The 104,451-nt window shown below is 46.2% G+C and overlaps 1 protein-coding gene across 4 annotated transcripts; it reads left to right on the top strand.

The window, feature by feature from the left end:
- The first annotated feature begins 18,094 nt into the window (after positions 1-18,094).
- Positions 18,095-89,499, top strand: FBLN5 (fibulin 5). 4 transcript variants are annotated; one of them, XM_081291335.1, is made up of 11 exons: positions 18,095-18,595; positions 22,551-22,608; positions 25,038-25,086; positions 27,959-28,213; positions 67,064-67,186; positions 70,269-70,385; positions 73,489-73,608; positions 77,495-77,617; positions 78,390-78,516; positions 81,424-81,619; positions 88,512-89,499. In XM_081291335.1, exons 1-11 carry the CDS (start codon positions 18,579-18,581, stop codon positions 88,671-88,673), a joined length of 1,347 nt encoding a protein of 448 aa, XP_081147461.1. In that variant the 5' UTR covers positions 18,095-18,578; the 3' UTR covers positions 88,674-89,499. The 4 variants fall into 4 exon arrangements, with proteins under 4 accessions (XP_081147461.1, XP_081147460.1, XP_081147459.1 ...); XM_081291334.1 differs by having other exon boundaries at positions 25,035-25,086; XM_081291333.1 differs by lacking the exon at positions 18,095-18,595 and adding an exon at positions 18,799-19,124.
- The last annotated feature ends 14,952 nt before the right edge of the window (positions 89,500-104,451 follow it).

Below are 104,451 nucleotides of genomic sequence, written 5' to 3'. Positions count from 1 at the left end.
CATCTTTGAGATAACACCCACCTAGTAGGTAAGCCTCATTGGGTTATAAGGATCAAATGACAGATTTGTTCATAAGCTGTCTTAAATGAATTAGTGTTCCACTTGTGGAAGTGTTTGCCCAAGTCCATAGTTCCTCATACAATTGATCGAAGCTGTGGTCATTACTGCCTTAGAGTGGATAAGAATGTCAGGGAAGGGCTGGGTAGTGGCTCAGCGGTAGAGCGCTCGCCTAGCACGAGTGAGGCCTCCGGGGTTCGATCCTCAGCACCACATAAAAACAAAGATATTGTGTCCAACTACAACTAAAAGAAAAAAAAAAGGGAAAAAGAATGTCAAGGATAGAAGAGTTGCTGAAGCCAAGGGCCATCTTCAAAATAAGGAGAAATCAGAAGCACCAGTCATGCCATTGAGATGACTGGGGAGGTAAATTTTAAGAAGACTTAGATTTAAGGACCAGAATGTGGTGGTTGGCTTTGCTTAGAGCAGAATGGTGGGGGCAAAACTATTGCTGAGTGGGTGATTATCAAGTGGAAGGTGTTAGTTGGCAACGGCTGAGAAAGCAGGGTGCAGAGGGCCTTATTAGTAGGAGTCGGTGTGGTGGACAGAGTTGCTTTAATCTGAGAGGTTTAGGCAAGGGAAATGCTTGTGGAAAGGCCTCATTTGGATGGGGAGGCTGACAGGGTTCCTGAGCCCGGAGACAGACCATCAGAGCACAGGGGAAGAGATTGGGCTCAGAGAGGATGCACTTCTGTAATCAGATAGGGGCGATGAAAGAGCAGGGAGGTGAAAATAGGTGGATTTGGGAAAAGGGAAATTGTAGAAATTTGCCTCTGAGGTTGGAGGGGACCTACCTTCTGAAAAGGAGGGAGTAGGGTCTGAAGCTTGAGAAATCCACAGTCAAGTGACATGTCCAGATTGCTGAAGAACTGTGAGAGATGTACTTGGGGGGGACAGGCCAAGTGCCAGGGGAGACAGATGGGAGAAGGGGGAGTGGTGGCTAAGCACATCTTGAAGGAAGCAAGCTAGCAACTGTCAGATAAAAGTCAAATGGTTCTTGCCCTAAAACCAGTTTTAGTGGAATACAAAATGTTATCAACCTGAACCTTGCCTTCCTGTCCTTGGGACTTAGGTCATGTGAATGATTATGTAGCGGAGGGTTTTACAGCGTGTTATTACCAAAATTTAGTACATTCTATAAATCAATAACCCATTATAATTACAAAATATTTGTCCTGGAGAGAAAGAAAAATTTTAAAAATGTTAATAAATGGATCACATAAGGCAAATGTTTGAATCTTAGCTGTGTTTTCTGCCTTGACTTTTACATTGAACTCTTCCTCTGTATCAGTCCTTTAACTCTTCTGGGGTTAAGAGATTAATAATTTGCACTGTAATGATATTTTAACTGTGATAATCTTCAGCTGTAACATTTTTAGACATGTAATTTTTTTTCAGTCTAACCTTTTTTGACTTCAGTGAACTATGTTTGGATCTTAAGAAATAAATGTCAGTGATTTGAAAATACTTCACTGTAAACTTGGTATTAAGTTTGTTGAAGCTGTTATCTAGATACCCTAGGACTCTAAGTTCTAAGATACATTATTCCTTTTTTTTACAAATCCAAGGCATGTTGATGTTGAAGGTATCGTACTATTTTTTTTTCCTCTCTCAGTGACAGGTCAGGCTCAAACCCTTTGATCCACGCTCTTAAATGGGTGTGTGTACTCCTTAGGGGCAGAACCGCCCAGCTGGTAAAGGAAGGAGACACAATTTCTTTTAAAAATTAGAAACAAAGCAATAGAAATGTGTTTTAGGTTTCTTCTGCAGTTCCTTCTATTTAGGTGTGAAGAAACCATGGTATCATCTGTGAGTTAATACATTAATCCCTTTACCAAAGGTGTTTTTTTTGGGTGGGGGGGGAGGAACTCAGGGGCACTTGAAAACTGAGCCACACCCAACCCTATTTTATATTTCATTTAGAGACAGTATCTCACTGAATTGCTTAGCATCTTGCCATTGCTGAGGTTGGCTTTGAACTCAAGATCCTCCTGCCTCAGCCTCCCGGGCCGCTGGGATTACAAGCATGCGCCATAGCACACAGCCACCAAAGGTGTTTTATGGTGCTGTCCTTAAGCAAAAGGGATGATTGTGATAATATTTCAGATTCTAGGATCAAGAAATAATTTTTTTATTTTTAAAAATCTGCATGGAATATTTAGTTTTGGAATTATTTAATTGTTTTAAAGTTTTCTGCTTAAAGTACTTTTTAGGCCACATGCAAACTTAACTTCTTGGGGTGGCCTTAGATATATGCATTCAACCTTTATTCTTTGGAATTGTGCTTGGCAAATGGATAGCTGCTTCGTTGGAAAGTATCAGTGATGGTAAAAATGAATTCTTCCCAGAACTGCCACTTCCCAGAGAAATTGAATTCCCCTTTTCTGAGTCTTTTTCTCTTTGGACCTCAGTTTTACTTGCTGAAAAGAAATTTAGCCCTATTGTTATTCTTTCATGTGTGTATATGTGCACGCACACGTGAGTGTGTAACACTGGAAACATTAAAGAGTAGACAGATAGTAGGAGGGAACCTGGCGCTAGAATTATGAATAGGTCAACCAGTTTCTCTGCTAAAAGCAGGTACACATCTAACATTGCAGAACAGTCATTTGGGGGCTCTGAAAATTGATCAAAGGCAGACAAGAAATTTATTTATTTTTGAGAAGCTTCTAGAGCTTTGGATAAGAACTGTTGGAGTCCATGGCCTTCTTACCGGGGCTTCCCTCAGCCCCAAGCCTCCAGGCTTCTCTAGCACTAAGCCATTGCATGAAAACCAGCAGTGTCATTGCTTGACGGGGCAGACCCAGGGGCAGGGATCACGGCAATGCAAAGCTTATGACTTTGTCAATTCAAAGTGGCCAACTCAGAAGGAAAAATGCAGAGTACAGAGGTGAGCCAGCAGGAATTTGATGTAGAGACCTTGGAGCAGAGTCATAGAAAACCTCTGGCCAAGAGGAAACTGTGGAGTGCAGGAGAGACCAGGAGATGCAAGGGAGAGCTGAGGCTGACCTGAGCTGGCCACTGAGCCAGCCGTTCCACCTGCACAAACTGATGGTGGACAGAGCCTGGAAGTCCAGGGGCTGAACAAGCACAGACCCACTGATCTAGGGTCAAGGGGACCCTGGGAAGCCAGACTAACAAAAATAAGGATGTAAAGCTGAGCAGAAACAGCAGCAGATACCCTCTCCTCTGGGGAGAGCAAATGCACCATTTAGATATTAAAATCATACTAAAACTAATAAGGAAAATACTTAAGTCAATAGTTGGTACAATACAATCAAAATTGTCCAGTTTTCAACTGGAAATTATGAGTAATGCAAAGAAGATAACATGGCCTATACTCAGAAAAAAAAAAAAAAAAAAAGAAACTGGGCCTAGATGTTGAATTTGGCACACAAAAACTTAAAAGTGGAATTGTCTATACAAACGTTAAAGCGTGTCCAAAGAATACAGAATAAGATCCCAAACACTTGTATACACATTACTCAGCTTTATCAAACTGTAACATTATGCCACATCATCTAAAGACTTTTTTGTGTGTGTGGTGCTGGGGATTGAACCCAGGGCCTTGTGCACGCAAGGCAAGCACTCTCCCAACTGAGATATATCCCCAGCCCTGTCTAGAAACTTTTAAAAAGCATTTTACTAAAGAAAACTTTGAACATAGACATTAAAGTGGAGTGACACACTGAATCCACACACCCATTGCCAGCTTCAACAACTATCAAGTTGATCAACTCTTATTTCATCTTCTACCTCCACCAACTCCTCTCCAGCATCTGCACTAGCACACCTTAAAATTATGCTGAATAATCAGGAGTCAATCTTGTTACTCTTTGTGGAGAATATAGATGATCAAGTAATGTGCCTCCTCCCATTCCTGAGCTCTCCAGGAATGCCATGGCTGAAACTTGACATCGCTTTGGATCCATGGAGAAGCTTACATGGCGTTATGGTCTGGATCTGGAGTGTCTCCCAGAAGCTCATGTGTTGAGCTCAAGGCAGCAATGACCAGAGGTGGGTCTTTTAGGAAGGGGTTGAATCATGAGGGCTTAATCTCATCCGTGGATTAATCCATTTGATGGATTAAAATTTGAAAGGATTACTGGATGGAAACTGCAGGCAGGTGGGGCATGAGTGGAGGAAGTAGGTCACTGGTTGATGTGTGCCTTTGTGGACTGACTGAATCTTGTCCCTTGGCCCCTTTCCCCTATTCCCCCCACCTCAACTGTAAACCTTAAACTGTGAGCTAAACTAAATCTTTCCTCCTTTCCTCCAAACTGTTAGGCATTTTGTGTCACACCCATTAAAAGGCCAGAGACCCTATTCTCTGCTATCTGTGGGTGTGATGTGGGCCTCACGTTTCTGCACTGTGCCTCTTCTTTGTGCTGAGGTAAGTTTCCAAATCAAGAAATGTCAACTGCTGCCCAGGAATGTGCAGGATCTTGTGCACCCCTCATGAGCCAAAAGCACCGGCAACAGGAGTGGGGTCCTGCAGTCCGTGTCTCAGGCTCCTGCCACCGCAAGTTCCACTCTCACTTTTGGAACCATGGTGGGTGCCGCTGGTTTATGAAGTGGGCCTGATGCTTCTCCCTCAGATTAAGTGGAGTCCTGATCATGGTCCTGGACTCTGATCCCTCACCTTCCTGGTTGACTAGGTAGTTTCTTACTCTAATTTCATACTCTGAGCCTCTCTGCTTCCTGACTTCTGCCCCCAATTTATTTTCCTGGGCATAGAAAGCTGGCCAGATATTATAAATATCCTTACCTTCTGACCTTAGATACTCTTCCTCCCAGCACAGCTGCATTTTTAAGACTATTATCTCTTTGTAGACTCAAAAAAGTCTAATTTGAAATTAATATTAAAATCTTGGCCACCCTTGTGGTGTCATAGTTTCTTATCCTAAGCCAACTTATGATGCAGCTTTAGTTTTGACATTTGAGAATAGAATATTCCTTAGAGCAATTCCAGGGGGGGGGTAAGTGGGGGTGATATCTATAGATTCGAGTCAACAAAAAATTCACCCAATGCCCATGAAGATTACCTGATAGAAGAAAAGGAATATGGATCAAAGGAGAGGGGAGAGGGAGAAAAAAAGTGATATGTTATCACACATGAAGAAGTTAAAAAAAATACTTCAAATTCATTTTTAAATTTTGTTAGACAATTTTTCACAAACAGAAGAGTAGAAAGAGCTACATAGAACTCCCATAAGCTCCTAAGTGAGGTCTGAACTATGCAAATTTGGCCAATATCACTTCATTTATTCCCCACATTTTTTTTTTATAGTATGCCTTTCTAACTCGTGACGATACATCAAAAATAATCAGTCCTTAGGAAATCAATCATTCCTTATTATTATCCAACACCCAATACATATTCAAGTTTTCTGATTGTATTAAAGGCGTGTCTTTTTGCACACTTGGGTGACTCAAATCAGGATACAAATGGGGCATTTGCTTGTTTTGGTGCCAGCCATTTGCCCTTGTTCTTAGATCTGTTCGTAGTCATGTCCCTCCTTGCTCGGCTGGTGTCCTGCAAGCCATGCTCCTCAGTCTCCCTGGCCGGCTGGCTTCCTATTGAGTTCAGCCAATGGAAAGCACCTGTGAGAGCTTGAAGGCTGGGAGCGGGAAAGCTGGGGTCCGTCTTCCTGCGGTCTCCCTGGCTCCTCATTTTAGTGGTGTTGACCTCCTCCACCATAATTCCAATTCTTACAGGTGGTCCCAGCTCTGAGGTTCTAGTAACATAATCTCCTTTGGTCCCCAAGTCCTAGGAGAGGTAGTGGCTCCCTGATACAGCATAACTCTGGGTTGCCAACATTCCATTTGGCTTTCTACCTCTTTCTAGCTCTTTCCACACTTTCGAAACTAGTTCCCTGTATTAAATTCCTCTGTTAAACAACCAGTACAGACTATTATTCTTTTCCCAGATAGATTCTGATTGATACAGGCTTTCTCTCTCTCCTCCCCTCTTCTCTCTGTATTTCTCTCTTTTTTTTTCTTTTTGTTCTAATTAGTTATACATAATAGCAGATTGCATTTTGATTCATTGTACATAAACGGAGCACAACTTTTCATTTCTCTGGTTGTACTCGATGTAGAGTCGCACCATATGTGCAGTCATACATGTACCTAGGGTAATGATGTCCATCTCATTCCACCAACATTCCTGCCCCCATGCCCCCTCCTCCCCTCCCTTTGCTCAATCAAAGTTCCTCAACCCCCCACACCCTGCCCCATTATGGATCAGCATCCACTTATCAGAGAGAACATTCAGCCTTTGGTTTTGGGGGATTGGCTTACTTTGCTTGGCATAATAATCTCTAACTCCATTCACTTACCTGCAAGTACCATAATTTTATTCTCTTCTAATGCTGAGTAATATTGCACTGTGTATTTACCACAGTTTTTTTTTTTTATCCATCTATTGAAGGGCATCTAGTTTGCTTCTACAGTTTAGCTATTGTGAATTCAGCTGCTATAAACATTGACGTGGCTTCGTCCTTGTAGTATGCTGATTTTAAATTCTTTGGGTATAAACTGAGGAGTGGGATAGCTTGGTCAAACGGTGGTTCCATTCCAAGTTTTCTAAGGAATCTCCACTCTGCTTTTCAGGATTTTCACCAATTTGCAATCCTATCAGCAACGTATGAGTGCACCTATTTCTTCTCACCAAAATAGACATGTAGACCAATGGTATAGAACAGAAGACACACAGACAAACTCTCTGTATTTCTTTGCATATTTTTCTCTCTCTTCCCCCCTCCCTCACTCTCCCTCCCTCCCCCTCCCTCCTTTCCATCTTCTCCCTTTTTGGCTCTTCCTCTTTTGTCTTCTAGTTTTTTCCTTCTCTTCTCTGTATTTCTTGCAAACTGGTGGTCAAGTCGGAGTCAGAGCCATGCTGGGCAATAGAAAAGCCCACAGGCTCATATGACTATTTAAATGTAAAAATTAAATTAGTGAAATTTCAATAAAATTCAAAATTCAGTTCCTTGGTAACACCACATTTCAAGTGCTCAGTAGCCACACGTAGGTAGTCGCTGTGATATTGATAGTAAAGATATACAGACTATTCCCACTAGGGCAAGCCGTTTGTTGGACACGGCTGGTCTACCCATGACTCAATTCAGGTTCAATACTTTTATGCAAGAATGGTAGGAGAAAAGCTTGCATTAGCAGAACTTAATGGCTGCTTAAAATATCACTCAGAGCTGCTCAGAATATAGCAATTTCTCAGCAGAATCAACTGGAGTGTTTATTAAAATACAGATTCCTTGGTTAGACCACTGTAACCATAATATCAAGTCTCTGGATGTGTGTGTGTGTGTGTGTGTGTGTGTGTGTGTATGTGTTGCTGAGGATTGAACTCATGGTGTTGGGAATGCTAGGCAAACACCCTACCAACTGAGCTATGTCCCCAGTCCTCAGGGCTTGAATTTTAATAAGTATCTCACATGATTCTGTTGCATGCTGACATTTGGAACTATGGTCAGCTCTTCCCAGCAGACTTAGGAAGGAAGGGAATACCATGCACAATTGAAATGACTTGAGGTAGCTGATTGTTGGGAAAAAATAAACCTATCAATAGAGAAGAGCTGATACATATTAGAACAGAATTTATCTTTTGTTTACTTCTGTTCCGAAATTTGCTAATGGCCGGGGGGGGGGGTGCAATTCATGAAGGTCTGTAAGGGTTTTCATCATACCACCAAAAAGACCAAACACACAGTTTCATGAAATTCTATGATGTGATATATGATAGTTGCCATATATTTTTAATTTTTATTTGACAAAATTAAAAGCAGCATATTGCTTTGGTTCAGTTTTGTTTTGGGAGGGTTGGTTTTACTGGGCTGACAAATTCAAGAATCTAGGAGGCACTTGTTACGGTCTACTTTATGTTAATTATAAATAGAAAATGAGGCAATCTGAGCATCACACCATTTTACGTTCTATGTTGCATTTTCTCCAAACTTCAATCCATGCTAAGCATCTGAAAACAACAGACAAGACCAAAATGATGGCAAATCGAAGAATGCCATTGGATAGTCCTTGAATACAGCTCTGGGGCTCCATGGCAGATTCTTATAGTACAGATCCCGTATTTTATACACAATTATGTTTTTAGATACACATAGCAGATGACTGTATTTTGACATACTATACATACATGAAATATGACTTATTCTAATTAGGATCCCATTCCTGCAGTTGTACATGATGTGGAATTACACTGGTCATTTATTTATATATGAGCATAGGAAAGTTATGTCTGATTAATTCCACTGTCTTTCCTATTCCCACCCCTCCCTTCCCTTCATTCCCCTTTGTCTAATCCACTGAACTTCTATTCTCCCACCCCTTGTTGTGTGTTAGCATCCGAATATCAGAGAAAACATTTGATCTTTGGTTTTGGGGGATTGGTTTATTTCACTCAGCATGATAGTCTCTAGGTCCATCCATTTACTGTCAAAAGTCATAAAGTTATTCTTTTTTATGGTTGAGTAACATTCCATCTTGTACATATGCCACGTTTTACAGGTTGGTTCCATAGCTTAGCTGTTGTGAATTGAGCTGCTACGAACATTGATGTGGCTGCATCACTATAGTATGCTAGTTTTAAGTCCTCTGGGCATATGCCCAGGAGTGGGATAGCTGGGTCAAATGGTGGGATAGCTGGGTCAACTTCCATTCCAAGTTTTCTAAGCAATCTCCATACCACTTTGCAGAGTGGTTGCACCAATTTGCAGTTCCACCAGCAATGTTTGAGTGTACCTTTTCCCCCTCATCCTTGCCAAGTTTATCGTTACTTTTATTCTTGATAATTGTCATTCTGACTGGAGTGATATGGAATCTCAGTGTGGTTTTAATTTGCGTTTCTTTAATTGCTAGAGATGTTGAACATTTTTTCATATATTTGTTGACCATTCATATTTCTCCTGTGAAGTGCCTGCCTATTCAGTTCCTTTGCCCATTTATTGATTGTATTTGTGTGTGTGTGTGTGTGTGTGTGTGTGTGAGAGAGAGAGAGAGAGAGAGAGAGAGAGAGAGAGAGAGAGGGGTAAGTTTTTTGAGTTCATTATATATCCTGGAGATTAAGCCTCTATCTGAAGTGCAGGTGGCAAAGATTTTCTCCCATTCTGTTCATGTTCTTGATAATTTGCTTTGCCGAGAAGAAGCTTTTTAGTTTTTTAAAGATTTTAAAAAATATATTTTAGCTGTCAATGGACCTTTATTTTACTTATTTATATGTGGTGTTGAGAATTGAACCCAGGGCCTCACACATGCTAGGCAAGCGCTCTACCACTGAGCCACAACCCTAGCCCAAAGGTTTTTAATTTGATACCATCTCATTTATCAATTCTTGATTTTACTTCTGGCACTTTAGGAGTCTTGTTGAAGAATTCAGTTCCTAAACTGACATGATGGAGAGTTGGGCCTACATTTTCTTCTAGTAGCCACAGGGTCTCTGGTCCAATGCTTAAGTCCTTGATCCACTTTGAGTTGAGTTTTTACGTACAATTATATGTCAAAACCACAGTCAGTAGAACAATTCATAAGAAAAGCTCTGGTCTTTTCATGATTTGCTGAATTCCCTGGAAATTGCAGGGTTGTGCAGAAAATCGTGGTGCCCTGAAACAAACTGGTGATATTAAAGTACAATTAAAGGGCTGGATGTTACTCAGTGGTAGAATCCATGCTTAGCACATGTGAGGCTTCAGGTTCTATCCCAAGCATCAAACAAATAAATAAATAGAAATAAAAACTACTGTTAAAGACCAAAAGTAAGGGTGGGGGTAAAAATCCTGGATCAAAAATTAAGAAATTAAGAAATGATCCTCTGTCTCTCTGGGACATAGTTTTCACGTGGGTTTCAGGACCCAGTCTTTTCCCCCAGGTAATATCTTTTTATTTTTTTTAACATTTTCAAGACTGGTGAGGCACCCCTTTGTGTGCCCTCTTGGCTGTGTGCATACTCATTAGCACCAATTTTTCTTTCTTTCCTTCTTTCTTTTTTTTTTTTTTTGGTACTGCGGATCAAACCCAGGGGCCCATTACCACTGAACTACATCCCTAATCATTTTTTTTTTTTTACTTTGAGACAGAGTCTCACTAAATTGCTGGCCTTAAACTTGTGATCCTCCTGCCTCAGCCTCCATAGTCACTGGGATTACAGGCATGTGCCATCACACCCAGCTCCACCAGAATTACTGACTAATCAATGTCTTGTGGTTAAAAAGAGAGAAAAGGACCTAGCCTTTACTGAAGAACTAGTGTGCATGGGCACCTGCTAGGTACTATATAAGCACTATCTCTTTTTGAATAGCTTGATCTATTTTTGTTTCATTTAACAGCTGAAAATGGAAGCTCAATGAGATTAGAGAATTTTCTTACAGTCTCACAGGTAGTAAATACCAGGGAGAATCAAACCCAAGTTGACCTGACTTCAAAAGCCCATATGCTCATGGGTAGCTGTACTTAGCACTTGAAATACTTGAATGAATGAAAGAGTGAATGGATGCCTATGTATGAGAATTCATGAAGCTTTATGTGGGACATTCAAAAGCTCAGATCAGTGTAGAGATATGTCATGTTCCTGGATGGAGACTTCAACATGAATGAAATGATAATCTTCTCCAAAAGACTAAAAAATTAATAAGATTCCAATTTCTAATAGTGTTAGTTTGGAACTTGGTGAAATAATTTTAAACTTCATTTTGAAGAATAAGTAGCTGTAGACAAGTCAATATATTCTTTAAAAAGAGTAAGTAACAGGGAATATGTATGTACCCTACCAGATGTCAACATATTAATTTAAAATAAAAGTAAATAAAACTGGACCTGGTACAGGCAGGTTGACAGAGTAATGAGGAAGAGCTCTAAGTATATCCACAGCACATATAAAGTTTACCTTTCAATTCAGAGAGAAATGGGCATTGTTTATTAGTGATAGTATTTCAAATGATTAACTATGGAGAAAAATTAAGTAGATGCGCTCCATATGTCCTATACCAACATAGATTCCAGAGGAGCTGACATTTAAAGTTAAAAAAGAAACTATTTTGTTGAAGATCATCCAGCTTATTCATGGGACTTGTCTGTGGGACTCAGACCACCTCCTGAGATATAGCCCATGAGTTTTTTATCCTACAGTTTATCTTGTCACCAACTAACTAGGCTTTTGGGGAGATAAGATGTTCCCTGCATACCATTTACTGGAAATATCCTGGGGGAAAAGGGATTTTGTGGGTCTATTTTTAAAGGTCACTTCTGCTTACCATGAACGTGGAAGGCCATTTGTGGTCTTTAATTAATGATGGGTAGAAACCATGAAGGTGGGATTAAGACATCTAAATAAGTAAAAAATGTAAGGTGTATGTATTTCCCAAAATGCCACGAACAAGATTAAAAGGCAAAATACAAACTGAGGAAGACATTGCAACATAAATGACAATAAAGGTAATATCTCCTCTATAGACATACTTATGGGCAAAGAAGAGAGAGAGAGACAACTGGTGCCCCCTAGAATTTCTGACAGAGGTTGCTGCTTGCCCTCTGATGTCCAAACTCTGTTTGCACAGTAAGGGAACACCAGATTTTGAGGTAAGAAGGCACTTGACCTCTCAGAACACAAAATAGATCTCCCAGCATCCCTTGCTGCTGGGTGTGGCCATCAAACCCTTCTGTCCGACTTCCTGAAGGTGGGAGGCAGTTTGAGGCATTTTGAACCACGTGGAGAAGGTCAATACTGCAAATCCCCTCAAGGGACAGTGCTGACCCCACTAGCCCCAGACCACCTAGACTTTGAACCACAATGTGAGACCACGGATCACTTTGTCCCAATCAAATATAACAATTGAGCTAATTCTAGTTTGAAAAAAAAAAAATTCAAACACCCAAACCAGCATTTGATGCTTGCAGGACATGTGACAACTATTAAGAACCTCACACAAAAACCAGCATTGAAGTGGAAGGATTCTGACCTTTTTATTGGCTCACAGGGAGTGAACTAATTACCTTGGCTTGGTGTCCAAGTGTGGAGAGGAAGTGAATTGGAGATCATTTTCCACAAGGAGTTAAACACTCGGGTCTCCAGAGCAAGGTGGACGTCAAGGAAGGTGAGAGGGATTTATTCAGGAGTTATCTATGTAACGGTGACAGCTGAAACTAAGGGACCAGTGACTATTCTCAGGACAGGAGAGTAGAGAGGCTGCATGGAACTCTTTGCTTAGGAAGAAGGAGAAACAAAAGAGATTGAAGAAAATGCAGCCCGATTTATAGAGGGGGAGGGGCTGCCAGGCCAACTTCAAGTTGACCTCAGCATCAAATGCTCCAGAGGCTCAGGAACACACAGGGATGGAGAAGAGGGCATGGGCTTGGCTGTGAGGAGATCACTGGGACTCTTAGGGGGCATCAGTTTGGGTAAATCATGAGGAGCTAGCTGGACTGTGGAAGTGGGTCTAGGTGAGGAGGTGACAGAGACATGGAGACACTGAGACACTGAGACATTGACACTTCACTGAGAAGTCTGACCAGGGAAAGGAGTGACAGAGCCTCTGGGGGAGGGGGACATGTGTGAAGTGGAGCCACTGCCCCCACAGAACTTGGGTGTTGACTGCCATTTTAATTTTCTGATTAAGGGCCACTTTTGAATAATTATAATAAAAAATTGAAAGTTATTTAAGAAAAAGAGAAGGCAATGGCAGAAGGGCCCATGGAGTTCTGGAATGTTCCTGGGGAGTTAGGGATAAGGGAGGGAAATAGTTAAGTCAAAGAAAGCAAAACCGGATAAACTGGGAGGAGTAAGGGTCCAAAATCAAGTAGGCCTGGTTGGGGCTGGACTCTGGACGATTTATTACCTGTGCAGCCTAAACTCTCGGGCCTGCTTCTTCATGGGCAGAGGGGAGGATTTCCTATTTCACAGAGCTATTGTGGGAATCTGGAGTCTAACCCCATAATAGACATTTAATAACATCCTTTTCCCGGTTTCAAATTTGTTCCTAGAAAAACATTGTGATGTAATTCTTTTTGGATGGTGAAAAAAAATTAACGACTTAATAAAGTATATAACTAAATGCCTAATTTTACGAGGCCCCAACCCAGTTTCCCATGTCAAACCTTTTTGAAAAAAAAATCACTTGATCGTCTCCCTGCCCTGGCATGGTGAGGAAATTGGGCTTCATTGGTACGTGGATGATACCCCTGTTACAATTAAGCAACAATTTACATTTTGTGACATCCATTTATCCATTTGATTCTGATGGAGGGAGGGAGGGCAGATATTGGGATCCCTATTTGCAACCAAAAAAAAAAAAAAAAAAAAAACCTACAGAAAAGGAAGTGGTGATCTCCAGGAGCCAGCAAAGTTCATTCAGCAGGTCCTGCCAAAGGACTCTCCTTTTCTTTTCAAAAAGAGGCCTGCTAGATCACGAGATGTGATAGGTAGCATGTGTTTTGATGCTTGCAGGACATGGGACAAAGTCTCTCACAAAGTTCTTTTGCACAAGGGGAACCATTCAGGGTCAGGAAGTTTGTTAGGTAACAGAGGGTAGGGCCTGTGGCTGCAGAGAGGAGGATTAGGACCCATGGGGGCAGGTCATACGGTTCAACTCATGGCAACCCTTGTAACAATCTAGCAGTGGGACTGCCTGTTTTGTGAGAGAGGTTGGTGGCACCCAGTCCTGGACAATCAGCAGTGGCCCAAACCGTTAAGGAAAGAGAAGAGCTCAGTGCCAACCTGGATGAACTGCTCCACTCCTGCACCTGTCTGGGTAACAGTGTTGTGCATAACTCAGAAAGCCCAAGTCACATTTGGCAGATCTGTGGTGGTCAAAGCTGGAAGTGACACGTGACACATTAGATGATAGAACTCATGATGAAAAGAGGGCTTGAACAATGGATAAAACTCTAGCAAGGATACACATAAAACTTTGTTCTTGGCTAAAAAGAATTAACAGCCCAACAGGATGGAGGAGGTGGTGCTAGCAGCCTGTGTACTCCACATGGCTCCCTGGGAATCATGAGGCCGATGCACCTGCCAAAGGGGTCATAGGACACTGCAGGACCTGGAGAATAGAATACAGTAGCCCTCACTTATCCATAGGGGATACGTCCTAAGACCCCACGGATGCCTGGATCCACAGGCAGTACCGAACCCTGTAGATACAATGCTCTTTCCTATACCTACCTATGATAGGGTTTAATCTATGCGTTAGACACATTAAGAGATTAACAACAATAAATAATAAGTAGAACATTTATAACAATATACCATAATAAAATTGACATTGTCACTATTCTTGTGCTTTGGAGACATTTGAAGTAAAATAATGCTACTTTCCCACAAGGACATGTAATACTATGGCAGTGACTCTGACAACCAAGGTGGCTCTGTGACCAAGGGGCAGGTGGTGTATACATGTGGCTAGGTGTGCTGGTGTTATGGTTTGGATCTGAAACATTCTCTAAAGGGTCATGTGTTGAAGGCTCTTTTTGAAAAGAAAAAGAGAGAGAGTCCTTTGGCAGGACCTGCTGAATGACCCTGGAGATCACCACTTCCTTTTCCAGGTGTTTTTAAAATTTTTTGGTTGCAAAGTAGGGATCCCAATAAAGCAATGTTCAGAGGTGGGGCTTTTGAGAACTGATCAGATCACAAGGGCTATAACTTAATCCATTGATGGATTCGTAGCTGAATGGACTATTGGGGGGGAACTGTAGGAGTTGAAAGGAGGGGATCCTTGGGGACTGTGTCTTGTCCCCTGAATTTCTCTTTCTCTCTCCTTTCCGTCTACCAGGAGGTAAGAGCTCTGCGCCCCCATTCTCTCTGCCCTGGTATTCTGTCACACCAGGCTCAGAAACAATGGAGTTAACTGAATGTGAACTGAAACCCTGTGCCAAAACAACCATTCTTCCTTTAGGTCATTTTCTCAGGTATTTTGTCAAGTGGTGAAAAACTGAGTAACCCAGCAGGACAAAGGGATGTTTCACATCTTGAGCAGATGGAGTGGGACAGGGCAGGATTTCATCATACTATTCAGAACAGCATGCAATTTAAAACTTCTGAATCATTTTTTGAATTTTCCACTTAATATTTTTGTACTATGGTTGACTGCAGCCAACTTTTAATGGATAAGGGGGGATTCTTGTAATAGCATGAACTGCGTTCATGAATGGGAAGCTTGTTAGGCAGAAGAGAGCTTGGCCTATGGCTGCAGAGGGGAGAATTAGGACCAATGGAAGGAAACCAGGGAACCCAACTTGTGTTCAACTCATGACAGCACTAACAATTTGAGCTGTTCAATAGTGAGACTGATTTTTTTTTTTTTGGCTTTAGAAATGGCTAAGTTACTATTTAGCAAAGATATTTTGGAGGAGGTTGTGTAGGGGTGGAAGTTTGGACACAGTAACCATCATGAGGATAACTAACTTTTATTTCTTTCCCACAACCATCCTGTGAGTTAGAGACATTATCTCCATTTTGCAGATGAGGAAACCACAAAGTGGAGGGGTGAACTGACCTGTCCAAAGTGCCCAACTGGTAAGTGATAAATGCAAGACTGAGGTCAACATCTTTTATGACAGCCCTCATTCTCTCTCTACTTAGTATTAATAAAGTATATAATTAAATGCCTAATTTTACAAGGCCCCAACCCAGCTTCCCATATCAAACCTTTTTGAAAAAAAAAAATCACTTGATCGTCTCCCTGCCCTCTTATGGTGAGGAAATTGGGTTTCATTGGTACATGGATATACCCCTGTTACATTTATGCATTTATTCTAGCCCTACAATTTTAACATGGAAATCATCTCTGGTCCAAGAAAGGTCCCTAGACATTTTTGATTTGAGGGTCTTCCATTTGCACATGTAGAAAACAGGTATATGGATTTCCTCCATTTCCTGAACCCACAGGAAAGTTGGTAGTGTCTGTGGGGTACCAAGTGATTTAAAATTCCCTGCTTCCACAAATAGTTCTACATAAACACAATATCTGTGTAAAATAAGTTAATCTCATATTTTGACTAGGAAATGTATGTACATGTACAAAATTCAAATTATACCAAAAGATGATCAATGAAGATAATTTGCCTCTCGCATCTCTTCTCCCGCTCTCTACCCAATTTCCTTCCTAGGACACTGCTGTAGATTGAATGTTTATATTCCTCCAGAATGAACCTGTTGAAATCCTAACTCCCAATATGATGGTATCAGCAGGTGGGGCCTTTGGAAGGTACTTACATTATGAAGGTGCAGCTCTCATGAGTGGGATCAAAGACCACTCCTCCCTCCAGTTTCCCTCTTTTTACTATGTGAAGGCACAGAGAAGGCCATCTGCAACCTGGAAGAAGGCCCTCACCAGAGCCAGACCATGCTGGTACGCTGATCTTGGACTTCAGCTTCCACAACTGTGAGAAATACGTTTGTCGTTTAGACACTTAGTCTGTGGTAATAATTATAGTAACTTGAGATGACTGAGAGGAACCATGCAACAGTTTCTCATGCACCTTTCAGGTGATATCTGGAGATATCTTTTCTGTACACATACGAGCAAGAACTTGCATGTATATAAATTTTTATTTTGAAAATGGTGGCATGCTCTACATACAGTTCTATAACTCCCTTTTTCTGTATATCATGGTTTTATTTACTTTTTGCATATATGGTAAACTTGTACTTTTACATTAATGTATTAGATTGATCTATGTGGAGTTACTAATATTCTGCAGTTTTGACCCACAAAATATATTGGAAATTCTTTAATATTAGCACATAAGAAGGCTCTTCAGTCTTTTTTTTAACATAAATAAGTCAACACACATAGGACTTCACAAATTCCAAGTCTACACACCCTCTATAAGCAGCACCCACACTGATAATTAGAACATTAGGAAGGCTCCTTTTGTCGTCGTCCCCCCTCCCCCACAACCTGACTTCAAATCTTACATTAATGGAATCCGACAGTATGTAGTCTTATGTGTCTAGCTTTTTTAAAAAAATGATTGCACTTTATATTCATTATCTATTTTTTGAAATTCCTTATATTAACTCTATTGGTGTCTTACTAATGAGCCCGAGAGGTTTATTACCTTTTGCTGTTATAAACAGTGGGAGAGATGAACAATAAATCTTAAGTAATATTAGAAATTTCAAACGAGTAAATAGACACACAGCTTCCACAACTATCAATATTCTGCTGTTCTTGTTCAATAGAATTCCATTTAATTCCCACATACAATGTCCTTTGAGAGGGCTAAACTAAATACGCAGACTTGGAAGGCCCAGTGGTATTAAGGAATATCTGTGTGACCGCAGGAAGTTACCAAACCTCCATGATCCCCACTTCTAATGAAGTAGAGGAGACTCCTGCGGCGCAGAGTTGGGGTGGATGGAGAGGAGCTGTGTGCTTGCTGAATTGTAGTTAGGGTTTTGAGGAGTCCAGGAGAAAGTGGAGATGAGTAAAAAGGGCTTGGACCACCACCAGTCCACTTGTGTCTTTCCTAGAGTGTTCTTGGTTCAATTTCATTTAATGAAAAGGTTCCAAATTTCGGAAAAAAAAAAAAAAGAAAGAAAAAAATAGTTTGACACCTCCACTACAGGACTTGGGTGTTGTTCATCATTCCGCTTTCCCCCACTCCTCTTTTGCAAAACACCTTTCCACTTGTCAAAGTCACTTTCAAGCCAAGGGACACTTTAATTAAAGCCAGAAAATGCCAGAAAGAATCCAGGGACGAGGACCCGGAAAAAAACGGTGTCCTGGTTACGGTGGGAGCCTGAAGTGAGCATCAGCGGGATTCCAGCCTCCACTCTTCCCCACCCCCTCCCACCCTTCGCCCCAAACCTTGGCTTCATAGGTTCTGGTTTCCCAATCAATTCTACATTTCTCGTCCCTGCAACTGCCAGTGTCGTGAGCGCAAGTCACTCTTGTCCCAGCGCGATCGCGTCCCTGAGGGTCCTGGTGCCACGCAGCCCAGCCAGGCGCGCCACCCCCTCCCGCGCGCGCCCCGCCCCGGGTGGGAAGCCGAGGCCTCCCCGGCCCACGCCCCTGCACTTGCCCGCCCATCGCCTCCAGCCGAGGTGCTCGCAGCCGAGTGCGGCCAGGACCGGGCTCTCCTCCCAGCGCCGAGCACTTGGCCCTGGCAGACGCCCCAAGATTGTTGTGAGGAGTCTAGCCAGTTGGTGAGCGCGGTAATCTGAACCAGCTGTGTCCAGACTGAGGCCCCATTTGCATTGTTTAACATACTTAGAAAATGAAGTGTTCATTTTTAACATTCCTCCTCCAATTGGTTTAATGCTGAATTACTGAAGAGGGCTAAGCGAAACCAGGTGCCTGCTCCGAGGGCTCTCCAGTGGCTCGGAGCACCCAGGCTGTCCCCCTGCCCTCTCCATCACTCGCTGGGCCCCTCTGGAATAAAATCCCCGCGAGCCCCTCCGGCCCAGCGCAGCCGCCGCTCAGAACTCCTCCGAGGGTCCCGCCTGGGAGCTTTCTCTCCCCCTTTGCCTCTTCTCCTCGCGCATCTTGGACATGCCAGGATTTAAAAGGTAAGGTTCTCAGCGCCGAGCTTTCTTTCTCCAGGGTCTGGAAACCTTACTAAAAACCTGATGGGTGGAAAATGGCTGTGGCGGAGATACAGGCTGTGTCAGGGTATTGGAAAAGGCATTAGCCAGTGATGCAATGATATTGTTAATTATAAAAAGCTGCGCCTCTGTAATTTCCATCTTGAAGCTTTCGTTTGGGAGTGGGGACTTTCTCACAGTTTCAGAAGTCAGCCTCAGAGAGAGAGGTCTGCAAAAAGCTCAGTGCTTAATTTCTTCGTTCTTTTCTGTAAGGGCCGCAAATTGGTGCGCAGTTTTTTTTTTTTTTTTTAATATCCTATATATCTTTTAAACTTGGGAGAGCGATTCCTAGTTCCCTAGCCATTGCTTTGCTGCCTCAGCTGTTGGACAAGCAAAATCGACTGGCTGAACATCGCGGGCTGAATTTACTCTATGTCTGTGTGGGATCCACAAAGGGCATGGGACCCAGAAGTTTTGAACCAATGAAAAGTGGGGACAGCAGACAGAGATACATGTAAGCAAATGTTTTGTTATTCTTTGCGGAAATTGCAATTCCAGTCAAGTAATCCTTAAGTCTTGCAGAACTTTATCTACATGACATCTGCACAGTGTTTCTCTGGCCAACTCTTGAAAACATAGCTGTTTTGCATAAATTAACCTTGTATGTGTGTTAGTGTGTGTGTTTGCATGCTGAAAACGAAGCTGTGATAATGTCATCCTGGCTTGGGACCAGCAGTTCAATGACAGGCAGTCCTGACATTCCCTTGGTCTCACAGCTTTCCTCATATTTTAGGATGGGGCACAAAATGGGTGGACCCACCTGATTTTTTAAAGTTCCTGGGACCAGTTTGGGCATTAATCCTTTTCCCTTTCCAGCATTAACTGTGGTTAGTTCATTTTTTTTGGCGTTTTCTAGGTTTTTTTTCATGACAAGGTGCAGCTATTTGTGACGCTGTGGGAGCAGCAGTGCTTGGGTACTGTTTCATTTTGGAAACCCTCTTCATTAGCCTGGAGCTTATTTGGCCCCCAGGACCCAGCTGTGGCTCTTTGGTGTTGGACCTTCCCGGTGCTGCCTCCAGCCAAAGGGAATGGAGAGCAGGAGTAGGGGAGAGGCGGGGTTAGCACGCCTTTTCCACTAGCTCTTGAAGTTCACTGCATGCAGTCAGCCTGTTCTGTCTCCAACATAAACGAGACAGGATTTTATAACCACCCGAAAGGAAACTTCATGTGAAGAAACAGGAAAACATTGAAATTCATAATATACAGACTGGAAAATAAATTTGTTATTGTTCTTTCATTCCTTCCAGATATAAATCTGGCCATTGCAAATATCAAAAAGCCCTAGGATTTGGCTCTGTACTTTATAAGGTCAGAACTGTCTCCAGTGTTCTAGAACCTGGCTGACACAGGCTCTTAGGTGAAATAAAAATTTGTGGCTGCTCAAGGTCTTTATTCTTTGGATTGGGGACAAGATGAAGGAAGTGGGCTTGCATTTAGTATCATATTGGGACTCTGTTCTTTCTGGATGTCACCTTAACTCTGGCCATCTGAGCACCCAGAGTTGCTACTTCACATGAACCATATGTCGAGGATGTGGGTGAGCTTTGTAATCTATCCAGCACTCATTCTGTTAAGGGAGGGATTACATAGTGGTGATGCACTTGGGAAGTAACAGATCACCAAATCCAGCCGGGTCCCAGGTCCACTGTCCTAGAAGATGGCTTCGAGATCAGTCCCTTAGGGAAGTCTTCCCTGACCTTCCTGCCCCTCCCCCAGCCTGGCTTCATGGCACCCAGTGCATATTTCTATCAGTGCTCTTACCAGTGGATTCCTGTAGATCCCCAATCAGCTCACCTGGGGAGCAACCAGGTCACAGTTTTGTAGCTCCTCTGCCTAGTGTGCTTGCTGCATGCAGTAGTTGCTCAGACAAATCGCTATTGAACAGAATAATGATAGTCCTTAATAAAGCTGTGCATTTGCATGGATTCTGTATTCCATGTAACCATTTGAAGTAGCCCGTTCAGTAGTGTTCTGAGCATTCACTGTACGGTGCAGCCAGACTCCAGAACTCTTTTCATCTTGCAGGCTGAGACTCTACGCATTAGCAATAATTTCCTCTTTCCACTTCTCCTGGCCCCTGGCAACTACCATCCATCCTACTTTTCTCTATGCATTTGGCAACTCTAGGTACCTCATGTAAGTGGAATTGTACAGTATTTGTCTTTTTTTCTTAATGAGTGGCATATTTTGCTTAATGTCCTCAAGGTTTGCCTATGTTGTATTGTGTTTCAGAATTTCCTTCCCTTTTAAGTCTGAATAATATTCCTTTATGTGTGCATGAATGTTCATATGTGTACACATGTATGTACACAGACATGCACCTATCTACATTTTGCTTAGCCATTCATCTGCCATGGACATTTGAATTGTGCCCACTTTTTGGCTATTGTGAGTAATGCTGCTGTGAACATTGGTGTGCAAGTGTCTGTTGAATCCTTGCTTTTAGTTCTTTTGCATGTGTACCCAGGAGTAGAGTTGATGCATAATGTGGTAGTTTTTGTTTAATTTGGGGTGTAACTATCACACTCTTTTCCACAGTGGCTGCACCATTTCTCCAACACTGCACAGGGTTTCAATTTCCCTATATTCTTGCTCTCACTTGTTATTTTTAGTTGTTTTTTTTTCCTAATAACCATCTTAATAGATGTGAAGTGATACAGACAAGTTTGTGGGGGGTTTTGTTTGTTTGTTTATTTGTACTAGGGATTGAACTCAGGGATATTTAACCATTGAGTAACATTCCCAACCCTTTTTATTTTTTAATTTGAGACAGGGACTTGCTAAGTTGCTTAGGGCCTCGCTAAATTGCTGAGGTTGCCTTTGAACTTGTGGTTCTCCTGCTTCAGCCTCCTGAATCCCTGGGATTACAGGCATGTGCCACTGCACCCAGCTCAGACTTTTAAGCCACATTGGTGATTGCAGTTTTATCAGAAAAAAGCTTGTGGACTAGAGATGTAGCTCAGAAGCCTGTGCAAGGCCCTGGGTTCAAGCCCTAGCACTGTAAAAAGAAAAAGAAAAAAGAAAGAAAAAGAAAGAAAGAAGGAAAGAAAAAAGCAAAGCTTGGGAGTGATGAAGGGTCAGATTGCAGGTAGGCACTGAAGTTTTTGTGGCTTGTGGGTGACAGCATTGACCTGACCCATGGTTTCTGAGCTCTTCCCCTTTGTCCCCCAGTCCTTCTTCCGCGGGGGCCTGCTGGTGTGGCAGTTCCTGCAGCTCACACTGTGGGGCTGGCACTGGGGGACTGGATCATCAAGCCATCTGTTGACCAGGGGGATTCTCATGTGTGTGGACCAAAGGCTCAAAGCTGTGATTAGGTGACTTCTGTGACCCCTTTCTTTAGTGGAACTCAAAGTGCCTCGCGTTCCCACTTTGCTCTCCTCCCAGTGTGGTCTGTGGGCATCATGGCTTATGACGACTTGTTGACTACGTAGCTAGTTCAGAATGAGACGTTCAAAACTCAACTGGTCAATGCATTGTGAATCTCACAGTAACTTTTTTTCTTTTAGACTTTCTTTCTTTCTTTTTTTTTTTTTTCCGGAAGAAGCAAAACTCTTTATTAAGAAAGAGTGATCTAGGGACAGTAGGAAAGCACTTGCCTAGCATGTTCAAGACCCTGGGTTCCATCTCCAGCACCTCACACACAATAACAGTGTGACCCAACTTATTATCCTGATACATGAAGCAAATGGAGGAGGCCAACTTCTATTTGGGGCGGTTAGGGTATCTGGAAGCCTCCTTGGCCTCTCCAGAGTGTGTTCCTTCTCCCCCATATGAGCACTTGGAGAAGTCACCATCATAACATCAGGGGAGTGGGAGACCCACAGTCCCTTCGGACCCATTTATATCTTGAGATTTACATGCAGTTTCTCTCCTTCCATAGGCTACTCACTGTTACCATCCTCCTGGCTCTCTGTCTTCCATGTCCTGGGAATGCACAGGTAAGATTTTTTTTTTTAAAGTTAACCAGAAATGTATTAAAAAAAAACTAGGGTGAGGGAATCCAGTTATGCATTTTAGAATCCTAGACGAAGGTGGTGGGAGGGGGTCTTCACTGACCTAACTGGAGCTCTTCACTGTATTGAGATTGTAGCTGGGACCCAGAGAAGCTGCCATTGGCCCCAGGAATTAGTTTCTAAGAGGCAGGGCTGGGATTAGAGCTCAGAATCCTGACTCCCAGTCTAAGAATTGGATCGCCTCAATTATGACCCTCAGAGAGCCTCCTTATCTTCCATGCCAAAACCTACAATGGGCCCTAGTGCTTCATGAGGATTGTGCCCTGGGGGTCCCACCCGAAGCGTGAGGGTCCGAGTGTGCCTCCATTTTTGCATCCTCCTGGGGGAGGCTAGAGGAGGAGTGGCGGTTAAGCACAGTGTTATCCCCACGTGCAGTGTTAGGTGATTCAGCCCCAAACCTGGGAGAGCACCCTTATGCTGGACCCCTGGGAGGAATGAGGAGCGGGGCAGGTGAGGGTAGGTCAGGGTGAGGGGCTGGGAGAAGTCTTAGGAGGGAAAGACCCAGGTGTGTCAGCCCTTGAGCAATGTGAACAGATCCTTTTTAAAAACTCAGAGTTGCCCTTGTGTCTCTGGCTCAGGAAAGAAACGAGAGAAGCCCCCATCTGGAAGCGGTGCAGAGGGGCTGCGGGCAGGGAGGACAATATTTTTCCCTTTCATATTCATATTTGAAGCAGGGCTAGATGTGTAGCTCAGTGGTAAAGTGCTTGCCTCAAATGCACCACAAACAAAAAGAGAAGTTTTTTGCACCAACAAAAAAGAAGAATTTGAATTGGGTTCACTGGGGATGAGGAGGGTCTTGGGGAAAAGAACAAAGAGTTTTAAATCTCGAAGGGACCTTAGAGTCTTCTAATGCAGCCTCGTGGGGCATAGACGGAAACACGTAGGCCCAGAGAGGACAGTAATCAAGGACTCTATTTACTATGGCTTAGGAACTTTTCATACATTAAAATATTTACTCTTTACAAACGCTTGGAAGTAAGTAGGGTCATTCTCATTTTCCAGATGCGGAAAGTGGGGCACAGAAAATTTGTGCGGCGAGTTGGGTCTAGAGTGAGGATTTGAAGCTGCATAGAACAGCAGGGTTGAGCCCCTCAGCACTGAGCTGAGAGCAGGCTGGAACCCCGGCTCCCGAGCTCCCTAGCACAGCCTCCTGGCTCTTCTGTTCTACTTCCTTTGATCTGAGGCCTTGGGACACCTAACTCTCCAGGAGCGTAGGCCAAACCCGTCACTCACAAGTCAACTACAGCTCAGGGAAGCCTGACCCCTGAAATTGGAGGGCAGGCCTGGGGTGGGAGCTCCCACAGTCAAACTCTTGCCCCCTTGGTTTATCCCTATAAAATATCAGGCTTTGGGGGTTTCCTGCAGGACCCTCTGACTCTCTGCCCCAATCCTTTTTTGTTTGTTTGTTTTCCAAGTGCATAAAGTTGTAGCTCAAGTTGTATATCAAACCCACGAGCTGTATTTCTTTCTAGTAGCATTGATGTGTGTAATTCCTTTGCTGAGACTGAAATGGAGGAATTCTCCCAACCCTACTTTTCCTAGAAAACGGATCACATTTGCCATGTCGCTTTTATTATCTATCTGTCCAGGACTGAGAATTAGGAAGAGGATTTCACAGGTGACAAAGAATTTATATTGGACTCTGGGAAGTAGAGGTTAAACAGCACCTAAAAAAAGAGTTGTGCCCTTAAAAAACAATTTGAGTCCTGTCCAGGAAGGGGGTGAAGGCAGGGCATGCTGTCTCACACATATCAGATGTGAGCTTTATTGCTCTTCTTAGCTAGAGCATCGAAAAGCCCAGGGACTATCTGCTAAAAGTGGGGGTTATGAAGAGATGGTGCAGGGAGTTTAAAAATAAAGCTAAGTATAGGGTGGTCACACCTGTAATCCCAGCGACTCTGGAGGCTGAGGCAGGTTTGCTAAATCAAGGCCAGCCTCAGCAGCTTAGTGAGACCCTGTCTCAGAATAAAATATAAAAAGAACTGGGGGTAGAGCTTGTGGCCAAGTGCTCCCAAGTTCAATCTCTGGTCCAAAAAAAAAAAAAAAAGCAATGTTAAAATATAAAATGATTATAAGTGGTTATGATGCAGGTGTTGGTGTCGTGAATGTCTTTCTTCTTAGATCCATTTCCCAAATACTCTGCAATGCATCTTTTTCATAGTTAAAAAAAAAAGTGAGGGGCTGGGGTTGTGGCTCGGTGGTAGAGCACTTGCCTAGCATGTGTGAGGCCCTGGGTTCGATTCTCAGCACCGCAGATAAACAAACAAACAAATAAATAAATAAATAAAAGTTCATCAATAACTAAAAAAAAAAGAAATGAAATGACTTTGTCTGTTTCTTCTTTCCTGCAGCAGCAGTGCACCAACGGCTTTGACCTGGATCGCCAGACAGGACAGTGTTTAGGTAGGTGTCACTGCAGACCCCTCATCTGGGTGGGAACCTTTGGTAACAGATCAATTGCAGGCCCATTTTCTTTCTCAGATGTTGTTGGCAATTGTCAAACCTTTGTTTGCCTTGCCATGGAAGAACACGGTGACAGGAAATGATGGAGGTCAACGACGCCCTTTTATTAGTTGCTTTCTTGGTGTCCAGCCCCGGTGGAGCTCTGTGAGAACTCAAAGAACTGGGCCCTGTCCTCCGAGAACTTTTCTATCCATTTTGGTTTCCCAGGGCAGCGGTAATGAGGGACCACCACGGTGGCTGCTAAGATTGCAAAAATTTATGATCTCAGCGTTCCACCTGGGAAAAGCCCAACATTGGTCCACTGGGCTACAAAGTATCACCAGGTACAACTAGGGCTCGAGGGATTCCCTATTTCCTTGCTCATGAGGTCGTTGGCAGGATTCACTTTCTTGTGGTTGTAGGATGGAGGTATTGCTTCCTGGCTGGCTGTTAGCTGAGGGCCTTTGTGGCTTCTAGAAGCTGCCCTGACTCCTTGGCTTGTGGCGCCCTCCTCCATCCTCAAAGTCAGCATGTGGCATCCACTGCCTCTCATTCTGCTGCCTTTTCTGTTGTAGCATCTCTCTGACTGGTTCTTCTACTTTCAAGAACTCATGTGATTCCACTGGGTCCCCCATAATCCAGGATAAGCTCCCCATCGGCAGGTTAGCTGATTAGCAATCTTAATTCCATCTGCTACTTTAATTCCCATTTGCCACATAACCTAGCACATTCCCAGGTTCCAAGGATTAGGACGAGGCCCTTCCAGGGGATGCTTCTTTAGCAGACCATCTAGTGTCTAGACCGTCTAGACAGACACTGAGAACATTGAGATAGATTAGTGGAATAAAATAGTGAGATAGGTTATGGAGACAAAAACAACGGACCATGCGAAAGAAGAGGAGAGGGTGACTCTCTGTGTGTGGCTCACAAAGAGTGGTGGAGTCCCATTGGAAATGGGTATTGATGGGTGAATAGGATCTGCGAGATGGCATTCCAGGGGGAAGGAGCAGTTTAAGACAGGGCCTGGGAGGGAAGGACATTCCCAGTGTAGAACAGCGTGCCGTGAATGGAGAACAGGCTGCATGAGAAGAATAAGGCAGCCCCTGTCCTGCCTTTCCCCTACCATGTGCAGTGTTTGGCTTATATTTGACTTGGCCAAATCTTGTGTCTTCTCTGAGCTCACGTTGGCTAACCAGTGCACAGCTTGAAAGAGGTTGAGGATGGAGGAATAAAACCTGCGCTGGGAAATCTAGGCTTATACTTGGATTTAAAGTGCCACACTTGGATTTAACAGTGTTCCAAGGGACAAAGAGGGAGCAGCAGCCCTCTTTTAGGGCCCACCTGTTTTAACTGTTGCATGCTGAGCCTCAGCATTCCCCCTTCCTGAGGTGAGAGTTGGCACAGGATTCTCAGGTGGGATGGTGGGGCAAGCTGTCAGAATCCAGCCTCTGGTCCCATGTGGAGCAGATTCCAAAGCTGGTGACAGGGCCCAGCCTGTGGAAGCAGAGTCCAGGTATTCCCTGTCCTCTCCTAGTAAGGCTGATTTAAGAAAACCCTCTCTCCCTTTCTAGGAATGGCAAGCTGAGCACCAGCCTGGCTGGGAGTGGGCCCTGTTTACTGCACAATGGGAGCTGACTTCAACATAAGGCTGGGCTTGGGTACAGTGACTCATGCCTGTAATCCCAGCAACTTGGGAGGCTGGGGCAGGAGGGTCACAAGTTCAAAGCCAGCCTTAGCAACTTAGTGAGGCCCTAAGCAACTTAGAAAACCCTGTCTCTAAATAAAAAATAAAAAGGGCTGGGAATGTGGCTCAGTGGTTAAGCACCTCTGGGTTCAATCCCTGGGACAGATAAATAAATAAATAAATAAATAAATAAATAAATAAATAAATAAATAAACAAATAAATAAAAAACAAGACTGAGCTTTCTTGGCCTGTCACAAGCTCTCAGCCAAGACTTGTCTTTCTTTTTATTTTTGTTACTAATGTGCTGAGTCTGGCCTTGAGTTTAGGATCCTCCATCCTCAGCCTCCGGAGTTCCTGGGATTATAGGTGTGCGCCACTACACCTGGAGTCGAGCCTGGTCTTTCTTCATGCAAACCTCTTTCTCTCCTGCTTGTCTGTTATGTGGAATAGAAGTGGGGACAATTCACTGGCTTATCCCCATGATTTCAGAGTGTAATGTGTGCTGGCGAGATTACCTAACATGTTTTTACATCCACAGATAAACACTATTCTAATGGTTATATTTTTATTTTTACTGTTACCTTCTTCTTTTTTAAAAATATTTTTTAGATGTTTATGGACTTTATTTTTATTCATTTTTTATTTGTGGTGCTAAGAATTGAACCTAGTGCCTCACATGCTAGGCAAGCTCTCTACCACTGAGCCACAACCCCAGTCCTTTACTGTTACCTTCTGTTTGTGTTAATTGAGAGAGTTTTTTTTTTTTTTATTTCTGTAAGCATGTAGAATTTAAAAAAGAAATTTGAGTTTCAAATGGGGGTTCATTTAAAGAAAAGTCTGAAGACAGTGCTAGTATAGGTTTTTGTGGATATGGTTGAAATCATGATCTGATTCAATCCAGCCAGCAATTGGGAGCACGTGCCTGCAAAGAGAGCTGGGGAGATATGTTTGGGTTTTTTTGCATCAAGCTTGGTACAAAGCTGTGCTTAAATACGCACTGTGAGGACTGAGGATGTAGCTCAGAGGTAGAGCATTTGCTTAGCATGTATGAGGCCCTGAATTCAATCCCCAGCAATGCAAAACATAAAACAGAAATTCCACTGTGGAGGGGGGGTTACTAATGCTTGGCCTTTCTGTGGCCTTTGCAGATATTGATGAATGCCGGACCATCCCCGAGGCCTGCCGAGGTGACATGATGTGTGTCAACCAGAATGGCGGGTATTTATGCATCCCCCGAACAAACCCGGTGTACCGAGGGCCCTACTCGAATCCCTATTCGACCCCCTACTCGGGTCCATACCCAGCGGCTGCCCCACCGGTATCAGCTTCAAACTACCCCACGATTTCGAGGCCTCTCGTGTGCCGCTTTGGATACCAGATGGACGAAGGCAACCAGTGTGTGGGTGAGTGGTCGCGTCTCTCCATTCTCTCCGTCACGCTTTCCTGAAGGCACCGCCTGCCTGCAGTGAGTCCATCCCGGGGGGCATTGGCCACCATGCAAAGTTCTCGTACAACAGTGGCCTGTTCCACAGACTCGGCTTATTCCAGCAGCCTGTGTCTCTGGGTCCTCTCCCTGGGGAGCTCAGCCTGGCTGGCTTCACGGTTTTCCAGAGAGCTGGTTTCTTTTTTCTTTTTCCTCCCTTCCTTCCTCCCTTCCTTCCTATTTCCTATATATTTTAAGGTCAAGCTCATATTTTCTCAACTAAATAACAAATATATTTGTTCGACCTTAGTAAGTGAATCCCAGAGAGTTCTAGAAAGGGCCAGAACTCTGATGGACTCCTACAATAGAAGTCCTGAGGGACAACACACCACCTGTTCTGGGAAGAAAGTGGGTTCCTTGGGTGGCACCAAGGTTACTGTGGCCTGAGGAAGCCTCACTAAGGGGAACTCTGGGAGGAAGTGGACACGTCTGCCAGGATCCCCAGGGGAGTTGGCAAGGGTGTGACCAGTGCCCCACAGAGTCTCGGGTGTGTTGGTCAGTGCGGCCTTGGAGGAGTTACCTGGGATGCTCCCTGGTCCCCTTGGCTGTGGTCAGTCTAAAACCTTGTAACTTCCTCAGGCTTTGGGAGGTGGACCGTAGTGAAGGCTCCAACTTGCTGGATCGTGCACTCATCTGCCACCTCTTTTTGACCCTGGACCCCTGTTATAGGCACATTTATAAATGACAGACATACTTGTTATACCGTATGGTTTGAGAACTAGAAAGCACATGCAAGACATAGAACACATAAAAGAATGTGATAAAAATAAATGTGAGTTGAACTTCTAATAGTTCCTCCCTATGCCCTCAAACTGTGGGAAATCATTAGTCTCCTTCATGAGATCTGTGTTGGTTTCAGGGCTCTGGAGGGTTGGGCTGAGCCCAATCATTAGACTGTGTTGATGAATTTATAATGTCCTCAGTGCGCCCATGTGAATGACCGTGCGTGGCCATTTGAATACATGTAAGTATTGTGCAAACAGGCACCCTTCAGAGCTCCAAGGGAAAATTAAATTTACCTAAACCCAAACTTCTGCATTTTTACTGGTCTCCAAGGGCATGGTGTGTGAGAGAGAGTGCAGAGGTACAGGTGGAGGGGAGAGGGAGGTGAGCTTGACCTTGAGGAGTTGAGTGTGTGAAGGGCAGGAGTGTGGGGACATGGTCAGCTGTCACTCTTCAGCCTTGGTGGAGAAGGTGGCTCCATACTTAGTTCCAACATGCAACAGAGCAAGAGACCATCCTAACCGGAAGGGACTTTTCAACAACCTTTAATTCCAGTCTCTCCGTTTTATGGGAAGACGAACATGGACTCCAGCAAGTTAGAACGTGAGTCCAGCCGCTCTGACCACCAGTCTGCAGCTTCCTGACTAGATGATAGGACCTTTCCCATCGGTGGAAAAGAAATGGTCCCAAAGACAAGCAGAGAGAGACAGTGGGGGAGGGGATGCTGCTCTTCCAGAAGGACGTCACTGGGGCCACATCTGCAGAGTCACCAGCCCCTGCATGTGTGCAGGTGGAGGATAGGAAGCAGGGCTGACACTTTCTGGACACTCCAGCTTTGGGGGTGGTCATGGGGCAGACAGTTCTGGTTTATGTGTTGGGCCATCCCACCAACCCGTTTTCTGTCCTGGGGTTCTCAGGAATGTCCGCCTGCCTCCCACACACCTCCTCCCAGGGTTCCAAGGCCCCGGACAATGAGCACGTGGCTGGGCCACCTATTCATCTCCTGGTCCCTGTGACGTCATACCATTGGTGGCTCGGAACCTGTCACACGGGAGATGCAGAGCCTTCATAATGGCCCTTTTGTAAGAAGAATACAATCTAGGAACCCTAGTGAGGACTGGCACCAGGCCCATCCATTTCCAGAAAGTTCAGCATTATGTATTCATAAGTCCTGAGTTCTTTCTGACTTCCCTGCGCTCCACCCCACGGTTTCCTGGTTTACAGAGGGCTTTCAAACCAGCGCACTGAGGTCCCTCTGAGCATTGTAAGAGGTGGCGTCAGGGGGCCAAGAGCCGGAGAAGGGTGGGAAGGAAAGTTCTCTCTATCGGCTCTTCCTTCCAGGACTGGATGGGAGAGAGGAGGCCTGGGAACAGGCTAGAAGATGAAAGGAGATTGTGGGGGAAAGACAACGAGGGTTGTCCAGAATTGTCACTGTCCAGAGAGAGAAACTGTGGAAGAAGCATTGGACCAGCAAAGGGGAAGTTGGGAGAACCGGGAAACATTTCTGGAGCCTTGTTTGCTTTCGGAGAGGAGGGCATCTCCAGAGGAATCTTCTCTTTATCATGACAAAAATAATAAACAGCAACAGCAATAGCAGCCCCAGTAAGACCCAGACACATACATGCACAGTCTTCGTGTCCAGGATCCTCAGAACCAATGCACTTTGTCCTCAGAACCACCGAGGACTCTCTCACACACCATGCCCTTGGAGACTAGGAAATCAAAGCGCACAGAAGTTAAGAAACCTACATAAGGTCACCCAGTGAGTAAGGGGCTGAGCCTGGACCTGAACCTGGTCAGGCTCTGGGTGAGAAAACGGAGGCTCAGTGGAGTAAAATCTCATTCAAGGGCACTCACAGAGCCAGTACTGAAGCCAAAATTAACAGCAAGATTTTTGCTTTTTTTTTTTTTTTTCATGAAAATTTTTGTTCTGTTAAGACTGGACAAAAGTAGTGAGAATCTAATGAACATTTACCTATTTACCACCCAAGTTCAGTGGTGATCCACATAAGCACAATTTCCTTTCTTCTTTACCTTCCACTTAGTGCTTCAATTTAAAGCAGATACCAGACACTGTATCATTCCATCCTTAACTATTCCAGAATTATCTCTACAGGATAAAAGATTCTTTACAAAAATATCTTAAAGACTCCCTCAAAATCCACAATACCATTACCACTCCTAGGCAAGCTGGCAGTCACCCCTTTTCATCTTTAAACATCGGGGTGGTGGGCAGATTTCCCTGGTTGTCTCACTGATGTCTTTATTCTTTTGACTTGATCAAATCAGACCCCAAATCCACCGGGGTCCTTGTTGCCAAGTCTCTGGATATTGTCCCCTCTGCCTGCTCCCCTGCCACGTCCTTGTTGAGGATGCCGGTTGTTGTCTGGAGTATCTCCTACAGTGGGGTTTGGCTAAGGGTGCTCTTGAGATGGTCTGTAAATGATCTAATCTATTTCTGCACCCCTTATTTTTCTGTAAGCTGGTAACAGATCGAGAAACTCCATCCCACCCAGTTGAGTGTTTGGTGAACATTTCTAGGCAGGGTCCTTGGTCTCTTGCCTTTACCATTCCTGGGTTTCTTCTCATAAAGTATGAGAGAGTCTGAAGTGAGGAAGCGGAAGGACACCCTCTCCCTCTGGTTCACTTTTGCTAAATTTCAGACCCACTTTAAATAAACAGGGCTCACTCTACTGCCCTGTGTCCACAGTAGAGTGAGCCCTATTCCCACAGGTCCTGCAGGTTAGGCAGAGCCCTGGGTCCCCATGTCTCAAGGTTTGCTTCTTTTTTTTGCAGGGGGGATGGGTACCCGGAATTAAACTCAGGGGGCACTCGACCACTGAGCCCCATCCCCAGCCCTATTTTGTATTTTATTTGGAGAAGGGTCTCACTGAGTTGCTTAGCACCTCACTGTTGCTGAGGCTGGCTTTGAACTCACGATCCTTCTGCCTCAGCCTCTGGAGCTGCTGGGATTACAGGCATGTGCCACCGCCCCCAGCTAGAAGTTTCCTTCTTGATTTTGTTGTTTTGGGTTCCACTTTGGAGATAACTAGACCCTGTTCCTTCTAGAGCAAAGTTTGACCTCAGGTTCGAGTCCCCACGCCCCTAGACACAAAACTGGGTCACTTGTGACACGTTTGCAAACAGGAAACAGTGACCCAAGAATCACATCCATAAGCCAAGAACATTTTGTATCATTAAGGAAAATGGTATCTTGGCTTGAGGGTGCTCAACGCTACAAGAGTGATGGGATTCAAGGCTGGTTGGAATGTCTCCCTCGGATTTTCAACCCTTAGGAGATCTGGTGACCAGATTCTCTGACTGGGAAGCCAGACAGGCATGACTAACTGGCAAGAAGGAAAGGGCTGCAGGAGGGAAGTGTCACCAACCAGGACCCAGATAAAGGCAAAAGCCAAAACACACAGAGTTGGACTGGGCTGGCTGCGTAGCCATCTGGGAGCAGGACGGCGAGGGCTCAGCGGGTTCATGTGGAAGGTCCGAGAGTTGGAAGTTGTTTCTGAGCCTGGGATGTCCCAGGTTTGAATCTGCACTCAGAATCCTTCCTCTTCTAATACGCCACCCCCAGACCCAGTCCTGAGTGGCTGCCTCTCGTCCCTGCCTGCTTATCCCCTCTGGGGCTCAGCTGTCATCTCTCTGGGTGGACATTCCAAGTCCTGGCTCTGCTAACCAGCTTGGCTCAGGGGCAGACTTAGGCACTCCTCCAGGAAGGCCCATGAGCTGCTTTGCAGCTAAGGAAGCAGCCTTTTTGCTAGAGCCGGGCCTCAGCAGGGACCGCAGAGATTCCTCTGGCCATTTGCAAAATTTCAAGCAGTATCTTTCTTTTCCCATTTGGTCTGAAAATTTGTTGTCGTTGTTGTTGATCAGGGCATCCAAGCAGGCTGAGGGTAACACACACAGATCCTTTGGAAGATGGTTGGAGTCAGTCTGAGGCTTTCTCTAGGGTTATTTTTCCTGACAGACAGCCAATATTTAGTCAATGGATATTTATACAACACCTCGATGGTGGCAGGCCCTGGCCTAGGCACAAAGAGGGATGCTGTAGTGTAAGAGCTGTGGTCAAGGAAGGCGGTATGGTACAATCTAAGGTGGCACTAAATTCCTAAGGTGGCACCAGAGGAGGAAGAGATGGGAAGGCTCCTCGGGTGGAGGGGGCTGGAACTTGGAAGTCAGGTCTTGAGTCTGACCTTGGTTTGGTTGCTTCCTCCCTATTAAGACCTGGGGCTGTGTTTCTTTATCTGTGAAATGGGTATAACATTGCCTCACAGGTAATGCAAGAAAACACTTTGCCCAGTGTCTGCAGGGAATCACCCAGGAAATGCTAACTGGAAGGATTCTTGGAGGAGGCCGCTGTGATCCTGAGATGACAACATGGAAAGATTCATAGGGTCTGACAATGTACTGATGGCCAAATGTTTTAAAACCTTTAAAATGACCTAAAACGGAGCTGAGAACATACCCACCTTTGCAGCACCCCGACTCCTGCCCCCCAAACCTTGAGGAGAATTCGCTCAGAATCTGCTTCCAAGATGCCAGTAAAGCGTGGGTTTATTTAAGTTGGGAAACAAAACCAAGGGAAGTCGGTCCAATGTGGCATTTGTTCTGAGTGGATAAGACAAAGCCAAGAGCCCGTAGAAACCTCAGGCCCCATGGGGTAGGGCTGTGGTTAGACAAAGAAGGGAAGAACAGGCCTCCACTTTTCTTCTTTCCATATTCTCTGTCCTGGCTTCCAGCTTGAGCTGTAACTTGAAACCCAAGCATCAGGCTCACCCCTGAGGAGAGAGCATGGAGCCCCAGGGTTGGTTTTTTAAGCTGTTGAGGTCTCTGCCACCCAGCAGGCCCCAGAGGAAATGGGACCCCGGCCTGAGACAGGGGCTCAGTTGTCCTTGCGCTGGCCCTGGCAGGCTTGTGTGGCCACCGCCCAGGTTTCTCCTTCTTGCTTCGGGGTTTCCTGTCATGGGCTGGGACGTGAGCAGTGGCTCACCCTCTCTTAACCTCTGTTTTTTCATCTGTAAACAGGGCTAAGACTGCTGACCTCCATGGGATCATGGTGAGGGCTTCACAAATTAGTTATTAGCCTTATTGTTTCCATTCTTTCTGTCATCCCATTAGGACGTCTCCTACTCCTGTTATTCTGCCTCTTTGAAGCCCTAGTCCTGTTCTCCTGGTGTCTATTCTTTCCCCCAGGAAGTGGCTTCAACAGGGCCTGTCTTGCAGGGGTCGAGGGCTGGAGTCTTGCATACTTGGGCAGTAGCAGTTGAGATCAGTCTGTGTTTCCAAGGAGCGCTCAGCAGAGAAAGGACTCCAGGAAGCTGACCAAGAGGAAATGCAGATTCCCACTGGAGGGGTCTGAGGTCCCAGCTCTGCGTTTCTCACAGCTCCCAACCGACAGGATGCTGTTGGTCCAGGGATCACACTTAGAGTTCAAGACCTTAGTCTGTCCATATATCATCAGGTAGGACTGAGTTTAACGAGAGGTAGAAACGTTGTTTTTAAGTGTAATTCCTGTATTGCTTGAATTTGTTAGAAGAATGTATTACTTTTGTTTAAAAAACAAAAACCCAAAAGGAATTATTTTAAACCTAAGTAGAGGCAGCATGCTGAAGTGGTAAAGGGAACAGATAAAACAGGTGTAGAAACTGCCCTTTGATTCTAGGTTTGCTGTTTACTAGCTGTGTGCCATTATTGAAAGTCACTTGGTCTCTCTGGCCTAAGTAGTCTTATCTATAAAAAGAAGTGATAGTATTATATGAGGGTTCTTAATCTGGGGTCTGTAGATATAATTCAGGGGGTTTATTTTCATATTTTCCCCATTAACTTTGAACTGAAATCTTGCATCACTGTTCGTTATGTTGGCAACTGCCCTAGCACTCTCAGCAGGAACCAGGATAGTATCAGCAAGAGAGCCAGATAATTTACATATCATATTATGTAAATTATTTTGAAATATCATTCATGCTTATCACTACTCCAAAATTGTAGAAAATGTTAGGTCTGCTGCCTAAATCTTGTGATTGAATTCACTGAAGAAATGCATGTATGTCTATATGTGTGTGTGTGTGTGTGTGTGTGTGTGTGTATATATATATATGGAGGGAGAGAGAGAGAGAGAGAGAGAGAGAGAGAGGGATATAATCACACATGTATACTATATCACACATTTGCTTTCTAAGATATTTTGATAGCTGTCTCTCCCTAGAGTAGGTTTCCTTTGTAACCTATGAATTTTACTTCACACTCTTGAGAACATCATTCTGAGTGTGTGTGGGCATCTGTCCATGGGCTTCATGTATCTGCAAGGCACGTTCATGGCACACACACAAAATTTCCTGGACCAGGTGATTTTTCAAGTTCCCCTCCATCTCCAGAATGTTCTACTACACTAAATCTTCCCAGTCTTTAGGGGACATCATTTTTGTGTGCAGACAGTCTGGATTTTCTGGTAACTCCTCCTCACCTGGATTGCTCAGGCAGCATGGCTCAGCCCATCTGCTCCATGCCGTCTTCACATGGGACCACGCCAACTCTCCCTTCACGAGACAGGCCCTCCCGCCCCAGCTGCAGCTGACTGCACTCACCAACACTGGCCTGTGGCGAGGCCGCTGCACTGACTGGTCTCGGTGCTGGGTGGAGTCCACTAGGGAAGTGCCCAGCCGCAGTGCCTTTGTGCCGTGGGCCACTGCCCGGTGCCCAGCATGGGAACTTTCTCAATGAACTGCCGGTTTCTCCTGGCTCCCGTCTCGTGTGCCTCTTCTAATTATATTCCACTCTGGAATTAGCGAGTTGCGTGTGAAAAGCAGGTGGTGTCGTGAGAGGAGGGGTGGAAGGTGGGTCTTTAGACAGCAGGACCTTTCAGTTCTGCCTCTGATGATTCTGGAAAAGTGGACGAATTACCAGGTCTGCAGAGAGTGCCTGCTGGAGTCAGGAGGCCCCTCTCCTTCCAGGGTGTGAGTAGCCTCAGACACCAGAGCGGTGCCCAGTAGCCTATTTAGCCACGTGTTATTTAAGTTAGTGGGAAGTGCATGTTACGATGCTTCTTAAAGAGGATCAATGCTTCTTTTTTATTTTTAATTTTTTAGGGATGAGGGTCTTGCTATATGTTGTCTAGGATGGTCCTGAATTCCTGGGCTCAAGTGATCCTCCTACCTCCGACTCCCAGGTAGCTGAGACCTATAGGGGTGCCACCATGTCTGGCTTCAGGCAGCGCCTTCAGGCAGCAGACCTAACGTTTTCTACGATTTTGAGGTAGTGATAAGCATGAAGGATATTTCAAAATAATTCATACAATGTGGTGTGTGAATTATCTGGCTCTCTTGTTGATTCTATCCTGGTTCCTACTGAGAGTCCTAGGGCAGTTGCCAACATAATGAACAGTGATGCAAAATTTCAGTTCGAAAGGGTCAGGATGTGCTGAAGCAGAGGCCGGGATTGGGCTTCTCTTTTGCTGCCGAGGTTCGTTGCAGATTTCTTTTCAAATACACACACACACACACACACACACACACACACACACACATATCTCAATCTCTCTCTCACACACATATATTTTAGTTGCAGATAGACACGATATCTTTATTCATTTATTTTTATGTGATGCTGAGTATTGAACCTAGTGCCTTATATGTGTGAGTCAGGTGCTCCACCACCGAGCTATACCACCCCAGCCCCCCAAACATCATTTTGCTGTACGCGGAGTGAATACACCACTGGCGAGCTCTAGAGTCAAATCATTCAAATATGTTCTGAACATGAATTTGTAGCTTCTGTACCGATGCTCCACGGCTCTGCTCCTGCTTGTGTGAATGGTGCCCTTAGGGTACCTGTGACTCCACTGGCACCCCAGCCATGATGCTAGAAACAGTAAATTAGGAGCTATCTGTGCTATGAGGAATGAAATAAAAAGGTAAAAATACCATATGAACTCAAGGCATTTGCTTTCTGGAGAACATGCATGAGTCAGTGGATCTGATGTTGCTGAGGACAGCTTCATGTCACTATCATTGGATAGACTCAAGTTAGAATAGAGGCTCAAGTGAGTCTCTGTTTTCCAAAGGAGCTGGAGTGAGCAGCCGATTTTGGAGGGAGCAGAGAGAGAAGCATGAGCTGGTGGAGGGAGTGAGGGCGTTAGGCTCCCATGTTGTTGTGCGGCTGTGTGGCTCAGGGCGTTAAACCTTTGGAGTGCTCCATCAACAAGACTGGATCCTGATTCTCAGCTTGTGGGGTTGTTTTGAGGCTGAGCACAGGGTATATTCCACGTGTTCGATGGTCCAGGCTGAACTCCCTAACAATGGCGCCATCTCTCCTACTAGTGCCCTCCTGGAACCTGCAGGCTCTTTAATCCTAAGAGCAGCGACTGTTTGCTTCACATCTTGGGAGTGTCTGCCTGGTCAAGGTTGTGAGGTCAGACATGTGGCAGGTGCCTGATGGCTGCTTATCCAGCGGGGAGTTTGGGGAAGGAAGAGTTGAAGGGAAGGACGGGGAGCAGAACCCCCACTTTGGTTTGGGATCACATGTGGTGCAGTCCAGCTGCAGGGATACAGGGACAGCTTCTGAGAAACTCATCCTTAGTTGGTTTTGCAACGTGTGACCATCTTAGCATGTCCTTTCACGAACTGTGATGGCGTTGGCATCACTAGGCGGTACCCCCTCACGGGACCACCTGTGTGTGCTACCTGTGGTAAAGCAGGCATGTTGTAGTGTCTTTGCTCAGATCCCACAGAGGCAGCTTTAGAGCCTTCTCTGGGGCCCTTTTAGCCTCTGGGAGTGTCGCTGAATAACTTGGGCACCTTCCTTCTCCTCTCCCTTAGGCTGCCAGTGGTTCTGGATACCGGGGCCACACCAGCCCCAGTGTCGTGGCCCATCAGGCTGACTGGGGAGTGCTGGTGGGCTGGGCCAGGCCCTCGTCAGTCAACCTCCTCCCAGCAACCAGCCTTGAGCTTGTGGGCAGGAAGTGGCTTTCCCAGCGGCCCCAGGTGTGTGCACCAAGGTGAGGTCAGGCAGGTGCCCACGTGCTCTTATCTGGAGAGGCAGAGGAGTCGGGGAAGTGTGTAGGGGGTGCCAAGCAGGGTAATTTCTGGAACACAGACACTGCATCAGCATCCACTGTCGGTCCACAGGTCTGGCAGAGTGAGCTCTCAGTGAGTGACTGTCCATGGTTAAATACTGAGTGAAGGAGGATAGAGGCACCATCGAACTCAGCTGGATGAGAGGGGATCTTTACCCCTTTCCTCACTCGGTTTCTCACCCCTCGCTTAAAGTGCACCCCCGCTGACCTCTCACTCCGTGCTGGATGCTGAGAGGGACCACAATGACACGGATGGTCAGCGACTCTCTCCCACACTTGGCATGGTGCTGGGCACCGCTGACACACCGTGAGTGTTGAATGCAGTTGTACGCAGAGCCTAGCTAAGGGGCTGATGGGAAGGAAGCTTTGGGCCAGGTAAACTTGCAGAGAGACCCACCTCTACTGTCCTCTCCTAAGGGCAGTCTGTGGGGACGAGTGCACTTTATGCCCCTAAGCCAGGGCCCTGTTCCTTGTCAGGGGTGACACTGGCTCCCAGGGGTCCACCACCAGCCAGGGCCAGTTCCTCACACAATCCCAGAAGGCACCATTCATTATTTCACATGCCATTGACACCCTGGGAGCCCCACGGCCACCCTGGGGCTCATGTTTGTCTTGGAAGCAGAGGTGCATGCCTGGGGAAGGGTCTCAGGGCCACCTCCTTGGGGGCTGGCAGAGAGAGGACATTCACAGGATTCCTTCCCTCCAGAGAGCCTCAGACAAGATGTCAAGGACTGACCTCTCTCTCATTTCCCTCCAGCTTTTCAGAACTGGGCCAGAGGGGAGATGGGGACAGCCAAAGCTGGGCCCTGCCCCAGGCAGCCAGCATCCATGTCCTTTGGAGACGGCGGGTGGGTTGGGGCTGGAGAGGCGGTCCTGCTGGGGCTCTGCAGTGCTGTCTGACTCTCATTCAAGCCGAAACATTTGCAGAAATCCAGCCAGAGCTGATTTATGAGCTCCACATATTTCACAGGTCTTTACACTTCCCTCAGGAGTCAATGAGGTCAGACAGAACAGACTTCGCATCCGGAATCGGCATGAAATTGGCATCTTCCACAGTTCCCATGGGAAGGGGGGGGTGGTCATAATTTGAGGAAGATTGTATGAAACATTACAAACACACACACACACACACACACACACACACACACAGCCCAGCCCCTGCGCCCCTGCTTCATTCCTGTTGGGGACAAAGGCGAGTCATCTGTTTTCTGCATCTGAGATAAATGAGAGGTGTCTGTCCTGCTGGGATGCTGTAACCAGGATGAAGCGTGAGGGGGCGGGACTGCCTGGGTGACTCATGGACTCAGGGAGAATTTAGAAGTGACCACAGCATCCCACCTTCTCCTCTGGCACACACGCTGCAGCTGTGGTCAGTGGACGTTTTCAACGGTTGAACCTCTCTCTGCCCAGAGGGAACGTCCTGTCCTGCTCACCATGGAGTTTCTCATGCCTGAGAAGTATTTGCTGAATGAGTGGAGAAGCCACACACGGTGAATTGTATGTGAAGAATTCAAATGAGAAAGAGAAATCGACTGTACGACAGGAACTGTTGTCCTGAATTGACTGCCACACATGGAACGCGTTCATTCATTCGTCGTTTGTGCCTTGGGGTCCATGCTGGGCCCACAAAGATCAATCAGGCAACGCCAGTACCCTGAGGAGTTCATGGTCTCTTGGCAGGTGCTGGGTGGGTTGGTAGGAATTGCGGGGCCCAGTGACATCAGACCAGCAAAACTAGACTCTTGGCAATCGGCGAGCCCTGGCTCGAGTGGTGGCAGAAGCTTCCCAGCAGGACAGGTGTTACACAGCTGTGCCGCCATTTGACTAAGCAGATATCCACGGAGCCCTTCGCTGTGTCAGACCCTGCCAAGTGCTAAGCATGAACAAGACTCAGCCCTGCCCTGGAGACTCTGGCTGTGCGCATTTGGAGGGGGTGGAGGGGCCGTGCATGTAACTAATCAGAATCTTTCCAGGATTCGGAGCGTGAGATGTGATGGGTGAGAGCAGCCAGCACCTGTCCATGGGGTGCTCAGAGGAGCGTGGGTTCCTTTGGGAGTGGCCGTGCTAGTCTTCAGTGACTCTTCAGAGGACTGAGTAGGATTTTCACATCAGAAGTGAGAGAAGGACATTCTGGAGGTTTGGAGGCTCAGCCAGTGGGGGTCATGGTTTAACCACAGCCCTCCAGCCAGCTTGTGGGATAGGGGTGCTCTAGTCCCTTGTCCCTTCTTTCTGGGAGCCTGTCTTCCTGTCCCAGGGCGAGGGGCTGGACCTCAGTCTCTAAGGCCTCCTCCCTCCCTGACCACTCAGGATGGGCAGGTGCTGTGAGCCAGGTGAAGGTCACTACTGGAGACAGCCAGCCCTTAGAGACAGGGTCTTTACATTGGAGGCCTGATTCTGCATTTGGTCATGGCTCTAGAGCTAACCGCACAGCCGCCTCCCAACCATAGCACCTCCATGTTCTCAGGGCCCAGCTCGAAGACCTCCCTTAAGCCCAAGCAGAGGTGTGCACTTTGCTGAGGCTCTGAGAAGGGGGCCCCAGTGGGTGGATAAACTGGGCTCTGACTTTGTCAATGACCTGGTTCTACGCGAACCCCGTCCCTGCCTGGGCAGGGTTTACAGGCAGCAGAGTAAAACACAAAGTCTTCAGGAAGCCAGGAGCCCTCTTAGATTGACCAGTAGAGTAGGGTCCAGGAGTCAGACCTCCTAGGCAGATTCTCTTACTGGGATTATCTTGGTCCTATTTGGCTTCAGAGAGCAGGCAGAGGCCAGGGAGCAGGTGGCACCAGCCTAAGGTCTATTGTCTCCTCACTGCGGGAGGCTGGGTACAGTGGCTGCATCCCCAGTTGATGGCCGTAATTGTAATAATTCCCACTTGACCCTGGTGTCTTGCTTTTTCAAATGCTGTTTGGTCCACCATTCTCAGAATAGCCCCATGAGAGCAGGCTCAATAGTGTTTTCCTTCCCATTTTAGGGAATTCAAAGGCTCCAGGACTGTCCCAACATCCCAGGGTTGTCTATGGTCTGGGATGACTTTCAGACCCGCTCACCGTGTAGGATGCTCCAGTCTTCCTAGACTGCATTGGCCTCCTTTCTCTCTCTCAAAAGCTCTTCCCCACCTCAGGGCCTTTGCACTTGCTGTCCCCTCTTTTGGGAACTGTCCTCTGGCTCTTCACATTGCTGGCTGGTTCTCCTCTTCCAGGCTTCAGCTCAGTTCTGATGCCAACACCTTAAGGAGCCCTCCCCTCACTACCCTGTCTAAAACAATGCCACTCCCAATCACAAGTTTGTCACTGTGTATCACAAGCAGGGACATTATCTGGGACCTCACACACAGATTACTGGGCCCCGCTGCTGGGTTTCTGACTCAGTAGGTCTTGGGTGGGGCTTAAGGTAATGCTGACGCTTCTGGAGTCCACACTGGGAGACCCCTGGCTAATAGCTGTCTTGTGTGTATTTGTCTGTTTACTGCTTGCTCCGTTTCTTAGCTGTCTCCTTCGTGAAGGGGAGAGATGTTACCTGGCTTCCTGCTATTTCTCTAGTGCCTGGCCCACCACTGGTGCTTGATGGACATTTGTAAACTGACTGAAGACTCAGTCAGGACCCCTTGCTTAATACAGTTGTCCTTGGTATCCATTATCTACGGGGGCTGTTCCTAGGATGCCCTTGGCTACCAAACTCTATGGATGCTCAAACCCCTTCTATAAAGAGGTACAGTATTTGCATGTAACCTACGCACATCCCCTGGGTCCTTTAGATCCTCTCCAGATGACTTAGAATACCTAATACAATGGAGACGCTGCGTACAGGTGTTATTGCATTGTTGGGGAACTGTCTGGCCTCGATCCCCCCTGCCCTGCCTGGAGGAGAGTTGATCTGTGGTTGGCTGAATCTGCTGAGTCTGCAGATCCGTGTACAGAGGACCTAGTTCCTATCCCGCGCCTGAGAAAGGAGGAGGCTGAGCATGAGCCGGGTCTCTGGGAGCTCCTTGGTCTGATCTCTTGTCTCTGTTCCATTTTCTCTTTTGCTTTTCCACTCTTGAGCCTCTGCTCCGGTCATTTTTTTGTGAATAGACAGTTTCCATAAAATCCCAGGTGACACATTGGACTTGGGTCCAAGGAGGGTTGTCAGAGTTCCAGCCGCGCCCCAGGACATCTGGCCGACTGGGGGTCCCAGGTGGTGGTGTGCTTAAACCTTGAAGGGCAGCCCACCCACCAGCAGGTGGGGAAGAGCTCCCCGTGGCTCTTCTCCTGGGGACAAAGGGCAGGTGATTAAAGGACAGCTGGCCTGGGTCAGAGTGCAGGCTGTGACCGTGGGTCGAGGCTGCCCTCTGTGAGAAGAAGATGGGCACCAAGAGAAGCCTTGACCCTGGGCTCGTCCACCCCGGGTTCTAATAAGCCAACTGTGCGCCCGGCCCAGGCCCCGCAGCCTAAACCCCAGGGAACGTTCTGGGTGAGTGAATTAAAATTTTCTGACTGCCTTGTGCAGCACAATGTCATGATTCCCTAGGCGGCCCTTGTGAGCCCTCGGTGTCTGAGGCCTCCTACTCTGACTTCAGAAGAACAAAGTTGAGACTTTTTCAGACTATGATTAGGTTTTTTTTATTTTTAATTTTTAATATTTATTTTTTAGTTGTAGTTGGACACAATACCTTTATTTTACTTATTTATTTTTATATGGTGCTGAGGTCCAAATCCAGGGCCTCTCCTGTGCTACCACTGAGCCACTACCCCAGCCCCTATGACTGAGTTTTAACCATAAAATTTCATCTTCTCTGACAAAAGGGGGTTGAAGACGAGATCTGAGGTCATTGTAGATCCCTCAAAGCTGTCCCTGTGGGCAGGGGAGTGCCAAGGCTAGGCTTGGGCCAACCTGACCCTTCCTCATGCAAGGAGCTTCAGAAGGTGGAGTGGCCAGTTCCTGCAGAGACCACCGTGTGGCTGCCGTGACCAAGTATCATGGGGCAACTAATTCTGCCTGAGAGATTCAAGGGGCCTCACAGAGGAAGGATATTTATAGTTTAAATGAAAAATCTGGAGACCAGAGATGCCATGCGATATGATTTGCTCAAGATGTACCCAGCAGGCCATTTGTAGAACGAGAATAAAGACCAACGGCTGCATTTAGGCCCCAAGCCAGTGCTGTGTTGTGGAAAGAGATGGGATTCAGAGCCCCATGGCCTTGGGCACCAAGTGAGTTCAGATGCGCACTGTGGCCCAGCAGTGGGGAGAATAGTGTCCCACAGGGAGTCTCAGGTCTACATCATTGGGATTCCTGACTGGGTGCTTCCATCTTTCCTTTTACACTCTAGGTGGCTTTGTTGGGATGAGGCGTAAAACAACGCTTTAGAGTGGGCCCATGGCCTAGGTTTCCCAGAAATTCTTTCCTGATGTGCTGCGTGGACAGGCCGAGCTTCATCCTTGGTGTGAACCATCTCCTCTGTGTTTTCCACATTCAAGCTCAAAATGTAGTGGTCAGATTGAATAGAGGTGGCTGCCACCATTGTCTCCTTCCACAGGTGCAAAAATCAGGCAGGAATCTCGGGGACTTTCACAGGCAAGAAGCCACACATGGGTTAATAGGATAGAGCGTCCTCAAGACAACAGGAGGTGGTGCATCCTGGCTTGGCTCTCGTGAGGACGGAAGGCTTGCCAGGGTCACATTCCAGGGCAGCCTACTGACCATGAAGAAGAGGATGTGGGGTTCCAAGATCAAGCCCTGAGAGCCACACGCATGCTAATAGGGTCTTGTCAACAAGAACCCTGGGGGCAGCAAGGGACAAGGCTGTCCCTTCCCTCTGGAAGCCTGGGGAGCGCCTCCTGTGGGGGAGGTGCTCGGGCCTGGGAGGCCCATGGAATGTGTTTGTTTGCTGGAGTGACCAGGACCAAGTACCAGAGACTGGGTGGCTTAACCACACACATTCATCGCCTCGTCTTCCGGAGGCCAGAAGCCCAGGATGCAGGCGCCACCCGCAGGGCTGGTTCCTTCTGAGGGCAGCAAGGGAAGGAGCCATTCTGGGCCTCTCCTCGTGGCTTCTAGCTGGCCGTCTTCTCCCTGTGTTTTCACTTCACCTTCTCTCTGTGCATGTGTGTGTCCAAATGTCCTCTTCGGAGAAGGACACCTGCCCTAAGGGCCTCGTTTTAGCTTAATACCTCTTTGAAGACTCTGTCCAAATGCAGTCGCGTTCTGAGGCACTCGGGGTTAGGGCTTCAACTTGTGAATTTTGAGGGGCCAGAAATCACCCAGTACCGCAGGGCACAGTCTTCCTCCTCCAGAGGGAACCCGTCTGAGGTCCGAGGCCACCAAGAATGCCATTCTTTTTCCTTATCCTCAATGACTCAACCCTATGCAGCTTCTCCTACGAGGCCTTCCTAGGGCCTTACTGTTTCTGTCCCAAACCCATTGCAACCTCCTGCCTCCCCGAGTTCCCCAAATGGTTTGCTTGAGCCACTTTGGGGGCATTTGTCACCATCTACCTCAGGCAGAAATGCGTCTGCACCCTCCTGACTAAAGCCTGGTGTCCTGGTCGTCTCTGTGTCTCCCTCCGTCCCTCACCTCCTGTCTTGGGTCTGGAGTGGGTCTGTCATGTCTGTTGGCTTGCGGGCGGGGCCCAGCCAAGGAAGTTGAGTAATGAGTGTTCCATCCGCGGGACGATGAGGCTGTTGGAAAACAGCAATGGCAGCCGGCCTTTGTTTAGCTTCTTTTCTCTCCTGGACCAAGCTGAGCTACTGAATTTATAAAGAGAAGAAACTCTTTCCACCCTTCCATTCTCATTTGACCACAGCGGGTCAACAGAAAAAAATCTGCAGACTGGGTGCTCAGCATTCTTAAACCCCCAGAGTTCAAAGAGAATGACTCTTTTGGCCAGTTTTGAAGAAACTCTTCAATCATTTCCTAAATAATGGCCTTCTTTTGGCCAGGCTCTGGGCTACTCCTCCCTCCACCCCCGACCCGCTGACCTTTTGCCCCCTTGTTTCTTGGCCGGGTGTCTGGGTCTGCTGCAGTGAGCAAAAGCAGTCTCAGCAGAGCTCAGTGTCCTTCCCACGAATCCAGAGCCACACGCCCCAGAAGGCCTGGCTCTAAAGAACGGCTGGGCTTTGGCAGGCTGATTTTGAAAAAATGCTCATGACTTAAAAGGACTTTGTTCCAGAATGGTGTATGGAGGTTGAAGCAGGCGCTGTCGGAGGAAGCAGGTCACCCATCTTGTGAAGAGGAGGCTCATCTGAGGATATGCTCAGAGGCATTCTCCCCTCCCCTGCCACCCTTATTCTGGTCCCCAGTCTTGCCCACTGGTGCATGGTGGTAATAGGGTGGCTGATGTTGGTACCTTTGGGTCTTGGGATGATTGGCAGGGGCTTCTGATGCACGAGTCCTTGGGCCAGTTGCCTCAGTGCTCCACTGTGCCTCAGTGTTCCAGGTGTGCCTCCATGTGACAAAGATTAGGAAGGATAGCTTCAGACTATTGTGTTCTGCAGAGATTTCTAGGAATGCAGAGCAGCTTTCTCAATATTTACCTTTATGTGAAACACATTCACTAACCACCCTTGGTGCTTTGGCTTTTGATGAAGTGAATGTGGGCATTAGAACTCTGGGTTCAACAAAGCTGTAGAGAAATTTGATTAAACTCAATGTATTGGTGACCAGGACTTTTTGGTTGCAAGTGACAGAAACCTATTTCGAAGTGGCTTAAGTTAAACAACGAAGACCACATAATGTGTTTTTCATACTGAAAAGTTCAGGAGCAGAACTGGCTTCATACGTGGCTGGGTCCAAGGGCTCAAATAGAGTCATTCAGCCTAAGTTTCTTTCTCTTTCCATTTCCTGTCTCCAATACATAGGCTTCTTCATTCTCAAGAGCAGCCATCTCAGTGGAAGCCCATAGAAGCTCTGGGCTCATGTGTTGCCAGATAGAAGCCTAGAGATACTGTTCAATCCCTAGAGCACCAGCCAAAGGATGTGGTCAGGCTATGGTGGCCAGCATGGGTCACTTGCCCATTCCTATCAACAATGTGTTAGTCACACAGGGCAGGGACCAGGGACAGAAATAGTCCCCAAGGCCATGCCCCTAATAACCTACTTCCTTTAGCCATACCTCACCTGCTACAATTTCCACCTAGTCGTCCATTCACATTATTAATCCATCCACTGGATTAATCCACTGATGAGGTCAGAGTCCTCCTATTCCAATCTATTCTCCTCTAAACATCGTTGCATTGCCAAACACAGCTTTTGGGGAGGGGACATTCCAGGTCTAAACAATAACAATAAGTAACCTTTGAGGCTTTGAGTTAGCAAGACTGTGTCACAGTCACCCCCTGGAACCAGCAGTGGGTCTTAAAGCTTCCTGAAACACATGGACGGAGAGTGCAGAGAGGTGGTTCCTTGAACCCAGGGCCTCACAGGTGCTAAGCAAGTGCTCTACTGCTGAGCCCCAGCCCCAGCCCTTGATAGCATTCTTGATCAGTGCCAGTCTGATTGATCGTTGTCAAACGTCTCACCTACCCCACCAGTTCTTCATTGCATTTCCCAGGTTGCAAATGAAGTTAATCACCTTTAATAAAGTTATTGGTAATTTGTATTTTCTATTTTGTGAAATTATCTGATATCTTTTGCCCACTTTTGAGGTTTCTTTCTTTTACATACTTGTGATTTGAATGAGTTATTTATTCATTTAGATTCAATGCCTTTCTCATTGTGAAGCTGCCAATATCTTCTCTGAATTTGTGCCTTAACTTTTTAATGTCTTTATGGCATTTCAAAAAAATATTTTTTAGTTATAGATGGATGCAATATCTTTATTTTGTTTATTCATTTTTATATGGTGCTGAGGATCAAACCCAGTGCCTCCCATGTGCAAGGCAAGCACTCTGCCACTGAGCCACAACCCCAACCCCTTTATGGCATTTTTAAACAGAGAACATTCCTAATTTGATGCAGAGTTTATTAATCTTCTTGTACTGTTTTGTGTTATCTTGTTTGAAAAAATCCTTTCCTATCCTTTGATCATGAATATATTTTCTTTTATTGTCTTTTCAAGTGCTAAGACTTTGCCTTTTAATACAAAACCTTGAAACCATTTGTGTATATGATGAGATGACAGGTTCAGTTTCACTTTTCTCCATGTGGGTCATTTGTTTCCCCAACACCGTTTGCTGAATAGCTACTCTTTTCCCCATTGCTCTGCAGTGCCCCCTATCTTCCTGTCAAGTGTTTACAGCTGTGTTCTGAGTTTCTCTGTCCTCTTCCCAGTGTTATAATAGCTTTAGAATTAGTCTTTATTATCTGATAGACAGGTCTTACTTTCTTCAAGAATATCTTGACTAATCTCAGGCTAAGGACCTTAAAAAAATCTGTTGATATTTTGGTTGTAATTGCATTGAACTTTTAGATAAATTTGGATAGAACTGACAACTTCATCATTGGCTCTGTGTATCCTTGAACTTCAATCTCTTCCCTTTTTAAGACCTTGTTTAATATCTTTCAATAAGATTTTACCATTTTCTCCAAACAATTCTTGCATATCTTTGTCTAGATTCATTCTTAAGATCTAGATTTTTTTGCTTTATTGATAGTATTGTTAGAATGTCAGTGTTCTTTTTATTGCTAATGTATAGAAATGCAATTTATGTTTGCATATTGATCTTATATCCAGGTGGCTTGTGGAATTCTCTTATTGTTTCCAATACTTTGTATCTCTTTATTTTTTCTCATTTTGGTTAAGTGCCTCTGGGTTCAATCCCCACTACAAGTGCTTTTTTTTTTTTTTTGCAAATATTAAGATAATTATATGCATTAAAAACTATACAAGGAATTACATTGGTAGATTTTCTTATTAAACTACTCTTATATTTATTTCTAGAATAACAAACTTGGTTACGATGTAGCATATTTTGTGTAAAACATACTGACTGATTTATTTGGCTAATATTTTATTTAGGACTTTTGTCATCACTGTCTCTAAATTAAATGGCCTTTCACATGCCATTTTTGAATTATGGATTTCAATATCATCTCAGCCTCATAGAGTGAGATCTTCATTGTTTTCTATTCTCTGGAAGGCTAGATCTGTTCATGCAAAGTTAAATAGGATTTACCTTTAAGAAAATTGAAGGCTGGTAGTTTGCATATATGAGTGGAAAGATTTTTAGCTATGAATATAAATTCCTTACAGTTATGGGACTATTTGGACTTTTTTATTTCTTCTTAAGTCAGCTTCACAATGTGGTGTTTTTCTAATAATTTGTCTATTTAAGTTTTTAGATTTATTTGAATGTTTTTTATAACATTCTTAGTATTACCTTTTCAACCTCTGTGGTCTGTTGTTCATTGCTATTTTCACATCTAATGTTTTAAAACTCTTCTTAAAAAGTAAATATGGCTGTGGCTGTGGTTCAGTGGTAAAGCGTTTGCCTGGCACGTGCCGGGCACTGGTTTGATCCTCAGCACCACATAAAAATAAAATATAACTATAATTTATATATATATACTTATATATTTATATATGTGTATGTATAAATATTACCAAGTCCTATCCATTTTATTAACCATTTTCAAAGAACTGATTTTTGTCTTTACTGATCCCCTCTCTTTTTTTTCTTTTTTTTTAATGGTTTCTTTTTATTTATTTATTTCTTACATACATGATCTTTCTTTTTTCTTTTGCTTTTTATTCCATTAATTTCTGCTCTTATTCTTATTTTCTTCTTTCTAAGGGTAGCATTTCTTTGCTCCTTTCCTAATTTCTCAGGCTGGATGCTTGACTCTTTGAGCCTTTCATTATTCCTCTTTAGTATTTAAGAATCTATGTATTTCCCTGTGTGCCCCACAGGCTTGGGTATATAGCTCTGTGTCACCTAACAACAGGCTGTATTCTGAGAAATGTGAAATGTGGAGACATACACTGACACAGAGCTAGATGGTCTAACCTACTGCACACCTGGGTCTTGTGGGATAGCCTTGCTCCAGGCTGAAAACCTATACAGCTTGCTACTGTACTGAATACTGTGGGCAATGGTAATACAGTGGTAGGTATTTATGCATCTGAACATAAAAAGGTGTAGTAAAAATACAAAGTGATAGGAGTCTTTCAGCTCTTCATAATCAAATGGGACCACTGTCGTATATGTTTTGCTTTGTTATTGACCAAAATATCATTTCAGTACAGGACTGTGTAGTATTTTCATTGCTATTAAGTTCTAAAATTTTTCTAAATTCCATTGCAGTTACTTCTCATGGTTCATGATTTATTTAGTGGTGAGTCCTTAAAGTTTACGCATTTATGGGGATTTCATTTATCTTTTTGCATTGATTCTAACTTAATTGCATTGTCATCAGGGAATGCAGTCTGTGTGCTACAGATTCTGTGCAATATGTTTGGAATATGATTTGTGCCAAGAAAGTAGAAGTTGTTTGGTAAATATTTGCTGATATAATGAAGGATAATGAATCAATGTCTGCTCTCCAGACATTAGAGGAACTATCTTCGTGCTCAAGTTGCCCAATCCTGCCAACTAGACTATATTCCAAAATGATCTTGACAGTGAGTGCCAGAAAAATAATGGCCTGCAAAACTGTCTTCTATGCTGCTTACCCCTTGCATCTTGTCCTGGGAAGCAGACGCTGTGGGGGTGAGGGAGAGGTTCCTGGCAAAACCGGTGAGGTCCTCAGACCCACCCCCTAAGGGGGAAAGGTCTAGGTAATGGTGTCCCAGAGAAAGGCAGTTTTGCTCTGATGGAAATGATCTGCACATATATTTAGGGTGTATCTCTTTGAATTCACAAAACTCAGGCATGGTACTTCCATTTAAAAAATAGGAAGACTTACTGATTGTTTGGGTTATAAACATGTCAAAACTGATCAAATTGCATATTTCAATTATATGCATTTTATTGTACTTCAATAAAGCTATGGAAAAAAATAAAATGAAAAATGGGAAGACTGACAAACTAGTTAGCAGAGGGGCTAATGGAGTTGTGTTTTTTTAACCTTTGTTTTCTTTCTTAACCTTTGTTTTATTTACTTATCTAATATGTGGTAGTACTGAGGCTCGAATCCAGTGCCTCATACATGCTAGGCAAGCGCTGTACCACTGAGCCACAACCCCAGCCCCTCTTGATATATACTTTTAAGGAGCACAGTTTTTGTTCCATACACTAACCATTTCCGCCTCATTTTTATAATTTATAATAACTAAGAATTAAAACCTTAGATTTGCCGAAGAGCTTCTAGGTAGTTTACAAAAACTGCAGACTGAATTCTGCTTGTAAAGGGTACTGGAAGACAAAGAATGAAAAATGCAAATCTGTTCTGTAATCAGTCAGACATATTGGTTAAATGAATGGATACGTGAACAGCCTTGTGTTAGTGAGTACATTTTCTGTTTCGAAGCAACAACTACTTTGGCATCTTAAGTAGAGAAGGGTGAGCCGTTAGCTCCTCTGTCTTCTTCTAAGCCCAGAAGTGCATTCTGAAGATGCCTATTGAAGGAGATCAACAGGGAAATTTTAGAGCCTTCTTGTGTAACTCAGTGGTGAAGCCCTTGGCTGGCTGGCAGGAGGCCCTGGGGTGGATCTCCATCACTGCAGAAAGCCAAATCTTATTTCAGAGCAAATTTCAGAAATATGACAATGTTTATATATCATAACAACATGTATATGGTGTACCACCTTCCTATATTATAACAATGTCCATATATTCTAATAATATGTACAGATTACAACAGTGTTCATGATAGAAAATATTTGTGGAAACCATGTTTGGCGAAGCAGTGTTTATAACAGATGGATGACAGGAGGCATCAGGTGAGGAACTGTCCTCCACTCAGGTCACCCCCTCCTGAAGTTTCCCCTACGTGTAATAGTCAGGCCTACAGGGGGACGTCCTCCCTTTGGAAGCTGAGGCACATCCTGGCTGTCCAGCCACACGAGCACCTTTTCCTCTCGCATCCTCCAGAGGGCCTCCTTATCCTGCCTGGGTGAGAGGGGCAGAAGGGCAGGGCATTCACCTGAACCACGGGAGGGTTCAGATTTGTCCACCTTCCCAGATGCGAGGATCCTGAGACCCCATTTTTCAGAGGAGACAGTGTGGGGAAGACTTGCCTGAGGTCACCATGAAGCCACGCTGGGTGGGGACCTGGTGTTCAATCCTTTCTTCTCTTCTTTTGGGAGATGGATACCCTCCTCTCCCTCCCCTTTCCTCCTCTTTCTCCTGCTTCTTGGAATGAAGCCCTTCAGCCAGCCTTGTCTGGGGACCAGTTCCATGTCTCGTGCTGTGCTAAGGACTTTGCTTACTTGTGATCCTCCCAAAACCCCTTTGAGTTAATTAATTCCACTTACAGATGAGGAAAATAGCTCTTTTAGGAGCTAACAAACAAATAAAAAACCTGCTTAAAATCACATATCTTTTTTTGAAAAAAATTTTTTTGTAGTTGTAGATGGACAGAATGCCTTTATTTTATTTGTTTATTTTTATGTGTTGCAGAGGATGGAACCCAGTGCCTCATGCATGCTAGGCAAGTGCTCTGCCACTGAGCTACAGCCCCAGCCCCTAAAAATCACATATCTTAAAAAAAAATGGGGCAGCAGGATTTGAATCAGGTCTGCCCCAAAGGCCATGCACACTCCTCCCTGTGCTGACCTTGAACAAGGGCCTTGGGCTGCCCCACCTTGTAGTCCACACTCTTCATCCTGCTTCCCTCCCCTCCCTTCCCCACCTGCGCCTTTCTCCCTGAGTGCCTGCTCCTGTTCACTGGGCTCTCGGGGCCTCTGTGGAGCAGAGCCTGCAGAAGAGGTGTGGGCAGTTTGGGTGTAGCATTGAGATCCCCGGGACCCAGAGTGACTGCCCTACTCTTTCTCATGAGGTTTTGCTTTAGATCATAGGTCGATTTTCTCATTGAATAAGAACAGTTTGTAAAATATGGAATGGATCCCAATGAAGAAAGAGACTGTAAAATGCAGATATTGACTTTTTTTTGTTGTGGAAACTATAACATAAAATTTCCTATCTCGACCACCTTTCAGAATGCAGTTCGGTCGTGTTAAGTTCCTTGATGTTGTTCTGAAAGTGATCTCAGAACTTTTTCATTTTACAAATGTAAAATTCTACCTCCATTAAATGACAACTCTCCTTTTCTCCCTAGCCCAGCCCCTGGTAGTGCTCTGTCTCTCAGGATTTGATGGCGCTGGGGACCTCAGAATCATATGGCGTTTGACTTTTGTGACTGGCTCATTTCACTTAGCCTAATGTCATAGAGGTTCCCCATGTTGTCACATGTGATTCCAGGGAGTAACTTCTGTTAGTCCTTCCAGCCTGCTTAGGGCAGGGGTGTTAGCTCACTTCAGTCCCACGGTTTACTGTGGTGGAAGTGGGTGACCGTGAGCTGCAGAGCTGGGTTCCATTCCCAGATCTACCAATAACCAACGATGTTAACCTGAGCACACTACTTAATTCATCCGGGTAAGCCCTTGACACACACAGCTAGTCACGGTTAGAGTCATGGTCATGGCCTGCTAGCTGCATGCCATCATTGACAGTACGGGTCAGGTTCCATACCAGGCATGCAGAAGGACTGTGGTCTTTGTCCTGAGGAACTCACATTCGACAAGGGAGGGTAATTTGATGCATGTCCTCAGTGTGATTTTCAGAAGCCTGAGACAGGTGCTGACCCAAGCCCCTGTGTTCAGGGGCTCCTCCTAATCTCCTTACCCTCCTGCTTCCGTAGCAGACAGCCACACAGAGGGAGGAAGAAAAGCCTTCCTTTTCCTTCATCATCACAAAGGATGGTGGTCTAAGAGTAGCCTTGTTTTAATTTTCTAATTTAAATCCTATCTGAGATGAAATATCTGTGCCCTTGCAGGAGACAGCAAAACTACTGAGTATCGCCCACATCTGGGTCTTACCCCAGGCTCTTGATATTGGCTGGACACCCGGCCAGGTCTGCCTGCCAGTGGAAGGGCTTAAGTAGGTGATACTCAGAGCACTTAGTCAGGGCCAGATGTGACTTGGCTGGAAAAGGGCAGATTTGTATTTGATAGACACAGGCTTCCAAGCCTCCTTGGGGAGCAGATGGTGGAAGGACTGATTGTGTTTGCACAAAGAGCTTTTGTCTTCTTCCTCTCCCTCAAAAGTAGAGAGAGAAAAATAGCACCCATGAGGTCAGTAGACTGGAATTCAAATCCTAACTTACCACTTGTGAGCTGGGTGTCCGTGGTCAAGACACACACGTGGGGCTTCAGTTTTCCTACCTGTGACATGGAAATAATGGCATTCCTTGAAGTTGTTGGAAGGTTGAATGAAATCACAGTGTTTTGCATGTGATCTGTGCTCAGTAAACACACGCAGAATACAGATCTGAATGTTGGTTCAGTGACAAGTTATTTTTTTGTTTTAATTTCAACTCTGGTAAAATAGGCATGACATAAAGTTGCCATCTTAACCATTTTTAAAAAAATCTGTGTTGAGCTTTTATTTTAGTAGGGGGAGCAAACAAAGATGTAGGAGATTGCATTACAACTTAACGAGTGACGTAATAAAACCCCAAATTTATGGATCCCCATCTTAACCATCCTTAAGTGTACATTGGGCAGTATTCAGCGGCTCTGGTGTACTGATTCTTCAATACGCTCTCAAAGTATATTCACTAAACAACACCTCCTCCCTTTCTCTCTCTCCCCTCCAGAAGCCCCCTTCCTGTTTTCTATTTCGATGAGTTTAGCTTTTTTAAATGTCTCATGTAAGTGGAATCATACAGTGTTTTTCTCTTATAGCTTATTTATCTTAGGATTCATTCATGATATAGCATGTATCAGAACTTTCTTCCTTTCTAAGACTGGATTATCATTCCACGTATATGTAGACCACATTTTGTTTATCCACTTATTCCTTAGTGGAGATGTGGGTGGCTCCCAATGCTTTGTGGATATTCTGTTATGAACATGGGTGTGCAAATCTCTCTTTAAGACCTTGATGTAAATTATTTTGTATATATGTCTGTAAACACCATTTCTGGATTAATCATGTGGTAATTCTGTAGAGTAGTGCTCCCTTATTTGAGGTTTTGCTTTCCATGGTCTCAGTTAATGGTTAACAATGCTCTGAAAATATTGAATGGAAAATTCCAGAAGTAAAAATTACACACTGTTCTAAGTCACTTGATGAAAACTTGCCCTGCTCCATCTCTGCTAGAAAATGAATAATCTTTTGTTCAGTGTATCCCCACTCTATATGCTACCTGCACGTTACTCAGCTAGTAGTTGTGGTGGTTATCAAACTAAAGGTCACAAGTATTGCAGTGCTTGTGTTCAAGTAACCATTATCGTACTTAATAATATCCTCAAAGTGTGAGGGTAGTGATGCTGACAGTTGGGATTTAACAAAGAGAAGCCATGAAGTGCTTCCTTTAAGTGGAAAGTTCAAAGTACAATAATATATTTTGAGAGAGACACACACACCACATCACATAATCCTTATTAATAGTATATTGTTTTAATTGTTCTATGTGATTATTCATCATTGTTGTTAATCTCTCACTATGCCTAATTTATAAATTAAAATTTATCATTGACACATAAAGGAAAAAACATAGTCTATATGGGATTTGGTGCTGTACATGGTTTGAGGCATCCACCAGCCTTCTGATTCATGGATAGGGGGACTGCTGCATTTACTTTATGGGAAACTGTCATACTATTTTCCATAGTGGCACAATTTTGTATTCCCACCAAAAGTGCACAAGGGTTCTGATTTCTCCATGTCCTCGCCAGCACGTGTTAATTAATTGATTCATTGGGTTTTTTAAAATATTTTTTTTAGTCATAGATGCACACAGTACCTTTATTTATTTATTTTTATGTGGTGCTGAGGATTGAACCCAGTGCCTCACACGCGCTTGGCAAGCGCTCTACCCCTGAGTCCCAGATGGATTGATTTTTTTTTTTTTTTTTTACAGCAACCCTCCTAGTGGCCGTGAAGTGAGTGACTAGTTTTTAAATGGTATTCTGTACCAGGCACTGAGCCTGGAGCAGGGGGCTACAAAGATAATTAAAACATGCTTCCTACCCTCAAGCTGCTCACAGTCCCCCGTGAGACTAGCCCCGGGTTTCTGCGAGCCTGGGCATTGGCCCAGCAGCATTTGTGATGCCTTAAAAACACCGATCCCTGAGACTCTCCTAGATCTCCTGAGTCAGGCACTTTATTATTATTTTTTCTTTAGAAAACAAACCTCCAAGAATATTCTTAAAATTCATTGGGCTAGATCAGTTGTTCTCAGGTGGGCTGCACATTAAAATCCATGCCTGAGCCCCTCCCAAGGATTCTGGTTTAATGAGATGGGGGCAGGGAGGGGGGCTTCTGAGCTATATTCTATAGCTTCCCTGGTGATTTTTTTGTTTTGATGAGTTGACATCCATATATTAAAAAAAAAAAAAAAACACCACAGCAAGGTGAGTCCCCCCAGATTTATCCCTTGACATTAAAGGATCGGATCAGGAGTCTACTTATAATTGCTGGTTGGTTTTTAATAAATGCTTTTTTTGATAAGCATTAGTAGGGAGAAGTAGAGGAAATTCTAATAATAAAAACAGCACCCTAGGAACAGCTGACCAAGTGTGCTTTCCAGAACCACGCATCCGTCTTCTCTGTCTCTGCCTCTGACGCTGCCGCCACACCACACCTGTCATGCCCAGCTCCACTCTGGTCAGGCTTCCACCTCTTGCTTTCTGCCCGTCACCAAGTCGTCAGTGAGCCCCTCGAATTCAGATCCAGGGGCTCATGGTCATTCCCATCCTCGTCCTCCACGCTTCTCGGCAGCACAGCCGAGCTGAACAGGGTCAACGCCATGTTCCCGAAAGACCTTCTTGAGGCTTCCAGGGTCCCTCCCTCCCTCCCTTGGTTTGAGGACTTCCTGGAAGTCAGCCTGGATGGGTCAGGACCCAAACTCTAGCCTTCTTACCTGAGCCCAGTCTGCTCTTGACCCTCACACGGGTGACCCAGAGCCCTGCACAGAGACAAGTCAGTCACCATGTGCTGAGGTAGGAGGTGTGGCAGGTGGCCAAGTTCTGCAGGTGGGAAGAAGTTAGAAATTCCCTGGTCCGACGCTTCTGCGCTTTGCCTGTGCATGGAATCACCTGGGAAGCAGAACTGGGAAGGAAGAGGATTCTGGGCGAGTCTCGGTGAGCAAAGCGATTCCTACAACCGAATCAGCACCAGTTCCCACATGCAGGAGAGAACGGCTGTGTTTCTGTCTCTTCCTCTCTCCTCCTGTCCCTTCCTGTCCTCCTGCCTCCTCAGCCTGGTACATGATGCCTTTACCAGTGCTCCCACCCAGCCCCCGAGTCTCACTCGCTCACCCAGGCATCCCTCACGAAATCGCTCAGCTCAAACTGCTCTTAGCTCCAAGTATGCTGGGCTCCTCGGGCATCTGTGTCCTTGTGCTGGCTGTCCCCCTCTTCTTCTTTGGCTCACTCCTGCTCATTTGCATTAGGGCACACAGCTGCTCTAATAAAGAGACCTTCAATACATTATTTAAGTAAGAGAGAATTTGATTTCTCTTTTATGCTACAGACCAGAGGCAAGTGGTTCAGGGCTGGTGGGGTGTCTCAATGCGTAGCTTTCATCTCTGGATCCAATGTAGCTGCTCCAGCTCTCACGTCACATCTGTATCCCAATCAGAGGGAGGAGAGGAGGGCCAAGCAGATGACACACCCATACCCAAATGTTGTGTGCATTACTTTTACTTATTTCCCATTGGCCATAATTTAGTCACATAGCCACACTTCACTGTAAGGGAAGTTAAAAATTCAGGCCTTGGTTGGGAGAATGGATATTGGAGGATGATGGCGATCTCTGCCACATGATCCTTCCAGCTTCACCCAAATGTCATCGACTCCAGGAAGCCTGCTCCTCCTAGGGATGCTCCACTCAGGACGCGCCACCATCCTGCCTGAGGATCAGCTGACCCTTGTGTGTTCTCAAACAGACGTGGCCCATGTGCCGTTCATGACACCATTGGCCCATGGAAAATGTGTGTGGCACAGATGAGTCCTGAACAGATGTGCTGTTGGCCTTGGGCCTCGGGCACTGGGCCCTTGGTGCAGGAAGGAGGGCTGAAGTGCTCTGGCCAGTCAGCCACGTGGTTGGCCTCCCGTGTAATGCCTTCCCCGCTAGGGACTCTGGGAGCCTGCTGCTGACCCCAGAGAGCTGGGTGGAAGGGGCAGCCCCTGTTCCACCTGCCGGGCAAACACGCAATCCTGGAAAGTGTTTACTTGGTTCAAATATTTATTTTAGGTTCAAGTGATATAAGCAACTCTTACCAAGTCCAAAGGGTGGTGGGAAGCAGGGCGTGGTTGGTTCAGCCCTGGGCCGTGTGGGTGTAGCTCTCAATTCTAGAGTCTCGGGACATGTAGCTGCCCGTGTGCCCTCCACAGGTGTCGCCTCTCAAGTCATGGCCTGGACAGCTATGCTCAGATACACTAGAGAGGAAGTCCAGGGGGCCTTGCGTCCTCCCACGGTGGAGGGGCGGGGACAGGAGAGGAGACCAGCAGGGTGGGTTGGTTGCTGGGTGGGACACGAGTTCTCTTAATCACCTGCCGTCCTATTTCTTGAAACGTATTATGTTGCAAGAGCCACCTGTCACTTTTCCACCCTTGACTTTGGGGAGCATAGGTTTCCAGGATGGGTGTGCTTGAGAGTCATTTCCGTACATCGTCTGTCCAGCACCCGGACCTGCCCTCACTCTCTGTTGCTTGTTCGGTGGCCTCTGCAGTGTCCTCACACCCTCTTCTGTGTGCTGTGTCTGTCCAGCTCCTGGAGCACAGGGGATGGCCACTCCGTTAGCAGTAAGGAGGAGGCTGTGCAGAAGGTCAGGGTGTGCCAGTCTGTGAGGGAACCGGTCACAGCAGGGTCTTCTGAGGCAGCATGGGAAGAGGACACCTGCAGTTCCCACTATCTGACCAGTCCCTCGGGGAGAATTTGTACACCTGGGTGTTCTCACAGCCAGCACCAGGCTTCGGGGTTTGGCCCAGATGGAAGGGTAGATTGGAGTCCCCAGTTGTGCCCTATGAGGTCCTATGAGTAGCTATTTTTAGGCTGGGAGTTGTCTTTTTCCTTCCCTGACGTTCCTTTCATGTGATTGCTGAGGATAAAGTTCTTTCTTGTCAAGAGGAGGCTGCACACTTCATCAGGGCACCACGTCACCAAGAATGCTTGACCCCCTCCCCCATTTATATTCCCACTGTGATGGGATTCAGAGGTGGCGCCTTTGAGAGATGTGATGTTTGGATGAGGTCATGGGTGTGGAGCCCCTGTGACGAGATTGGTGTCCCCCAAAGGGGGCAAAGAGACCTGAGCTCCCTCTCCACCATGTGAGGGTCCTCCCCAGACACTGGACCTGCTGGCAGCCTGATCTTGGACTTCTAGACTCCAGAACTGTGAGAAATAAGTGCCCATGTAGTGACCTTCTGTGTTGTATTTTTGTTAAAGCAGCTTAGACAGACTGAGACCCACCTGTATGTCAAAACCTCAGGAGGTCGGGGACACAGTCAAGGCAGCCCTAGGCCATGGCAAGCGTAGAAACAGGCCACCAGCACCACAGGCCCAGGCTCTGCTGGAACAGGACTGTCCCCAAATGTCCACCAGGCAGCCTTCTCCTATGGGAATGAGATGTGAGCCATGGCACAGGTGGGTGTCTGTACTGGTCACTTCTGATGTCTGGTGGCTTAATGAACTTTCCCTATCACCTTCAGAAAGTCTCAGAGTGGAGTGTCTGTGTTTCCACTAGAACACACTTCAGTACTCATCTCAGTACTCACTCCAGTACTCAGACCAGTACTCATACAGATGGCAGGCTCTTTGAGATGCTCAGGACACAGTATCACTTCAGTACTCCCTCAGGTGGCAGGCTCTGTGAGGTGCTGAGGACATAGTAGGATAAGCTCCATTTTCTGTTTTCAAGAACAAAAGATTCAGCAGATCACAGTGGCACATGCCTATGACCCCAGAGACTCCGGAGGCTGAGGCAGGAGGATTGCAAGTTCAAAGCTAGCCTCAGTAATTAGCAAGATCCTGTCTCAAAAAGGGGGGACTGGGGGGGGTGGCTCAGAGGTTAAGTGCCCCTGGCTTTAATCCCTGAGACCAGAAAGAAGAAGGAGAAGAAGAAGTAGTAGTCACAGTTTAGACAGAGCCACACCCAAACGATTCCGTAGTGTAATTCGACCAGACATGGAAGTGCTTTGTGTATGGTGGAGTAGAGGGGCAGGCTGGCTGTGCCTCGGTGCCCAAGTGTGAAACAGATGCCCTGAGTGTCGTAAGGAGCCTTTGAGTAGCAGGGCTGCGGGGCCCTTTCTGTGTTCTGGATGGTTCTGAAGGTTGTGCTTTGTGCACTTTCAGCAGGGAGAGACTACCGGCCACAGAGAAATGATGGAGTTATCATCAAAGTCATTTGGAGAAAGACAGGGAGGCCCCAGAGTCTTTGGAACAGTAGATGAAAAGAAAGAAGAGGATTTTTTCCAAAATTTTCAGAAGGAGGGTTCCCGGGCCTGGGCCATTGTGGAGAGCAGGAAGTAAGGGGGCCTGAGGTCTGTAACTCTGGGTACTGGAAAATGGTGGCACCAGTAACTGAGACAGAGAGTGTTGGGAGCAGGCAGCTGGCGGGGGATCGGGCAGGAGGGGACAAGGAGCACACAGGCTATCATTCTGAGAGAGCGTTTTTGCATGTGCAGTGCTGGGCATGGAACCCAGAGTGTAATGCCAGCACTGTGCCACGGAGCCACACCCAGGCCCAACACTGAGGGTGACAGCAGACACAGGGGTCAGGATGTGGGTGGGGCATAGGCTCCAGGGAATGAGAGCAGAGCCTGTGGTTAGACGTACAGGTGACGGGATTCCAGAGCGTCCATACCTATGGACCGTGTTCACAGTATGGGGTGAACAACGGTGCTCTAGCCTGGAGGAGAGACTTTGTCCCTCCTCCTCATTGGAATCTTATACTTTTGGTCTCCACTTTAGGGACAGAGTTTCTAAGAACTTAGTTAAGAGCCAGGGAATTGAGTTACTGGTGGAAATCTGAACGCCACCAGTGAAATGAAGGGAAGGAGGACCTTGGGGAGGCTCACGATGCCCTAGGTCAAGGCATTGCACAGTCGGCACCCGACCACGGCAGGCGGGACTGCATGGGGGCATGCTGTTCAGGTTAGGCTGCACCAGGCTCTGTCCTCTGATGCCCAAGCTCTTATATATAATGATGTATTATTGGTATCTAACCTCTGCACGTCATCCCATATACTTTAAACCATTTCTAGATGACCTATAAAACCTAATGCAATGTAAATGCCATGTAAATAGTTGTCAGGCTGCATTGTTTAGGGAATGATCACCAGGAGGAAAGCCTGTATATGTTGAGGAAGATCTGCTGGCGGTAAAACCCGTGGATGTGGAGCCCATGGATATGGAGGGCTGACTATACTACTGTAGCCAGCAGGCTTTATCTTAGAGAGGGAAGAATCAGTTAGGAATTGCTGCTTAATATTTTTAAACACTTAAATTCCCTCCTGGACTCTCTTGAATATCTTCTGAAATTCTAAGCAAGTTACATGGATAGAGAGCCAAACATCACTCAGAAGAGTCTAGCACATTTCATGAAGCGTGGTCCCTAAGTCAGCAGCCTGGGCCTCAGGAATCACCTAGGGTGTTATTGGACATGCAGAATCCACTGAATGAGAACCTGTATTTTAACAAAATTCCTACTGAATGATATGCACTTTAAAGTTGGTCTAGTGGTGGGTTCCAGAGATGGTTTTGCATGGGATTCATTTAGGTAACTTTAAAATAATACAGCTTGCCAAGCCTCAACCCCAGGCATTCTGATCCAGTCAAATGATTCTGTTTGATTGCTAGGTTTGGAAACCACTGGCTCACATAGACTCAAAAATGTTCTCTGTTGATGGACATACAGCAAGGATTTTAGAAAATGGAAATCTACTTTGAGGAGTTCCATGTCTGTTTGCTTTATAGTAACAATAATGGCCCGAGTGTTGCAACCCTGAAAACAACAACAACAACAAAAACATCTGGATGGCCAGTCCCCAGCCTTGTCTCCTTGCTCTCAGGATGTCTTGATGCATGATCTTCAAGAAGACATGTGCGCTTCCCCTCCCCCGGTGCAGTGGCCTTTCACGCATTGGCAAGAGTTGAATGCCTGGGCTTGGCCAAGTCACTGCCCGGTTTGAAAGCAGCTACAGTCTCGGATGTTTACTAAGCACTTTGTGGATGAAAATAATTACCCAAGAACCAAACAATGTGATTCTCATTGTTTGTAGTTTGTCTCTGTAGAAGATCATAGCTAACTGGGGTCTTTCAGAACTTCCCTCTAAGCTCTCACGTTACAGATAGATAATCTATGGAGAGGTTGGATCCTGGATTCCAGCTGGTTTTATCCAAAAGGGAAAGACTTTTCTTTGTTTGGAATAAGGACCACATATTTGTTGCCTAATTAAAGGCACAAAATGAGCAAGCTTGGTATTCCACGCTTAATATCGAGCCCCATGAACAAACCTGATTGCCAATGATCACCCAAGATCTCAAGACACATGGAGTACAGATGTCCTAGGAATTCAACAAGCGAGCTCTCCAACCCTGGGATCTTCATTAAGCAGGTGTTTGGGAAGGAGACCCTGTGTAGCTCCCCGCCTTGGCTGGGCCTGCCTGGCTGAAAAATGGCATCAACCCAGCCCAGCAGCCGGGCCGCACCTGGCTTCACTTGGAGGCAAGGAATGTGCCATTGTTAGTTTCTTCTTTCTTATCAAGCCCCATTAGCTGGAGCAAGGCAGGAACAAAACCCGGCCAGGAAAACATGTTGTTTCACTGGGTAAAAATTTACTATCAAGGAAATTATTTTTGCCATGTCCAAAAAAGGAAGAGTAGAGCCTTGGAGAGGTGTCACTTTCCTAGGGCTCTTGGACAGCTTCTCCTGTGTCACCAAGTGAGAATGTTCCCCCTTGGCCCGTGACTGTTCTCACACAAGAACAGAGACATTCGGCTGAGGTTACAGACCCGGGCTCCCGAAGTCAGCGCTTGCTCGTTTATGTAGTTGGCGCACGCAAGTGCAGAGAAAGGGCAGAACCAGGGATTGTGTAGAGGTTGAACACAGGCTGTGGATGTAGGTAAGGCACTCATACTTTATGTCTTTGGCTATAGATAATTCTAGAATCACAGGTGGGCCCCTAGGTGCCAGAGCTCACAGGTAGAAAGTGAGACCCCACTTTCAAGGCATGGACCCCATCTTTGTCTTTTTTCCCCTCTTGTCCTGATCCCCTACCATGTGCCTAGGGTTGAGGGGGAGAAGCCTCTGGCTTCAGCTGTGACAGAACCACAGAACCAACCGTGCCATAGAGCCCACAGGGCCCTGGTGCTGTGGTCTTGGTGTCTTTGGTAAATTCTAGAACAGAGCCTGCAGGAGGCAGAAGCCAAGCTTCCCCTATCTCCCACAGCCACTGGGAACAGCCACTCACCAGGGAAGAAACTAATATTTCCTAGGCACCCACAAGGGGCCCAGCAGCAGGGGTGACCCTTGCACATGGCAATTTACAAGCTCTCACGGCAGCCGGGGAGGCAGGCTGCATTAGTCTTCTTTGGCAGAACACTTAAGGATTCGAGAGGTTAAGGAATCTGTCCTAAATCCGTTAGGGAACCCGGATTCACACCCAGTGCCATCTGCTCCCAAAGTTCTTAATTTTTTTCCTCCTATAGCCTTTTCTAGGGACGTCTCATCCTTCCGGCTCATTTTCCTCCTAAACTGTAGTACTAGGAGGTGGCCTAGAAACTGTTCTCACTAATGACACAGGGAACCATTCGTGTTTATTAGAGTTTTTAAAGAACATTTTATTTCAGTTAGGATTGGTTATGAAACCAGTCCAAGTATTCTTTCTTTAACACTCAGGAATAAATGCGGCAATGTAATTGCATGTGCCTATGATATGTACCTTCAAATGTAACAAACAGCTGGCATGCATGTCCATGTCACTGATATTCAAACATATTATCACCTATTAGTGGCAGTACATTAAGTCTACTGTGCCTGCCTATGGAGATTTTTAGGTAATAACTGAGAGTTAACACCAGATCATACTTGAAGTCAATTTATATGGGGCAGAAATGTGGATGCATGGTATTTTCAGGAAAGCAGCCCACTTTCAAGGAGAAGGCATAAAATGGCAATAATAATAGCACAGTTCTCATTGGAGAGATTCTGATTCTGGTGGGGGCTTGCCGGTCAGCCCTTCAGCTGCAGACCTGCTCCAGGGGCTCAAACTTGCAATGGCTGGCGGACTGTGGTCCCTTCTTGTGCTGTCTCTTGAGTACAATGAAGGCTGCCTGATTTTTCTGAATGTTCTGTTGTCCCCAGAATTGTTGGACAGGTGCACTGTGGTGTCTCAAGGCCAGTTCTTTCATCTGGTGCCTCTGTGACATATAGACTAGACTTGAAGGAAAGGCAGTCCTTCATTCCTTGGGCACACCCGTCCAAAGGACAGTGCCTCCTTCACACCTCCTCAGCACACCTGCCCACATGAAGTTTGCTATGTTGCTGGGGACGTGAGGCCTAGCTAGTGGGCTGAGATTATAAATGACCGTCCCTCAATGTGGCCCTCTGTTCTGGGCCGAGGAACCCATCTCTGCCTGGGGCCTCATGGGAAGTCCTCGAGGAGATGATATGTGGACTGGTCTCCATGATTTTCAAGAGCAGTTGTTTGGGATTGAAAAGGCCATTCTGGGGACATCTGAGGGAAGAAGTGATGGTGCAGATAGAGCTTTATGAGTCCTCAGAGCTGACTTCCTCCTGGACAACACTAGGCTTTTTTTGCATTCTGGAAAATTCAGTGGACACTTCCCTCCAGTTGCAAGGATGCTGGTCACCTGGACAGCAAATAGACATTGCCCCACCTAGGGAGAAACAACCCATGGGTGCTGTGACAAAATCTCCCAAGTGTCCAGACAGCTGTTGGGGCCCAGAAGGACACTCCGTGAAGTCCCAGCAGGAGGGATTGTGCTTGGTGCCAGCTCTCCCAGATGGCTTGGAAGTTTGGAGGACACACGTGCAGCCCCTGTAGAGTGTCAAGAATGAATGAGCGAATGAATGGATAAATGACTGACTGCACCCAGCTTTCCTTTCTCTGGGGGGGACTCTTGCTGTTCCACAGGAAAGGAAATAACAGATGCGGTTTGCGCGTGAGGATAATGACGTTTGCTCAGGTTGCCATAACTTGTACTTTTCCACTGATGCAGAAAAGGAGTCCCTGCCAAAGAATGTCCTTGGAGTGGGTCGATGTATTTTCCTTCTGTTATTTAAGTCAAATGTATTTAATGTAAGCAATTCAGCCGAGAGCTGGAATTCGCGAGGCGTCCTTCGGTCCTGTGTGGACACCCACAGTGTGTGAACACGACCAGTTTGAGCTCCATCAGGTGTGTGAGCTGACAGTGGTTTGGGCGGGGAGTGGTTGCTTTTAAAGTGCATGTTGGCAGCCCGGGGGCTGGGAAGAAGCTGTCGGGGGCTTCAGTGATCTCGATGGTTCATGTGTTCGTTCATCCGACAGGTAACAGAATGCTTCCCATGGACCTGGTGTTAGGCCCAGTGTGCTTTAAGGATATGAGTTCAGAAAGTTCCAGGGACTTACTGAGTTCCCCAAAATATATTGACAATTCAGTATAAATTAATCATGACAATTAAAATTTTAACTTTTTACATGCACATTGAGAGAACTGAGGTGTAATGGAGTATCTGTAGTTCAGGAAAGAGGGAGAGTGTTTGAAAAAGTGAACCTCGGAGATTTTGTTTCTAGGCCTGAATACTTTGTGTGTGTGTGTGTGCATGTGTGTGTGTGTGTGTGTGTACACACACGGGCCCTTCTGAGCCCAGTCTGGTCCACTTACATGTGCTTGGTTTGTGTGGCATGTTGTGAACACTCTAAGTTACATAAACACAGAGACTTGGGAACTTGCTGGCTCCTCTGCTCTCCAACAGCTCCTCACCCACTTCGGTTTCCCTCACCCTTCATTCCCCTCAAAGCAGGAAAAAGAGCAGAAATTCCTCAGGCAGTGTTGTTCTCAGGGTACAATCGCCATCCATCACTCCCCACTGGGAAAATGTAAACATGCACCAGCCGATAGCAGCATTATTTATTGTCATAAGCTTCGATATACATTGGGAGCAGGAGCGGCCCATGGCCAAGTATTATTCACTGGGTCCCCTGGGGAGGCTTGGCTCGGTGGGCAGAGCAGGGCTGGAAGGGATGCAAAGGCTGGGACAGGAGTTCCCACAGCTGACCACTCACTGGGGCTTGGCCTCAAGTCTGCACGTAGTCAGCACCTCAGGGTGGCACGGGCTCTGTTTAGAGGGAAGAAGGCTGGCTCCACCTGGGCCCAGACACCAGTCCCTTTGGGGTGGAGTGGGGATTGGTTGGTGCCATTAATGTTGACTTGTTGCATGCAGGTGATGGACGGGGCGTCACTTGACTCCAAGAGACCATTGCCTGCTTGTTCAGATGTCCACGTGGTTGTGACCAGTGCAGAGTGTGCAAAGCACTATGCACCACAGGGCTCTGGCTCAGGGAGCTCACACTGGGTCACAGTAATGGCTGGGGTTCAAGTCTGCAACCTGAAGTGTCAGCAGGCAGATGATTTGTGAGATGGTGTGGGGAAAAGGCAGCCACAGTTTGGCCCTCTCTGCTCTGCGTGCTCTGCCAGCCTCCTTCTGAACCTGTATGGTCCCTCTGTCATCCCATTTGGAGTCAGACAGGCAGAGAGGCCTGAGCTCAGCCCTTGGCTGGGAGCTTATTAGCTCTCTCAGCTCAGTTTTATCATCTGTACAATGGGATCATAAGTCCACCTCAAAGGTACTCTGGAAAAAAATACAGCAACAAACAAGGTGTGGGGCACAGCACATGGTCAGTTGCAGCCTTTAATGTTCCCTCCAGTGGCACATTTGGAGGAGGGGGAAGAAGGTATAGATGAGCAGACCCTGCTGCAGTAATGAGGGGTGACAGGAAGGTGCAGGCGGGTGAATACAGGCTGACAATGTGGAAAAGTGGTGAAGCTGGGCTGGGCAGATCCAGGCCCGCGGTGGACCTGTGTGGAGTGAGCCAACAGCAACATGAATGTTTGGTGAAGTCTCCTCTTCAGGTCAAAGTGAGCACGTGGCATCCCAAAGTCCCATCTTAGGATCCAGGTTGCAGAGCAGGGGGAAAGAGAGGAGAGGAGGATGTTTTAGTTTAAACCAGCAGTTCTGAGCTCGGACAGTGCGCAGAATCTGTGCCAGACACCTTGGGAGAGATGGACTTGAATACAGCTAGATCCCTGTGCTGAAGACCTCAGTTAAGGAGCAGGGGCCGAACTGGGCACAAGCACCTTCACTCTGAAGCTTTCTCTCTGGGGGAAGCCTGCAGGGCTCTGTGAAGCTTGGGGAAGGGGCAGGAGTTTAGCTGAAAGGCTTTCCTGGATGAATATGATTGAGGAACTGGACTAGCAGATTCTGTTGGTGGAAAACATTGACTTAACTTCTGATCTGTTCACAGTGGCAGCTCTCAGAGTCCTGCAAACAGTAGGTACACAGCAGACTCTGCTCCACATGAATGAATAAGCCTGATTCCAAGTGCCTTTCTAAACCAAGCACTGTTGGGGTCAAGGTGGTGTCCTTCAGACAGTGATGGCATAGGGTGGCAGAAGAGGGCCTGAGGTTATGTGCTCTCTTCCTAGCCACTTGCTCATCATTTGCTATGGACTTCTTGTGATCAGAGATTAGCTCTGCCCACTTTAATCAGAGACCAGCATCTCCTAAAGGTGGCTATTCAGGGAGATGCTTGGATGCAACCCTGCAGCATTATCTCCTGCCTTTTGTCCTCAAGCAACAAGCACCTGGCACCTCTGGAGGCACCAGGGATCATAGAAAGGTCTAGGTGACATGTCTGGAATGCTTCTGTGTTACAGATGTGGACGAGTGTGCAACAGATTCCCACCAGTGCAACCCGACGCAGATCTGCATCAACACGGAGGGAGGGTACACCTGCTCTTGCACGGATGGCTACTGGCTGCTGGAAGGCCAGTGCTTAGGTAATGGCTCACTGGGGCATGTGGGGAAGCTGGGAGTTGCTGACCACCAAGGATCCTGTGAGATGTGGCCTAGTGGGTGTCCTGAGGGGCATAATGGTTTCTTTGAGTGGGAGGCAGAAGGCTTTTGAGTTGATATCATCAGCATCCTTTTATCCTGGTTTTGCTTTGTTTTGTTTGCGGTACTGGGAATTGAACCCAGGGCCTTGCACATGCCAGACCAGTGCTCCACCACTAAGCCATCCCCAGCCCTCACTGCCCTTTGAAGTCAGTTGTCACCATCACCCTCACATCATTATTATAGTTCTTTTTTGGTTTTTTTCATTGTTTTTTTTTTTTTGTTCAAAGCACGGTCCCTCTCTCTTGCCCATGCTGGTCTTAAACTCCTGGGCTCCAGTAGTCCTCCCACCTTAGCCTCTGAGTAGCTGGGACTACAGGTGTGAGCCACCAGGCCCAGCTTATTATTATAGATTTTGATACATGTTAAGGGCTCAAGTTGGATTTGACGAACCCCTGCTTCCTGCCTTCAGGAAGTTTGTGTCTAAATCAGGAAGCGATAGAAGTGAGTTATTCTGCCCTAGTTAGAAATAATATCCAGCCAAGGGAATACTTTTCCTGAGTTACCCAGATGCTCCAAGTCGCAGATGATCGGCGGATTCTGATGGGACATCACCTCCCAACACCCCTCACTGCCACCCCTGCCATGCCCACCCCACCCTGTGGTGTCTTTTTACTCTGAAGGAGTTACTCATCACCGATGGAGAATTTTGTCCCTCGCCCCATTGGCATCTGCTATGTGATCCTTCTGTTTATTTTTATTGGAGGGCTATTTTACTTTCCTCCCTGCTAGATCTGCACTGAGCCAAGTGAAGGAGTCCATAGCCATCTCTAGCTGTCACTTCCATTTCTTCTTCTAGGGTGTGATTTCTATGTTGCATTTTCTTGGAAAGGTCCCGCCAGTTTAAATTCTCTAAGACATTATTCTCTTGCCTGAAAGTCAGCCCTGGAGGGGCTGAGAAACACATCCAAACAACATCATGGAAGCAAACAGAAAAAAAGGAAAGGGAAGTACTGCCTTCCAAGTCTCTCTTGATGGAGGCTGCGGTCGGGTCAGCTCTCACGACCTGTCTGACGCATCCGGGAGGCCTGATAAGCCAGTCCGGACCTGGCGTGGTTCTCTCTCCAGGCATGCACCGGAGAGCTGGTACATGTGGGCATTCATCAATGTGACAGTCCCCATGCATCTGAACCAACCTCTGTGCCAGTGGAAAATTTGATGCTACTGATATGAACATAAGTAGATTAGTGAGAGGGAGTTATTTGTACAGGAACTTAATATGTAGAATCTCGGAGCTGGAAGGGATGTTAGTTATTATGTCATCCAACTTTTATAGAGTTGGAGACAGACTCAAAGAGGAGGAACATTTTGGACAAAGTTAAAGTGAGTTGGGTTTAATATCTAAGTCTCCCGCTTCTCAGGCCAAATTTTTTGCTGCTGTTGTTTTCACCACAAGGTGTGTTGGGACAACCCAACATACAGGCCTGTTATAGAGACCTTGGGGCCAGACACTCCTCTGGTCTGAAAGATGGCGGCAGCTGGCACGTTCCTCTCCCTGGGAGAGGTGTTTTCTTCCACAGAGCGGGAAGTTGGGAGGGGTACTCCTGGAGGCCTGGGGGAGGCCACCTGGCGCAGCCCACTTACTCTTGACATCCGATGTGAAGACTTTCCTAGCGGTTTTGCAGGGCTCATGCTTTCCCTTGGCCAAACTCTTCTCTTTCAAAATTCAAGTTCCACAGATGCCTACCACCCCTTCTGTGCACCTTTGGCTTGGCTTCATTGGGGGCTGCTTTTCCTCTTAGTTCCCCTAGGTCTCTGTTACCTCCCTGAGCCTTGGTGATAGGCCCAACTGCCCTGGGAAGAGGTGAGGATCTGCAGCCATACAAACCAAGGGGCTTTCCAAGCAAGAGCTGCAGGGTGCTCGGGGTGCAGTGGGGTGGCCAGGTGAGAAATAGCTGGGACTCAGAGATAAAGCAAAATCACAAGCAGGGTGCAAGCTCTGATGAGGGCTGAAAAATTGGTAAGCATTGAGATGGGCTGGGGAACTGGAGTCCTTCTTGGCAGGAGGTGATAGGAACTGGGCACAGGGTCTGAGGTTCTGAGCAGACTTCCAGAGCCCAGGGTGGACATTGGTTTCAAAGGAACTGGGGTACCTTAGAGGGAATATGATTAGTTTAGGGGGACATGGGGATGACAAAAGGACCAGTCACCACTACAGTCAGATCAGTTGGTCCCAGCCAGAGTCTGTATAGATGAGGACATGCCTCCTCCTGAAGGTTGGTGATTCCATGTAAGACACCCTGTCCTATGGCCATTGTCCCATCAACCTGGGATATTGCAAAGTGCTTTCCCAATGACACCAGGCTCCTTGTGGGTTGGTGCATGTTACAGGTATCACAGTGCCCAGCTCTGCTGAAAGGATCCATTTACCTCAGTGCTGGTGATCTCCCTGGGAAGGTCAGCCATAGCTTGGAAGAGGTGTGTTTATTCAGTTGTTCACGGAGGAGACAGCAGAGTACACTCCAGCATCTTGGTGTTACTGGATTCGTAAAGTCTCGCTCTAGGAGTACCCAGCTTGTTCTGGTCTGCACTGGCTCCTGCTCCTGAGGGCGGACATGGTGACTGTTAATGGAGCTGTCTATTGGAGCAATGCTGTGGTTTCTTCTTACACGTTAGGCTAACTTGTCCAGACAGTAGAAAGGTGATATGGAATCGTAGAGTTGAATCTTAATGTTGTATAAATCTTAGTTTAAGATTTGGATAAACCCCAACAGGTATTCTTGCTCAGCATCCCACTCAACAGAAATTTTCTTCTGCCACTTTCAGGGCAGGTTCAGGTATTCGTGGGACTGATGACTGGGGAGATGGAAGATGGTAGGAAGATGGAGCCTTGTAATCCAGTTGGGACTGTCTTAGCCTCAGGTGTCCTTGCTTCCCTTCCCTCTCCGGGAGAGCTGGCAATGTGCCGTGCTGGAGATGGCCTCCGTGAGAAGAACCTGTCTTACCTCCTTGTGTTTCTGTTTCTAGACATTGATGAATGTCGCTATGGTTACTGCCAGCAGCTCTGTGCAAATGTTCCTGGATCCTATTCCTGTACATGCAACCCTGGTTTTACCCTCAATGAGGATGGAAGGTCTTGCCAAGGTATGTGACGTGCATGACAACTTGGACACAGCATGAAACACTAGAAGCAGTCTTCTTCAGAGCCTGACAGTTCATGTCTGCCAAACACTGTTGTTAAAGTGTATTCCCATTCCTTGTCACCCACCCCCTCCCCACTGCTTACAGAAACCCGAGACCTGAACAGAGATTATGTGAAAAGGTTCACAAAGCTCTGAATATTATGGAGGGAAAAACCACAGTCATCCAGCAACTAGGAGCTCCTGTGGTCATGGATTTGCTTCTCTTTCTGAGTCTGATAGCCAAAAGTGGCCTTGCTGGCTTTCTCACCTAATCTGAAAATTTCTCACATGTCCTGTAGCCTATGTTCAATTCCTAAGACCCAAAGAGGGGTGCTCAGGGACCTGACCTCTGATGAATCACAAAATAGAGCCACATGCATGCTGCAGGGCCTCCGCAGGCATTGTCTAGGCCTCTCCCTGAGTCTTAGGAGGGCCTGTTACTTTGCAAAGAGTCTCAGGGCGGGGGGGGGGGGGGTGCTCTCTCTACTCCTCAGCATTCCCCAAATCAGAATGAAACAAAGGCACTTTCTGGTTTTCACACGATCAGCTCAAATACTGATAAGTAAGAAAAGCAAACTTTGCGTCTATTGTGGTTTCCACTGGGAAGGCCTCCTCCACTCAGGAAGCAAATGGAGGACTTGAGACTCAAGGAATTAGTGCAAGTTCTACCCTGGCCCCCAGCTGCCTGCCCCAGCCCCCAACCAGGCCTCCAGGCCCTGGCAGCATCGTGGTCCTGGGCGGAGGCAGAGCCAGAGATGCAGAATGAGGTCTTTGTCTGGAACTGGCCACCAGGCTTCCCAGGGCCATTTCCTTGTCACACCATTCCAGGGAGCGCTGGCTGGCAGGCTCTTGGCCAACTCGTGGAGGATATTATGTCTCCATTACTTTAATCATATCTAAATCACTGGGTAAACAGGAAGGCATAAGAGTTCAAGGGTTTGGTCTTGGGCGCTTTGTAGAGCTCTCCTCCAAAGCTGGTTCTGCTCATTGTTCCACAGTCTCCACTGCATTCCTCTCAAGGGAGGGGTCACTGTCCTCTGACAGCAGAAGTGGCTGAGGTTGGGACGTTGGTGGAGCAGGGCCCCTTCCTGCTCCCCAGAGCCCAGAGAGGGTGCCTGGCACCCTTGCTGCTACAGTAAGCGGCTTAGGGCAGATTCTGGCTTCTTGGCGCCAAGGCTGGGCCTGGAGGTGCCAGTCCAGGCTTTCGCTCAGAGGCTGCTATGATGCACCAAGTCCAGGACCTCCTGAGGAGCAGCCGAGCAGAGGAGAGTCCAAAGTCACATGGCTTCTTCAGCCCTCTCAGGGACAGGTCTATGACAAAGAGCAGTGAACGCCCCTGGCCAAGCCAAATCCAGCATGGTGATAAAGCAGCGGGCACAGCTCTCAAGCCTGGACACAGGCACCGGGCCAGGGTGTTACATCAGCAGGGCCTTGGGCAGCACGGGATGTGAGGGACACTGCTGAGCTCTGGCAGTCCCAGCACCTCGTGTGTTCATGAGCACTTTGTCCTCCTCAAAGCATTCGTCTCACTGAGCCCCAACAGTAGCATGACTGAGGTCGCAGGAAGGTGTAGGTGACTCTGTTTCACAGATGAGGAAGTCAAGGCTCTGAAAAATGAAGGCACTTGGCCAAAGTCAGGCAGCCAGGTGGTGGCAGAGTTGAGAGCAAAACCCAGGGCCCAGCCTTGCTGTTCAGCAGGACGGAGTGGGGTGCCCTCTGCTCTCGCGGGATTCAGAAGGGCAATTGGAAAGGCTGTCAGGGAACAGCAGTTAGGGTCCCGGGGGTGGAATCCTTTTGGTCTTGCTCAGAAGCAGCTGCTGGCCATAGGTGGAGGATTGAGCTCATTCATCTCCATGTGGCCAGTGTCTGGCCAGTAGCTGAGGACGCCAGCCCTAATACACACCAGCACTGGCCTGTCTGACTTGCACCCAGTGGCTTAGCAGCATGGACATTTTCCTGCCTGGTCCTGCCCCACCCTGGGTGAAGAAGAAACTCCAGCCCCCCAAGGGCACCAGGGGAGACAGGTATCTCCCTGGACCCTCCTACACGGCTGCTTATTTATTTATTTTTCCTTTGAGCAAAGCCCCTCAAACTTCACCACGAAGCCCTTACTTCCAAAAACACTTGAGTCTCTCTTCAGAGTTTTAAGAGGTTTAACTGGACTTTTGAAGTGGCTTGGACATCTCTCAGCTGGAAACTCGGCCAGTGGCAGATACAACGTGGGAGATGGGGTGCTGCAGTCCTCCAGCCAGCACCAGGGCAGGAAGGGACCCCTCCCTCCACCTCCACTATCCAGAGGGGCCATATAGGATGAATCTCTTATGCTGTGGGAAGACCCCTGACTCATATTCCAGTTCCAACTGGGCCCACGTTAGTATGTGGACTGGGGCACGTTTCTCAATCTTCAAAAAGATTTGAAACAACTTTATTGGTGTGTAATTGATATATAATTAACTGCACTATGGAGAGTGATTTCATTAATTTTGACATGAAACCATCACCAAACCGAAGATGATGAATCCCCCATCAGTCCGGGTGCCCTTTAATTAACCTGTTTAACCTGTAAAAAGGGGCAGTGGTCCTGAAGCGGAGTCGTAAGGAGTGAGTGTGAGTCTCATCTAATCAGTGATTATTTATGCATAATAAATACATTAGAACCATCATGATTTTTGTTCACCTGAAGCTTCAGCACCAACGAAGGTGAGATATGAGCTAATTGGTGATGGAATGTGGCAGGCGGGGGAAAGAGCACGCGTGGCTTGCAAATTCTGCAGGTGAGCCTTGGAGAGGGGGCCAGCTGGCAGGTGTGTGTACGCATATATAACACGTGTACTCATTTCCCCCTTTCCTGCCGTGTGACCCTAGAAGGGGCATGTGGCTCGAGTCCCTAGTGAACCCTCTGGAGTCTGCGGTTGTGATCTAATGGGTCCCTGATAGAGATCCTTGGTGCCTGTGGATCTGGTGCCCTGGCAATAGGAGATTTTGTTGCCGGTGCATTTTTCCGTTTGGTTGGTGTGTGTGTTCTATTGTGCAAATGGTCAGTGATGTCCTTTGGCTTTCTGCAGACGTGAACGAGTGTGCAACTGAGAACCCCTGCGTGCAAACTTGCGTCAACACCTATGGCTCTTTCATCTGCCGCTGTGACCCAGGATATGAGCTTGAGGAAGATGGTGTTCACTGCAGTGGTAATGGGCCCAGCATCGAGAGTTCACCTGTTCTAGGGGCCAGGCGGGGAGGGTGGAGGGGAAGGGCTTCCTTCACAGTTGTTTCCTCTCATTTCCTGGACACATGTCCAGTCAGGGACATTTCCACAGCCACACAAAACAGAGATGAGTCACTTCCTAAGAGGTGGGGGAGAGCCTCACCTTCTTTGTCATCTGACTCCTAACACAGCTGCCATCTGGGCATGAGGGAGTTTGATGAGAGAGAGGAGCCCTGCAATCTGCCTGTTGGTCTGAGGGTCAACTGAGCTCACTCAGTATGGACCTAAGTCCTGGGGCCAGCACAGAGAGTATTTACAGAGGATGGCGACCCAGGAATGGAGGGGACACTGAATACATAAGATCATATATGTAAGGGTACATGCTTTGTGAACTTCTGAAGGCTCTACATGTAATCAGTGTCCAGCTCTGGGCGTAGCACATAATGATCATGTAATAATTAGTTCTTGAACCCTGAATGAAAGCTTGAGTGTTGAATGAACGAAACCTAAGCAATCTGTGGTGAGAACATAGGTGAGGTAGCTTAGTTGATCTTTTATAAATTCCTTCCAAGCCTGAGGAGCTATGCTTCTTTGGTCATCCTAGTTTGTTGACTCTATTGTAATTTTCTTATTAGCCTCCCCTTTTTCTCCCAGAAAGTGAAATTTTAATGTCCTAGATAGTTAGAAAACTATTACTAGATTAACCCCTTGAAAATAGGGACTATATCTTACTAGTATTTACTCTTTAGCATCTCACACAGAACCATGTACAACTTCTGTCTGTCTGTCTCTCTGTCTCTCTCATGATCTCTCTGTCCTGCCTTCTTTTTAAATGTTGAATTAAAGTAAACTCTATTTCATCCCCTTTCAGCATCATCAACAGTTGTGAATTAATAAAGTCCAACTTAATAATGCTTCACTGTACTTTTCAAAATAAGTGGGCCATACACTGGGGCGTGAAAATCCTTTTGTCCTGTGGTTCCTGATCCTGGGTTTTGCTGTAACAAGAACTGACCCAGGCTGTGAATGAGGCTTGTTTGATAGCTTCAGTTAGGGCTGGAGTGTCCTAGGGACAGAGCCTCCCGAAACAAATGAGCACCTCTCTCCAGGGCCAGGAAAATCAGAGCCACACTCAAGCAGTTACAGAGAGCTTTAAACTGATTAAATATCAGCCCCAGAAACAGAAATAAAATACTCTCAGCCATGAAAGGCCACTCTCTTCCTAGATTTCAATCCCCCCCCTGGCACTTTTTGGGAAATCTGAGCCAAGGAACTAAGAGGTGTGGAAAATTTAGCAGTACAAGATGGGATTATTTGTTTCTCCAGAATTCCTTGCAAATCCACAGATATTTTTTGACCATCTGCAGAGGCAGTGTGGTAGAGTGAGTCTGGAGCCAGATGGAGCTGAGTCCAAATTCTGCCTCTGTTGTTTACTACTTTCCTTAGCCAAGGCACTTCCTGAGCCTCAGTTTCCACCTTTGTTAAAAAAAAAATCCACCAAGCACTCAACAGAGTAGTCATAGGTTTAGGAAAATTGGTGCACTGAAGTGTCTTTACCTGTTAATTAATCTTCCCTAAGTAAATGTCAGAGACTTCTGACTCCTCAAGGAGTTCAAATCCTTGCTGGTTTGGCAAGAATTTTCAGTTGACTCACTTTACCCAAAATGGCCAATCCCTCTTCCACATTCACGACGATGGACGCCTTCTTTCCCATAAGCATTAGTGTAATTCCTGGCTGTTGCGAAATTCTGCTTTTATGTGCATCTCCATGTTCCTGGTCTCTGTTACCCTCGCTGTGCTGGTATAGTTGCTGTGGCCTCTCCACGCAGCACCAGCCCCTTCCTATCCTTGTCCCTTTGTCCCCCCCACCCCCTCTGCCCCCGAGACTTTCTAAGTCATGCTAATCCTGGAAACCATGGTGGGGTTTCATGTGGAGAAGTGAAAATGGCCTAATGTGTGCTCCCTGCCAGAAACTTGGCTGTATTTCATCTTGTCAGTGGAGGGTGGAGCCACAGCTCATCTTGAGGTCTGGGAATTGCAAACAGAGATAACTGAGTGGAATTGGTCACAGCCCCTCCCCACCCAACGGGAAGCAAGGGTGGGTGTTACCCTCCCTATCTGCATGGAGCGGAGCTCACCCGGCTTGGGGAATTACCCCAACCTCAGGGCTCCCCAGATTCACTGACTGGAAGTCCTGAACATAACTGCTCAGTAGGACATGACAACATCGTGTTTACCAGTTTAGGATCTGGAAGCTGACTGTGTTGGAATTCCAGCCTTCCTATTCACTTATTATCTGTGAGCTTGGTCAAGTTACCCAACCTCTGCAAGCCTCATTTTTTTTCCTTCTGAAAAACACAGGCAGTAATAATACCTCCTTTACAAGGTCAAGGTGGGGACTTAAAGGCTTGGGAGATTAAGGACAGTAAATCTCAGGAATTGACAGGGTTCACTACTACAGCTGCTAGAGGTTTGAATGGGACCTTCCAACCTCACAGAAGTGAATTAGGATGCTCTGGGATAATGGGCTGGGAACAGATCTGGGGCTGCCTTCGTAGGGCTCCTGGGGGTGGGGGCTGGTGGAAGCAGATGTTACCAGAGCTTGGAACCCACTTTAAGTTTTCAAGTCAGCATCCCAGAGCTACTGGCTCAATACCCATCACAGAAGACCTCTGAGAGAGATGGGAGAGAGCTTTCTTCTCAGATGTGAGAGGCGGTAGGCAGAATTCTCCAATGGTGGAGCAGAGGGGTGGCCTCATTTGTGCCGACACCCCATCTGGGTGATCCAGAGCCACCAGTGATCTGTGAGTTAGAGAGTAATCCGAGGACATGTCACATGGGGAAACTAGTGAAAGCAAGTTTTCGGGAAACAACAAATGCAAGAAAAACATGTTTTCTTTGGCGTGCTTGTTGAATGAGGCGCAAATGGGCGTCCAGCTGCCAAACTCTGTGTGTGATGAAGAGTTGGCTTCTCTGGAGGGCCTGCTTCTGCATGGGCTGTCAGACCAGTGGTGATGTCACGTGGGCAGCATCCCTCCCAAATCCCTCCTCTGCAGCCCAGGGTAGCCCAGTTCAGGCTGGTCCCAGGCTGGCTGGAGACTGCTGTGTCCCTGTTCCAGGGAGCATCTGAGGCAGACAACCACAGAGTGGTTGCCCACCTTAAGCCCCCCTAGGGTTTTCTCTTTCAAGGAAGTTTTTGTCTGTTGTTATTTGTTTTGAGACTGGGTCTTGCTGTGCTGCCCAGGATGACCTTGTCCTTCTGGGCCTAAGGGCTCCCCAGTACCTGGGACTATAAGTGCCCATTCCTGAACCCAGCTTGATACAGTGAGGTTTTAATGTCACTTTCACCCCCTGGTTTTCTAGCCATCTCCCTCTTAATTGTGATTTTAGCAACAATATTGTTCCTCCACTTGGAGGGGAGAGGGGAACTGGCACTGCTAAAATTTCCTCTCTAGTCCCATGAATGTTTTTGAGGTCTTGGGGAAACCCCAGCAGGCAAGCAAATTGTAGCCCCTTGAGCAGGTTAGAAATGAAGGTTCCTATGGATACACCTGCAGGGCAAAAGTGACTCAGAAAATAGTGGATAGTGCAGCTGAGCCAGACCAGAACCTTTTGGAAACTTGATGGAGATAGATTCCAACTCTGTGTCGAAAGGGATTTCCTAGCAATTGGAGCTGTCCAGTATCAATGGACCCCCTTGGTAGGTAGTGAGCTCCCCAGCACCAGAAGTGTTCAAGAAGTGAACTGACCACTCCATAGCAGTAAAGCCATTGTGTCCACGGGTAGAGTGGGTGAGTTGGAGTAGGTGACCATAAGCTCCCATCCCTAGTCTGCCATAATAAACAGCAGGTGTAACTTGTCACCCCCAGATATGGACGAGTGCAGCTTTTCTGAGTTCCTCTGCCAGCATGAGTGTGTGAACCAGCCTGGCACATACTTCTGCTCCTGCCCTCCAGGCTACATCCTGCTGGATGACAACCGAAGCTGCCAGGGTAAGACTATCCAGGGGGCCTGGCTGGGGCTGACTCAGGGGGTCATCTGGACACCTTCACCTGGGATTCCTCTGTGGCTTCAGGAAGGTGGCAGGAGTGAGGGTGTGAGTGGGTGTTGGTGGATCCCGGGGTGGAACTCTGGGTGGGATCCTGGCCTGGTGCCTCCTCCTCTCCCTGCCCTGTGACACATCCTTTGGCTAGGATGCGGGCCCCACTCACGCTTCTGTAATGAATTCTGCAGATCTAGATTACAGGGCTACTACCTATGGGGGCGGGGTCCAGGCAGGAGCAACTGGCCCATTATTAACTTCCTTGAGCCTCCTTTGCCCAGTACTAAGCCAGAACTCCCCAGAGGGATGTTGGGAAATAAAAATATCATGTGAGCGACCAAGGTGCGTCAACTGTGAAACTGCATTTTCTAGTAGCCACATTAAAGGCATCAGAAGAAACACATAAAATTATTTTATTACTCTATTTTATGCAGTGGATCCAGAACCTTATCATTTTGACATGGATTCAATATGAAAATTACTGAGGTTTTGTGTCCTTTCTTATACTCAATCATAGAAATCTGGCGTGTGTATCTTGCAGCACTTGTCAGTTTGGGCGAGCCACACGTCAAGTGCCCAGTGAGTAGCCACATGGGCTAAGGCTGCCATATTGGATAGTGGAACTCCATAGTAAGGCCAGGTGGCCCCGCCTCTCCCCTGTGACTCGGGGCCAACATCTGGTAGGCTGCCCTGCTTTAGCTTCTCGTCTCCCTGCCTTCCAGACATCAACGAATGTGAGCACCGAAACCACACGTGCACCCTGCTGCAGACTTGCTACAATTTACAAGGGGGCTTCAAATGCATCGACCCCATCCGCTGTGAGGAGAATTATCTACAGATCAGTGATAAGTAAGTCACAGTGTGCCCTGAGGAAGTGGAAAACTGGTCCAGGAGGATCTGGTCCAGGAAGGTCTGGTCCAGGGGGCTGGCACTGTCCTGTGAGGAAGAGTACACTGTCCGGGGCATCACAAGACCTGGGCCACTGCCTGCCCTATGCACTTGTGTGTGCGTGTGTCTGCACATGTGTGTGCACACACAACACTGTTCTCTACCAGTCCCCGACTCGTGCCGGAGCTATGTGAAGATTCCCTAGAAAGCTAACCAAGCAGACAGGCGCGGTTCATGAATTCCTTTTCCCTTTCATGACTGTTCTGGAAACACAGGACTCTCAGGGCTTCTCACATGCAGCTTGAAGAAGCCTCCCCTGGGGATCTTGTCAGGTGCAGGTTCAGATGCGGTGGGTTTGGGGTGGGGCCCATGATTCTGCCTTTCAGAGAAGTTTCCAGGAAAAACAAAGGCTTCCTGCTCCTGGGACTTGCTCTATGAGTAGTGAGGTGCAGGAAAGTTTTCTAGAGAGTTCTTTGCTTGTCTACTTAAGTTTCTGATGTCATGATGGTCAGCACATTACTAAATCACCAGATGGTAAACATTAGTGTCGAGGAGACAATTAAAGAAAGACAGCTTCAACAAGATGACACACCTGACCGGGTGTCCCTGCCCGGATATCCTGTGAATTCCATTTCCTTTTCTTTTAGGAGGGATCCTCAGCCTATGCCCCAGCCACACACACACATGTACTTATACATCTTTTGCTCTTCGCTCTTCCATTCAGCTACAGTTTCTACCCCTGAGCAACTCCAATCCCTTACCCTGGAGATCAAAGATTGGATTAGTCACAGCATCCTACCCTGTGTCTCCAGAAATGTGGCATCTAGGACAGGAACTCACGGCTTACATGGGCGCTTCCCCTGGAATAAAAAATGGGCAGAGGAGAGGACAAAGCCAGGACAGGCAGGTCCTTCAGAGGTGTCCTTGCCTGTTCCCTAGAGCCCTGCTTCTAAGCAACCCTTTAGAACAGAGCTTTCCGACTGCTGGGTCAAGAGCCCTTGGTAGTTGATCAGAGCTTCCGATGGCTCTGGCCCACTTCTTTTCCTGGTTACCTGGTTTGACTATGGCCAGGGACAGGTACAGGCAGCACAAGCCGGTGTTGTCCGTGAAGTTTCAGCCACAATGCTGAAAACACTGGGTGGCTACCTCCCTCTGCCCAGCCTGCCAGCCGGCCCTGCCAGCTTCTTTCCTGCCCAGGTGTCCTGTGCCAGGTACACTAGGACCTGCGCTCACCGTGTAGCCCACACCCAGCACGTCCAGCCTCGCTGCCTGTGTGCCCACAGGTCCTGCCATGTGGAAGGCATCCCCCCGTCTCCGCGTGGCCAGATCCACACCTTCAGATGGCTGCTCAGAGGCCCCTCTCCCAGCTGTTTGTGATCCTCCTCAGCTGGGAGCCATCATTCCCTCCTCCAAATCTCTTGTAGGAAACAATTATTTTCTACATGACACGGGACATTTTAATGTGGCCCTTTTGGCACCGGGGACATTTTGATTTGGCAATTTTGATGCAGCTTTAAAAAAAATAATACTTTAAAAACTCTTTGTACCTACTTGCTTGTTAACCCTTGGTGGGCTCTTGTCGTGTGCTAGGTGCTGTGGGTTTTGGGAGCTTGGAGTCTGAGGAGAGAGATGTTGAATGAATTGTCACATAAGTAGGTTTGGGTGGGTTTTGGCAACAACAACAACAACCAAAAGGAAACTTACAGAAAGAAAGTAGGTTGGATCTGGTCCAGACCTAGGAATCCACAGGCTCTGTGAGGAAATGTCCTCTGGGCTGAGCCCGGAGGGTGAGTTCACATTAGCTAAACAGAGTGGAAGAGCAGAGGGAACAGCATGTGCTAGGGCTGCAGGGCAAGAGCCACCTCTGTGCCTACTGGGATGGGAAAGGTCCAAGTCACTGCAGCCCAGTGAGTCCAGTAGACAGTGGCCCTAGAGGAGATCAGAAAAATGGCAGAAGCTGGACCCTATGGGGTCATAGAGGCTAAATGGGAGTTTAGTGGCAATGGGTGGCCACAGAGAAAGACCTAATCTGATTTATGATTGACAAAGGCCATCACAGAGGCACAGGTGAGACAAGTAGAGCACTTGCCTAGCACATGTGAGGCACTGGGTTCATTCCTCGGCACCGCATTAAAAATAAATTAAATAAAGGTATTGTGTCCATTAACAACTAAAAAATTTAAAAAAAAAGAATGAGGTGAGAGATGGAAGAGGGGAGCTAAGGGATTAATCAAGGGGTGTCTATGCACCTTTGTTATTAAAAGTCACTAATTTTATATTAGGACATATTACTACTAGTGTTTTAAATTAGTCACTTTGTATTAGAGATATTTATGTTTATGATTTGTTTCTTTTATTAGAAGGTAAACTACTTGAGGTCAAAATCTTATTTATCATTGGATTTCCAATGTCTAATATCATGTATTGATAATAGTTAAGTTCTGAGGTCTTGTTTATCAAGTGGCAAGATCCAATTGTATTCCACATGGACTGGTCCTAGTGCAGTGGAATACGAAAGGACCCTTGAGACCTGTCAATCCAACGTCATCTGTAGCTTTAAAATGTATTAATGAGCATCTTGGCTAGGACGTAAAGGACTCCGTGACCATCAGATGGTTCTGAGAACCAGAGAGCTAATTTATATCCCGTAATAGTCAGACTATCCGATGGCCAGAGCTGCTATTCTCAAGGAACCAGAGCACAGCTACATGCTGGAGCAGCCTTAGACTAGAGCCAGGGGTAGGGACATTATCCAGTTACGCCATTTAGTGGTAAAAACACGGTGGCTTCATTTTCAGTGTCCTCAGTAGATACAACCAGCACCTGGAAAGGATTCATCCAGTTCTCACACGTTTCTCTTCCCTGCAGCCGCTGTATGTGTCCTGCTGAGAATCCTGGCTGCAGAGACCAGCCCTTTACCATCTTGTTCCGAGACATGGATGTGGTGTCAGGACGCTCCGTTCCTGCTGACATCTTCCAGATGCAAGCAACGACCCGCTACCCTGGGGCCTATTACATTTTCCAGATCAAGTCTGGGAATGAAGGTCGAGAATTCTATATGCGGGTAAGAGGGAGTGGTGAGCGGCAGTTGCCATCTTTAGCAATGGCCTTGTGTTGTCTAGCCTAGCGGTGTATTTCATGGGAACAGGTAAGAGTGCGACTAGAAGGGACAGTGTGAAGAGGGTAGTGGAACTCAGGAGTGCAAGCTCCTGTTTCTACTACTTTCTACCTGGCCTTGAGAAAGATGAACTCTCCCATGAGCCCTACAGTTCTTGTCCGTGAACCAAGAAGTTGACCAAGATGCAATCTTAGTCTCTTTTCTCCTAAAATTCTGCAGGAGAGACATTCATACCTCCATTTCTCCACCCACCCATTTGACAAATATTTCTTAAGTACCTTCTATGTACTTCTAGAGACTGAGGACATCAGTCTAAAATACATTTTTTTTTATAAATTGCATCTGTGCCACACCATACCATTTATATTGTTGAGCCTTGTCTCCCATAACCCCTGCAATGATTGTGCTTCTTTAGAGAAGTTAAATGTTTGCATTTTTTCGGGGTGAATTTGGGTACTTGTCCAAAATGCAGATTCTAGAGCTTCCCCTCCAGAGGACCTGTTTCAGAAGATAGTAAGATACCCCAGGTATTTGTTTCCAGTGGCTACTGTAACAAATTGCCACAACCTGGTGTTTTAAGACAATGGAAATTTATGGTCTCATAGTTTTGGAAGCCAATGTCTGAAATCCATTTTACTGAGCTGAAATCGAGGAGTTGGCAGGACTGTGCTCCCTCTGGAAGCACCAGAGGAGAACCCATTCCTTCCTCTTCTGCACTTAGCAAATCTCCATCTGCTGCCCTCTTACAGGAACACTTATGATTGGATTTAGGGCCCATCCAGATAATCCAGGATAATCTCCCTGTGTTCTGATCCTTAATAACATCTGCAAAGTCTCTTTTTCCTTGTAAGAAAACATTTATCATTTCCAAGAATCAAGACCTGACTATCTGGAGGCCATGATTCAGCCCACCACACCCAGGAGTATTTCTAGCAGATTCTAACTATATATTGTCCTCCAGGGTCCCTGCGGAGAGTTCCACACAGAAGGCCCATGGAAGTTCACCCATTTGCACCAGAGACCAACCCAGGGCCTATAAAAGAATCACATCTCTGACCTCAAAGCCTCCTCTCCCCACCCCTGGCAGTATCTTCCCATCTTTACTTCTGGAAGTTCAGCGGGAGTGGAAAGAACAGATTAGAAAAGGCCTCAAGGATGGAGGATCCTCACAAACGTACCTTTAGTAAGACCTAGATTGAGCCAGGTCATGTTTGAGTAGGTGACCCATGGAGCTGGGATAGACCTGGCTCTGTAGACCAAAATAGCAGTCAGGGGCTCTGGAAGAAGTTGGAATGGGTGAGGGTAAAGGAGCTTCTAGAAGATGAAGAAGGTGGCACTGAGTGTATGTCTGCCCTTTCCCCAAGCCCATAAGCACTTGTGGAAACACTGTGGAGCCTCTGGACTGGCCACTCTCTTGAGGTGAGCCCAGCCCACCTCCAGCCTTTCCCCATCAGCCTCTTTCATCTGGACAGACACAGCAGGTCCCAATCATAGGATGAAAAGATGCCCCCCTTAGAGATTTAAAATACCCTCACTGGTACCTCCTGCGTAAGGTTGTCCCAACCCTGAGCAGGGCATGTGCAGAGGAGGCCTTATCTAGACAAGATGGCACTCACCCAGACGCCATCCATTAGAATCCCCCTGGACCCAAACAGTCCCTGCGGTGGCTGACTTGAGAGGGGTGCCAGTGATGGGGGAAAGAGACTGTCCTGTAGCTGAGGTGGACAGAGGGAAGTCCCCTTCCTGGAAACTTCCTCCGGTGCCCAGAGTGTCACAGCAGCAGGGGAGCCCTGGAAGCTCAGAGCTGGGAGCTGGGCATGGCTTGTGCGCTCTGTGAGAATGCTGAGAAGGGCCCTATTAGTTTAGTATTTTTTTAATCAGGAGACATGTGAGGATGGGCTGGGGATATAGCTCAGTTGGTAGAGTGCTTGCCTTGCATGCGCAAAGCCGTGGGTTCAATCCCCAGCACCACACACACACACACACACACACACACAAAAAAGAAGATATGTGAGGAGACAAGAGGGGACAAAGGGACATGGGCCTGCCACATCCTATGGATGGGAGAGGTGGCTCCTGGCCTGAAAGTTCCCAAGAACAGAAAAGAGGCATAGGGTGGGGCCCTGGGAAGTCATGGGGCATGGGAGCAGGAAGAGAGAAATTGGCCAGGTAAGGCTGGCCTTCCAAGGGTCCAGGCTGTCCCGAGCTGCAGGACCCTCCCAGGAGGCCACTCATGCGTTTACTGTGGACTCCAAGGCCAGGCTGACCCACTGTGCTCTGTGTTCTCCCATTTATCCCAACCATGGTTACCTAACCTGTCTGGCTCTCAATTTCCTCATCTGGAGAGAGGAGATCATAAGGATATTTACCTTAGGATTAGATGAGGTCACCCACTTTGCGCAGTGCCTGGAACGCAGGATGACTTTCGTCAAATAAGTGGCAGGGGTAAAAAAAGGCCAGAACTTCCTCCTCCTCCTCCCCACTGCCTCAAGCCTGAGCACGCCTGGTTGAGTCTCAGCTCGCTCCTCCAGGATTCACAGACACAGTCACCGCAGGATTGTCCCTTCTCTCTTGTCAAAGGTCATGGCTGGTTTAGGTGGAAATTCCGGCCTCCCACCTCCTGTCTGGTGTACAGTTTCTCCCTGCCACTGGCTCAGAGCAGGGGCAAGTGTGGTTGGTCTCTGTACAGCCTTCCTCTTTTCCTCCCAGCAAGGACAGCGTGGATTCTGGCTCCTCCAGGGTTAGGGGGCAGGCTGCTTGGAGAAGAGGCAAGGTCAGGGGGGTCAGGGTCTTCTTGATTATTGTTATTGCATCCAGACACCCAAATGATCTTGCTTTCACAGGATGGATGGCCTTGTGAGTTTTTTGGAGGTTTGCCTAAGGAGATCACAGTGACCAGTTCATGAAGTGGGCACCAGGGCCTCTGGTTGACCACTTGCCACCCCAAGCCTCTCAGCTCCCCTCTCTGGCACTGTGTCCCACACAGATTTTCCTTGGTAGAGGTGATGGAGTGTCAGTGTACCCTGGTGGGCAACATTTATACATGGCCTTTATGTTTCTCTCTAGAATGTGGTATATTTTAATCTGCTCTTCCAGCTTTGAGCTCTCAGCAGATTGAGATAACAAGAAAAAGTCTATAGCAACAATAGGAAACAACCAACAAATATTAGATACTATTGTGTAGATGCTGTGGTTACCAGCACTACTACTGTTGCACCTGTCGTTTGGAGGTTGGGAGCTCCTGGGCTCTGGACAGATTGGGCATGCTACCCAGGGTATGGGGGGCATCACGTGGCAGGTTGGGCTGGTTGGCCATTCAGGCCCTGTTACCCTGAGATTCATTCTAAGTGCTCGAGAGGAACATCATGTCACCCAGCAGGCAAACCACAAAGCCCCCCACCTGTTTGCACGCACATATCCACTTGCACACACGTGTGCACACAAGTATACACATGCACATGCATATCCCACACACCCGTTTCAGAAGCCCTGTTGGCACTCTGTCTCACACTGAGCTCTGGGCAGAGGATTGATAACTGGCTTTAATCAGGTGACTTGGGGACATGATTAGGGCCAGGAGAAGGAACATAATCATGGGATTCAGACTGCGCCAAGAGTGTTTACATCATGACACACCTGGATCAGGTGGCAGGGCCAAAGGAAGCTGACTTGCTGCCCAACTGCCTGCCACGTGTTGGACAACGCCATCCTGCAAGTTGATTCTGAGCACACCTGACTGTGTGCAGGGCAGCCAGGAAGACAGGTGTCAGGTGGGCTGTCCACAGCTTACCCCCATCCCAGACACCTCCATCAGCGTCCGCTTGTTCACATGCATATGTCTATCACTGTCATTTATTTGGCACCACTATGCAGAGTTTAATTAGAAACAAACAGAATGTGGGGCACACACAATGCAAAGGGGTGATTCGCAAATCAAGTAAGTGCCACGGGCTGCTGAGGAAGAGCAGGGGCACTGAGACCTTATCGTAGAGCTTAGCCATCAGGAGCCTGGCTTTGGAATCAAGATACTCTAGTACCATGCACTATTTTTGTGACCTTATGCAGTGTCCTTAACTTAATTACTTATTACATACTCACAGGGAATAAGTAAGAAATGTGCCAAAGCTTGTACCAAATGCCTTGGCATCATGTCAGCATCATTTTGAACCATTGACTTCCAAGGCCACCAATGATCTGGGAGGGTCTTGAGGAAGTCCTGTTTCATTAATGGCCACACTCTGCCCTAAGGTGACCATCCTCAGCTCTCTGGCAGGTGCTTGCTTATGGGCAGGCCTTTCCCAGGGTGCTATAGCTGTGACCCAGGCAGAGATTGGGCTCACTGACCTGCCTCTAAGGTTCCTTCCAAGTGGGAGAGTCTAGGATTCTTTCCCTCTCTGGAGACATTTTTACCTGGAAAGCCCAAAGGAACAACTTGCAAGTTTCCATGTCCTCTATCTGCCTTTCTGGACCTTTGTCTCTGCCAATCACCCTCCAGAGGGCTGCCCAGGGTCCTCAGCCCTTGGCCTTTGTTCATGCAAACAGTGAAAGCTGGTGAGATGTTTGTGTATATAAATGCCTTGGGCATTTCTCTGTGTGGCTGTACCCCCTAGTCCTAACTAGCCCAGGGCGCTGAGGTGTTGCAAGGACGGACAAGGAAGTCCAAGGGATCTTCTTCTCAAGAGGCCGCTAATTAAGTGAACACTGACGGGAACACAGAACATCAATGCCAAGAGGAAATTGCATGGTCGCACAGCTGCTGTCTCCCAGCGGACAGGGAGGTCCCAGGACCTGGCCTGCACCTGTCAGCCAGCCCTGCCCTTGTTATTACCTGCGGCAGCCCTTGAGGGATGTTCAGAACTTTATGGGGAGCCCTCCCTTTACAGAGACAGAAAAAAAAATGCCTGGTGTGGCTTTACACAAGCCAAGTTGATTGATTTACAGATCCTGCTGCTTTCGTTTTCTGGGCTCAGGACTGGATTCTGCAGCTCCTGGGAAGTGACTGTCCATTCTGTCCCTGTTCTCTCTCACGCTATTTCCTCTACAGATGCCCTACATCTGTTCAGTACACTGACCTGAGCATCTCTCATTTAGGGCAGTGCTGGGGGGAAGAAGTAAAACGCACAGTCTCTTCTGATAAGGGGGAAATGGCTGAGGTTTAGGTCAACAGCAAAACCTCAGCTCTGCTCCCGACTAGCTGGATGACCCTAGGCAATTACTGAAACTCACTGGACCCCAGTTTGCTTATTTTCAAATTAGGGAAGTAATGAGACACACCTTTAGAACAGACCCTAGACAAGGGCAGCCAACATCCCAGCTAGATCCCATGCTTTAGGTCAGCACTTTAAAAATTGTTAATGTCCACACAAATCAGTTGGGGATTATGTTAAGCTACTGATTCTGGCTCAGTAAATCTTAGGTGGAACCTGAGATTCTGCATTTCTAACACCCCTACCACCACCACCACCACAACAACACCAGTGACACCAGTATAGCTGGTGCAGGGGCACACTTGGAATAGCAAGGCCTTTTAGAGATTTGATGAGGATAAAATAAACCCATGTATATAAAAGCAACTGGAAGAGTGCCTCAGACATGGTAGGCACTCAACTGACTTCAGTCCTCTCACCCTCCTTCCTTGAAAGTTCTAGAAAAAAAAAATTCCATGGAGGAGAAAAATTCACATGAAATTATTAGAATCTCAGTAATAGGCGCCATAATAGGCTCATGAAACTTCATGGTATCTAGATGTGAGCTCTTCACAAATTTCACTTTTCCCGTGCACTACCTAAAAGTATGCTGAGCTAGAAAGTCTTAGACCGGGCCCCTGGAACGGGTGTTAGTTTTAAAAAAGTATCTTAGGTGCTTTTGCAAATGGGAATTTGTTTGGAAATTATTGACCTGGTCTGTGCCCTCATTTTAGAAATGAGTCCCAGAGAGATGAAGCGATGTCCCTAAGTCTTGCAGGAAGTTCAATCAATGATTTGTTCATTCACTCAAGTGATAGCTCATGCCTTGGTATCTGCAAGGAGCTGGTTCCAGGACCCCCAGGACACCAAAATCCACTGATGTTCATCCTCCCGTATACTGTATTTTAAAAAAGATATTTATCTTTTAGTTGTAGTTGGACACAATACCTTTATTGTATTTATTTATTGTTATGTGGTGCTGAGGATCGAACCCAGGGCCTCACATGTACTAGGCGAGTGCTCTATCGCTGAGCCTCAGCCCCAGCCCCATCCTCCCATATACTTTAATTCACACGTAGATGACTTATAATGTAGGATAGAATGCAAATGCTATGTAAGTAATCTCTATACTGTATTGTTTAGGGGAAAATGAGAAGGAAAAATATCTATACATGTTCAATACAGATGCAGAGAATTTTTTCTGAATACTCTTGGTCCCTGGTTGATTGAATCCAAGGATGCAAAACCGCAGATACAGAAGACTAACTGTGTTTTCTGAACACCTGCTGTGTTCAAGGCACATGTTGAGCTCTGAGGGGGTTCTCAGTGTCTAGCGGGGTTTAGACATCAGACATGGACCAAGGAGCTAGCGTGCACAAATACACTCAGTAACAAATGTCTCCATCCTATGCAGCTGGGGGACCTGACTTAGACTGGGGAATCAGGAAAAGTCCTCTTAGGAAGTCACCTGTCAGTGAGATCTGAAGAGCCAGGTGGAGAATGGGCAAAGCTGGGGATAGGCATGGCACTGAGGTCGTCAGGTTGTTGACGTGGGCAAGGGGGAAGCACCCTGCTTCAGGCTGCAGAGCCACTAGCTGGCCTTCTGCTTATATCATACCTTCTCTAACTAGTGTCCCCTGGTCTGTCTACAGCAAACGGGCCCCATCAGTGCCACCCTGGTGATGACACGCCCCATCAAAGGGCCCCGAGACATCCAGCTGGACTTGGAGATGATCACTGTCAACACCGTCATCAACTTCAGAGGCAGCTCTGTGATCCGACTGCGGATTTATGTGTCACAGTACCCCTTCTGAGCCCAGGGCTGCAGCCTCTGACACTGCCTCTCACCAGCACCAAGGGACAGGGGAAGAGAGGAAACAGGAGAAAGAACGAGAGCGAGCAAACGTTGCATCTTTCCTGCTGAACGTTTCCCAGAGGAGTTGGCTCCCCGATGCCTATTGCAGACCTGTCACTCAGAAGGACATCCCACCCCTCTTCCTATGATGCAGTTATTGAAACGCATTCTCATTGGCCCCCTGATGTAAGGTCATTGGTGATTCTTCAAGGCCTTCCGTTGATTTCCATCTTTTTCAAAGAAACTAGATTAGGTTGGGGTCTGAGTCTATGTTCGAAGACTGTGAACAGCTTCTCTTCCCTCTTCCGTTCCTTCCTTCTTTCTCTTGCTGCATTGCTGCTTTGCCAAGGCCCTGAGAGAGCTTGTGGGGACGCTGGGTATAGCTAGTTTGCTTTTTGCATGTCCTAAGAAGGCTATGGAAACAAACCACAGCAGGATCTAAGGGCTTTTAAAGAGTCTATTTCAAAATCACGTCTGGTATTTTCAGCCATAAAAGAAGTTTTAGTTGTCCTTAAATTTGTATAACTGTTTAATTCTTTCTTGTTCATTTTGAGTATTTTTTTTTTTAATAAGAGGTAGAATTCCTACAAAAGACCTCAGACACATACTATGTTCTGTCTTCCCAATCCCGGCCTCCTGTCCACATCAGCCAATGTTGTTTTTATTTTTCTGTTTTGTTTGTTTTGTTTTGTTTTTAAGGACCCCTTAATCATGCTTTCTTTAGAATTTTGACCTAACTGGGTTAGAAGACAGAAGTCTCCAAAATGATTAAATATTTGAAGAGATCTGGTGTTTGGCTCATTTGATACTAAGGATTATTCAGCACTTCGGGTGGGTTCTAGTTCTGTTTGCACCTATTTATTGTGTGCTGGGAGAGGGCTGGACCATCATCCATGACGGGCAAGTCGACAGAAGGAGCCAGTGAAATTCGGGTTGTAGAGAAACTAGGAGCAAGCATCAACCCGAGTCCTGTTTGATGCAATTGAAAAACCACTGACGGTTGCTGTTATGTGGACTATTTGGGGTACCCTCCCAAGACAGTAATGTACTCAAGTCACTTTAAACTAGTGGCCCTCAACCATGCTACAAAGAAGGATAATGGTGGAACTTTGAAGAAAAACCCAATTCCCTGTGACTCACCCCAGAGAATTTGATGTTGCTGGTCTTAGGTAAGGCACAGGCATCTGAAGTTTTTTAAACTCTAATGAATAGCCAGAGTTGAGAATGTATTGTTAGAACCACTATAAAGTGAAGTGGACAAATGTGGCCCAGGTCCCAGCCACCATCTCTCAAGCATCTTTGCAGTTCCTGTAGGATTCATCACACTTCCCGCGACCAGGGACTCTGGATTTCTCTCAAGCCTTGGAACCCCAGGGCCAGGGCAAAGAGCATCAACAGCAGCAGGCTCAGGTTGGATAAAAGGTTGGGGCAACTGCCTTCATGGCCCATCCCAGGAATGGACTGGAGGCTCCTTGGTAGCCAAGGCTGAGTCTGGATGCTGCCATCCTATGGGCTGGCAGTGTATTCATTACAGGCCTCCGCAGTGCCAGAAGCTGAGCTCCAGACCCAGGGCTAGTAGGCAATTCAGGAGTCCATCCCTTAGTCATCAAGTGCTCCAGTGAGGGGAGATAGCAGGTTCAGCTCCTCATAGCAGCTCAGCAGCTGCTGGCCTGCCTTCCTCACCCAGAGCGTGTCCCCAACCCCGCCACACACCTAACCTCACTTATGGCTCTGTGGTGCTGCTCCAGTCAGGCTCAGGCTAAGACGATGCTAACAGTAATAGTCACACAGATGGTGCACAAGTTTAGAAGCTTGGAGAAAAGGGACAAATTTCTTTAGACTTTCCAGCCCATGGCCTCAGTTGGGCTCTCTGCAGGGCAAAGGCCAGACAGCACTACTAGCTGCCTGGGGGCACCCCTGTGTGGGGAGACTGAGGTGTTAGCTGGGGTGGACATGCAGAGGCTTCTGGGAGCTCTGCAGCCAGAGAACATCTCCACATGGCCCACGGGTTGGTTCCTGTCCCTTCTGACAAAGAAGGCCAGAAAGATTTGTCTTGGTGGTTTGAGGAACCCATTGGTTTCTGAGGTGCCACATTTGGAACCAGACCCATGTCCCTAGGGCTTGCATTTTTACTTGTTAACGTTCAAATGTGGCTTCTTACTTCTAAGAAAAAGGACACAGAGAGCCTTCCTGAAGCAGGCTCGGAAGGCTTCTTGGACCTCAGATTGCTCTTTCAAAACACCAGTGGATGAGTTCAGGGTAAATGACTCAGAAGCATGTGGGATCAATTTACCTTAAAATACACTTGGGCCTAAAAATTAAGGAAGAACAGCCTGGGGCAAACCCCAAACATTCAGGAAACAGTTCCAGAGGCTCCCAGAACCCAAAATGCTATTCTCTTTCACCCACCCCTTAAGGTGGGTCAGATGTGATTTTTTTTTATTTTTTTATTTTTGCAAGACTGTAGATTGCTGCTCTGACTCCTACACTTTAAACTAGTGGGCTGGCTATTTCCAGGACCTGTAGATATCTGGACTCCCCATGCCTGTCGCTTGTCAGTGTTGCCCTACCCAGGAGCTGAGCCAGACCTTGTCAAGTGAAACCTGGTCTGTTATGTTCCATCGGGGCCTGAAGGATGTTGGGGCCTGTTGCAGAAGGGGCTCTGGATTAAAAACTGGGACACCTGCAAAAGTCCTTGTGTTACCACCTAATCTTCTGAGTTCCACATGGGTGAGAACTTCCATTCACTCGCTTCTGATTCTAAAGTTTTGTGATTCCTTGAAATGTACTTGAGGGATAACAGCCAGCATTTCCATTAAACCACAATTTTAGAGTTTCAGAACCATGTGCCAATCATAACACTTTCTAATTGGCGCAAAATCCACCTACCTGTTGCCTCTCAGACTTGGGTAATGCACTTAGAAATTTTCTTAGGTAACAGTCTTGGCCCTTGGGTGTTGTTTGTCCAGATGGTGAAAAATTTAAATAGGTCCAATTACTTCATTTTCAGTGGTTTGAATATACTTTGTGGCCTGAGTGTTAACTGCAATGTGCACAAATTGTTCATCCTGAGCCAAGAAGTTCACCCAGAGAGAGATGGCATGACAAAGGAGTGACTATTCTCTACTCCTCTCTTGCCAGATGAAATCCTGTTTGCAAAAAAAAAAAAAAAAAAAAAAAAAAAAAAAAAGTCTTTGTCTTAAGGGGCTAAGAGCTTTGGTTGAGAATCTTCAGTTGAGACATTGCTAGATTCAGAGAGGTGAACAAAGTCCACCAATAATAGCACATTTATCCAAAGGTTCATGCAGCATCCCAGAAAAACTGGAATACAACATAGTCATTTAGTTAATAGTGAATAAGACATAACTGTGTTATACAACCAAAATTTTCATGAATATTCATAGACATGTGTTGACATTTAGAGTAAGATACCTCCACTTAGAACTAGTAAATAAATTTAAAGGAAACACAAAACAAATTTCAGGTTAAATTTTTCTTTATTTTTGGATATGGTTTGTACATAAGTCATTTTTTTTAGGGGCAAAAAGTGAAACATTTAGTGAAGTTCTTTATTATTTTGCAGTTGGCTGGTGCTCATCAACTACAAACAAATATACAGATTGTTCCTGGTGTTGATATTTTTGTGCTCCAATTCCTTAGTCCCTTTACTTAACAGATGGCTGATATCTTCATTAGGATCCCTGAGGGGAACTAAAAGATGAGGTTTAAAAAAAAATAACCAAGAGGCTCCAGAGCAAAGGAATGTGTAGAGGCAAGATTTGTTACTTTCTTGAGACCACAGCCTCCAGTGAGACTCTCCAACTTGCTAATTGTTCCGAATAATGAATCTTAGCCAGCAGCCATCAGGAAAATGAACTATAAAAGTGAGATGATAAGTGTCAGAAGAAGAATTAAGATCTGTTGATGATCTGTTAAGTTGCCACATTGGTATCTTTTCATAGAAGGGAATTACGTGTTAATGGGCAGTGGTCAGCAGCACTATTTTAAGAAATTTGGAATATTATTGACCAATATGGTAAAAATGAAGGCAGGCTAGATTGTACCCAGATGTGACCATCAAGATCACTATGATACCAATTTATTAAGATCAGATGAATTATCAATATTGGTTTAGAGCCAGAGAGCCACTGGATAGCTTGGTTCCACTTTTATTTGGGGGGAATTGCATTGGCTTGAACACAACTGCGGCGACACGCGACTAAATCATTCAGGGTCACTCCAGGTGCATTTGGGTTGGAACGAAATAATCACACACAGACAGAAAGTACCTTTTTCTTAGGTTCCAGTGATGGCTCCTCAGCCCCAGTTCCCACAAGGAAAGAAAGAGAGACAGACAAGAGAGGACACACGCCGGAAACCATCCTATTTACCGAGGGGAAGTCACTGGAGAAAGTTCCACCCAAATGAGGCAAGGGGTCCGGTTTCAGGGGGTTGAGTCTAGGTTCGGGATGTCTTGTGGTCAGGAGACTGACTGACATCTTGGCAAGTCACACCCATCTCAGGTGCTGTGGGATCAAAGGAGTGAAAAGGACACGGATGTGCTCAGCCCAGACAGAGCAGCAACGGCGTCCAGTCCGCGCATGCGCTCAGAATGCTCACGGCTCTCACGCAGCCCATGGGGGGCCCACCACACAGAACCCTTTTCCTAATTCTTACTTTCCATGAATTTAATGTTGCAAAACTGGCTTATATCACACATAGCTACTGTGCTTCAAAATAGATGCCTTGGGGCCTCCGAGTTTTCATGTACAAACCGTTAATAATTAAAAGGGAAGCATGGGTTGTTATTATCCTGTTTGTGAATGTTTTCCATTCTCTGCTCTTACAATTTTTACAAAAAAAAAAAAAAAAAATGGTGGTGGGGGCAAGCACCAAGACAAGCTACAGTATTTGCAAATATCTTAGCTCTTTACAATGATGCTAATGTTATGCTTTTGTTTTGTCCTGTCTAGTTTTGTTCTAGTTCCCCCTTTAAAAAGTCCTCTTGGAGATTTCTGTCCCAAGGCTGGCGTTTCCACTTAGCATTTTCCCAGTCTTTCAAAGAAGCAATCCGATAGGCCGATAGCATGGCTTCCAGGGCAAAGGCATTAGCAAATCATAAACTACTTCTTTCAGTAAAACCATTACCAAACAATCTGGGGATGTGGCTCAAGCGGTAGCGCGCTCGTCTGGCCTGTGTGCGGGCCAGGGTTCGATCCTCAGCACCACACACAAACAAAGATGTTGTGTCCGCCGAGAACTAAAAATAAATAAATAAATAAATATTAAAATTCTCTCTCTCTCTCTTAAAAGAAAAAATTGCCAATCAAGGGGAACTTGGGGAGAGCTAGACCCCCCACCTCATTTCCTGCTTTTTCTTCCTGTTGGAACTTCAGAATGTATTATCTTTTAGGGCCTTCAGTACTATTTTTAAAAATTCGCTGACATCATTGTTAGAGGAGCAAAGTGCTCACAGGTGTAGGTACTGCAAGAATTTGGGGCCACTAAAGTCACCAAAAAGGAGCCAGTCACCTCTCTAGGAGCAACTGCAAGAACAGGGCAGTTCTCAGAGAGGACAGGAAGTTACTCTTTCCAGCAAATTCTGAGCCTGTTCTTTACACTTACTCCCTTCAGAGCTCTGCTTCTCTCTAGGGAAATGACCTCAAGAGTGTTCTAATTTTTTTTTTTTAACCAGATTTCCCTCAGCCCCGTCCTCCTGCTTTTTTGGTCCTTCAACAAGCTGAGGGAGGCTGAGGCAAGAGAGAAGAGGATGGAGCAGGGGCTGGTTCCCTTCCCCATGAGATTATGCAGGAAATCCAGCTTACTTCTGAGTAAGGGCACAAAGGGGAGTCCTTCGCCCCCCTCCTTCCCTCCTCACATGTCTTCTTTCCTTTGGGCACCAACCCTCCTCCCCAGATCCCACCTGATTTCCCTCCTGACGGTGGACAGAGGTAGTCAAGGGCAGGTCCTGCTTATCCAGAGCAAAGCTGGGTACAAGGGACAAAGTGCACAGCCTTTTCTCTTCTTCTCCCTCCAGCTCCTCCTTTCTTTTTCAAGCACATAGAACTAGTCCCCAGAACACCCCCTCCAGAGCAAGACTGTGGCTTCTTTTCTCTTCTTCTCCTCCTGTTACCCCTGCTCAAAAGGGGAGACTCCTTATCCAACTGTGTGAATGTGGGTCTTCAAGAGCAGGTGGCCATTCCTCACCAGGGAGTGTTCCGTCTCTGCATCCCAGGGAGACCGCCTTCATCCCAACACCCCTGTCCAAGAGCCAAGGACTCTTTCCAGAAACGCATTCCTTTATCTTAGCAGCTTTGTCCCCAGTGCATGGTGCTGCCTGGTGGCTTGATGTGCTGCCTGGTGGCTTGATGTGGTCCCTGTATCTTCATGTAGAAGCTGCGAAAAACTGGAATTCGTTAAATATAGACAGTGCACAGTTTCCAAAGGTCAGGTCTCTTTGCCAATAGCAAATAAGCTTTAACTTTCTTTGTGAAACATAGTCTGGCACTCTCCACAGATTACAGAATTATTCATCTAAACGATTTCCAAATACTAGCACATTCCAAAAGCTAGTGATTTCACGGGCAGCAGATCAACCTGCGTCTCTGCAACCCTCTGAGTCCATTTTCTGCTGCTATCACAAAATGCCTAAGACTAATAGTTTATATGGAAGGAAGTTGATTTTGCCTTTTGGTTCTGGAGCTGGGGAAGCCCACGGGCCAGGCCCCAGCATCGGGGTAGGGGCCTCATGCTATGTTATAACGTGGCAGAAAATCTGAAGGACAAGAAGGTGTTTTCAAAAAAGATAAACACCAGGGCAGTCTTGCTTTATAACAACTCACACTTGCAATAGCTAACCCACTCCTGCGGGAATCCATACCCTGAGAACCATGTTCATCTCTTTATGAAGGCAAAGTCTCCATTAACAGAACATCTCAGACAGCTCATGGCCTCTTGACACTGTTACTCTTGGGACCAAATTCCATGAGTTTAGGAGCAAACTATTTCCAAACCATACCAGCCATCTCCACCCATACACCATTTTTTCACAGTGGGATTGACATTTGGCTGTGACTTAAAGCATGACTTCCTCAAACATAGGAGTAAGGAAGGACACTTGGGAGACCAACATGGATGGGAACCAAGGATACAGAGGTGCGTACGTGGCAGGGAGTGATGTTAGCGGAGGCCATATTATTTATGGCTCTATTCACCTAACCAAGTTTGAACTTTATCATGGAGGCCAGAATTTCACCAAAGACTAGTGAGGAGTGAAGGATTCAGGAGCCCAGGGACACACAGAGGAGAGCCGAAGACCTCAGGGAGGAGTTTTGCTAGTGAGGGAAGAAGAATTTTTTTCTTTAAACTTTTTTCTTTCTTTCTTAATTTTTTTTTCTTTTGTTGAGGTAACACTTACATCTAAGTGTTACCTCAATTACACAGTTTGGACAAAGAAAAATAAAACTATGCTAAAGTCAAGATAACTGTAAGACCTCCCCTCCCCCAGGCCAGGGCATTCTGCAGATGGTCAGCAGCATGTACTGAAGGAGAGAGGCTGAGTTACATAGGAGTGGGCAAATGTGGAAGCCCTGGGCCTCAGGAGATGGCTGAGGGCAGAGGTCCAGGCTGCCCACCTCTGCAAGCTTGGACATCTGGAGCCCTCTCACTGATCACCTGAGTGTTTTCTTCTACCTTTGGCTGTTTTCTGTGTGTGTGTTTTTGTGTGTGTGTGTGTGTGTGTCTAAGCTATCTTACTTTTTGTTGTCTGTTTATTATGTGGGCCTGTTCAAGAGTGCCCAGGCTGTGGGAGGGACACAGAATGAGGCCGTCAGTCAGTAGGACCCCTTCTTTGATCTACTTGATTGAACACACTCACAAAAGCAGAGTTCCTTCCTCCCCTAGCAGCCAGTCTGTCCATCACTTCCTGAGTGAGTGACGTGGCTTCTGTCCCCAGTGATTGTGGTCACCACGTACCACATATGAGGAAAGAATCCTGAGATAAACAAAAATGACTCATAGCCTCATATGAAAACTGAAAATCGTAGTAACCAGGCTGTGACTTCACTCCTTGAAGCAGCAGTCATTTGCTAATTAACCCATTAGGCAAATAAATGCTCTCCACTAGAGCTTAGCATTCATTTCTCCCCAAAGTATACTGTATTTAATTAAATACATCAGAAAAACTCTCTTGGCCAGAGGAATTGTGGTGATGTGATGGAAAGGAAGAACTTCATCTGAAAGTTTAGAAATCCATGGCTCTGTTTCTAGTTCTCTCTGCTCTGTGACCCAGGACAAGTCACTTGGTCTCTCTGAGCCTCAGACCTTTCCTTTGCAACCTGCAGAAAGTGTTAACTCTGAATCCTATATTCATTCATTCATTCGACTCCTCAGCAAATATTGTTCAAACTTCTACTCAGTTCCAGACACTGACCTGATTAAAAATCACAGCTCTAACAATTCTTTCCTTGGGTCCCAGATCAGAGAGCCATCACTCAATCCAAAAAAATATGCCTGCGTTGTTTATGCCACAGGATGGGGCAGGGCTGAGCACCACTCAGGGTGTCATGGGAGCTGTGTTCTGGTTCAGTTGACTGGCATAATGTACCAAACTGGTGAGGTGGAAAGGACGCTAGGATTAGAGTCAGACAGTCCTGGATTTGGGTCCCGACTTTGTCAATTACTAGCTTGTGACCTGGAGTGGTTCCTTGGGTTTTCTGAGTGTCGCTTTTCTTCTCTGTTGGTGGGGATAACAGTACTCACCTCCTCCAGTTGTTTTGAGAAGTGAGTGGAAGTCTGTGGTGCTTTCCTTCCCCACCTCCTAGAAAGCTGCAGTTGCCCCAGGCCTTCCTTCACCTGGAAACTTCCATATACCCAAGTTCCCCAGCCTCCGCCCAGTCACTCAGCAGTTCCTGGAACGTGGAGGACCACCGTGGCCCACCTCCTTTGGTATACTCTCTGCACTTCCCTTATTGCATTTTTATTCCATTTCAAGTTGACATCAGCTCCTTTTTATCTCTTCTCCTTTTTTTTTTTCCTGGTACTAAGGATTGAATCTAGGGGTACTCTTCCACTGAGCTGCATCCTCAGCCCTTTTTGTTTTTAGAGACAGGGTCTTGTTGAGGTTCCCAGGCTGGCCTTGAACTTGTGATCCTCTTGCCTCAGCCTCCCAAGTTGCTGGGATCACTGGCATGTGCTCCAGGCCTGGCTTTACCTCTACTTTCTACACGCTGGGGTGTGGTTTCTAACAACATCTGCATTCTTGCAATACACAATGAGTAACCAGGGAGGTAGTTTTGTCAAATCTTATTGATAATTCCTAAGAGTGTAAAATTATAGAACATAACACCTGAAAGGATCTAGACTGTGTGTCGCAAGGTCCAGGTGCCATGTGTACAATGAGGACTCTCAGGTTGGGTGGCGATGGACCTTCTCCAGGTGACATGTTAGTTACTGGTAGATTGACAGTTAGGTCTCTGGATCTTGCTCTTACTAGCTCTTTTCCCTTGAACTCCAGAATCTTTCCAGTCTAAAGCCATCTTAGCTGCTTGTATGTCAAGGGACCTGAAAACCATTTGCTTAAGCCATAAAGGTTTTCTTGCTCCTTGGTGTTGAAGGACATTCACAAATTTAGACCACTTTTGTGGCCTTTTACAAGAATTCAGTGAGATAAATGGTGGTGCCCTGAGGGAGAGTAGAAACCACAAAAAATCCAGAAGTAAGTGCAACTCAAATTAGAGTGTAAATCATTGGCAAAGGATGGAAAGACCTCAGAAGCTTGGTGCAAGTATAAGGAACTGTGAGGCAGAGAGGGTCCCATGTGCCACTCTGGGCTTTGAAATTAATTAGATCATAAGAAGCAGAACATGGGCAGCTTTGGTGGGCAGTGGAGGCCATTATTGGAGAGAGCACAAGCACATCTCTTTCTCTGCCATTTCTTTTCTTGCTTTCCCAAACTCATCTTGAGCACTTTTCTTTCTTTTAAAATTTTTTTAGTTGAAATGGACACAATACCTTTATTTTATTTTATTTGTTTATTCATGTGGCGCTGAGGATGGAACCTAGTGACTCACACGTGGTGGCAAGTGCTTTACCACTGAGCTACAGCCCCAGCCCCTCATCTTGAGCACTTTTCATACCAGGTTTGTGCTGGATCTTTTGCCTTGACCCTTAAAAAGCTGGTGCTTTTTTCTCCTTAGTCCCCTTTCAAAAACTCACCTGTCCGTCTTACTCATCTCCTCACCTTTTGTCCTTTCCTCTCCTTCACCCCTCTGTCTCCCCCTCTCTCCTGCCTTTTGCTTGTAGCCCAGAAGTCAGCTGGGGTTCCCAGGCCTTGAGATCTAGATAACGTTGCCTTGAACTCCCCCTCTCATGCCCTGTGGAATTCCTAAGATCTTCCACATTTCCAAAATCTCTCTTTGGAAGTGAAGGGGACTTTTATCTCCATGGTCACCTCTGATGCTCAATTCTGAGCTGCTCTGGAATTCTTTTGGGTCATAGGTACTTTCACTCCCATTCCCAAGAGTCCCTTGACAGAGGAACCTGACGTGAAACAGTCTCTTGTTGGATTTCCACAAAACTGAAATGAAACAACATGGCAGTAGATCCAATAATGTCCTCCCCAAATTCATGTCCACCTGGAACATTGGAATATGCTCTTACTTGAAAATGGGGTCTTAGCATGTGTGATTAGTCAAGTTAAGATGAGCCTAAACTTGAGCAGGGTGAGCGATGTGTCCAACAAGCCATGTCTTTACAAGAAGAGAGAGGACACGCACAAATGCACAAGGGGAAGCGAGACACGAGAAGATGCAGGCAGAGTTGGGGTGATATAGCCACAACCAAGAGCCCCAGGTGTTTCTGGGAACCACCCACCTAAAGCTAGGACAGGACAAGGAAGGATTTCTGCATGGAACCTTTGGAGGAAGCATGACCCTGCTAGAAGTTCTAGAAGACCATCCTTAGCTTTTCTTCTTAAAAATCTTTGTTCTGTTGGTTTGGTCTTTTCCATCTTTCAGTGAAAATCTCTCATGTTCTACTTCCTCCTCCATCTCCTCTGTACTTCCTCTCCTCCCTGTCTGTTCATGCAGAGCTTTTAAAAGCTTTGCCATATTTATTCTTCTATTTTTTAATGCATGCACATTTTTAAGACTTATGGAACAGTATTTTTTCTTTCCAATTTTTTATAATAAATAAGGAAAATAAAGCCCAGAGGTAAATTAAGTTGTCCAAGATCATTGGATTTAAGTGACAGAGCTGGCCCTCCCAGGCCAGTTCCCTTACTGCAAACTCCACGGCTTTCTTAAAACAGAGCTGCAGACTTCTCCTGGAAAAAATCCATTTAATTTAGTCTAGCAATCTTCTTGTTTGATCTAGAGCTCCAGAAATTTAAGTTTTATTCCATTTGAAACTAGGCTGTGCTTTAAGAATAGATTTCTAGCTTAATTTTAAATTAAGGTTATTAATTGGTTTCAAAAACTCTGTATTTTGATTCTGACCTCAGAGAAATAGTCTTACTAGGTTACATGAATATTTTGAAACTCAGTTCTTACTTTTTTTTTTAATTCAATAAAAGTTTGCACAAACAATGCATCCCATAGGAGAAACTTGCGCCAGATCCCAGATGTTTAACACGTCTGCTTGAGATATTAGAGTGAGTTCATGGCCCCTTGTGCTTATTAAACCAAAAAATGTAAGCCCATTGAAACAATGTTTAATAAGGAGGAGTGCTGAAATTCAAGCTGAATTCTGGGCAATTGTAGCACTTCAAAAAAAATTTTGATCAGAGATCGTGTGTGTGATTTTTTAAAAAATAATCCAGAGAGTTCAATGAGAGGGAGCATGAACCCTTTAGTTTTGATTCGATTCCACTTCAATTTAATTGATCTAGACAGAAATGTTTAAAATGCTTCTTTTTCAGTCCTGACATTGTCTCTGTAATTTGTAATCACGCACCTAGGTCTACCACTCAGTGGACCAACCGGGTCCTATTGAGTTTGGGGTTCTGAATGCCATAATAGTAGAGAAGGTCTCCTGGGGGTCGACTGTGCCCATCATTCTACTGTTTTCTTGGTGTGTATCACTTAACCTGCATACCTGTCTCCTTCACTTCTGCCACCTCTTTGTCCTGGACATCTTCCTCTCTCACCTTAATTATAATCAGTCATAATCAGTCAGTTGGCTGGTCTCTCTGCTTCTACCTCTGCCCCTTGCAGTTTATTCTCAATCCAACAGCTGGGGTAATCTGTACATGTCAAAACAGTCCATGTGGGCTGGGGCTGAGGCTCAGTGGCAGAGCGCTTGCTCTGTGTGAGGCACTGGGTTTGATTTTCAGCGCCACATAAAAATAAACAAATATATTGTGTCCATCTACAACCAAAAAAAAAAAAAGTTCATGTCATCCTTCTAAACTCTTCAATAACTTCTCCACCTATTCAGAGTAAAAGCTTTTTTTTTTTTTTTTTTTTTGGCGGGGGGTGTTAAGGATCAAACCCACAGAGCCTCACGCATGCTACACAGGCACTCTATTACTGAAGCTAAGGCCCCAGACTGCAAATGTCTTCATAATGGCCCTTGCCATCTCTTGACCCCAAATCCTAACACATGCTCCACTCTGACTTTCCTTCCTTCTCCCTCTCTTTCTCTTGTTCTGTTCACTGGTCCTCTCGGGCCCTCTGATCAAACATGCCAGGCAAGTTTCTTCTGTATGTGTTTCCCAGGAAAAGGTTAAAGCATACATGTTATGTCTACGAAGGTGGCAGAGTAGGAGGTAATTTGTTTAAACAATGAACAAATAAGTGATCTATCGATTAGAGTAAAAATAAATCCAGGGGCTGGGGCTGTAGCTCCAGTGGCAGAGTCCTTGCCTAGCAAGTGTGAGGCACTGGGTTCGATCCTCAGCAGTGCATAAAAATAAATAAAATTATTCTGTCCATCTGCAACAAAAATTTTTTTAAATAAATAAATAAATCTAAAGTCCATGATAGTCTATTTTCCCCCCAATAATCTTTGTTGTAGGAATTTGGCCAAAGATAAATAAAAGTTTTTATAATATAATTATAAATTGAAAAAGGCAAAGTTAATGAGGTAAAACATCTTTATTCCATTAGAATGGGCCCATTATTGGGAGGTTCTTCATTTTTACCTTCTATTGTGGTCTTTGCATTGTAGGCTGTGAGTACCTGTAATTAACTTATTGACCCATGAATTAACAATGATATCTGAAAGCCAAGGATATCTTGAATCATTGGAAAGTGAGTCATTTGGGGAAACATGTTTCAGATAATTCAGAAAATACTTTCTGAAGTACTAAACCCTTAAAATAATATCCATGGATATTGATGGATATTAAAAATTAAGAATTAGGGCTGGAGTTGTGGCTCAGTGGTAAAGCACTTGACCAGCATGTGTGAGGCACTGGGTTTGATTCTCAGCACCATATATAAATAAATAAATTAAAATAAAGGTCCATCAACAATTAAAAACAAAATATTTAAAAAAGAATTAAGAATCGATAACTTGTTGTCTAAGTAGCCAGACTTTACCACGCATCAAGTTTTATGTGATGATGATTCAGAACTATCATCATGAAGGTCATTGGAAGCACTCTATAGTACAGTGTGGAGGACTGTCTGTCCCTTCCCCGAACGGCCCCAGGCCACTGTGCTTCCCAAATCCTCCTTTGTATAATTGTATGTGAACCTTTGGAAAGGGAAAAAGAGTCTCAAACTGGGCAACCTGCATCCTTAGAGGTTCGCAGCAGCCTTAGTGTGGTGATGCTTCAAAGGTTGGGTGCTAACTACAAGTCAAAGGGCCTCAGGTGATCTTTAAAAACCTCCTTCTTTCTGATGCTCTACAACAGCACACACAAGCTTCTGGAGCATTGGCCACTTCTAAACCCTGAGACCAGAGACACCTTGACGCCCTGTTTAGACCAATTAGAGGACAAACAACCAAAAAGAGAGCAGAGAGGTACTGAACAAAAAATTCTATTTACTTTATAGATTCTTTATAGAAGTTCTGTTTGTGAAATGGAAATCATCATTCAGCCCAAGGTTGACATTACCTGCCAATGTATATCTTCATATATGCCCTCCACTGCTGTAAAGTGGCCTTCATCATATAATTCACACCTAATAGTGAATTAAAGTGTTCAAAGTGCTTTTTTCTTACATTCATCAAATGATTGTTCAGTATCTACAACCACTGTCCCAAGCCTGTTGGGAGATGTTAGGAATGCAAAGGTAAATAGGGCCCTATTCCTCCCAGTTTTCTTAATCTGATCATCAAAATGACCCTGAAAAGTTGCTAGGCAACAATTATTGTTCTCCCCATTTTAAAGGAATGAGATCAAGGCTAAAGAAAGTTCTTACACTACTACACAAGAACTATTGAAGCCAGAACTTAACCTCCAGGTTTCTGCTTCTAATTCCCATCCCTCCCTGCATGGTGTTCCAAATGATAACATATCAAAATCAAAATCAAATGGAAATATTAAAGCCCAGTTCCAAAGAATTTCGTAGGGACACAGTATTTTCAGTACTCATGTTGAACACTCTGTGTCTAAGTATAAAAAAACTAAGTGTGGCTGGACGTGGTGGCGCACGCCTGTAATCCCAGTGGCGCAGGAGGATGAGACAGAAGGATTTCGAGTTCAAAGCCAGCCTCGGCAACTGCGAGGCACTAAGTATTTCAACGAGCCCCTGTTTTTAAATAAAATACAAAACAGGGCTGGGGACGTGGCTCAGTGGTCAAGTGCCCCTGAGTTCAGTCCCTGGTACTCCACCCCTCAAACAAAACAAAACAAAAAAACTAAGAATGCATTAACTCAAGACAAAAAGTATAATTTATGGGATTATTACCAGTGTGTCTTAGGTGCTAATACTTTGGGAAAAACAGGGGTGTGGGTTTTCTCAAGACTGAATGCAACAAAGAAATCTAATGCCTTTGGGATCTCTTACACTGTTTCTTTTTTGATTGATTGATTGATTGATTTTGCAGTGCTGGGGAACTCAGGGTCTCACGAATACCAGGTAAGTGTTCCACCTCTGAGTTCCATCCCAGTCTCTTACACTATCACGTACTTTTATTTCTCTCAGGATTATCAACTTCCTTCTTTGTTGTGGATTGAGTTCTTCTACCTGGAGATGTGCCCATAAAAATGCCTTCTATCACTGATTGATTTTTCCTCGTTTCAATTAAAAACAAATTCTAAGGAAAGATTCTGATCCACCTACCTTGGGTCAGACACCTTCTCATGAGCCAATCAGTTCTGTTGAGGTGAGTGAAATAACAGGAAAAGCCCAGCAGCCACCCAAATTTGGTGTGGATCAAGAGTGGGCCTCGTGATCAAACTAAAAGTAGGTGTCTACTCTGGGCACCCTAAACTTAATTCACACAATGTTTTACATTAAACTTCTTTATTGGTGAATTATAATTACACATAATATCACAGATAGTTTTTCCCTAAGAAATATCAATTCAATTTTTGGCAATGAAATATTTGCTGAACTCCATCACAGAACATTGTTCTGTGTTTAAAGGAATCAGCCTGGACTGGGGATGTGGCTCAGCGGTAGAGCACCTGCCTGGCATGTGGGAGGCCCTGGGTTTGATCTCTGGCATCTCAAAAACAAGCCAATAAACAATAAAGGAGCCAGCCTACTACCAAAAGGTGTAAACAGGAAAAAGCCACCTAGAGCAGTTAAAGAATCCTCACTACCCTTAGTGGCAGCTAGTCC

The sequence above is a fragment of the Spermophilus citellus genome (genome assembly GCF_964194105.1).
Source record: "Spermophilus citellus genome assembly, chromosome: 4".
NCBI classification, from domain to species: domain Eukaryota; kingdom Metazoa; phylum Chordata; class Mammalia; order Rodentia; family Sciuridae; genus Spermophilus; species Spermophilus citellus.
Note: the sequence above shows the minus strand (reverse complement) of the source record. Positions and strands in the feature narration are given on the sequence as shown.

What these genes read in the sequence shown, in the direction of transcription:
- FBLN5 (XM_081291332.1), top strand. Translation starts at nt 19,069, where the DNA reads ATGGGACCCAGAAGTTTTGAACCAATGAAAAGTGGGGACAGCAGACAG. An exon ending in GACAGCAGACAGAGATACAT is followed by an intron (nt 19,125 to 22,550) that starts GTAAGCAAATGT and finishes CTCCTTCCATAG; the next exon opens with GCTACTCACTGTTACCATCC. An exon ending in CGAAGGCAACCAGTGTGTGG is followed by an intron (nt 28,214 to 67,063) that starts GTGAGTGGTCGC and finishes TCTGTGTTACAG; the next exon opens with ATGTGGACGAGTGTGCAACA.